At 36.4% G+C, this 123614-nt stretch overlaps 7 protein-coding genes and 1 non-coding gene across 12 annotated transcripts; 3 read left to right on the forward strand and 5 right to left on the reverse strand.

The window, feature by feature from the left end:
• Positions 1–1845: 1845 nt before the first annotated feature.
• On the forward strand, positions 1846–4022 carry aqp8b (aquaporin 8b). The gene is made up of 5 exons (XM_039687657.2): positions 1846–2087; positions 3091–3217; positions 3301–3515; positions 3589–3723; positions 3841–4022. The coding sequence occupies exons 1-5, from the start codon at positions 1846–1848 to the stop codon at positions 3881–3883; spliced, it is 762 nt and encodes a 253-aa protein (XP_039543591.2). The 3' UTR covers positions 3884–4022.
• Positions 4023–7784: 3762 nt separating this feature from the next.
• Positions 7785–9857, reverse strand: cbx8a (chromobox 8a). Its single transcript, XM_039686821.2, has 5 exons — positions 9697–9857; positions 9497–9540; positions 9019–9084; positions 8857–8923; positions 7785–8706 (listed from the first exon to the last, which is right to left on the reverse strand). Exons 1-5 carry the CDS (start codon positions 9763–9765, stop codon positions 7924–7926), a joined length of 1029 nt encoding a protein of 342 aa, XP_039542755.2. The 5' UTR covers positions 9766–9857; the 3' UTR covers positions 7785–7923.
• A 4338-nt stretch (positions 9858–14195) lies between these two features.
• Positions 14196–18673, reverse strand: cbx4 (chromobox 4). Its single transcript, XM_039686820.2, has 5 exons — positions 18460–18673; positions 18322–18365; positions 17884–17949; positions 16167–16233; positions 14196–15600 (listed from the first exon to the last, which is right to left on the reverse strand). The coding sequence occupies exons 1-5, from the start codon at positions 18526–18528 to the stop codon at positions 14341–14343; spliced, it is 1506 nt and encodes a 501-aa protein (XP_039542754.2). The 5' UTR covers positions 18529–18673; the 3' UTR covers positions 14196–14340.
• Positions 18674–47306: 28633 nt separating this feature from the next.
• tbc1d16 (TBC1 domain family, member 16) lies at positions 47307–71077 on the reverse strand. Its single transcript, XM_039687234.2, has 12 exons — positions 70941–71077; positions 65513–65719; positions 63898–64300; positions 58406–58594; positions 57682–57829; positions 55790–55954; positions 55501–55649; positions 52942–53076; positions 51358–51544; positions 50658–50837; positions 49350–49496; positions 47307–48132 (listed from the first exon to the last, which is right to left on the reverse strand). Exons 2-12 carry the CDS (start codon positions 65685–65687, stop codon positions 47866–47868), a joined length of 2145 nt encoding a protein of 714 aa, XP_039543168.1. The 5' UTR covers positions 65688–65719; positions 70941–71077; the 3' UTR covers positions 47307–47865.
• A 453-nt stretch (positions 71078–71530) lies between these two features.
• gaa (alpha glucosidase) lies at positions 71531–83023 on the reverse strand. Of its 2 annotated transcripts, XM_089128313.1 has the most exons (20): positions 82931–83016; positions 82073–82394; positions 81712–81863; positions 81421–81586; positions 81238–81334; positions 81041–81160; positions 80841–80959; positions 79903–80034; positions 79324–79434; positions 79050–79163; positions 77793–77877; positions 77589–77706; positions 77337–77470; positions 76900–77051; positions 75007–75155; positions 74786–74927; positions 74277–74375; positions 74028–74192; positions 73324–73476; positions 71531–71719 (listed from the first exon to the last, which is right to left on the reverse strand). In XM_089128313.1, exons 2-20 carry the CDS (start codon positions 82205–82207, stop codon positions 71657–71659), a joined length of 2406 nt encoding a protein of 801 aa, XP_088984439.1. In that variant the 5' UTR covers positions 82208–82394; positions 82931–83016; the 3' UTR covers positions 71531–71656. The 2 variants fall into 2 exon arrangements, with proteins under 2 accessions (XP_088984439.1, XP_039542760.2); XM_039686826.2 differs by having other exon boundaries at positions 82073–83023.
• Positions 83024–83501: 478 nt separating this feature from the next.
• Positions 83502–103397, forward strand: tnpo2a (transportin 2a). Of its 2 annotated transcripts, XM_039686828.2 has the most exons (25): positions 83502–83630; positions 84780–84879; positions 86288–86363; positions 86510–86659; positions 86966–87072; positions 88178–88311; positions 88420–88501; positions 90007–90129; positions 90213–90331; positions 91203–91263; positions 91459–91630; positions 91850–92002; positions 93054–93279; positions 94439–94610; positions 94687–94773; positions 94858–94965; positions 95059–95217; positions 97498–97585; positions 97715–97813; positions 98178–98273; positions 98474–98549; positions 98657–98756; positions 99468–99542; positions 100633–100775; positions 100858–103397. In XM_039686828.2, exons 2-24 carry the CDS (start codon positions 84781–84783, stop codon positions 100738–100740), a joined length of 2670 nt encoding a protein of 889 aa, XP_039542762.1. In that variant the 5' UTR covers positions 83502–83630; position 84780; the 3' UTR covers positions 100741–100775; positions 100858–103397. The 2 variants fall into 2 exon arrangements, with proteins under 2 accessions (XP_039542762.1, XP_039542763.2); XM_039686829.2 differs by lacking the exons at positions 98178–98273; positions 98474–98549; positions 98657–98756; ... (1 more) ...; positions 100633–100775; positions 100858–103397 and having other exon boundaries at positions 97684–97815.
• LOC148981988 (small nucleolar RNA SNORD41) lies at positions 91312–91380 on the forward strand. Its single transcript, XR_016164056.1, has one exon. It is a non-coding gene; the product is annotated as a small nucleolar RNA SNORD41 (small nucleolar RNA).
• Positions 103398–105091: 1694 nt separating the features above from the next.
• LOC120489754 (zinc-alpha-2-glycoprotein) lies at positions 105092–121618 on the reverse strand. Of its 3 annotated transcripts, XM_039686831.2 has the most exons (11): positions 117396–117501; positions 111959–112059; positions 111695–111873; positions 109540–109815; positions 109108–109395; positions 108740–109024; positions 107936–108067; positions 107502–107579; positions 107189–107233; positions 106874–106935; positions 105092–106239 (listed from the first exon to the last, which is right to left on the reverse strand). In XM_039686831.2, the coding sequence occupies exons 2-11, from the start codon at positions 111967–111969 to the stop codon at positions 106192–106194; spliced, it is 1404 nt and encodes a 467-aa protein (XP_039542765.2). In that variant the 5' UTR covers positions 111970–112059; positions 117396–117501; the 3' UTR covers positions 105092–106191. The 3 variants fall into 3 exon arrangements, with proteins under 3 accessions (XP_039542765.2, XP_039542769.2, XP_039542770.2); XM_039686835.2 differs by lacking the exons at positions 111695–111873; positions 111959–112059; positions 117396–117501 and adding an exon at positions 121456–121618; XM_039686836.2 differs by lacking the exons at positions 111695–111873; positions 111959–112059 and having other exon boundaries at positions 117396–117549.
• Positions 121619–123614: the final 1996 nt, after the last annotated feature.

Below are 123614 nucleotides of genomic sequence, written 5' to 3' on the forward strand. Positions count from 1 at the left end.
CCACCAGCCTCAGTTGCGTTGCTTCACTGCCATTCACAAATCCTCTCCTGTGGCCTCAGGGATAGTAAAGTGTCTATCAGATGCACACTTCAGTATCTCACCGGAAGAAAAAGTTCATCCGGGTACTTTTTTCACTCTTTCAGTGTGAATTCAGGCATATTTCTTTTGTCACATACTGTTTTTAGCCTACTTACAAGGGAAGTATGTGATTTTGGATGCAGCCCGTAATGCCGCTTTGACTGTTGGGTAGAAGTCTTCTCCGGGCTTGGGCTCGGCAAAAGTGTGCATCGAGGGTGTCCGCAAAGCTTATGAGCACCCTTCTGAAACCTTAAAATGACAAATGAGACACGGTAGGGGTGCAAAACTCAGGGTGCGTCTCAATCAGCTGACTACTTCAGTAGGTAATAAGGGAGTCTGACATTTTAAGGGCGGTCAGAAAAAAACAGGGAGCAATGGTTGCATCCAAAATCGCATACTTCCCTACTTATATAGTAGGCAAAAAACAGTATGTGACAAAAGAAGTACGTCTGAAATCACTGTACTCATAAAAGAGTAATGACCTACTACTTCTGGTGAGTTTCTGAAGTGTGCATACGATGGACACTTTACTATCCCATGAGGCCACAGGAGAGAATTTATGAGTGAAGTGACACAACTGACGCTGGTAGATCACATGAAAATGACAACATGGCGAATGTAGTAAATCCAGATTACATTCATACTAGACAGAATAGGCTATAGGACATAATTTTCATACGATTTCGGACGCAGCCGAGAACTTCTTGTTCACGCATATACAATGGCCATTGTAAGTCCACAAGACCGTAAGTGCATGAAGTATGCCATCTGGGCCAGAATCAAACACTACGACTGCGTCTGAAATCGCATACGTATGCCCACTTCAGAATCTCACCAGACATGTGAATTCAGACATACTTATTTTGTCACATAATGACACAAATGTTTCAGTGCACTGGAATTAGTTGATTTATTAAACTTATTAGACTTTTGTGTTGCTGAGTGGCTTTAGCCTTTTCATGGGGTTTTCGTGTTTTATATATATATAATATGATCTATTACTTTATGTTTTTACACTTTGTAACTTTGGATTTATTTACCTAAAATAGTAGCAGTTACAAATGAAGAGTTCAGATGCAAAAGCCTCTAAATGCCATTTGAAATTTTCTTCTTTAATGATGATTTTTATCAAACTTGTATATTTAAGTTCAGTAATTTCACTTAAATAACAATTAATAGGTAATTATCATTGCCATTTAAGTGAAATTACTGAACTTATATATACAAGTTTGATAAAAATCGTCATTAAAGAAGAAAATTTCAAATGGCATTTAGAGGCTTTTGCATCTGAACTCTTCAAATGTAAATGTGATCACATAGTTGAAGTATGACTTTTAGTATCCACTATTTGGTTAACCTTTAACCTTTTCATTTGTATTTTTGGTGGGAAAATAAATGTCCATTATTAAGTCACTGTTTCAGGTAATTTTCTAAACATGAGCTAGTTTCCCTTGTAATCCATGTAACCAGGACATGCTGCAGCACAGGTTAAACTTTCTGGCGTCTAAATAGTTCCAGGCACGTCTAAATTAGCTGAGTACAGATGTTACATTTTAATCTCCTTCACTATTATTTTCTTTACCTCTGGTCAGCATTTTACATTTATTATTAGTCTTTTCAATCATCAATTGCCCTCAAAGGTCATTGAGCAATTGAATGCTAGCTTTCTGACACTCACATTTAAATGATGAGTAGACAGCCTCTAAGATATTAGGACACAACTATCAGAGAGTCATAAGTGCCTCGGAAAGAACGACTGAACACTAAATGGAACTTCACAACTTGGAGAAAGCTCTGATGGATAAGGTGGGACAACACACCGCGAGAGAACAGAACCTGTTTGAGCGGGTCTTTCAGCCGTGTGTAGCTGAGCTGGTGGGGACCACCTTCTTTGTGTTCATCGGATGTGTGTCTGTGATTGAAAACGTGGAGGATGCCGGCAGACTCCAGCCTGCGCTGGCTCATGGTCTCGCAGTGGCTGTACTGATTGCATGTATGGCAGAGATCAGGTGAGAAGAAATGTATTTTTGTACTCATGGGTAGGATTTACATTCAAACAAAGCTAATCATTATGTTATGAACATTTCATCCATTCTCTTCATGTAGAACATTCCAAATATATTTTACTGTTACCAATAAAACACATATAAATTATTAAAAATACGTAATTTACAAATTATATATTTATAATAAATGTATATATAAAATATAAATGTCATATTTGTATATATATGAAGAGATCAGATGCAAAAGCCTCTAAATGCCATTTGAAATTTTCTTCTTTAATGATGATTTTTATCAAACTTGTATATTTAAGTTCAGTAATTTCACTTAAATAACAATTAATAGGTAATTATCATTGCCATTTAAGTGAAATCACTGAACTTAAATATACAAGCTTGATAAAAATGATCATTCTAGAAGAAAATTTCAAATGGCACTTAGAGGCTTTTGCATCTGAACTCTTCATATATATATATATATAAATTATATTTTATATCCAATTGTGTGTGGGTGTGTGTATATATATATATAGGCTATATGCGTGTGTATACATTTGTCTTATATTAAATTGATATTATATATTATATATATATATATATATATATATATATATATATATATATATACATATACGTACGTACACACACACACACACACAATTGCATATATAATTTGTATATGTGTATACTGTATATATATATGTATGTGTGTGTGTGTGTGTGTGTGTGTGTGTGTGTGTGTGTGTGTGTGTGTGTGTGTGTGTGTGTGTGTGTGTGTGTGTGTGTGTGTGTGTGTGTGTGTGTGTTTTCTTATATCCACCGACCCAGTGCAGTACCGCAGGAACCCCCTTTGAAAACCCTGCAGATTTGGGTTGATGTGGCTTGATTGATGTAGTCCGGTCAGTTTGCTTCAGGGGGTTTCTGCCAGTAAAAATTTCCTGGGAGTTGCTTTGGATAAAAAGCATCTGCTTATTGATGAATAATGCAATGATCTTTTCCCTTAACACAGTGGTTCTCATTTCAATCCGTCATTCACCATAGCTGTCTACCTCTGTGGTGGAATGGAGCTGAAAATGGTGGCACCGTACCTGATCTCTCAGCTTAGCGGAGGTTTACTTGGTGCAGTCATGGCCAAGGTGAGATACATGTGTCATTGAGACATTTTTGCATGCAACATTAAATTCATCAGTCACACCTCAATGGATTTGGATTTATTTAGGGAATGACCTCAAATGAGAAATATGCAAAAGCTCAAGGTGCGGCGTTCACGGTTCTCAAGGCTGATGACCATTTTGTGAAGGCTTTGTTTGGAGAGATTGCCATGACGTGTCTAGTGGCCTTGGTGGTCTTACTGGGTGCAGTTAATGCCAAGAGCAGGAGTCTTTTTGTTCCATTTTTGGTGGGCTGCACAGTCATTATTAACGTGCTTGCAGGGTGAGTTCATTGTTTATGTTATACATCATTTCCTGTGTATGCTCTGGAGATTAACATATTATGTGGGCTTCAGGGGTGATGTTTCTGGTGCGTGTCTGAACCCTGCAAGAGTGCTTGGTCCTGCCGTGCTGAACAATTATTGGACTCACCACTGGATCTACTGGGTGGGACCCATTACTGGAGGCCTTATTGCTGCTGCATTAGTCAGGTGAGATTAATAAGCATTTCCTTAGAAAGAGCTAAAAATACTCATTAACACTAGACATTTCATATTCCATTTTGAGTGAATTAAGGGATTTTATTAAGCCACTTTTATTTCTTTCAGGTTGTTGCTTGGAGACAACAATACCCGCCTAATGATGAAGTAACATTCAGTAGCCTACATCTTTCAAACAGACCTTCAATTTTAACTTTGTTAAAGGGATAATCCACCGTTTTTTCATATTAAACTATGTTATTTCCCTTAACTATAAGACGAGTTGATACATACCTCTCTCGTCTGAGTCGCTTTGGTGCGCGAGACACTTTGATCGCACTTAACTAGCCCAGTTCATTAAGATCCAAGCAGAGAAGCGACCAAACACCTCCATGTTTTTCCTATTTAAATACCCTATACACGAGTAGTGTAACTCGACCAAGAACGGTGACACAAAATAAAACGTTGCACTTTTCTAAGCGTGTAAAGTGGATAATGTATGGCGGAATACCACAGCAAGTGCTTGGCAGCACTTCGACTCGGCGCAGTAATATCATCACTCGTGAAAAGTACTCTCCCCCTCTCACTCTCCGGAGTGACGATATTACTGCGCCGAGTCCATAGATATGCGCCGAGTCGAAGTGCTCCCAAGCACTTGTAGTGGTATTCCGCCCCATTCATTATAATTGTCCACTTTACACGCTAGAAAACTGCAACGTTTTATTTTGTGTCACCATTCTCGGTCCAATTACTCTACTCGTGTAACTGTATTTAAATAGGGAAAACGTGGAAGTGTTTGGTCGCTCCTCTGCTTGGCCCATATTGAATGAACTGAGCTAGTTAAGTGCGATAAAAGTGTCGCGCGCCAGAGCGATTGAGACGATAGAGGTATGTACTCGTCTTAGTTAAGGGAATAACATAGTTTAATATGAAAAAAAAAAAACGGTGGAGTGTCCCTATAATTATCCTCTTTTATGTACACAAGAATGTAACTAATTTTTAATTCACATTTATTTACCAGATATAGGCCTAATAGCAATTTATTAAAACCTGCTAGAAAATAGATATGGAAATGATGCTCAGGTAGGCTATTAATATTGTGAATTTTACATTTTAAATTGGGAATATTTTTAATTGAAAATTTATGTGCAGTGTTAATTCTAACATAAATCAATTTTGATTTAGGCCTACACACTTTATGTTCAAACATGCACATTATTTTTATGCTTTTCCATGTGTTGAAAATAATCAGTAGGGCTACTATAGATAATTAAATAAAACTCTTCAACACAAATGTCTCTCACAGATTTCACATATTTGGAGAGCTCAAAGGGTTATCTACTAAATAAAAACAAGTCCAATACATTTATACAACCTAGCCAAAGTGGTGGTACGTGTTTGAGCCTGTTAACGTGGTGGATTTAACAGAGGTTATACATGAACACATTTTGGGAATCTTTCAAAGCACCATGTCAAAGGTGATGACCCCGCAATTTATGTCTGTTAGTTAGTTAGCTTAGTCATCTAAGTAAATGAGTTGGGCATGTGGACTAACATTCCTACAAAATAAGATGCATAAGTCAGTAAATGCAGTAAATGGAGTATATGCATGTCAGGCCTAATGCAAGACCAGTTTCAAAATATTAAAAATTAATTAATTAAATAAATAAATATATTCAAATATAAATAGATATGTATAATCTATAAGGTCAGCTTACATTTATAACATTTTATTAATAATAATACTACATATTGAATTTCATATTAAAAACTTTAATAAGTGTAAGAAAACGAGTAGCCTATCAGGACGAGTGCGCGCACATTATTTGCGCTCTGCGATCGCCTAGGACCAATTGCAATACAACTTGTAAACATGGTCGAAAAAACTAAATACCGACATATATAGCTAATCTTAATATTATTACCCCGAATTTCTGATTTGGCGGAATATAGCTGGGATTTTATAATCCTCGACAATACACTCTAAAAAATGCTGGGTTGTTTTAACCCAATTTTGGGTCAAATATGGACAAACCCGAAATGTTGGGTTAAAAATGTAATGTAAAAATTTAACCCAACGGCTGGGTTAGTCCATATTTGACCCAAAGTTGGGTTAAAACAACCCAGCATTTTTTAGAGTGTAGAGGCGACTTAATTGTCTGATTGTTACTGCAAGATGTAAGAAAAATCAGGGCCGTAAAGTGCAAAGATATTAAGTTATTCATTGCAGTAGAAAAAAAAAACATCACAGCTTTTTTTCTTTATCAAACAAAACAAGATGGCCTAGCCAAATGTTCATTTACAAACTCAAAACATTCGAATTAGGCCTATAGCATACTTTAACATTTATTCCAGTGTTAGGCTATAATGAGTGTTGAATCCTCATGCCCCAGAAGCGTTTATTTTTTACATTTGAACTATAAAACACAAAACACTGACAGTACAAAATTAAACCAATGGAAATACACAGTAGGCCTACAAACACGGCGACATTTGACACATTTATTGAACATCTGACAGTATATATCAGTGTATTCTTAAACATTTAATTCTGACGCAAAAATCACAATGTCGGCGATACACGCGTTATGAGAGGAATATCAACTGTATCAAGTTCATTCATGGCGACATCTTGTGGCTTTTGGTGGACTGAATTTTCTGCGCTGATCGATTCAATTTAAAATGATCGCGCTTAAATCCGTTTTAGCGTTTGTAATTTTTTTGTGTGACATTATTGAAAATATAGGCCTACTGATAATGTCTGATAATGACGCTGTTGTCTGACATTACCAATCCAGCCTTCTTCAGATCTTTAGGCTACAAATAAATCCAGAAGTTAGTCTACATTGTGGTTATTGCCTTGCAAACGTTTTTTTTTTCCTTTTCTTTCGTTAAAGCGACACTCGTGCGGCAGCGCGGTGACATTTTATTCTTAATAATAAATCCCTCAAATAAAACAGATAGGCTAAACTAGTATTGTTTATGATAACATCAATTAATATAGCCTAATTGAAATAAGGCTGACACGGAGTTTCAGAATAGGTAATGTAAGCTTACGACGAATGAACAAAAGTGTTGACTAGTCGCCAGTGTTTTTTTTTTTTTTTTCACACCCAACGTTTCATGTTTTTGAAAGTTATTAAAAGCGCACGAGGCTTTCGATAAATATATGATCTAATCATGTCAGGCCGACTGCTGTTTAAGCTATTTATCTGTTCACTATTTAGGTCTTTACAAACACGGATGTAACGAAAACCCCAACGTAAAGAGCTTTCCGTTTTTATAACAATATGTGTTAGTTAATTAAATTACTAAAAGGCAAGATAAAAACGGACTACACGGATAACTGTGCGCGAGAAATGTTAAAAATCAATAATGGAAGAGGCTCTAGACACAGCTAAATTACATTTTTATTTTCGAGTTTGAGCTCCGATACACATTGTCCTCTCTGCAAAAAGGCTGAACTAAACCGTTAAACAAGTTTACACCATATAATTGTAATACATATTTATTTTTAATTTCACCACTTAAACCAGGCTGTGAGCTTACTAGCAATTTAGAAATGATTTGTACCAATCAAACAATCTTTCGTTTCTGAGGGGCCTAAAAACAGCATTATAATGAAATATAAAGACACAGAACAGCCACGTCAATTATATTCAACAGAAAAACAACGAAATACGATTCTAAAGTCTGAATTATTGTGTCTTAAATATTTAGGCCTAAATTTGCTTAATTTCTAGCTTATTTCCCTTCTCTCTTTTTTAAATGGTGTGCTTTACTTTTTGGACCTTAAAATATATACAAAACCTAACCAGAAAATAATACCAAGTTCATAAAAGAGGGACTAAACCACGCGTCCCTTAAAAAGGTGCATTAAGTTGAAACGTTAATATGTTAAAAGCATCTATGCCTAAATTCATAATAAAGCTGAAGAAGGCAACCAAAAATGAAATTAACTGGTGTACCTTACATCAAATTTAGGAAATAGAAAAATAAGCTTAAGCATTTTCATAGAAAATGTCAATGGAAATGTAGGCTAAAGATAGACTCTCTCTATATATATTGTTTTTTTGTTTGTTTGTTTGTTTTTTTGCATTATGTACATGATTTCAAGACTTTACATTTATAGACTACAAATGATATAGAAATGTGGGTCGTTTCTAGGTTGATTACAATATTTCATACATACACACATACACTAAAATCACATCATCTGTTTTCTTTGAAGAAACCTTTGTCCGTTGAACTCTCTTTTATGGTTACAGTCAAGGAGTTACTTGTTACGTCAGTAACAACAATTTTCTCCATATTCTTCAGACAAGGCAACCAGGACTGGTCTGTTTCATCTACAAAACTCAGAGACAGTTGCTCTCTGGTTTGATCGGTGGATTCAAATACATTGTTTTTGGGAGGATGCTTCATCTTGGGTTGTTGGTTTATGGCACCACTTGAGCTTTCCTTCTGTCGATGTCCCAAAACACCAAGCCCAGCTTTTAAGATGGTCCCACCATGTGTAAATTTTACATCACTCGACCTGCTTCCCATCTGCTTCTGAACGAGGCTGGATTCTGCTGGGAACTTCTGGGTTAAACGGATGGCATCACAGTTAGAGGTCGCTCCTGATCTCTCGGTTTTTGAAGGCTGATAAGATAGCGATTCGTCTGCCTTTCTTTTAACGCCCTCATTGGATGAACCTCCAGTTGGACGCAACTTTGGCTTTGGTCCTCGCTTTTTTGGTGAGCTGGCAAAACCCAGCGGGCGGTGAAATGGCGTCCCGTGCGTCAGTGGGTCTCTCTCAGGTTCTGGTGAATGCACACGAACACTTTCGCCTCTGTTGACGGTGCTCGGTGGGAAAATAGTTGGCACAACCGTTCGCAATCCCTCACGGGCTCTGGGAGTCACAACCGGTTCTGCTACCGGGAAAGACACTTGTATTCCTCGAGACATCTCTCGTCTGAACTCATAGTTTTTTCCTTTTTCTTTAGCTTTTGCCTATAAAAAATGTCAAACATAATAATGTATGCACAACATTTCAAAAAATTTCAATAACATTAAAAAGTTATAGACTTCATTCAACAGAAAGCCAAGAAAAAAGAAAAAGATATTCAAAGAAAATTTAGGGTGAAACCTTCAAACCTTCACCTTCATTAAAAATGTTTCTGGTTTGGGTCCCCTCTTTTTTGGCCCAAACATCTCCCTTTCACGCTCTCTGAAATAAGAAATCAGAGAAATGCTATTTTAAAACATCCAAATTATTTGATTTGTCTTGTCTACATGAATTGCAGAATTAACGGGGTGAATTACCTTTCTTCAAAAGCAGCGAAAAGACGCTCATCCAAAATATTCTCCTCTGGTTCCCAGGTGCTGTATCTGCACCAATAATTTAATGTTTAATTATTCGCAAATCATAACGTCCAAAACACAATTCAAAGTGCATTTTTAAACACATTTATTACTAATCAGTGCATTTTTTATCACTTCAGTTGATTTTTTTTTTACGGTGCATGCATAATATTTCTTGGTTCATATATAAACGTATATAATATATAAACCCACAAACATATACATATGTTATGCGTGATTTCCCCAATATGAACCATTTTAACCAGCCAATAAAGCTTGAATCTTGACTGTCTCCCATCACTGGCCTTGTCAGCTAACGTTCTCATGAGCCCCGTTACGCAGTCTGTGCTGCAGCCGTGCTAACACTCAGCGAGCTCGGGGAGCCTGAAACCGCTCCCCCCGTTACAACAACCACCGTTAACGTGTCATTACCACTCACTTTTGAGACCAGCCTTTCCATTTGACCAGATACTCCATCCGGCCCTGCGGGTAAAAGCACAGGGAGATTCAAATTAGCAAGCTAACGCTGCTAAGCTAACCCATCGCGTATAAAATGTCACTTCGGCGGGCAGAAGCAAATAACCAGGCGCCTCTATAACAGAGCCGAACCCCCGACGAGCAGGCTGGTATGACACTTACCCTCCTTATGCGCCGTTTAATGATGGATTCGGCGGCGAAGACCCGCTCACCGACGGCTGAGAGCTCCATGTTTACTTCAACCTCGCAGCTATTTTTCTCGCCTCAGCCTGAATAATCCTCGATAGCCCATAATACTCAAACGAAGAGACGTCATCACGTTCTAAACTGTTACCATGGCACTGCAGGACGGCTCTGCTGTGTGAGTGGAGCTGCCGCTCGGGGAGGAGGAGTCTTGTGATCGTGGAGCTCACAAGAATAAAGGACGAGGCGAGCACGGGTAAAATGCCATTTTATGAGTGTTGTTTTGAACGCAAATACGTCGTGTTTATTTCGTATACTAGTCTAGACTAGTCTAGACGAAGCCGCAGTCAGGGCTTTTTGATAAGTCCCACATTTGTCGCATATTTACCCATAATTATTTACCCGAAAGGACGTTTTTAGATAACGTTACCCGGCAGGTTTCTTGTTTGCGATGTCAAAACAAATTGAGTTTTATTTAGGCTATTTTTTATTTATTTAATAGGACCGAAATCTGCACATGCGCAGGCTCATTCTTCATTGCTCATTCTTCATTTTCAACACACACGGATGAAACTCAAAAAGGTTCACCGAATCTGTGCTCCATATTCCCCGCCATGTCATGCCACACCCTGTCAAATAACAGTTTAAAAAACGTTTAAAAACAATTCAAATAACGAAATAAAAAATAGAACAAAAGTAAATGCATAACATCATATGCAGCGTGCTGCGGCGTATCGATATTTTACCCGCGCGCTCCGAAAATATAGCATTTTGTCCATATATTCGGGTTGCTGGCAGCCTGCAGTAGGTAGCCTAATTTTGCTAATATTAGTTGTTAATATTAGTTTGCTAATTTAATATTAAAAACAAACAAAAAACAAACAAACAAACAAAAAAAACTAAGCAATAAACCACAGGGCTCTCACCCTTATTAAACGATTTTAAGATTGTAAAGCTGCTTTTAAAACCAGGCTATAAAGCTTGGTTTCAGTCGAATTTGAAATTTCTTTCTTTCTTTCTTTCTTTCTTTCTTTCTTTCTTTCTTTCTTTCTTTCTTTCTTTCTTTCTTTCTTTCTTTCTTTCTTTCTTTCTTTCTAATAAAATAATTGTAAATAATTATAATTATTTTAAAACAATAAATTTGACTGTTTCGGACAAACAATAGGCCTAGTGGTTTTATTTTAATCCATTCGTTTGACTATCAAGCCATTAAAAAACTTTCAATAGCCTATGTTTTTCTTTATAAAAATGTGAAATTATATTTTACACACGTGACATTTTTTCGTCTAATTATTCACTGTTACAGTAGAAATGATATGCGATATATCTGATAACTCCAACTAGCTAATCTTTTATTGATTTTAAAGATTCATTCGATTTTTTCCGATTCTTTCGATGCAACGGATAATAAACTTATAGAAAAGTATGTTGTTTTCCGTTTTCTCCATGTTTTTCTTTTATTTGTTTCGATTCGACGAATTCAAGTGAATTGGAAAAAAACATCCTCTCATATTATTATTATTTAGCTATTAGGATACGCATTAAAATAGCCCTAATAAATCACACCATCAATTCGATTTTTTAAAACGACTTTTTAAAAGGTTTTTTATCGAAAAAACAAAAATATTCTGCTATTCGTTGTAATGACAACAACGACAAAAATGTTCTAAATTCAGGTTAAAAGAGACAATCAGATGAAATTGAATGGTAAAATAGCTTTAGCTTTTTTTTGTTTTTTTTACCGTGATACAAACATTCAGATTTATAGGCTAAATAAAACGGCAAATAACTGGATTTCATCAATAGGCCTATACACGAAAAATAAACAGCGAAACTGGAATAGCTAAATTAAAGCGTTATTGCTTGCGTTGTGGTTATTTCCAGATCTTAAACAGTTCAGCCCTGAATTATTTTTTTTTTTAAATATAAGTAGGCTATCTGTGATATATTTTAATACATAGGCTATTTGTATTTTATAGCCTAATAAATTAAATCTCATCAAAGAGCGAGGTTCGGAGGAAAATTATTTTAATTCGCCATTTAATTAGTACGCTAGCCTATATTTTGTTGCTTTTTGCATAGATTTTACTTTGCCACACATTTGATGTTTGTCGAAAAACATTTGACAAGGCCTAGAATAGAATAGAATAGAATAGAATAGAATAGAATAGAATAGAATAGAATAGAATATGTCATGTCAAGTAAAGCAGAATAGACTAGCCTACACCCCTTTCTCTCAATGCATTATCTATTGGAACAGAATTTTGGGGCAGAATTACCAACATCTATAACTCACAAGAGGACAATACCGTAGCCTATAACAATGGGCCCCATGGTTCCACTTTTCCTGTTAATATCACATTTAAAGATGATCTATTCTTTTTTTTTTTATGCAGTAGGCTAGGCTATGATTTATTTGTCATCCATGTATTTGACATTTGTCAAAGATGGCATATATATTTTAGATCGCTCAATTTCTAGTAATCAATTAACTTTCTATTAATTATTTAGGCCTAAACGAACCTATCAGGCTGCAGAAAGAAACTGGTTCGGTGGTTTTCTGGTTTTGTAGACCTTATTCCCTGCAGCGCCATGGAAGGTATGAAAGCGAGGCTGTGAGAGTGTTTTTAATGGTGCGCTACCCACTTAGCATATTAGCTAATTTTCCACACCTTGTGTTGGCTGGAGTTTTTTGTCAACTAAATTTTATTGAAGCCCATTTTTGCAGTGGTTCGTTAGCAGAACAATCCAAAAACACATTAAATATCGGTACAACCCACTGAAGAGATGCCTATGCATTTCACCAAAATAGTCTCTGATATCACTCACGACCTCGCTTGATTCATTCTCGTTAAAAATCAAAGATGGCGCTGCTGGGAAATACTTTATGAGCATGGCACTGCACCTAGGAGGCAGCATTGCAAAATTTCATTAATTTTTCCACAGCTCTGGAAATCTTATTAGACCCTGTAATATTCAACCAAAAAAAAAAAAACAAAAAAAAAACAGTGTCAACATAAAAGCATGTGGTATAATGCAAGGTTGGGGCAAAGGAAGACAAATTCTAATTTATTAGAGCCTCTTGCTGCGCCTGAAATCGCACACTGAGGAAGCCATACATTTAAATTTGAGTTTATTTCACGAGCACTAAAACGGTATGTTACAACATCCATTTTGGTACATTCTATATAGCATGAATATGGGTGGCAGTATGCATGTAATCTGGACGTACTACATCCACCATGTTGTTACTATCACGTGACTTACCTTCGTCAGTTGCATCACTTCACTGTCATTCATAAATCTTCACCCGTGGCCTCATGAGATAAAAAAAAGTGTCCATCCTAACTCTCTTTTGCCTACTGGTTTCCTATGTTTTTGGACAATGGACATACTCTGGTGTAGTTTTGCGCATGCTATTGTAGGGATACTGGGATAGGGAAGGATTCGGTTTCGGACGTAGCGCATAACATATTAACAAAAATGAAAATTATTTTTCTTGAAGTCTATGTATGCAGTCAATATGACCTAATAAAAATCATTATTAAAAAAATGAACACAGAATGACACAGCATAAAACAAATAATTCGTTTTTTATTATTTAACAGAGTTAATGTTGATTTGGGAAGCATTTTCAAACTGACTCTTCAATGTGTGCATAAAACATGCCGTTATGCATATAAATGGCCTGAACCTTGATGGCATTATTGTGTAATTTGTACATTATGGACTGTGTTGCGTACATTGCATTGACTGTAAATTGATTCCAGTACATACAAAATCTACAGCGCTACACTGTCCAACGTAAGCATCAATCTTACATTTACTTTCTGGTCATATGTAACAGTTTGCATGTTCTGATGATCTCTGGCCATAGTTATACTGCTGTTACAGAATTGATCTGCATTAAGGATTTATTATTATTATTGAATTAATTACCAAAAGAGATCCAGGAGATGATAAAGTGCAGCTTAAACGTCTTACGGATAGGGAACAACAAACAATCCAGTTGTTTTTTCTAGCATTGCACGGTTAGACCTCACAGGCCAACAGCATCTGGAAATCCAGTCAAGTAAAATGTTTCAGCGAAACAAAATCAGTAACGCTAATATCCAAAAATACTTTTTTAAGGTACATTCGTGTACATTATGATGACACCTTTCCAAGCAACTCAAAATGTATAGATCTCAATTATCTGAAAACATTTTCAAATCCTCAACATTGGAAGGAAGAAAAAAAAAATGGTCCACAATGGACATGAACATAGAAAGGTGTAAGTAAGTGCATTTAACATCAATCTTCAATGAATTCTTCCAAATCCACCAGTGTGCTTGCTTACTCCAATCGGCAGATATTTTCTCAGGTAGCAAAATCCATTATCCAAAGTTTTATAAACAATTTTACACACTATACAGGTATGGGATTTTAAATTCTATTTCAACAGCTGCGAAAATGTCACAATTTAATGTGTTAAAAAACATACAACCTGTATCTAAACAAACAAACCCTACATATATATGGTGTTTCTATACATGGATTATGTGTTTAAATAAATGTGTAAATATATCTTCAGGAATGGCTATGATCAGTGCATTTGAGCTGGTTCAGTCCAACGTACTGTTGTCATTCTCCTTGTACGTACTCCTTAAACGTCACAGTTAAGCAATTCGTAGTGATGTCTGTGATAATAACGTTACCCACAAACGGTTTCAAATTTGTTTTCTCCACTTGCACTGAGCTTTCTGAAATCTTCCCCCCGGTAGGAAACTGTTTTAGCATTTTGGTTGGACCACAGCTTAAATCAATAGGCTCTTCAGGAACGGTGTCACTGAAGTCATAACTATACGTTCTGGCGACGTGACTGCCTCTGTAATGCAGGTTTATGGGTTCTCTCTGAGGGGAAGAAAGCACGGTGTTTGGTGCACTGATGCTCCTGTAGCAGAAGAACTGCTTACAGTTTCTCACGTCCTCACTGGGTTCTGACAGGTTCCTCTTAAGGGGATTGGTTCTGGTGTCAGTGTTCGACGGGGCAGCTGCCATGGGTGAGGAGTTTGGCTGGTCGCATATATCCATCCCTTTTGGTTCAGCCTCTGTAGGCGTGTCTTTTGGAAGTTCACTGCGGGACTTTTCGGGAATACATTCACTAGCTGAAGAAAGATTCCTATTTTTCTCTATAGAACCATTCTCACTGCCTTCTACTTGATCCGCCGTTTCCCCATCAGACCGATTGTCCGTATCAATCAGCGTCGATTTCTCTTTATGTCGCGCTTCCGCGTCAGAAACATCCCTGTTTTTTACTTTGGAGGAATGCACACCTTTGTCCATGTATTTGCTCATTACAATGACAATTCGGCCGTTTTTGTTTTTGTTCTTGATTATTTTCATCTTGCTGCTGATGCCATTAGGAAGTGCAAACTCTTTGGAACTGGTTTTGAGTGTCCGCTCCGCTCCGCTAGCATCATCTGGCCGACCCTTGAGCTCGATAGACAGATCTTTCACTTTACTCAGGCCGCCGGTGTCTTTGTTCCGAATCCACTTCTGTTGCAAGGCTGGAGGGAGGTTCCAGCCTTTGTTGGAAGGGTCTTGACCCGTGACCTCTTTGGGTCCCGTGAGTGGCGTGTCATACATCTTGGGGTCCGGCTGGTAGTGATGATGTTTCTTGCTGTTTAGCTGGTAGAAGTGTTTCTTTTTCCCGCTCAAATGCTGTTCTGAGGATATCTCCTTGCAGCTGGGCTGGTACTGATGGTGCTTTTTACTGTTCAGCTGGTAGTGCTGCGGCCGTGAGCGGATCTGGAGGGAATCCACTTTGGGCTGGTTCTCCTCATCCAGTGATGTGTCCTGAAGACCACCCAGGATGCTTGATCTACGAGCAAACGCAGGAAGCTGGGGACAAAGAGAGAATATTTATTGACATCTCAAATTAACTGGAAGTTCATCGTTTGTTATTTACATTACAACACATTTAGCTTTACTCTAGGGGTTTTCATGATTGGCATTGATGGTTCCATGAACCACTTTTGGAACCGTATAATCTTTCCATTCCACAAAAGGTTCTTTATAGTGGAACAAAGTTCTATAAAAGCTGAGAAAATAAGGATATTTTAAGAACAGTTCACTGAAAGGTTCCTCTATGGCATTGCATTGCAATTTTATTTTAATAGTGTAGGCAGTCTTATAATGTGAATTTATGTTTTGAGCTTACAAACGCCATTCTCATGAATATTTTATAGGTAAAATCTACTACTGAAGCTAATTGAAGTCATTTAGGACCCCTCAGTACATTAAGATGCATGCAGACAGAAAGGAGCCTTTTATTGATTCATAATGAAAAGGATTTTTTATTCCTGGACTGTGCGCAGGAATAGCCTTTTGCAAAAATATTGCTGGAAGATAGAAACTGCATTTGGAATAACACAAGCAGTCCAGTGACCATGTAAAAGCTGATGTACCTGGACCAGGGAGTGTTTGGGTTTAGGCCCTCTTTTTCGATATCCCACCATTTGCTCCTGCCTTTCTCTGAAAACAGCACATAAAATATAAATTATTCATAAAAAAACTGCTACAATGTTGAAATGCTTAAAGGAACATTCATTAATCAGAACAATTATTTTTGTTCACTCTTAAAAATAAATGTTCTTTATTGGCATTGGTGTTCCTACGAAGAACCTTTAAAATCAATTGAAGCTTCCCATTGCACAAAAGGTTCTTCATAGTGATAAAGGTTCTTGAGATTAATAATATGTTGTTCATCACACTAAGAAAAAATGGGTGCTTTTAAGAACTGTTCAATGAAAGGTTCTTTGGGGAAGCAAAAATGATTCTTCTGTTGTTAAAACCCACTTTTGGAACCTTTATTTTTAAGAGTGTTCTTCTCAACAGTAGCGCAAGATTCAGACCACCAAGTTACAACAGCAACGGTAACACGACACTCTCACTTCTAGCGCAGCTCAACCAGAATGAAATTTATCAAATATCTTGCGAAAGCTGCTATCTAAACCTAACAATTCGTTTCCTTTAGTGTCTGGAATGCTTTGATACCCATTTAACTTTTATCTTAAGAACAGAAGAGAGGGTTCAGAAGGGTGTGTGAACATCACAAGACCTTTGAAACAGCAGATTAGATCATAGACACGAGTGTCCACTTGTGAGAACACAGCTACTGATGTATTTTTCATATATGCATGCATGTATGAAATAATTTGATTTAAGCTTTTCCAAAACAAAAGTTGCTGCGCTGTTCCAAAGAAGTGTTTCTCAAACTTGTTCCAAAGAACAGTGCTTTTCAAACTTGTTTCAAAGAACAGTGCTTCTCAAACTTGTTCCAAAGAACAGTGCTTCTCAAACTTGTTCCAAAGAACAGTGCTTCTCAAACTTGTTCCAAAGAACAGTGCTTCTCAAACTTTTAGATGCAAGACAATTTTGAAAATCCTCTGTTCTCATAAATTAGGTATTAAATCTAGATATTAAAATTAATATTTGAAGAGTTCAGATGCAAAAGCCTCTAAATGCCATTTGAAATTTTCTTCTTTAATGATGATTTTTTATCAAACTTGTATATTTAAGTTCAGTAATTTCACTTAAATAACAATTAATAGGTAATTATCATTGCCATTTAAGTGAAATTACTGAACTTAAATATACAAGTTTGATAAAAATCATCATTAAAGAAGAAAATTTCAAATGGCATTTAGAGGCTTTTGCATCTGAACTCTTCATTTGCAGTTAATTTAGTGATCACAAAATTACAATCACTGTATGTTTTTGAATAAAAAACAACAAGAATTTGCATTCATATTTATACAGTTATTTAAATTATGAATACAAAATAAATATAAGCCATCGTGCAGTGATAAGTTTAATAAGGCTCCCACAGGGTTCTGGCCCCCTGCTTGAGAACCACTGCCCTGGAACTGACAGGAAGAAAATTAAATCTTGACTGGTCAATATACAATGGCACGCTCATTTTGTACGACTTGCACTGGAAATAACAATGGAGCGTTTCCAAAACTGGATAAAAGGCAAGCATCAAGAGAGCCTTTGTAGCAGGCAGACCTGACCCATGGGGCTACCATTAATCTTCAGCTACACAGTGCAGGGATTTGGCCCCGCCTCCCGTGACCATATATGGGCATCACCACAAGTTCAGTTATTCGTCCTCCATCTCACCTGTTTTGGAAAGCGACAAGAAGGCGCGGATCCAGAATGTTTTCTTCGGGTTCCCATGTGTTGTATCTGCAATATTGACGGGAAATTATGATATTGTAATAAATCACATGTTAAATTCAACGCATGTTGCAATGAAATGTAGCTATCGTAAACATGTTAAGCAGATCACTGCGCGAAAAAAATACACGTGTGCAACGTTACCCTACTGAAAATGTAAACACGCGAGCAATACATTTACGATTATATGACATAAACAAAGTAAAATGTCGGTACGATAGCAGAACGATATTCGCTCGTGTAAATTTTGTGATGGAATCCATAGTAAAAAGCCCAGCTTGCGACCAATGTGGGGTAACCGGACCATCAAGACCAATATCGCGCGGCATTTACTGTTAATGTGTCTAAAAAATAACGCATATAAACCAATTCAACACTTACTTGGCTGACCATCCTCGCCACTTCACCAGATACTCGATTCTGCCCTAAAAAACGATAAAAATGTGTTGGGTACTATACAGGAACAACAAATATATCCTCTGCACCATTTACGGTAGTTCCAGTTCGCGGCAGTTTTACCTTCCGTAGGCGCTTCTTTTCGATGCCCTCCACCGCGAAGACGTGTTCCCCGACAGCAGGTAGATCCATTCCGTCTCTCTGCCGCCCGTTTGAGGCGAACGAGCAAAATAAAATCTTCACTGCAACGCTTTACTGCTGTCTCGCGTTCTGCCACCGCTGTGGCCCAAGATTAATTTGTCTCTCACCCCTCCTCTTTCCCTCTCTCTCCCCTCGTATTTGTCTCCACGTTAAGCGGCGGGTACTGGAAAAGCTCAGTACTGCTGCTACTACAGAAAATAGTTCATGCAATAATAAGCCAAGGCAGGCACGTGACGTCACGCGAGGAGGGGGTTGACAAGAACTGTGCCGAATATAAAGCTATAGTGTTTAAACGTTGTATGCTTGCTGTAATTAAGACCTTCGAAATATGCATGAATACAGACAAGCTTGCTTTGGTTTAAACATCTCACTAGCAAAATTTCAATCTAACAATCTATCAATCTATCAATCTATCTATCTATCTATCTATCTATCTATCTATCTATCTATCTATCTATCTATCTATCTATCTATCCATGCTAAAGTCCCACAATCACATTTAGTTGTCATGCATTTCATAACCAAAAAGTTGTGTAGGCTATTTTAGATTTTTAAAAACATCATCTGCAATGCACTTGAAGCAAGGGTTTTACATTCATTTTTAGACGGGGTGGATCCCACTCAAGCGATATGCCACGCCAAAATACACTTTACTTTTGCTACTTTATCATGCAAAACGCACACAAGAGCCAAATATAGGCGACGAAACACAAATATACACCACTAAATCTGTCATGTAAACGAGCTATATTCTATTAAAGGCAACTCAGTTTAACGCCAGTAAATTAACCACCCGTTCACGACCAGCACTAGCTGAAAGCATTAACACCATATTAGACGTTCTTGTTAACACCTAATCTATGCAGTTTTATATCCTAAAACTGTATAAAGCGGAAATATGAGGCAACAGATAGCCGCTGTGGATTTTAAATTACATTCAATGAAACGTAATATGTAAAGTACATTAATTAACACATCTTTATCTGTATTCTTCTTCTTTTTTTCACCAGCGAATAAAATTCAGCAACTAAAGGGTTAAAATGAGGTTGAAGCGTCAACAGCCAATCTAAGCTCCATATATGGGCATGAAAAAGAAAGGGCAAATATATCGTGTTCTTGCGGGTTTATTACATATTTTACACACAAATTGAAATACTAACACAAAAACACACCATGTTGCACAACATTTAAGCAAAAAAAACTGTGTTTTGACGAAGAGAAATTGATCGTCGCGCTGCATTTCTCATCAGAGAAACACACCCTGCTGCCTAGAAACAGAGAGTGGAAAATTATTGAAGATTTTAATGACAGAGACTGGTTGCTCTACACCTGCTGTAATGTGAATATCGATGACAGGTAAATTAGGTATAATTTCTAATAACATGAAGTAATAATTGAATAATATTCAGCCAGCAAGCCTGTAATCTCAGCAGCACAGCATTAAAAAATAAATCAGTAGCCTATAGCCACGACAACTTCCTGTTGTCACTTTCAATATTCGACTCATGTTGTTAACAGCATGCCATAGGATAGCCTACATTCGTAGCTGCACACTTTTATCCAACAAATTTGTTAAACACTGTTAAATTTGTTTTGGTCAGACTCAATTCTCATTCTCTCAGCTACTGTTCAAGTTCATGTAAATTGGACCAGAATTCTTTGTGTTATCAATTGAAGTTATAATGAGTCCCAATCTGAATATAGTAATCAAGAGCAGTAAAGTAGTTCCTTATTCAAAAAGCAGTATGTCGAATTAGTATAGCCTATCTGGATTTGTATGAAACATAGCAATATCGAGACGACGAACTGAGATTATATTAATTAATATTTTCAACTCAAATGGACACTTTTGTTCTCTTGTTTAACAAAGCCTGAGTACATTATTTTAATTCGTCACATGTCAAAGCACCATAAGGCTTTAGAACAAAATAACATGGCCGATGCAGTATTTCCAGGGATATATTTACACACCTGCATATACATTAGTTGAGAAGTCAGTTTATCAAATTCAGTAGCCTACATGCAAAGGAATTCATACACAGCTCATGATAATGACAATGACCTTAACCATTTCAAGAGCTCTTTGGTTGGCAGCAAAAGACAGTTGACTGGATGGAAACCCCTCAAAGAGATCTTAAACTGTGATTGTTGCAGAGCTTTTCCATGTATGGAAACTCATTCACAGAACACCCAAATAGGGGTTCCACTTATCGAGTGCCAGGCACCAAAGCACTAAAGAAAGAAAGGGATTGAAAGAGAGAGAGAGAGAGAGAGAGAGAGAGAGAGAGGGAGAGCGCAGTGTGTGCCAGACTATAAGTGTAGTCTCTATTGCCCAACCAAGCGTTGCATTTATCCCGCTATAAAGGGTCATGGACGAGGATTGGTCGAGGGCTGGAAGGGTATTAGAAAATGTTAAGAGGGGCCTACAGGCATTCTATCTCAGCTCAGTGGGAGCTCATTAAGTTCTGGTATCCTAATGAGCTGATATCAAAAACTGCACGTAATTTGACAGAAAATAGATTTTCGAAGAAGTTAAATATGCTTTCTTTACAAGAGCAATGTTGCTTTACTTAATGATAATCAAGATTTTCCACATAACAAGCCTTAAGAAAGAAATGCGATAGCGTCAGAAATTAATTTCCAATTTGCACTTGCAGTCAGAATGCATCCATGTAATTTTCTCCCAGTGCTGCGAGCTTCAACTTCCATTATTTTCCAATTATTACATGATTGGTCAGATAAAATATAGTCTCAGTTAATTTTCTGGTGGCACTTTAATCTAGCCTTCTATCAATTATCAAGATGTCTATGAGTACGTCATTGTAATGCACATCGCTGGTAGGAGTGCGGGCTCATCAGAAAGTACCATGGCGCACTGCTCTTCTACCCCCAGAGCACACGAAGGGGGTTGGGATTGTCGGCAGAGGGGGAGGGGGGCCCAAAACAGACAGCGGAGTTCCCCAGGGTGCAGAGGGATCTGGCAGGACTGCGGTGGCTGACCTGTCAATACTGTATCACGCACTGAAGCATGCTCTCTTCACCATCCATCTACGCTGACTGACTTTGGTCTAAAATACTGACTGTCTGTCAGTGAAGAAATATAAAGAGAGGTGGGACAGCTGAATATGTGCTGGCCTGATCGGCATCAAAGCCGTTGTGCAGCATTTTGATTCTGCATGGAAAATAACGCTGTTGATTTCAAACATAAGAAAAATCACATACAAGGTATCCCATGTTTCTTCATACCCTCCTAAAAATAAAGATTCCAAAAAAAGTGGGGCCACCGTTTTACAGCGATGCAATTGAAGAACCATTTTTGGTTCCCTGTAAAACCTTCAGTTCTTAAAATAACCATTTTTTTTAGAATCTAAAGAACCTTTATCCACTTCAGAGAACCATTGGTGCTGTGGAAAGGTTCCAAAAATGTTAAATGTTAATTATGAAACCATAGGTGTCAATAAAGAAGCTTTTTTTAAGATGCAGCAATGAGATTAAATGGAGATCAATTGGAGACTTTTGCTTAAGGGATCGTTTAAATAGAAATTCTGTCATCGTTTACTCACCCTCATGTCGTTCTAAACCAAAAGAAGGTATGTGACATGTCACAGTGTTTTTGTCCATACAATGAAAGTCAAAGGAACACACACACAAAACAATTATTTTTGGGTGTTTTTTTTTTTTTTGGTTCTCTTTCACTGAAAGTTCTTTAAAGAACCATTTTAATAACCTAAAGAACCTTTTTTTCTACTACAAAGAACCTTTGGTGTGATGGGAAGGTTCCATTGATGTTAAAGGTTCTTTATGGAACCATAGCTGTCGGTAAAGAACCTTAATTTTAAGAGTCTTTAAGTTACAGCCAACATCTGAATACTGGGTTACAGTCAATTTTGAAATATAGCGGTGCAAATACGATGTGTTTATAGGCCAACCCTGAAGTTAGCATCACCCTGGTTCCCTCGCCAAAAACCCAATTGAACTTTTGGATTATTGCAGAAACAAAAGAGTATGATTTGTACATGTTTTGTTCATCATGATAATCTACATGATATGTTAATCACTAATGAACACAAAATGTATGAATTTTGAAGCGCAAATACAATTGGCAGAAGTCAAAAGCTAAATGTAGGCTATGAACGAACTTCAAGGTCACTCACCACTAAGCCTCCTATGTCTTTGTTTAGAAACAGTCTCTGTGAATGTCCCAATTAGCAGCCACCTTTTTCAAGACAAGTACAGCAGGCACAGTAAAATAACAAGAGGTTAATACTGAGGTATTTTATATCGTAGAATAAAACATGAAAATATCTTTAGATTGTATTCACCCCAGACCGTATTTCAAACATTTAACCAAAAACCCATTCAAAAAAAAACTAATTGACTTCAGTGCTAAAATGCTAACTCGTTTCCTGGTTTTGGCCTGCAAAAATTTAGGTTGCGACTATTCACAGTAACCTGTATCAATCTGAAGAGCAAAAACATCTCAAACTGTGTTTAGGTTTGCCAATATCTCGAAGTCTGCAATTAAAAATTCTCACACATGTCTCATCAAATTCTCACTAGACCAATCCAGCTCAATACACTTACAGCATGTCAATGATTGTCTCAACAGCACTGATTTCCCCAAAGGAATTTCTGGAGAAATCTCACAGCAGGCGAAGTTGACACATAAATAAAACATAACCGAGATCTCTGTTAAGTATCCTGCGACCTCTAAGCAATAAAATGTTCCCCTGGGCAGTGCCATGCAAATCGAGACCGGCATATGTGTAGCCTACAATACAAGTGTGGAGTTGGCTTTGCCCTTCTCTTCCGTGACTCTCGGGAAAGACTATCTGACTGTTTCCCTTGCATTTTAATTCTCATTTCCCTGGCAGCTGAGCTTAAGGGATTCTCTGTCCACCTCAGCCTTGACAGCGGACTATCCGGTCTCAGGGTCAATGCAGCTATTCCACACTGCAACCTTGAGTTCTCGTGCCCGATAACCATTTAGCCGAGGTTACAGCACAGCGCATTCACTTGGGCAGATGAAACCAATCACACACATAATAAAAAGACGATCATGGATGTGCCAGGGAAGGGTGGGGAAGATGAAGAATATTAAAAAAGAATAACTGGAACAAACGGTGATAGGATAAATGGACAATACAATGCAGTTTAATGTGGCGCTCCATCTATATGGAAATGCAGGCGTGTGGGATTCTGCCAGGGAATGTCGAGTAGCCCGTGCTGGTGATTGGATGGGGGTGTTTTGTTTCAAACTGTGATTGAAAAGATACAGTCACATGGAATTACAAAGAAGACAGTGGAATTTGGAATTGTCAAGCAGGAATAGATTGTCTTCCTTTTTTTTTTAACAAATCACAAATGGTTTACTTTAAAGATCCCTAGACAAGCCCTTAGCGTCAGCGAAGACCACAAGAAACAGACAAGTCCTCTGCACAGACCCTATGGCCAGATTCTACTCCCTCCCGCCACATGCTGGCAAATAATGTGCTATATCCCGATCTTCAAGTAGAAGGAGCTGGATGACATATTCTGAATGGTATCTGACTTGTTTTCCCTCCATTTTTGTCAACTAATTGAGTTTAGGCTCCTTGCCACTGTCGCCTTTTGGCTTCCTTATGGGGGGCACTTAATATTCTGCAGTATTGGATGAGAGCTGGATGATGACATCATCTCCAGAGCTGCTTGAACTCAATTCATTATTGAACTTTACTCAGCTATTGAACTGAAATGATTCAACACTGTACTGATTTCAACTGAATAGTCACTTACTATTGTCTTTTTAGAGCTGCTTTACAGCAGAATTGAACTCTGTTTGCAGCAATGAATCATTATTTTCCTATGTTTATCCATGCTGTGAAACAATCTGTATTGAATATAGCGCTATATACAGTAAATAAAGGTGACAAGTCTGTTTTTCTTCATAGGACTAAATATGTATTACAATTGCACACAAATACAAAGAATAGCTTTTTCCAGCTTGCTTGATTTAGCTGGAAGCTTCCAGAACCATCTATGCATAAACTCACACACTCAATATAAATTTTTTTAATTTAGGAGTTTGAATTGCATTTAAAATTACACAGTTTTAATATAAACTAATAAACGTGATGTGATGCCTATTTGCCACTCACACATAAACAAACTGAATGTGAAATGTTAAATGCGCAAAAGTTTTAAATATTTATCATCAATAAATCCAATTTCTTTTAATCTCATACATTTTAACTAATTGAAAATTGCTTGTTCCACAGCTAGCCATATTTAAACTGCGTTCATATTATAATAAATGTAATTGTTTTCACAATCAACAGATTTTTGTGTGCATTTTGAGTGATATATGAATAATAAATAGATGCAAAGAGTTAATAATAAACTATGACAAGATTTCTTTTTAGTGCACAAATCTTATGTTTCATTTCTGACCGACAAATATGCATCACACGCTAAAATTAGTGTGTTTACTAATAAACCGAAGATAAGCATATAGTCACAGAGGTTAAATCTTGTTTTTGTTTCAAACAAACCACATTTGATAAGAGTATCACATGTTATATTGACTGCAATTCCCACTGCACATCTTCCACATTTGCTTGAGCACGTCTGATGGTTATTTAAAGAGAAAGCCATGGATTTCTCATTCCCATTGAAGATAATGGTAAATCAATAAGCTTATTCAAATCATCCTGAGAATGTCTGAGGAGTGAAAAAGCAAAACAGGATAGATATAAAGTCTAAAATAGATGTTTTGTGATGTTTCAGTTATTATTTTCCAGCACACATTTCTGTATGCAAGTCTCTTGCTGTTGCTAAATTGCAGTGGGGGTTACAGTAGCCGTCAGCAATAAATCAATACGAGACTGAAGAAGTTTTAACAGCAAGCACAGCTCAATTACGGTTTACATGCCTTCAGTACATCTGGAAAACATGGATGGAGGTGTTTTGGTTTGGTTTATTCGTTCTCAATATGAATTCCTTCAGCTGTCATGCCTTTGACATCAGATTCCTCAGGCGAGACTTCTGTTTCTTCGGCTCTCTTTGATTCTCTGTGCATCAAACAAAACATTTGGATTCCGGGCGATCTGCTTTTTTCAAGATGGAGTGTTTGTTGAGGGTGTTTTTTTTATATACAATGGTGGCTATTGGTTGAAGCCGACAGCCTCATGGGCTTCAGTTTTAGTTTATGCAACCATATTTATGATTTTAGGGAAAAAATCCCTTGATGGAAATCAAATATTGATGCAAATATTCTAAAATCAATAGGCTATTAATGTACTTGAGAAACAAAATGACATTAGATAGAAAGCCTAAAGTTTCTTTTTTTATATTAGTAGTACAAACTCACTTAATTGATAAATATTTCAGAAAATGTCTTTAGAAAATATCATTTTGCTTTTACAGTAAATATGTGTAATGGAAAACCAGACAAAACAACTGAGTAAGAAAATCAGTTTTTTTTTTCCTCCAGTCTATAAATAAATTTTGGAGATGGACTGTTTTGGTTTGAACCACTAAGCAACCACCTAGCAACCATGTGGAGACCTTGGCAACCACCCAAATCATCTAGCAACTGCATAGCAATTCCCTGGCAACGCATCTTGATGGTATGTTTTGCATATGGGCCTACATTAAAGGCATAATATGTACGATTTTTGGATGAAATATCCAAAAACCACTAGAACAGTGTTATTTACTTTTTGATACTAGCTTGGTACTTACAGTTTTCTTGTGTTTTTAACCATGCCTCAAAGAAAAACATTATTTTGTCAAGTGTCTAACATAACATAATCAAATGCAGCTTTATTTTTGTAACAGTAATGCATAATTTTCTCCATCATACAATATGTTTGAAGCGGGGTCTGCAGCATAATAAAAGCTCCGCTGCTCTCGAGCCGTGTGTCGCGCTTGTCTCTCATTAGCAATCGCTCGCCCTGCTCTGCTTCATACGACAGTAACGTTAATAATCTCACCCATGAGTATTGTTTCTGCTCGAGTCCGGTCGTATTCTCCACTGGGTGTAAAGTTAAAGACAACAACTCCCATGATTCCGCACTCAAACTCTGCGCCAAGCTACGCCTTTGTTTTGAATATGCGACCTCTAGTGGTGAAAAACTACATATTGTGCCTTTAAAAGTCTAGATTTGCTAAACAGGGAAAATTAGTGTGAGAGTGCAATCCCCAAAAAAGTGCAGATGGGAGTGGAATGTTCTGCACGTGATCTACTGACGACGCTCAAATTAAAGAACAGACATTTTCATAATGATTAACGTTATCTACCAAGAGCTGCGCAAATAAGCGTCCTGGTTTAAGACAGGCTTTTTTTTTGGGGTTAAATAATGGCGCAAATACCAGTAAATGGAAATCTTAGTAAATCACCCTGATTAATTAATTTAAATACTCTCCTTATCAATCCCCATATATGTATTGTCTGAAAGGGAATCTCCTACATGCAATAAGTTCAGCCGCAAAAATAATCTTTTATTGCTTTTCAGCGCTAATTTTTTCACTGTGTGTCTAGTAAGCCCTGACCAGTTTTTTAACACCAAAAGAGGGTTTACGCTGGCGCAAGATGTTAACTAAATCTGGCCCTAAATATAATCATTTTCATCACAATAAGATAGCCAAAGCCCACACACAGCACATTTATTTATATATTTATAGTCATTATCTATTTTCAAGTTCTTTCCCTTTGGCACTGTTTCATCTTCCAGTGACACATCTTTCAATGTCAACAAACTGAAATGCTGCCTCCGAGCCACGTGAATTCCCTGCTATTGTATAAGATGCACATAGAGACGCACAATGAGCCAATGTTTACAAAACCCTGACTCGTGAGCTTTTTCTCCTCTTCCTGGAGCCGGGAGGAGGGCACATGCTCACAAACAGCACTGACGCAGGTACGACGTAGAGCGCTGGAACAAAGGCTTTGTTCTGACCTCTATCCCCTATAGCCTCACATCACAGCATCCAGCCACACGAGTCCTTCAGAACGCTCTTCTGTTCCTCCGTACGCTCCTGGGGTTTCAGAAATATCTGCCACAACACAAAAACAATCCTGTTTGCTACCCTGAGATCATGGAAATCTATGCTGTAAAAAACATTGAGAAATAATGACATTGTTGAGTTGTCAAATGAGTTGAAGTAGGCTACTATTACATTTGCTTCTGTCTATCTATCTATCTATCTATTGGTCTATCAGTCTATCTATTTATCTGTCTGTCTATCTATCTATATGTATTTCTATCTATCCATCCATCCATCTATTTATCTATCTGTCTACTCATCTATCTGTCTGTACTACACACTTGCATACTAGGCTATTTTGAAAGCATACGTACTAGTACACAGAGTATTTATTGTTATACTGTAAAATCCATTAAACTGTCAATGCATGCAGAATTTTGTACATGCTGTCATTTGTACTGTATACCTGCGTTTATAGAAAGAAACTAAAAAGTCATGAAGCATGCAGTAGCTATTCTGAAGAAGCAAACTGATAAAAGTGTGTCTTCTATATTAGACAGATAAATGTTTGACACAGCAACTATGTAGTCAATATGAAATCATTCTGTAATTTGAAAGTGAATATATTTTTTTGGTTACAGTTTTAAAATATGCTTTTATTTTAAATTATTATAATTGTTAGTTTAAGCCTTATTTATATCGTCATAAGTAACCGGAAAGAAACGCCCTGACACTTCTGTGAATTTAAAAGTCACCGAGGTGCCGCTGATGACTAGCTTAGTCTGAAAACAAACAAACACACACACACACACACACACACACACACACAAACACACACACACACACACACACACACACACACTGGTATTCGCAGTTTCTTTTTGCAGCTACATGCTCCGTTCTTATTAAAATGCATAAGAGCAAATGAGATTTGGGAAGCTGCTGAAAGATGCTGCGTATAATCCACTTCTCTCCAGTTCCTACCGGAAAGGGGTTTGACGTAGCATTGATGTGCTCAGCCGCCACATCGGAGTCATTAATATTCATTGACGATGTTTCTCCCGCAGCGAGTGGCGGATATTATGATTATGAAGATCTGGATCTCTGAGGTGAAGGCCCACACAGAGAGCACCAGTAAGACGTGTTGAGGGTGGGCTGTGGAGTTTGAGGAGTGGGGGAGTTGTTGTGGTTAAAGGCGTGGAGAGGTGCTCATTATCCTTTGGGAAATGACTCACAATCACTCCTGTACGTCATGACTCACTGAAGAACTGCTCTAATCCTACTTATAGCTACCTATTAGCAGCGCAATTCTCATGAACTACAAACAAAAGGACTAAGTTAGGCTACAACAGGTTTTGGAAAGAGATACTTGAGGCGTTCCTGCAGAATTGTGTAGTTCTTCTGCATGTTGATGATGAAAGCTCATTTACATAGGCCTAATTATTTTGTCGCTGCTTTTATCTCAAGCAACTTACAAATTAGGAAAAACAACCCCAATATCACGGCTATTCGTACGAATTTTACGAGGTGGCAAGTAGGAGTTCCCGATTCGAATTCTGACGAAATATGAATTACCGCTGACCCCGCCCCTAAACCTAATCGTCACTGGGGTTTCGACTAATCGTAAGAACGAATCAGTCGCATTTTACTCACTCTTTATAGGAATTGGTGAGATAGCGTTGGAAAAGCGCATGCATCTTATCGCAAAGGAAACAACAATGATAATTCAGTGTCACCAAATGTAATCATTGGATTTTATTCTTGTAGGCCTATCAAATGTTTATATATATATATATATATATATATATATATATATATATATATATATATATATATATATATATATATATATATTTTTTTTTTTTTTTTTACTTATTGTTAATAAACAAACAAATAGCCTATTTATTTAAAATGAGCATTTCTTTTAATCATAAATTATAAAGAAGTTTATTTATTACAGTAATTTATATAGGCCTATAAAAATATATACAAATTATAGTTATATGAAAATAAAATAAATATATGTATTTCTTTAAGGGGTGTCAAAATTAACACATTAATTTTGTGGTATGTTTTTCTCAGTTAAAAATATTTAATGCAATTAACTATAAACAATTAAAGTTCGGTAAGGTCTTAAAGGTGACATATTATGCCCCTTCTCACAAGATGAAATATAAATCTATGGTGTACGGTGGCCAAGAGAGCTCAACGCACTGCAACTGGAGAAAAGACACAAATTACAGTAAGAAAACATCTTTATCAGTTTCACAACACGTGTGCTCCAAATACTCAAAACACAACCAAATACAGAAATGTGCTGCAAAATTATTCCAAGCAGTGTTATTTTAGTGTCGATGAGATTTTTAAAATTATTTTGAATTATTTCATTTTTATTTGATGTTCTCATTTTGATTAAGTAATTAGTTTAGTTTCATTCATTTTGTTTTGTATAGTTTTTTTCTTCAGTTTTATTTCAGTTTCAATTTAGTTATTTTAATACATCAAGCTCAATTAAATAACAATTAAAAATGTTGCCTTGGCAAGATTAAACAAAATAAGTTTAAGTTTTGGTATATTTAACATTTATAATGTTTAAAGACAGATTCAGTCTCACACCTGTTATTAAATACAAAAGTTGTCAGTCCCAAACGCTGGACTGTGTGAATGTAGTCTGTATAGGCCACAACTCTGACTTTGTTGAGTCTTTTTAGCTAAAGAAATTACTGTTTGTGGTATTATTCCCAGTATATATTATTACGTACAACACGCTCACATACTCACTTACACAAACATATATTAACAAATGCGAGAGGGAAGCAGATGGCAAACAGCTGCATGTAGGGGTCCAGCTGTCCACCGCAGAACTGGGATTCTCAATCCGCACACAGGCCGCCAAACCACAGGTGCAATACTTTCTAACAGACACAACTGGAAGTAAAAAACATGTTCAATATGTACAGAGACCACCAAAAGTGGTTTCAAACCTGTATGAGTTTCTATTTTCGGCTGAACACAGAAGAAGATATTTTGAAGAATGTCAGTAACCAAACAGTTGTCTTCCATAGTTTTAATTTTTCAATACATGGAAGTTAGTGGGGCCCATCAACTGTTTAGTTACCAACATTCTTCAGTTTAAATAATGTAATTTAAAGGAGTAGTTCACCTTTAAAAAAAAACTTTTGCTGATAATTTACTCACCCCCAAGTCATCCAAGATGTCCATGTCTTTCTTTCTTCAGTCGAAAAGAAATTAAGGTTTTTGATAAAATAATTCCAGGATTTTCTCCATATAATGTACTTCAATGGGAACCAAACGGTTCAAGGTCCAAATGAGTTTCATTGTCATTGCAATATCATTGAATTAGAAATGTAAGGATCTTATCTAGCGAAACGATCAGTCATTTCAAAGATAAATAAAAAAGTTTAAGTTTTATAAGCACAAATGCTCGCCTTGCTCTGTTCTGATGAGCATTCGTGACTCTCCTGTTCAAACTCATTCATTAAAATGAACAAATCTTTTTTCGAGTCATGACTCGAAGGGTCCTAGATAAGACCCTTATTCATCGTCTGTTGTCGTTTAAAGCTGCACTGAAACTCTCATTTGGACCTTGAACCGTTTGGTTCCCAATGAAGTCCATGTTTTTCCACTAAGAAACGAACATTGTTATTATGTTTTGATTGATACAAGCTGCTTTGATGCTATCTATATTGTGAAAAGCACTATAAATATAATTGACTTGACTTTAATTAAAAGACACTGAGCAATAAGAAACCTCACATTCTGAGGAAAGATGCAGCACGCCACCTGTTTTGTAATTTCTAATCATTGAATGACATTTCTAATGCAATGACATTCAGACATTTTTAAGTGTCCAAATAATCTTTAGAGGAGCTGTACTTTCATCCTAATTATATAGGGTGTGTGTACTTTCAAATTTTGGCGTTGACGTGATTTGTTTTCCGCTAACACAGCATCGAGACATAAGCTACTCGTGCCCCAGTTCTGCCCTTAAAAAATATCCACCCCCCTAAACACACACACACAGTCACATTCACATGCAAATGATGCTTTAATCTGAGCTCTCTAATAGACCACCATGGCAACAGAGATACAGGACTAATGAGGAAGAGGTACAGGTTAATGGCAGTGTGGCGCATCAGCGACTTTCTCTCTCCCTCACACACACTTTGCAGCAAAATCTTTGCAAATATCAAACCTCCTCAAACACACACACACACACATTATGCATTAAAAGCAAATGCTGTTTAGCGGCACGTGAAGTGTTATGTCTGTCAGTGTCAGTGTCACCACGTGTTTGACACTTACAGGCCTGACACTCATTGAAAAAAGCGAATTAAAACCATTAGGCTAATACGTGATTTAGCAAGACTGTCACTGAATAAATGCTCATCTGCAGGGTCACACACTCACACACATGTGAAAACATTGCTGTGGGCCATTATCAGCATGTCCTTGAGTGGAGAATGTGAAGTGAGGTGTGTTTTCTCGCATTCTGTCCTGTAAAGCACCTGCTCTTCACAAACAACATATAGACACACACCTCATGAGAACAGTTTAACTTTGGAATAATTACACATGAGTCACATGAGGTGGACTGCCAAATAAAAAAGTATGTGTCAGCTGTAAAAGTGTTGCCCAAAGAACACACTAATACACAAATTAGAGACAGTGAATGCATTGTATTTATTGGGACAACCCATATTCGGCTATGTTTACATGGTGTAAATTAGTATATCAATTCATTACAGATATTAATATGTACAAATCTTTGTCCATAGTTTGGTTGAGGTGGAAGTTTCCTGGAGTTGTCGAAAACCCTGATTTACTCTAAACGCAATCTTCCAATTTTATTCTCATAACTGTTTAACTGAGGACAAGTTATAGAAAAAAAATAGCCTGGAACCTAAAACTGACTGGCATACTGAGTATAAAAATATAATATAAAAAACGTTGTTTAGGTTATAGAGTCTTGTTTTCATTTTCCTGGTGTCCTCATAGGACAAATCATAAAATATTAATAACAACTTTTTGTCTCTTCCCGCCATTTGTTTCGTAACTCCAAACAATGTGATGATACAAACAAAAAGATGGGTCAAAGAACAAATTCCTATGGGTCTCAGTCAGGATGATATAACAAATTACTGTTTTCTAATTTATTATATAGTATTTTAAAATGTAATGTATTCTTGAGATGGTAAAGCTATATTAGACTGACTTCAGCTTCGACATCACAAGAATAAATGACATTTTAAAACAGAAAACCGTTTTTGAAATTTATGAGCATAAGAGAGTCTGATTTTGTTAATATTTGGAGAAAGCCAAAAGATTCCTTCATGTAATGATGTGAACAGCGTCCTCATGGGAATTATTACTCCTGGAAATTGCTTTTCGAGGTTGTAAAATGGCCAAAGAAACATTTCACGAGACCAGGTGCACCCGATGTTGCTCAAACAGTTCCTGTAAAATATCCTAAACACTCCAGACAGCATTCCTAAAGTTTGAAAACAGAGCTATTCACCTTATTTTGCACTACGGAAGTAAGCTGTTTTCTGTGAATGTGTGAGACTTGCGTTAAAAATCACGTGGATGTGAGAACTATACATTTTGGTCGGTCCTGATAGTGTTGGGCTCACCATGCTGGGACACTAGCGTCTCTTTCCATCCTCCTTTAATGAGTTCCAGGTGTTGTGTTCCCACTTGCCGCATCTGTTTAGTTTTGGTTGCCGACGGCAACGCTGGCATGTGCACAGAAGGCCATAGGGATGAAAGAGGAAGGAGAATGAGGGAAACCATGAATGAATGGATGAACAGAAGACCCTTGCATGACAATTGTCTGAAATATTAGGAAATTATTGGCGATGAGACATAAACTTCATAATGAAATGAAAGCTAAATGATGAAAAAACAACAGGGTTTTTGCAAGTCTAAAAAAGGTCTTAATTTGCACTTACACAAATGAAGGCCTTAAACCAAAGCAGATTAAATTCAGAAAGTCATGCATTGCAAAAAAACAAAAAAATATAATATTTTCTTAGTATTTTTGTACTGTTTTCCAGTACAAATATCTAAACAAGTTTAAATTAAGATAAATTTACTTGAGACGCAAATGTAAAATTAAGTCTTGTAAAATGTAGTAAAATTAAGTGAGTTTATAGGCCTACTTAAAATAAGAACTTAATCTGTCAAATCTTCCAAATAAAGCTGATTTCTCTGAGCCCATTGGCAGATACTTGTTCTTGTTTTAGTCATACATTTTATTGTGATCAATTTCACAGAAAACAAGACTTCACATTTCATGTCATTTTACGTCTGATGTACATGTATCTTGATTTAGGAATCTTTAGAATCTTTTTTTTGCGGTTTGATCAGTAAATTATATTTCCATATATTTCATTAAATGAATCAAAAAGTAAAGTAACAAACTTGAACTTCAAACTCTGTTTTTACATTTAGATAATATATTGATGTATTGATTTCCCATTGAGTTCAATTAATTTCGTACATTTCTGTCACAAATTTTACCTTCATAAACTCTTCGAATTTTGAAAATTACACCAGAACCTGAAAGATGTTTTACTGTATGAGAGGTTCTTTCATAAAGCAAAATTATTTCAGCAAATTAATATATTCTTTGAGTCATATGTATTTTATAACAAAAAGAGATTCTTAAAATAATAAAATTCTCTAAATACTTCAAGTAAAATACCTGCATAACATCTAAAATCTATTTGTTAAAATTTTGAAAAATGAACCAGACGAATCAGGGTCTCTGGAGACGGCAGGACTGAAAAACAAGGGATCACACGCTGGGGAGGATGGCCATGTGTGCTCAGCTGTGTGTTGTGTGCCAACAATTGCTTTTCCCAACTTCATTTCAGAAACCACATTCTTTGGACAATCTGTTCTTCCAAGTCCACATTCACAACATGAAGTGAGTGTCATTCCTCACACAATAACATTTTATCCAAAGCATCACTGTAAAAAATATTTTCAAGATTTGTTATCACAACATATTTTCTTTTGTCAAATCAACTTTGTAATAATTTATTTAGTTGAGATAACTTATTATTTGGAGTTTCTGATGGTTAAATTAATCTACTTCATTGTATTAACTCACTTTTTCCAAATCAATCAACTTAAAATTTTAAGGCAACCAGGTTACTTACTTTTTTAAGTTAAACCACCAATATTTTTTTACAGTGTAGTAATCACAACATTTTTTCTTTTGTCAAATCAACTTAAATAATTTATTTAGTTCAGATAGCATATAATTTTGAGTTTCTGATGGTTAAATTAATCTCCTTCATTGTATTAACTCACTTTTTCCAGTTCAATCAACTTAAAATTTTAAGGCAACCAGGTTACTTACTTTTTTAAGTTAAACCATCAATATTTTTTTACAGTGATGGGGCTTATTGAGTCTAAGAAAAAATAATTATTTCTGAACATAACACATTTTGGACCAACAATATCCCACCTATAATGCCGTCATAAGTTAGCCAAACAGAGATGCAATGGAAAATGTTTTTTTTTTTTTTTTTAAATGGGTTTTCCAAACTCCATTGTATTGGAAAATGTAATATATCCAATATTGAAATGACAACTTCCAATTTCTTGCTACATTTTGATAATTTGCCAAATGAGACATTTTGCACTTGGAAAAGATAATTTCAAATATGCTAAACTAAGTATAAAAACACAAAACAACACATCCTGTTTACAGAACAATATCTAACCCGCATTGTTGAAAAAACGCCAAACTCAATTATGGCATGATTAGTTTCACATGCACCTAAAAGTGAGTAAAACACACTAATCCTATGAATCCTGCATTGCTGGAAGTGGATGACAAGAAAAGGCATGGTCGGCAGTAGACTCATTCTTTTGCATGTATTATTCACTTTGCTGCGTCATGGAAAGGACAGCAGGTTTTTGTTGGGTCTCATTGCAGACTTTGGCTCCCTGGTGAGACCATGTCACGTGTGAACAATGATTTTCAATGGAAGAACAGTAATCAGTGGTGGAAGGCTCAGGGACAAATCTGTGGTGTTTGGAGAGATTTTACAGTGTTTTGAGTAAGCGATCAGAAAGTGGAACAATCAAAACATTTATGGTCTGCCAAGATCCTCGCATTCTCCTTCAAGAGCTCATCCGAGAACTGGGACTGAACGCCGCCTTAAATAAGTTAGTCAACACATTTATTTGTCTGATTAGAGGCAGTTTTCCTGCATCCTCTATCCTAAAGACATCTTAGATGTTTTCATGTCCATTAAAGAAAAGTGTACAGTATCAGAAACAATGTATGACATTGAATGACATACAATGCTCCCTGAATTAGGCTAGGCTTAATGCATTAGTGGCCTGAAAACATACTTGGACCATGTCTTTAAGTCAGTGCATTAGGTTATAACAGATCAAACCAAATATGTATGCAAGACACACACACACATTCCAGCACTAAAGAGAACCTTTTAGGACAAACCTAGCAGCGCTACATGAGAGACAGAGAAAACTGGAAGAACCGATTTACTCAAGTGACTCAGACATTCCAACAAGGAACAAAATACATTTATGATGTACTTTAATTAATCATCATGCATTTATTACGTCTATGCACAGGTCCGCCAGTTTGTCTAAGATGGCAACTAAGGAGGGCAGGGCTTACCAATAGGTCAATTAAATAAATTTCATATCTGAAATAATGAGTCATTGTTATCACACACAACCAAAGACATCAGTACAGAACACAACAATGTGTTTATTTTCTGTGCTATATACAGTGCTGCAGGCAGGGGCAAAATTTAGGGGATTTTTTTTTATTTTTCAGACCTACATGTGCATATTAAGGCGTTTGAAGGCCAACAAATTGGATTACAGATTTAAAAGCATGTTAGAGGGCAACAGCATAAATGGTTTGTCAAGCAGATAACAGATTCTTAAACATGAGAATAAGGTTAAATGTTGCAATGAATGATCCATACTACAAAATGTTAATGTGTATTGTCAACATTCAAAACTATTTTAACTCATCCAAAAATTGTTAGTAACTCAACACACAAACAAATGAGCAATATAGGCAATATATAGGCAATATATATATATATATATATATATATATATATATATATATATATATATATATATATATATATATATATGCACTATAAACAGAAATTCAAGGGGGTAAAATTAATTTCTTTCTTTCTCGAAACTGAGTTGATTTCTATGTGAAGTGATCAATGTAGGCTATGTATAAGTGTTTTCTCATATGATCACTGGTGTCGTCAGTAAATGAGTGTGGCATGTAGAGAAGTCCATCTACAGAAGCCAATAACGACTAAAATTAAGATTATTTCTATTATTTACAAACTTTTGTTTCGTCATGTTTTCATAGCCAACATCAATACGCATGCAAACAGCACCGGTGAGCTCAGATGTGTGCGCGCGCTGCAGTTGCTAGGAAACGCGCAGGTCAGCTTGTGTTTTACTCGTTGAAAATAGTTTTTGATGGAAAGACTAAATCTCTTCTAGGTGATATCGATAAGCCTTTTTTCCAGCATTTGATTATACAATACTGTCCAAATGTAGATAAAAATAGGACTATTTCAATTTTCACAAATTAAATGAGTGAGTGAGTAACCCTCAGGTGCCAGTCATGACTCACATACGGTTCCCCACTGTAGTCTATCAACCTCCACAAACACCCTCTGTCACGATTCTGTGCCTCACAAGAAGTTTTCACGATCTTCTTCTGTCATAGTCTTTCCCGACCAGAAAGGATTCCCGGTGAGAACCCCCGTCATGAGATGATCGTGACTCGCAGAATAACGTCAATGTTGTGTATGAATCAAACAAAACTCAGAGAATCAGAGAAAACATTCCTCAAACACAATTCCTTACATTCCTCAAACACCTGATAACATCTGTGCTTATGATTCATAATGATACAGAGAGAAAACCTTCTCTCCAAAACACATTGGTGATCACCTGTAGGTTCAATACAGCACTGGAACTGTATCGCACAACCAAGACAACAAGACCTAAAAGATAAAGAAAGATATGATCTAAAAATAATCTAAAAGACCATAACCTGAGGAAACAAAATGAATAAACAAGACAAACACACTTGTGCAAAGCAGATGGACGCCTTAAAAAGTCCTGAGATGACCTTGTAATTATTAAACTGTGTGAACGTGAATGCTATCAGCTGATCAAGATCTGATCAATCAGTATTGATTAACAGATTCAGATAGAGCAGGGAGGGCGAAGATAAAAGGACAGATATACATATAATGACATTCAGCAAAAACATTGAGATTACACTCTAAAAAATCCTGGGTTGTTTCAACCCAAATGTTAGGTTAATGTAATTTGAAAAAAAAAATGATAGTGGAAAATTTGAAATTACATTTTTAACCCAATATTTGGGTTTGTCCATATTTTACCCAAATTTGGGTTAAAACAACCCAGCATTGTTTAGAGTGTATTTAGTCAAAACAACAGTTTTTAACCAATTTTTCCATTATTCTAAATCATCATGCATGCTGCATGCATAAGAACTTTAAAACAGGAGGATGTACAGTATGGGTGGATCTGGGTATTTACAGGGCACTTTAACCGCTCAAGTGCTCTTGTTTATCTGACCTGATATAAGAGTTGATCTGGGAGTTAAAAGCAGCTCCCTGGAAACCGTCGCCAAGGAAATAACCAGCTGGAAACACACCAGGACCACTGGGAACATTCTTCAGCTTAATTCTCCTAAAGATTTGATACATCTCTCTGCTGTTGAGCTTAATTTTTCGTTATTGAAATTCATGAATGCTCAGGATTTAGTTTAAAGCCTGTATGGTTGAATAATTAAATGTATTCTTTACTAATCCTCTTATGTGAACAACAGCAGAGCCCACCTCATCATATCAATGCTTTTTATAATAAAAATTCAACTTTGACCTGTCTATGTTTTGTTTCTGCTCTTGATGTGAACAAGTTCTTCACATACTGTTATTATAATGATTATATTATGCAATTGTATCAATACAATCCACGATAATCTTGTTTCATAAAACCAGTTCAGAATGAGAAACAAACGTATTCAAATAAATCACTAACCATTTATTTTTCTAAATATGATTTCAATTAATTCAACATAATTGTGACTTTAGTCTAAATGGTTTGTTTGATGGTGATCAGTTAAAGTTTGGTATTTTGGGGTCTGTGTCAGTTTATCTAAAACTACAACCGTACAAAAAAAATGTAGCTTGAAATGAAATAAAATATTTTAAAAATGATTTTACTTCACAGTTGCCAAGGAAACACTTCTCATGATCATTGATGTACTAATATAACTAATAAAACATGTGAAGAAAAACAATATAGACAGGACATTTTTTTAATAAAAATGACAAAAACACCAAAAAATTACTAAAACTTTAAACATTAAATAAAAGCTATAGACCTTATAGCCTATATATTTCTAGGGCATCAATGTTGAAGAGCAATTTATCTGGTGAAGTAAATTTACTTACTGTAGAGTTAAATAAAGTTAGCATGAGCATTGTGATGTTTGAAGCGGATGTCAACAAATGTCAGACTGGGAAGATTTTAAAACGAGCGGTTCATTCATAAATCAGTAAGATTTTACCTTCATGCCGTGGAAAAACAAACTAGAAGACAGAATAAACGAGCGCAGCGCTGAAAGGGGGCGGGGCTAAATAAGGTATACTAAAATAACACTGTGTTCAAAAGTGCAGATTAATAAGGTGCATTTTAATTTTTGACATTGTATTCACAGAGTAAACAGCTAATTAAACACTTGGGAATTTCTATTTTGCTCTCTCATACACAAAAACACACACCACCACAACGTTTATTGAGTAATAGTGCAGCCTGGGATTACGATGGCGAAAAGCATTATTCTTATTAATCATGGGTGCGTTTTCCGAAAGCATCGTTAGCCAACTATGGTCGCAAGTTCCGTCATTATCAGCATAGTTCAACGAGTCGGTGTTTTCCGAAACCATGGTTCCAACGAACATTCGCAAACAGCATCGCAAAATTGTGTGGTTTGAACGACAGCTCTCGACCTGTGGTTAGGCATCGTTTCATTGCATGACATTTGGAGGTAATAAATCCTTATTTTGAGCAAAATAAATAAGCAAACTGACATTCAGTACAACCGGTGCCTTTTATTTAGAATACATACAAATGGAATTTACGTCTTTTAGTTTGTCAATAGATTTGAAGTAACGTGTTTGAAGAGTGCGCATGTGCGAACGTACTATGTAAGAACAGACTGATCACATGAAGTAGCTTGTATGCCACGCCAATTCGTATTTCCATTTTTGGCGTGCTATCAAGACGCATAATCGCCTTTCAGCGTGTTTATGAACGCCGTTGACTTAACGTTATATAAATGACTTTCCTCAACCCCGTCCCTAAACCTAACCGTCACTGGGGTTAATGGCATTTATGACTGTTCCCTTACCATCCTAGGTAAAAAAAAGATATGACTTACCTCAACCCCATCCCTAAACTTAAATGTCACTGGGGTTAATAGCATTTATGACTGGAGATTTAACTGCGTGTAAAGACACGCGGAATGACGCGGACATTAATGGCGTAGTAGACATAGGCTACACGCATACACTCGGATAGCTCAAAATGCATAGAGATAACGCCACCTGACTCGAAAGAGGCGTGTATGTTTACGCAAAAGTCACGCGGATAGCTCAAAATGCTAGAGATAACACGCCACCTGACTCGAAAGTGGCGTGTTTACGCAAAAGTCATGATGTCATGTTGCTAAGAACGTGCCAAATATTGAGTCTGGTAATAAAGCAGAACAACTCAGAACAATTAGAAATAGCCCAATTAGATGACGTCTGTAATTTATATAAAACAAATCTAGGTTAATTGGACGTTTCATTGAAAGTTATTACTCCACTAGTTACACTACATTACTCTAGCTAGTTGATTTTTCCAACGATGCATCGTACTATGGTAGTGAAACAGTGAACTACGTAGTTGTACGGGAAACGTACCCCAGACCGTTTAAACATACAGACCAGGGATCTTTTACAATTGTCTAAAAAAATAAATTTAAAATTGTGAGATCTGAAATAAATGATATACTTCATTAAGAGAGAATATCAAAATGAAAAGCCAGTTTTTGTGCAAAGAAATGGTAATTCTATAATTGCTGCTGACCACACTGCTTTTTCTGACTTTAACATATCCCATCCCTATATATATATATATATATATATATATATATATATATATATACATATACATACATAAATATAAATAAATAGGCGACAAGTCAATCATGCTAATGCTAATGGTCTTGTCCACTTCAAAGATGTATGCTAAGCTATGCTAAAAGTGGTACCCCCAGAACTGGAGATCGGCTGAATGGATTCAAAAACGGTAAAACTCAACAGTTTAAAATTAGCCTATTTCCCAAAAAAGTGGAGTATCCCTTTAACATCAATAAAACAGTGGAGATGACAGGAGACTTCCACAAAAAAGCCTGATTCATCCTCCTTTGGTCATTAACAACTCATCTGTGACTGGTATAGAGCACTTTCAGTTCCTAGGCTTAACCATCACTAATACACTCAAATGGGACAATAACATTTCCCAACTAGTGAAGAAAGATCAGCCTGAAAGGTTTACTGCAGTCCCCCTAGAATGGTACAATTCTACAGAGCGGTCATTCCTCACGGTCTGGTTTGCCTCTGCGTCAGCCCGTGCAAAGGCCAGGCTACAAAGAGTCATCCGGGCAGCAGAGCGAATCATCGGCTGCCCCCTGCCCTCCATCATGGATCTGCACAGTTCCAGGTCCATTACCAAAGCTGCAAAGATTGTGGCTGATCCCTCTCATCCTGTCAATAGTCTGTTTCATCTTCTCCCCTCTGGAAAGCGGTACAGGGCCATTTTGTTCAAAACATCTCACCACCTCTACAGTTTTTTTTCCCTAAGCAATAGCCCTCCTAAATGACTTTCAAACCTGGAATACATTGCACTTATATTAACTTATTGCTCATAATGTCTTAATGTGTGTGTGCGTGCGTGTGTGCGTGTGTGTGTGTGTGTGTGGGGGGGGGGGGGTGTTGGGCCTGAGAAAGGCCCATTAGTCTTGCTGTCAGTCAACTTATGGCTGGTCCAAATGACCTGGGTTTATTAGCACAGCAGCTTGCTGCAGGTGGGCCAGCCTGGCACTGATAATTGATAATTAGGGGTAATAAGTGAGTGCAGTTTCACCATAGGGGGCTCATCTGCAACCTGCCCTGCCATTCAAGACAGCAGAGGAGACACAGCGACAGATCTGAGGGACACCCGTGACGGGGAAACCAAAAAGTAGGTCAGGGTGGAAATGCCACTTTCATAAGGCCTGACATTTTTCGAAAACACTTTTTTTGTGATAATCCATGACAAATGTAATATTAAAACTGTAATGTTGAGCGAGTACACAGGTTTCATTTAATAAAAGCAACATGATCCCTCCAGGAATACAATCAAGGATGGCCGTGAAATGGCTTATGATATCTTCACGTTGTTACCCAGGTCGTGTTTTTATCAGATTTAGCTTTCCTGAAATAGCTCACTCACAGGAAATGGAAAAATTTTTTATTCTTGGAAAGCCATTATGGAAAGCCAAAGAAAATTAAAGCTTATCCTAAACCTTCAACCTGTATATTTGAACAGTACATTGGCTAAATGCTCATATTAGCCGTCGTTATCTGGGTCTTTAGTTGGCTAAATGTTTGCTTTTGTGTGTGTGTGTGTGTGTTCATGTTTGTACCAAAAACAGTTTGTTCATTGTCATCATGTGTTCTGACGTTTTTGCAAGTCAACGGAAACCAAATGACACAAGCTAATTTGCTAGTTTTGCAAATAAACTGCCAGCAACACATAAAAACAGCAAACCAACCTACAAGCTTAAGAGATTGAATTTTATGACCATACAGAGTCAGACTGTTATGATCTTCCTTTGTGCAAAGACAAACATAAACAAATTGCGAGTCAGCATTGAGGTGTATCTGAGTTATCCAAGTAAAATAGCTTCAGGGAAAAAATGTATAGGCTACGGTGGGACTTGATTTTGTTCATCAGGAATTGATTGGATGGTTGTGGTTCGCTATTGGTCGATCTCATGTGAGTGACAGTTTGCCCCGCCCTCACACCCATAAACACGTCATCAGAGAAGAGATGACAAGATGGAGCTAGGGGAAGTTATTATTGATTCATTAAAGACTACACGGACACATGAGTTAAAAAAATATGAAATCCAAGGATAAATAATTTAAAATAATATATAGCTTAATAAATACTGTTTAAAATTCAATCAAAACAAACAAGAATTGTCCATTTTTATTTCATACTGACATTAAACGAAACGTTTTCTGTGTGTCACGGTAATACGACTGATTTATGGCCAGAAATAGGCTAAATCTCTTTCAGGAGCATCACCTGTAGTAGGCTGTAGATGTTGTTACAAATAAGCAGTAATTTCCTTTATATGCGTCATTTGATGTTGCTAAAACAGGAGATCAGTAAGCAGACATGATATTCAACCCGATCAACATAAATGAAACAGTAGCAATCCGCAACAGCTTCGAGGCATTAAAACAAAACTGTAGGCTAAAGCAGAAGGCATATGATATGACATAAATGGAAAGTGGCTCAGCACACTCTTGCACATCCTCTAATTATTTCATTAGTACCCTTTTTAGATCTCTCGGCACGGCAGTGCCTAAATGCTCGCTGGGACTCGAGAGAGCAGCAGCCCGGTCGCCTAATGGCTAAACGAAAGCCCATAATGTCCGTCATTTACGGAGACTGCATGTTGAGAGGCAGAGCTGGTCTTAAAGAGACGAATGTTACCTTTTGACAGCAATTTGCCGATATATCTGCCTTTAAAAGAGGCTCTGGGGACCAGCAAAGACGCCAGGCACCTTCACGTTCATGCACTCGCACTCAACCGCGCTGTGTCTAATCTCTGAGTGCGCGCGCCACGCTCTCTTTCAACCGCCATAACTAGATAAACTAATTAAAGTCAAACTCCCTCTTGGGTTTTTGGATTTAAGCTCGTTCTGTTGTGGAGAGGAAGATTAAGACCTTCTGCAACATTTCACAACAAAACACACACACATACACATCAATGCAAATCGCATTTTTTAGGATTTATATATTAGGCTATGATTAGGCCTACATAATATGTATATTGATGTAGGCTATGCTCAGTTGGTAATTCATTAATTTTTAATTCTAATATTGTATAGCTACAACATCATAAAAGTATAGCTAGCTAGGCTAACTTTCCAGGCTACTGTAAAAAAAGTTGCTCTCTTTTAAAGTCCTCCTCTGGTGAAAATCAAGCGTTTAAGGTTTTTTATATCTCTATCTGGTGTTTTTAATATGTTTTATGACAAACCATGTGCAAATTGTAAATTTGACTGTTTTCTCTCTTCAAAACTGCAAGAACCCCGACAGCAAACTGACATTGAACATTGAATCAGCGTGGAAACGATGTCTCTCATGACATCGAAAACAACATTGATTTTGCTCATCGAATTAACGTTGAACCAACGTCAGACGCGGCATTCTTCAAAGCTAAATGAAAATCGAAAATTGGTTTGCTTTCATAGCGTTGAAACAACGTTGATTTCAAGTTGATTTTCCATTAGTTTTGAAAGAATGACGCGTCTGACGTTGGTTCAACGTTAATTCGATGAGCGAAACAATGTCAGATCAACGGAAAACAATGTCAGATCAATGTCAGATCAGTTTGCTATTTGGGAACTGACAGTCTCAAAAACAGGCATGAAATTGCTGGCGTTTCTGACATCACAAACTACATCATAACCAATCACGTCACGTCTCTGAGCTGGTCTGCATTCCAGTCCAAAATTAAGGCAAAATTGAGGTTCCACTAGTGGTGGTACTTTTCCAATGGACTGAATTGTAAAGTGCTAAGCCTTTGATCACATAATCCACTATGGGGTTGATTTATCATCATTTTTTTCCCCTTACACAATTATGCAGCATTCTTGATGTGTACAGGTGTGTTTGAGTTGTTTAAATATTTGTAAAATAATTAATATATCAGAGTCATTTGTAGTGGGAAAATAAAACACAATATGCGTTGACGTCACAAACGTGTTGCATTGGGGTATATGGAGCTGCCTGATCATATGAAGTAGACTCACTCCCTCTGTCAAAATCGAGGGAGCGAGGGTATGTCCATATCAACTTTCCTGTCCACTTAAGTGGAATGCACTTCAAGATAGCGGCAGGGATTTTAAAGGAACACTCCGACTTTTTGGGACTTTAGCCTATTCACCTTATTCCCCAGAGTTAGATAAGTCCATGCATACCTTTTTCATCTCCGTGCATGCTATAAGTCTGTTTGACACACCCACCGCTAGCCTAGCTTAGCACAAAGACTGGATGTGAATGGTTGCAGCCAGTGTTGTAGTCGAGACCACCTCACTCGAGTCCGAGTCGACACCGAGACAAGAGAGAGTCGAGTCCGAGTCAAGACCGAGTCCATAGAGAGTCGAGTCCGAGTCGAGTCCGAGACCAGAGACGGTCGAGTCCGAGCCGAGACCTATACCAGTGAGGGTTGATTACCTAATTTACTTTTATTTACTTAGAGAAATCCTTTTTTTTTTTTTACTGAATTTACTTAGAGTATAAAAAATATGATCAGTTTAGGGTAAAAAGGCCACATAGTAGGTGGTGTTAAAAGTAATTTTATTACAATTTGTCATGCGCAGTTGCGCACTAGAAAATTACCCATCACTGGGCGTGCCAATCAATTTAAAGAAATATTTTATTAACATACATTAATAATCATGAAAAATATTTTTAATTGAACTCGAGTGGACTCGGGAAAAATTCCGAGTCCTAAAAAAAAAAAATGTTCGAGTAGGCTACGAGTCAATTCCGAGTCCAAATGGAAACGAGTCCATGACAAGACCAAGACCATTAAAATATGGTCTCGAGACCGAGTCCGAGACGAGTCCGAGTCTCGAGTACTACAACACTGGTTGCAGCTTTCATACTAATCCAAATAAGTGACAAAATAACGCAAACGTTTTCCTATTTACATGTTGTGGTTTGTATAGTCACAGAGTGTGCAAATATCAAGGCCATGTGAGACACAGACATCTTTTAACCGTATAAATACTATATTTTCTGAAGGCGAAGCACTGCTACTTGGGCAGAGTGATAACCATCACCTGAGACGCACCGTGACGAGGAGCAGAGAGAGTTAGATAGAAAAGCATAGTTTATCATGGGTGTTTGCTTTATGAGCTGTGACAATAAACAGGGGAGACCAGCTAATACAGTACCACGTTTCATTGATTTCCAACCAAAAACGCACCCAGATTTATAAATATCACAGAACATGAATAAATAATTATTATTACAGGAATCAATATATTTTAAATGCAATTTATTAGCTGAACCAAATGTATTCAACAGTATATAATATACAGTATAATTGCATTACTATAGGATAGAATAAGGGGAAAGTAATAGCACAAATTGTTTTTGCACAATGAACTCGCAGCCTACCGTACCCTTTTGTACGCTCAAGTTCGTTATTTCTTATTTCAAATTGCTAGGCGCGCCGCGCGCAGGGTGCAAGTTCAACGCGGTGAACGTGCTCGTTTTTTTCCAAGCGCGTCCGAACCGCATCAAGATAAAAACATATTCATACCCTAATCATATAATAGTGTCACTAACGTTACATTAGATCTGACTAATGGCACTGTTACAGTAGGTCATCTAAAAAAACTTACCTCAGCGGCAGCCGCAGGTGATCCACTTGTGGATGGTGGTCCTGTCTGTGCTATAGGCTAGATGGGATGGCCGTATCCTTCAGCACATGGTCCGTGTGGCAAATTCCATTTTTTCAAAATAGTCGTCCTCATTGAAATGTACCGAGCAAACATAATGTCCCTTGATAATCTATTTAGTTGTGTTTGGATCAATATATCCAGAGTAAGTAAGTTAGCCATTTCTTCATCCAGTCAGCGTTTTTAGTTGGAATTCTGTGAAACATGGTATTACCTCCCCTGTTTACTGTCGCAGCTATTTACAATAGAGCGAAAACCCATGACTGTAAAGTAAACTACGCTTTTACTATTTATAAATTGCTGACTCTGTTGCCCAAACACTGAGCGAACTCTCCGCTCCTCACCACAGCGTGTCTCAGGTGATGCGGTTATTACTCCGCCAAAGTAGCAGTGCTTCGCCTTCAGAGAATAGTTCCCAGGTTTTATACGGTTAAAAGATGTCTGTGTCTCATTTGACTTTGTTATTTGTACATTCTGTGACTATACAAATCACAACATGTAAATAGGAAAACGTTTGCGTTATTTTGCCACTCATTTGGATTAGTATGAAAGCTGCAACCATTCACATCCAGTCTTTGTGCTAAGCTAGTGGTGGGTACGTCAAACAGACTTATAGCACGCACGGAGATGAAAAAGGTATGTATGGACTTATCTAACTCTGGGGGGTAAGGTGAATAGGCTAAAGTCCCAAAAAGTCGGAGTGTTCCCTTAAGTTTTAAGGGATTAAATAATTGACAGGGGGACTTTAATGGTAAGTACAATCAACTTTTAAGTCAACTTAAATTAAATTAAACAGACTTATATAAAAGTTGAAAATTGCTTAACTTATTTTGATGAGTTAAAGCAATGTAACTTTAACATAACACCCCCCCCCCCCAAAAAAAAAATAAAAATAAGAAGAGAAATATATTTTCTCATCTATACATCATCATATTTAATGTGAGGATATGAAAGGCATAGATGATCGTAAATATCAGAGAGCCATTGATAACAGCATCCCACTTCATTTTGGATGATGGTTTGTTTCATAGGCATGGAGTGCACACAATAGAAATAAAAAAAAGTGATCAAACCCAAACTAAACTGAAAACACAAACTTCCTTCGACATACCACACACAAACATTAACACATGCATACATAGTAGATATAAAAAAACAAAACAAAGGCAAAAACATTCTGAGATGTCAGTTTGCAGGATGTGACATCATGAAAGATGGATGAAGACTAACACTTGATTGATTGTGATAATTGTACTTTTGAATTATTGATGTGACACAAGTTAATGATGTTCCTCAACCTCCAAAAGAGGCCGTCAACATATAGGAACCCCAGAACGCATCGATGCACGAGGCAGTGTTTCACGGCAGACGTCGAGTACAGCTGTGACGAACCTGAAATTCCAGCTCTCTGAATGGCGGCTCAGAGGCTAAGCCTTATGGGTAACAGCGTTCCTGAGGCGTGCTGGAGTCAAGAGTGCTTGCGGAAAGTGAAAATGTCTCGTGTCTTGGAGCCCCTCTTGCCCTGGTTGGGCTGGTTGGGACTGGGTAAGGGTGGGCTCTCGGGGGTGGCGGTGCCTCCATAGGGGCAGCTCTGAGAGTCGGGATGCTCTCCGGAACATTCTATGGCCGGGATGTAACGGCTATCCCACATTCCGGGCCCGCACAGTTTACACAGGTCGTGCAAGCTGCAGGGAATTCTGGGAAGAAGGCGGAACTGGTAGAGCAGACTACGTGCCTAAGATTAGAGACAATGAGAAAGAGATTGACTGCAGGGAATTGCAAAAATACCAGACAAAAACATACATCTTTTTTTATTATATTATTATGACAAATGCATAACTGTAAATAAATAGATAAATGTGCAAAAAAAATTTAATTAATTAATGTTCAATCTACATATCAAGAGATAACTTGTCAAGGTAACTCATTCAGTAATCGTTTCAATGCTTCATTAAAATAAATAATTCACCTAAACATGTAACTTTATCATAATTTACTAACTCTTAAGTCGTTCCAAACTTACTTTCTTTCTTGCGTGGAACACAAAAGGATATTTTTAAGTTGCTTTCTGAATTTCTTTTCTTTTTCATTTCTGTAGTTTTTCTATTTTATTATTAGACTATATTATTTATATTATTATTCGACTTCCTTTGATTGAGGAAAGAAATCTGAGATTAATTATTGATAAAAGTTTAATATTGTTTTTAAACTGTAACACACACAACATATAAAATAAAAAATATTGAAGATCAATCAATCAGTCAATGAATAATTAAATAAATAAATACTAATATTGAAGATCAATCAATCAATGAATAAATAATTTCTAATATTGAAAAACTCAATCAATAAATAAAATACTAATATTGAAGATCAATCAATCAATCAATCAATAAATAAAATACTAATATAGAAGATCAATTAATTAATATTGAAGAACAAATAATCAATCAATTAATCAATAAAATACTAATATTTAAGGTCAATCAATCAATAAATAAATAAAATATGAACATTGAAAAATCAATCAATTAATAAATAAATACTAAAAAACGCTGAAATATTGAAAACAGTAGCCAGGAATTTTTTTTTTTTATTAACTTTTTATACGTGTTCCACTGAATACAGAAAATATTACAGGATTTATTTTTGGGCGAACGATTTCTTGAATGTATTTTCAGTTGTTCAACCTAGTCTGCTTGTTGGTAAAATGAGGTGCAACTGCTTCTATCATAATCCCTATGAGGCAATTTTGATTTTGAGAAATATTTCTTCAGAGATGACACCATGTTGGTTTGGACACCAAAACTGATTTGGCATGCTAACATTTGTTGCAGTGTGAAAAATATGTTTTGTATGCAGTAGAAAGATGCATCACCTCAGCATGACAAAAAGACACAGCATACATAACCATAAGGAGCTCTATCAGTGTGTGTGCGTGTGTGTTCATACCTTCCTCAGCACCAGTTCTCCATTCATGTGCATGGAGAGGTTACTAAAGTGCAGCAGCATTTGATCTGTAGCAAGCTGCTGCTCTGTGACATCATCACCGTACAGCACAATGATGGCTACACACAGGAACAGGTGGAAGTAGTCCGTCTGTCAGGGAACACAGAAAACATACAATTGCAAACCCTGAGCGAAAACAACCACTTAAAAGACAGATTGCATAAGCTAGACCAATCACGAAGGCCAAATGAGCCAATTAAAAAGCAGTAAATGCTGACATGCAAATGAGGGGCCAACACGGAGACTAACCACTTTGCTCCCCAAAATCACCTCGTTATTACCATGCCAATGTATGCAAATTGATTCTGTGGAAGCATGCTAATTAGCATCTCATCTTCATTAGACACTCTGCAGATCCTTAAAATGATACAGACACCCATTCGTTTATCTGAAGGGGAAGAATTAGCATGTTCCCCTATTTTATCCAACGGAAGTGCGTTTAAGGAACAACTTAGTCTTGCTTTCCGTGGCGCCATCTCCACATCATGCACTGGTTTAAACTTTCCCCCAAAATCTCCCAGAATTTTTACAGTAAGCATCATAAAAGAGAAATAAGTTCAGTTCCCATTTCTTTTGAAAGAGAAAAACTAGCATTACCGCATAATATGTAACATTTAACCTCGGAAAACTTTGCAACGCCATCTTTACTTTTTTATGCATGTTCTGAACAATGAATTGTTATTAAGATAATATTATGAAGAATGGGTTGCACCAGAAATGCATTTTATTACAGAAATACACTACATAAAGCAATGTAATTAAGGTTTTTGAATAAAAATGGGACATGTACTGTTATAATATACAACTACACTGTAAAAAATATTGTTGGTTTAACTTAAAAAATTAAGTAACCTGGTTGCCTTAAAATTTTAAGTTGATAGAACTGGGAAAAGTGAGTTAATGCAATGAAGGAGATTGACTTAGTCATCAAAAACTCAAAATAATAAGTTATCTGAACTAAATAAATTATTTAAGTTGATTTGACAAAAGAAAAAAATGTTGTGATGACAAATCTTGAAAATATTTTTTACAGTGTATTGTGTGAAATCTGTTATGCCCCATCATGGGCTAAATCTGCAACAGGAGCTGCTCCAGAGCAGGTTTTGTTCAGAGAGTTGTTATGGCTACTTTACCGTGAAAGATACCTTCGTTTTTGGAATGAAAGTTGAGGTTATCGTTTACTCTGAGTAAATTTACCCGGGTATGGTGCATAATCACCTGCTTTCTGGAATACCCCCCAGTGTGCTGTACCTGATAGTGTGCCCAGCAGGCCTCCCACATGCGCAGGGCTTCGGCATCAGGGAACTCGCGTTTGAAACACAAGAGAACCCAACGGTGGCAAAACAGCAACTGAAGCCCATCCTCACCCAACCGGGTCAGATGCTGGTGGAAGCGAGGCAGCATCAACCTCAAGAGCTCCCTTAGGTACATCTGGACACACATTTTCAGATTGTCATGCAAAAAAAACAAAACAAAAAGAGCTTGATTTGGGTAAATGTGTCATTCTGGCTCTTTCGGACCTTAGTGCAGCCTACGACACAATTGATCATTAAATAAAAAACGTTTTTTTGAGAAGTACATTGGCATTAGGGGATCAGCTTTAAATGGGTTTCCATCCTATCTTAAGTGGAGAACTTTTTCAGAAGCTATTGAAAACCTTTCCACCTTTTCCGTCCTTGTACATGTGGTGTGGTGTGCTGCAGGGTTCTATTCTAGGCCCCGTTTTGTTCTCCCTGTATTTGCTCCCATTAGCCAATATTTTGAATATATTAGCCAATATATCTGATAAGCATCAGATGTAACTTAACAATAGAAAATAACATGGAATATTGATTAAAGAAATATTTACATTACCATTTTAACAATAACAATATTTACTCTTAAATCACTTGAGAGAACATGCGAATTATCCATTGACCACTAGGCAGTTGTACGTGTGAGAGATCCTCACCAGTTGCCTCTCCATATCCTCATCTCTAGGGGAACTGATGAAGATGGTGTTCTCCATGAGACCCACGAAGCACCAGAACGTGTCGCTCTCATCCTGGATTTCCGTCAGAAGAGGAGCCACCAGATCTGACATTCCCTGACAGTAGCCCATGTCTGGGTTAAACACAGCATAGTTCAACAGGATACGTCTGGGGGATGGAAAAGAGATGGAAAAATACAACTTCAGTGAACCTTATTTAAATAAATAATCATGTAAAACAAGCAGATGCTTTTTGTTGAGTCAAATATTATATATCATTAATGGAATGCCACAGATTTATAACCAAACAGGAAAATATAGATGTAATTTATAGCCACAGTGGCCTCAAATTGTTTTTGGAAACTAAGATAATTAGATAACATAATATGATTATTATTACCAAGTCATATTTACAATATTTAATCCTTATTAAGTCTATCTATAATCTAAAATGCCATTATTATATATTAGATTAGATTAAAATATGACTAAACAGCTTCAATTCTAGAAGATTCTGTCAACATGATGTTTTCAAATATAAACAGTAACACTTTACAATAAGGTACCATTAGTTACTGTTAGTTAATGCACTAACATTAAGTAACATTGAGAAATACATATTAATCTTTGTTAACTTTAGTTAATAATTATGTAACTATTCATTGTTAGTTCATGTTAACTCCGGTCTATTAAATAATATTAACAGGTGCAACTTTTGATTTTAAGATCATTTATAGTAAATGTCGAAATTAACTAACTGCTGCAGTCCGCAGTTTTTCCTCTCAGTCGCCATCTCTGTTCGAAATCTGCAATTGCAGTCATTCGCGGAATTATTAACTTTACGTGAGTTGTGCTTCGGCACGGCACAGCATGGATGAATCCCATGTTTGAGGAGACTGTGCGACTGTCAGCCACCACGCCGGTGTGGATACTGGCATTCAGAATCACAGATTATACTTTTTGGAAGTATGACCAACATAATAATTTTCACCCTAAAATGTCATCTGAACAAGTAACATCCACGTTTGTTCTGACCAACTAAGAGAAAAAAAAAGCATTGCAGTAAATTGCTCTGATTAAATCTACCGATCGATTATCGTTATCGTATTATCGATTATCGATCGTTTGGTGTGACTACATTTAATGCTCTTCCGATATTTATTTATTAACATCCTCACTCGTAATATAGCCTTCTAGTCGAGACTCCTTTTTTTGTGTACAGATGTAACGTAATGGCGCAAATACATGCTCGAATCTCCCACGGAAACCCACCAGTACCACTGGAATTAAAAACATTATTACAAGTTTACCGTTTTGAATCGAGCTACGGCAAGCAGAGAGTTTTGAACACTGGCTGGTTATGTACTTGCTCAAAAAATTATTTTGGATAATTTTTAACCCCAAAAGTTACGAACCGGAGCTTTAATAAATGCTTTACTAGCATTTTTCATGGTTAGTACATGTTGGCTTAATGCAGTTCACATACAGAACCTTACAGTAAAATGTTAACCATGAACATAAATATTTCTTTGGGAAGATGGATTAATGGATTAGTGGTTCTCTAACCTCATGATTTCTACATTGGGGTTGTTCTCTCCCCTGAAGAACATGTTGCTCCGGTCAGTTCTGACAACATCTTTATCAACAGTGAACTGGACCTTCCTCCAGAACTCACTGTGCTCTTCTGGACTCATGGACAGCCTGTACAGGGAATGGAGAAAAGGAAAAGTTCAACCACTACAAAAAAAAAAAAAAAAAAAAAAAGGAATAAATAGGGCAGTTCTGAAGAGTCGATGCAAGACTAGAGAAGTGACTCACAACAGAAAAAAAACTAAATGAAAAAAAATAAAAAAAGTGAAGGAAAAAAAGAACAGGGAAAAGGGGGACAGAACAGAACATCAAGCACCATGTCTGACGTGAAAACATTCCCGTCCTGAAACACAGCGGTCCCTCTGGCTATAGACATTCTCATAACAAGCAGGTGGGATTTCATTAACACTGTTTGTTTTGCTGGAATTGATGCCAGACCTGATGCAACTTCATGTAAGTGTTTCGAGACCTGTGTTTGTATGAACAATTCCCACATCGCTCTCTGACTCCCCCTCTGGCCTCTTGAGGCTTAGCGCTCACTGCACAACCACACATACACACCCATGATTAATTATTAAAATATCTACAAAAATAATCACTACAAGAGAATAAGAGTGTTGACATTATTACATTCATTCCTACAATTCAACAATAAGAACATTCAAAATCCTGTTTTACAAGTTGTACAAATTTTTACTTTTTACAAATCTTTTGTTATATAAATATATTATATTTTTATGTTTTACAATATTTCAAATAATATTGTAAAACACACACACACACACACACACATATATCTCATATTTAATTTGCTTTAGCGAACAGTCAATAACAAAGAATGTTACATATCTATTATAGACACACGTACACAATCATCTTTGTGACTGAATGACAGCTAAAAAGTGTATTTTATTTAGTGATTTATTTTTAAATTTTTAATAATGAAATAATGTTTTAAAGTGCTGTAGTATTTATATACGTCAGCTGTGCTAGAAATAAAGAATGAAAATGTGCTTTAATCTGAAACACAAGTATAAACGGTCTATCAATGGCATGACAATGATTTAATTGATCGAGTTAATTATTTCCTCTGAAGCACATTAAGCCACAGACTGCATACATCAGCACACAATTATTGACTGGTTATGGCTCGGTTGACACCACAGCTGCCAGAAAATCCTCCAGAGACACACAGTGGACGTAAAAACTTGCTGTATATTAAAAAAGACAAAATATAAAGTAATAATCACTGTCAAATGACCATGTACTGTAATAAATGTAGTTGTTCAGCGATTCCTATATTTAAGTGGGAAAACATGACATTTGTTGCCAGGACATATGTTAACAATTTGAGCAATTCTGGTTATTGCAATACCAAAAGTGACTATATGCAGCCAAATAATGCTTAATAGCTAAACGTTTTCATCTGATTAGAGCAGAGATACGACTGAGAACAATAGCAAGTGGTTTAAAGGTGTACTAAAGCCACGGCTACACTGATTTCATGCCGAGGAGGCTATGAATGATTCACCAACCACAAACCCAAACACAATCTAGCTAACTAGAAAAGCTTCAGGATTAGCTGGCCTGATGGGTCACAGCAGCTCAGTTTACATAGAAAGTCTCCAGTTTCAGACTCCAGAAATATCACATTTTGTAAACAACAGGTTATGTCAGCCAGCCAATTTAAACAAAAGTGAGCAATCTAACAACTGGGTGTATCGCATACTGTAGGTCATCAAAAGTCAGACGGGAGATAGCAACTAGAAGTCCCCATTCTCCTTGATGAACAGTTAATACGCTGAAGAGTACAAGAAAGAGGTTTTACATTAAAGGAGTAGTTCACTTTAAAAAAAAAACTTTGACATGACCCCATGTCATCCAAGATGTCCATCTCTTTCTTTCTTCAGTCGAAAAGAAATTAAGGTTTTTGATGAAAACATTCCAGGATTTTCTCCATATAATGGACTTCATTGGGAACCAAACGGTTCAAGGTCCAAATTAGAGTTTCAGTGCAGCTTCAAAGGGCTTTAAATGACACCAGACGATGAACAGCTGGTTTGGTTCCAATATAATGATACACATGTTATCTTTCTCAAATGTTTACCAGAGATGGGCATTTTTTTGACATACTTTTGTACGGAAATGTCTGTTCCAATGTTAAATGGAGCTTTTCTGGGCGCGCGCTTTGGATGTTTGCACACAGCTTCCGAACTTCCGAAAACTAAACGCCCTCAAATATTTAAATCAGCAAGGCTTAAACCTTTGAAATGATGCGGCACTGGCACGTTAACAATCCCAATAAAAATGTTACAGGCCGATGTTACTCGCATTTGGTGCTTGGCGAGCCTTAATTTTAGGCACAGATTTATTCATTCAAATATAAAGAGCAATGAAGTATTTAGGGCCGGAGGTGAACCGATATTTCCTGTCCGTAAACAAAAAAGCGGTTCGAGGAGGGACACAAGACAGTGTTGAGGGAAGACTGAACTCTTTAATGTTCTATATATAGAGTGTAGTCTAAGCAGCACTAACCTCCTCTGCTGGATCTCCTGGTACTCCACACGCTTCTGCAGTCTCCAGGCTTCCCGCTCCTCAGAGGACGAGTCGTAGCTGTAGTAGTGCAGCAGGAAGGGCCACACCTCGCCACGGATGGACGGATCGATGCCCCCGAAGAAGATCGCCTGATAGAAATGCCCACCAGAATTAAACAGAACCTCTAAACGTGATCCACACACGAGCCATAATGCCATTCCAATTGAACATAGCTGAAAAGAGCAACTTAGACAAGTAATGTTGACTGACAGCTGTCAGTCAGTCTGACCTTCCTGAGCTTGTAGTCCTCCACCACCTGGCCACTGTTGTTCAGATGCCGGAGCCAAGAGCTGACGTCCAGCCGCCGATACAGGCGCTCCTCTGGGTGCATCTCGGCAGACGGTAACGTGGGTCTACGGATAGAAAACTGCATGCACGACTTCTCATCCGACACCTGGAGCGGGAAGAGGAAGATCAGGAGAGAAAATGTGTAGAATTAATACACTTATGTTCATATTTCAAACTAAATGTGTAACTTTTAACCCTAAAACCATATTCTGGACAAATGTGGGCAAAATAGTTTTGATTTATTTTTTTAAAAAATACTTCCCTTGATCTGAGCGGTACAAGACTTGGCTACTTTTCCTACGTTTGCCTCCTGAACACACACAATTTTTTCAGACTCAATTCTACAATGTTAAGAGGGTGAAAAGAAACTCCTTAATCTTGTATTTGGGTCAAAAATGGGCATAGAAATGAATGGGAAAAACTGTAACTTAGAGTATTCTAAAATAAGACACCAGGTGACAGCATCTTTATGTTTTAGCTCTAAGAACTTATTGGAATTATATTTTAATGTAGTTAAAAAAATTTAAAAAATAAAACTACATAGTAATTCATTTACATAGAAATAATTTGCATAGAAAATATGGTACTTTTTTTTAAAAATAAATTCAAAAATACCCCCAAAATATAAAAAAAACACCAAAAATGGATAGACAAAACTTTATCGAAGACAGTGATATAACATTTATAATAAATAAAAAAAATTAGGATCACACCCGAGTCCTCTGTGCCCACATTTGTCCACAATTACAGGATTAAGGGCTATAAAGTGAATACGGTTTGAGGGCTACGACAAAATGAATTCAAAATGAAGCCAATTAACCTTCTGAATAAATGTCCCTATAGTCTTATTCACATTATTGAAAACAATTGTTTCTCCAGCAGCGAGAAGGCATAACTAGGCTTAATAATACCCAAATTATGTAATATGCAAATATTGCTATTAATAATTAATTGTGAATATATTATTAATGAATAGTATAGTCGTGGTTTTTATGATAAAATCGAACACTGACCTTTAAAACCAATAACAAATTGATTAAAAAATAAATAATTTCCCACCATATTATAGAAATTAAATGTGATTGGCCATATTCATTCTTAATTGATTAATTACTTTTTAAATAATCACAACAATTTTAATTTTATTTAATGATTAATTTAACAATAACTTACTTAACTATTTTAATTTAAACCAACAACTGCCGAGAAACATTACAGATTTTTTTCAGAAAGGTTGCATTAAATTTAGCAAAAGATTTATCAAATGAATCCTGAAAAATGTATCACTGTTCCCACAAAAATATGAAGTAGCACCACTGTTTTTAACATTGATAATAATAATAAATGTTTCTTGAGCATCAAATCATCATATCAGAATGATTACTGAAAGATCATGTGACATTGTAGACTGGAGTAATGATACTGAAAATTCAGCTTTGTCATCAGAAGTAAATTCCATTTGAAAATATATTCATATATAAAACACTTCACAATATTATTTATTTTACTGTATTTTGCTTTTATTTGATTTTACTGCATTGGTGAGGATAGAGACTTCTTTCAAAAACCTGTTGAATGTTAGTTTACTGTAAATGAGAATGTGTTAGAGTTTAAGAGCCAATGAAAGCAAACACTGATCACCATAATGGTGTCTTAAAAACTAGATTTTCTTCATCAGTGATTCTGCTTGTTAACATCAGGTGTCTTCAATAATGGTCAATCATCACTCAATGAATCACTTAATTAGCTCATTAACTTTAACACACTTGAACACAGGAGAATTCATTTAACAGCAGAGTTTTTGCTGTTCAAATGATGCGTGTTTGTTCAAACCTGGTCTTTGAGCTGTGTCTCCCTGCAGCATTTCCACTGCTGAAACACCTCGGCCAGTTTATCCAGCCCCGCATGGTGGAAGTGAAGGATCTTATACTGGCTCTCTCTGCTGGCGATGACCAGCTGCCCACAGGTACAGGCCTCATCGCTGAAACACACACACACGAAAAACAAGCACTCTCATAAGGCTCGTCTGGACACAAGACTCCAGGAGATCAAGAGAAAAATAAACAGATACCAGTTCACTAAAGGACCAGGATGTGCTGTTTCTGTGAGTGCCTTTATGGTGATTTCTCTTTTTCTTTTTTACTGATTTTTATTTGGTAACCATATTTGTTATATTGAATTTCCTCTTCATAAAAGGACTATAAAAGCATATTTTCCATAAACCACAGAAAAATTTGATTTTTATTCACACCTCAGAAATACTTTAATATCTAGAACAAAATCAGCCTGAGGTTAAGGAATAATGATGTATAACTTGCAGTAATATCTAACTAAATTCCCTAAAATGAGAAGTTATAATACAAGGAGGTGAATTAAATATATGAGGCTTTTCATTACACAGACAGAGCTTTATGAAAAAGATTTAACACAACAGTCGAAAATACAACAATAAAAAAGCTAGAGACTATTATATTTAGTGATATACATTTCAGAAAGTACAAATAAATAGGAAACATTTAAAATATATATATATATTTTTAAATCAAAATCGTCTGACCTGAAGAACAGACGCAGTGACCTCATGTGACCCAGGTCAACTCTGAACACCCCACACAGGTGCTCTAACGCCATGACTTTCTGCTGCTCCTCCCACCGAACTCCCTGTGATTGGCTGATGTCGGAGGGGGCGTGGCTGTCCAGGCTGGAGGCGGAGCTTGCCGAGTGAGCCATGGGTTCATCGCACTCCCTGGAAATGATGGTGTTATAATCTCTGTTTATATTAACAATTATCTATTATTACTTTTAAAAATTACATTAGGTGTCCATTGCACCGCAGAAAAAAAATAAAATAAAAAAACAAATGCCACAAGCAGCCATTTAACTCTTGAAATGCATTCCTGAATAAAACAGAGACAGAAAAAAGATCCATTGGGAATTGAACTTTGAAAATGCATTACAGTATATGCAAGAATCGAGTTCGAATTGACTGACAATTTATTAACACAGAACCTAAATGGCTATTTGGCTATAACTATGACCCAAAGATGTGCAGATGGCACCAAGCAAAGTCATTTCAGATGTGAAATATGTACATTTTGATGAAAAACAAAAGCTTTTTCCTTTAAAATAACACTGAATAATGCACATATAATGTAATTTGATTAATTATAATTTCATGTTGCCTTTAAAAGACTAAAAAAATAGTGTATATATATATGCACTAACATGCTCTTTATATTCTATTAATAAAATACATGTAAAATACAGCTATTTTCGTTTGATTAACGTTTTCTATCAAGTTAATTAAGTGTAAACTATCTAAAACCTTTTTCGATGAGCTCCACGTGACAGCTTAATTCAGCTGCTCTCTCTATTGTAAATCTGCGAACGAATTCATCCGTTCTGCCGTTGAGTTTTCAGTGTGAAATTCAACGACAGCTGTAGGTATATGGAATCGCGTGTATGTGTGTGTAAGGACACTGGAAGTGAAGAGGAATGAGAGGAATGCTGGGAGGTTATTGTGCTGGCAGGAGCCAAGCAGAGACACAAATCAAGCAGCCTGGCAGCCAATTTCCCCAAACAGCACTCTTCTCTCTCTCTCTCTTGCTGTGTGAATCTCTCTGTAACTGTCTCTCGACCTCTTGCTGTAGCCAGCGCTGTAACCCGAACCGTGGGACCTCTGCATCTCTCTCACGCTCGTCTTTTTCTCTAACAGAGCACGTCTAACAGTCCAAACGCACCTCCAGACACGTCCCCTGTCATTGATCCACTCTGGGAGTCGAAGGTTTATGGGTCATGTGGTATTTGAGAGGTCTTTCAGAGTCCACAGTACAGCAGGATCACACACACGAGGCCATATGGCGAGCTGAGGCCGTGACAGAGAGCACACGGTGCAAAGTTACATCTCATGTTCTTTACAGACTTGTGTTTTCTACTCTGTGAGCCTCAGTGGCTTTACAAACAGGAGAAAATAAGGTGGATAAACTGAACTAACCAACTACATGGACAGGTAGGAATTTGTTGGTTGGTTGAATAGTTAGGAAAGATGGATGTATACCTATATGGATGTTACTAAGGAACAAGAGAAACGGTAAAAAAAAGGTAACTGAACCAAGTAGATGATAGAAGTGAGTTGGTTAATTGGTTAGTTGGATAGATAGATGGATGGATGGATAGCCTCATAGATATATGTTAGTAAGGAACAGGAGAAAGAGGACAAAATAAGGTGAATTAACTAAACCAACCAACTAGATGGACAGATAGAAGCTACAGTAGTTGGTTGAATGTTTAGATAGTTGGATAGATAGATAACCACATCAATAGTAATTAAGAAACATAAGAAATTAAGGTAACTAAACTAAGCTTACCAACTATGGAAAGATAGAAGTGAGTTCACTAGTCAGTTAGTTGAATAGATTGATGATATGCCCATAAACATTGGTTTGGGAGAGAGAAAAACATAGCAACCCAAACTCTATCTATCTATCCATCCATCCATCCATCCATCCATCCATCCATCCATCTATACATCCATCTATACGTAGTTCTGTAGGTATAGCATCTATCTATCTATCTATCTATCTATCTATCTATCTATCTATCTATCTATCTATCTATCTATCTATCTATCTATCTATCTATCTATCTATCTATCCATCCATCCATCCATCCATCCATCCATCCATATGTAGTTCTGTAGGTATAGCATCTATCTATCTATCTATCTATCTATCTATCTATCTATCTATCTATCTATCTATCTATCTATCTATCTATCTATCTATCTATCTATCTATCTATCTATCTATCTATCCATCCATCCATCCATCCATCCATCCATCCATCCATCCATCCATCTATACATCCATCTATACGTAGTTCTGTAGGTATAGCATCTATCTATCTATCTATCTATCTATCTATCCATCCATCCATCCATCCATCCATCCATCCATCCATCCATATGTAGTTCTGTAGGTATAGCATCTATCTATCTACCTATCTATCTATCTATCTACCTATCTATCTACCTATCTATCTATCTATCTATCTATCTACCTATCTATCTATCTATCTATCTATCTATCTATCTATCTATCTATCTATCTATCTATCTATCTATCTATCTATCTATCTATCTATCTATCACTATATGGAAGTTTATTGGTTGATTGATTTGGATGAATTGCCACATAAATGCTTGTAAGTAAAGGGATAAACAAGAGAAAATAAGGTAACTAAACCATACAAACTACATTTGTAGATATAAATTAGCTTATTGATTGGTTAGTTAGATTGATATCCATATAGCTGTTAGTTATAGGAACAGGAGAGACATGAGAAAACTAAACAAACCGAACTTGATTGATAGAAGTTAGTTGATTATTTAGATAGTTTGATAGATGAATGGATTGTTATAGGAATAGGAGGGAAATGATACATTTATGTTAGATAGAGATCCAACTAACCATCAATCCATCTTTGTAATAACCGCTAACGGTGAATCAGTACCAGTGCGACTTCAGGGAAGTTTTTCCAGAGACTGAACTCCCACTGGGACAGGCACTACCCCTCAGGGACTATTTATTACATCATTCTCAAACAAATTCCCCCAGAGCCAGAGCGGTCCAACACAGTTAACACATTACTATTACATCATCCTCAGCAAAACATCACCTCTCAGGATCTAGAGCGTTTATACCTCTGCCATCCGCACAGACTGATTTCACTTCCAGCTTTTCTGTCTCTCAAACCAGGGGGTTTCTTTCTCTAATGAAACGAAAGAGTTTGATGTACTAAGTAGACACTGAAATACTGTAAACAAATATATAAATAAATCAGGTAATTTAGAAATGACCATAGCATTGACAGACCCGTGACATTTGATCATGTTTACAATGTTTACAATGAAAATCAGCATTCAGCAACTTAGTGCGGATTCTGTCCTCACATAATAAGAGGCTAGCCAATCATAACAGAGGTCATTTACATATTGAAAAACAGCCAGTGTTAGATAAAAATCAGAGACAGGGTGGAAAATGGCCAGAACACTACAAATGTGGAACAGATCTCAAAGATTCATTCATGATTTCTTTATTCCTAAATCCTATACTGAGCGAGCCAAACCATGACAAGGGAGAAAAAACAACAAAGAAGAAGGGAAACAAAACATCTAGTATGAAACTCGCAAGTTAGAGTGAGAAAGAGGAGGAAGAACCCTACAGGCAGAATAAAAGAGATGCCAGAGACAGGCAAATATAAACATAAAGGATCCAAAGAGGAAGTGGAAGCCAGAAAATGAATGGCAAAAAAACGGCCAAAGAGAACGTTCTCCTCCCAAAGGAACGCAGAGGAATAAAGCAGTCCATCACAGTCTCAAGTCAAACACAAACTGATATTTATGATCCGATGGGCAGCTCATGTCCCGGCCTCACCCCCGCAGCTGAGGCCAAATAACAAAGGGAGGAAATCATGGTGAAAGAGGGAACGCTAGATGAAGCAGCAGGGGGAGGGAATCTGTCGACCATCGCAGACTGAGATATCTCTCCCTGCCAACCTGCACTTCTGAAACGCTCTCTCTCTCTCATGCATATCACCCAGTAATGTCTCCTCCATGTGGTCACAGTGGAGCATTACAAGTATATAGTATTCAGTGTATTACATTCATAGCATAACATTTAAATATAAAAGTTTTAAAAAGTGCACAGAAAGAATTATATTATTATTTACAGTGAAAAAGCAGGATTTCCCTGCAAATTATGTTATAATTTATTGAAATAGCTATGTTTATTTTATTTTATTTATTTATTCATTATGTTATAAACATATAATACAGTAAAATAAACATAGCTATTTAAATAAAATGTTATCAAATTTATATTATATAATAAAAAATAAAATTATATATATATATATATATATAGTATTATATAATATAAAATAAAATGTAATCAAATTTTTTTATTTTTTATTATATAATATAAATTTGATTACATTTTATTTAAATAGCAATGTTTAAATAGCTATATATATACTGTGTATATATACATAAAATATGGTAAAATAAACATAGCTATTTAAATATAAAATATTTCATTTTAAATATATAAATAATATATATATATATATATATATATATTTATATTATTTTTTATTATATAATATAAATTTGATTACATTTTATTTTGATTTACATTTTATTTTACCGTATTTCATGTATATATATATATATATATAAAACATAATGAATAAATAAATAAAATAAACATAGCTATTTCAATAAAATATAATAAAATTTGCAGGAAAATCCATACTGTTTTTCACTGTAAATAATAATTGAATTATTTCTGTGCACTTTTTAAAAATATATATTTAAAAAATATATTTACTTCTGGTTAGCAAATATAAATATTCTGTCTTAAAACATACTTCTTCCAGCATAATGTGTCATTCCACATACTTTTTTTTTTTTTTAATGTCATGCCGCATACACTAATCAGTAATAATCATGCTGGTTTTCCATTACAAAAACAGTTAAAAACTGTTGACAACAAAAGCGTTATATCATTAAATCTCTGGTAACACTTATGGGAGATGGACTGTGATCACAGGATGCTGAAGAGGTTCAGAGCAGAAACACATAATGCTGTACTGAAAAATGTAATAAGTCATGCTGAGCTGATCTATGAATTATGAATAAGCTCTGAGCAGCTCCTCTTACTACACACAGACCTGCAGCAGCATGACACACGCATGCTAACATCTAACATCCACTGAACACACCTGGTGCAATTCAACACCTCACACGCAACTTCAACTCAAAGTGTTACATGTTCTGGTAAGATAAAAAGATATTATAATTTAAGATCACAAATTAATAATCGTAATAAAAAATAAAGGAGTTACAGGACATTCAATTTGCAGTTTCTGTCAAATTATAATGGTATATGTCAGGGGTCAGTAAGATGTTATGTTTTGTTTTAATTAAAAAAAAAACAATTCTGCGTTGTTGATGCATAAAAGTATTTCTGCATGTGTATGTTTTCTCACCTGCTCTCATTATCCAGGAAAACCGAGCTGCTGCTCTCGCCCAGAGCCTCGCTGACCGGAGACAGGCAGAAGGGCGAGGAGAAGGTGTCCGAGTCCGAGCCGAGGGTGCTGTCGCGACTCACCTCGTCCGCAGAGAGCTCGCAGGAGCCTTCATCGCCCTCTTCCAAAAGCTGCTGGTTCTGTAAAGCCGGCTCTTCGTCCTCCTCCTCCTCAGGGGCGGGCGGCGGGCGAGAGTGGCTCCGGTGGGCTCGGCGTCGGGGGTTGCGATGGACAGGTGAGCTTTCGGGCGTGATGTAACGGAGCGCCTCTTCGTCCTGCCGCTGGATGCGAGAGTTGGGCACCCAGGTGAGGATGAGGGTGGAGCCGAGGGTCTCGTCCTTCTCCAGGTGCACACACAGGTAACCTGAAAGAGGACACGGTCAGAAGAAGAAAAAAACTCTCAATCTGGCAGGCTCTAAGCTGATTGGCTGACTTCACGCAACTTGTTGGGTCACGGTGTGCTGGGATTATTAGATGCATCAGATCTCTGCAAGAGTTTTATTTGAAGCATGTTTAAGAATGGCTACTTTTTAACTAGACATCCACCAGCAGAGCAACACTGCAACACTATTATTTTAAAAATTAACATAAAAAATAAATATTAATACAATTGCAAAAAAGAAAAGAAAAAAGACAGTGAATGTACAGGTCTAGAGCAAAATAACTCTATTTTTTTTAAGAAAAAAAGATATAAAATATTTCACATATATTTATTTTTTTTATTTAAAAGATTAAATTCTATCTAGATTAACACTGTAAACACATTTCTAAATTAGACACAATTAGTGACAAATAACAGTGAAAAGCAAAATTGTTCTGTAATTTTACACCTGTTTATTTACTTCTAAATTAATAGCCCACTTTACTCAACAAGGGCACATTACATTTATCAAAAGTGACAGAAAAATGATTTATGGTGTTAAAAAAAGATTTCTGTTTTAAATCAACACTGTTCTTTTGAACTTTCTATTCAACAAAGAATCCTGAAAAAAAGTATTACGGTTTCCACAATAAATTTTAAGCAGCAAAACTATTTTCAACATTGATAATAATCAGAAATGTTTCTTAAACACCAAATCAGCATATTATTATGATTTCTGAAGGATCATGTGACACTGAAGACTGAGTAATTGTGCTGAAAACTGATCACAAGAATACATTTTTAAAATTTTACTGAAATAAAAAATAAAACATTTTAAAATATACTAGATTAAGTTTTTACAGTAATTCTGATCAAATAAATGCAGCCTTGGTGAGCATGAGACTTCGTTCAAAAACATTTTTAAAAATCATGTCAATCCCAAACTTTTAAACAGTTCTGCATCAAAACATCGCTCAACAATATCAAAAATAATGTAACTTATAATAAATAAATTCATAAAGACACTTTTGATGAAGCTTATGGCATACAATGGCAAAACATTACTGATCATTCTGAAATGCACTTTCTGTAAAGCTGCTTTGAAACAATATGTATTGTGAAAAGCACTATACAAATAAATTTGAATTTAATTGAATATGACCATAATTTATAAACAGGTGTATAGTAGATTATGGGTGTGTGTGTGTGTGGTACCTGGGTGATGTTCAGGCAGTCCAGGCAGGGGCTCGGCCGGGTGCACACACACATTGTTCTTGGAGAAGATGATCTCTCCATCCAGCACGGTCCGTGATCCCCCCGTGCCCACGTTAAACGTCAAAAAGTCCGAGGCTTTGGATGATGCACGTCGCAGGAGTCGACCGAATGACATCTCCTCCAGTGAGCGCTCACTGCTCCCATCCTCTGACAGAGCAACACAAAGAAAACAGAGACATTTTCACTCGCTGAACAATAAAAACAATAAAACGAGAGTGATTTAGAAACCAGAATATCATAGAGACTTGGGGGTGGTAACTTTTGCACACCATAGAAGAGTTTATTTATTAAATATTTACAGTATGTGCGTCCAAAATCACATACTATACGAGTATGTACTACATTTGATTTTGAATTGGAATTTACTGCAAGGTCTTTAAAAAAAAGTATGTTTTATATAGTAGTAATATAATGAAATTCATATATAGTCACGTGATCTACCAGCATCAATTACGTCACTGCCATTTAGGTAGGTATTGAATTATTTGAGACCATAAGATACTGATGATTAAACAGATGCATGAAGTGAAATGATGATCTTATCATAACAATATATGAATAATGTCACCTTATTGAAACTGCATGGTTAGTTGTGACAAAGTCACACATAGACACACCTTAAAACAAACACACAAATGTGCCAACTCACCGGAGGAACCCAAAGCTACAGCCTGTTATCCGTTCAACAGACGGAAGCGAAAGTTACCAAATGTTATAAGAAATAACAAACTTTATAAAACCAGACACTTCCACAGTCTTATGTTCAAAATCCAACAAGCTATTTAAGAAAATGGCAACTTCACTATGGCAAAATGCTATACCACACCTAAACTTTAGACACTACAGCCAATTCGTGCATAACTATACACTTTTATGACCATGTTAACTGAGACTGAGAGACTATATTGAATAATTTGAGCTACTAGTAAAAGATCCTGCATCTTTTTGTGCTTCAGAGATGCACGGTTCTTCAAATACTTTTCAAAGCGATCAGCTCCACAACCTGGAACAATCTAGTATGGCGATGCATTAAAAACTAGAACATCTTAGCACCCACTATTCACGAATGTAAAAATACAATAAAAATGTTATTTGTCATGCTGCAGGACTGTTTAATTGCATCGCAAAAGATGATTAAAAAGTGATTCAAACTTTCAAAGCTAAAACAAAACAAAAAATAGAGATGTCAACTACTCAAAAACAAATTATGCAACATTCAGAGTAATCCATCACTCATGACTTTCTTGATCTTCCTCTTCTGTCTTGTGATCTCCTTTTTTCCGTCTTTATTTACCCAGCTCTTCCTCTACCGGAAAGGCAGTGCTTATTTGTGCTGATTAGAGTTCAACATCCTGCCACAAAACCAAAGTATATGAGAAGCTAAAATAAAATCTCATCTAGCTAGTTTCGAATGGTGAGAAACTTATGAAGCATAAAATAGGCAGAAGAGACAAATTAAGCAACCAGTGAAAACTGCAGAGAAGAAAAACTCAAACCTTGATAAAGCAAATGAACAAATTTGCCTACACACACTTGGCAGGTTTGGTTAGAGTAAAACAAACTCTGGTGCGATTGCTTTGTGCGGTTCATTGGTGCGCACCAAACAAGTGTGGCTTTGGTTCATGTAGTTGCGTTCATATTTTAGTCAAATCGCACCAAAGTTCGTTTGGAAGCGGGCTTAGACACAAATTTTCACATTTCCACTGAACATTGGTGCGGGTCAACTGAAATATGAATGTGACCAAAGGGCCTGTCCAAATACACACAATTGAGAATGCATAGACCCAACAGGAAGTAAGTGTGCAAGACTGTCCCAGGTCTTAAAATCGCCAAAGCTCAGTGCACGATATATCGGACACACTACATCAGTATCGGCCTTTACATGTTCACTTTTAATGTTATCGTTATAGTCCCAATAAGAAAATTTGATATATTAAAGCAGTTGAATGATGCATTATTTCCTTCAGCTGAGACTCTTCAGATGTGCGCTGTTCTTCACCATGATGGTGAAGATTGTTTGAAATATGACTGAAATCACTTGAAAAATAAAAATAAAGGCTACATTAGATTATAATGAGAACATTATAGTTGTGTGCTTGGGACATGGGCTTTTAATGGTGAGAATTTTGTTTTCAGGCTCTCAATAATTAGATAAAAATTTGGATTTAGATTTATTGACCAATATATCGATTATCGGCTTTCAAGTATAAAGAATTATCGGTTATCGGTCAAAATGTTTTTAGTCCCTTCGGATAATCAAAAGTTCTACACACACTTACGGTCTTCATGCCTGCTTGAACACAGGCCAAATATGTCATGGAATATGGAAATTTCCAAGTAGACAAATGGTCAAGTGCAAAGATGGCAAGTGTGGGTATTTGGACAGGCCCATAGACATCTAAACGAACCAAAAACTGGATGTGATGTCACAAGATGCGACCGGACGGACTGCTCAAGCACACTTGGTTCTTCTCGTCATAGTAGCTGCCCATTACATCTTAGTACAGGCGTCAGAACCGCCATTTCCTTGCACCAGATCTTCGTTTGTGGGCAACTGAGAAATTCCTGGTACGGTTTTGACTCGTTTACACAATTCATAAGTGTTTCTCAGAGTTCTCAGCTGGTAAAAATACCACCATGCGTTCAACAAGCACATTTAGCCTAGCATTATTTTCGATGTTTAGTAAGTTCCATCTTAAACATAAGTCATTAAATCGGTCCAATCAGGTTGTGACCTTATTCTTATTTTGTTTTATATTATAGGCTCGGTGTCAAAAATGACAGTGTGCGTGCTAAGCGAACCAGGACTAAATGCATCATTTTATACATGAGCGCACCAAGAGAACCAAACTAGTGATAAGGCAATTTCTGGGAAATTAAGGAAAAAACAAGTTTGTCCAGAAAGCTTAAGACTTGAGTTCAATTATACTGTATTTTTACAGGGACTATTCAGGTGGATTCATGGCTGCATATCATATGGCTTTAATTACAGTGCAAACACGACTCTAGTGAATAAATATGGCACATTATGGCACTGGACTACTAGACATGCAGGCCAAATCAGGAGAAATGGATTGTGTACTAGTATCATGAGTGTACAAAGAAGAGTGTCACTAGTAGAAGCATGTGTTGTTTCTCCTCGGAGCTGTCAGCACTGCTGCAATCTCAAGCTCAATACAACAGAGTCACCAGGAATCCACTTCAAAATCTACACAGAATTTCATTTGGTGTCTTGCTTTCAAATCGGCCCAAATGAAATGCACAATAATACTCCTAAATCATAACTCACCCAAAAAGAGAAATTCCCTCCCGCACTAGGCAAGATATGACATAACACTTATTGAGCACAAGCTATTTTTCAATAAATCAGCCGATGCATATCAGAAATTATAGAAACTTTTTCTGCTTACAATTTTTTTTTTCCTCACAATTCTGACTTTTTTTTCTCGGAAGTTAACATTTCGCAATTCTGATTTTTTTATTTCCGCCACAGAAGAAAAATAATAATGATAAGGTAATTGCGACTTATATCAGCATTTTGACTTGTTTTCTCACAATTTGGACTTTTGGTCTCAGTTAACATCTCGCTATGTTGCGAGTTAACACCTTGCAATTATATATTCAGTTTATATATTAGTTTATATCTCACAACTGCTAGTTCTAAACTCGTAATTGCCAGTTTACATCCTGCAATTCTGACTTTTTGCTCAGAATTGTGAGTTTACATTTTGTAATTCAGATTTTTTTTAATTCAGTAAAAAAATTTAAAAAAAGGTCATTAAGACTTTTTATCTCACAATTCTGACTTTTTTCTCACAATTGTAAAAATGTGCACCTTGCACCTTCAGATTCTTTTGTTTTCGCCACAGAATAAAAAACTAAAATCAATTGAAACTATTTCACAATACTGGCTTGTTTTTTTCCGCAATCGTGAGCTTATATCACAATTTGGACTTTTTGTCTCAGAAAAAGTCATCGCAATTTACCTCCTAGCTATTTTGAGTTTATATTTCACAATTCTGAGAAAAAAAAACTTGTGAGAAAAAAAGTCCAAAAATTCTGAATTGTAAGATGAAAAGTCACAACAACTTTTGTTGTTGTTAGTACGTGGTGGAAACAAGCTTCCATGAAAATGGCAGCAGATTTGGTTGCTTTTTATTTCATAATTTCGCAAAATGATGATATCAGATTGACGTTACCTTTATCGGTTCCATCACTGACTAAGCAGCATATAATAACATTAACTAAATGGAGATAATAGGACAAAACCTTAAAGCCAAACACATTTTCAAACAATATTTTTCTTTCTTGAACTGAAGGTGCCAAAAAGCTGTCAAATTAACTTGCAATTTGACTGTCATGCAATGAGGTGTATTAGTTTTTTAGAGAAAAACAGGAAGAATTTGTCTGTTCCTGTTCACAAGGCTATTTTCTATTTTTCATTTTAGTCCTTTTTTTAGAATTTGACAGCCCCTGATCCTATATGCTTTTGCTAAATGAAGTATAACAGAACATTTTTGAATACATCTCCTTTTTGCTAGTTTCTTTGACAACTATGCAACATTTAATAATTTGATACATGCACTTACTGTGCAGATTCATGTACATTTACATTATACCTACATGTTATTACAGCTGTAATTATTTTGTTTAAATACATCTGTAATCCCAATGTTGACCCTTCCCTTAAACCTAACCTAACCTTACCACTAAACTTGTCCCTAGCCTTACCTGTATCCCAACTCAATAGCAAAAGTGTTCTGCAATACAAACACATTGTATTGAACAACTTATTTTTTTTTATGTAAATAAATAATCGTTAAATGCAACTAATATAAAGTTGGACCTCTTTTTATGCTCTGCAGAAAAAAAATCAGCAACATGGGTTTGGAATAACATGCAGGTGAGTGAATGGCAGAATTTGATTTCCTTAATAAGTGCCTTTAAACGTCATAATATAATTTATTGGGGCAAAGGCATAATTCTAATATCAAAGTACAAAGTTAAGTCTTCAGAAAAAAATAAAATGAGCAGTACAGTAGATAAATAATACATCAAGAGATATCAAACAAAACTACACCAGACACATAATAAGAACAGACATGTGTTCCCAGGCCTGTATCAGCAGGTTGATTGACCAATATCAATATTGTATTTTAATGGACAAGCCCTTTCGTCCCACTAAGGATGACAAATCGCATATGAGGGCTCATTTCAGATGGAAGTCGCGATGGGGTCCCGTTATATCTGCTATAATAGACACATATGCACTGCTGTACCCCATATGGGACGCTAACTAAACTACTTCCAATAATGACAGCCGTAAGGATGAATTTGTAATCGAAAATCATACACGCTGCAGTCTTACCTTCAGTACCAGAAACGATAACAACCGTCGCTACACGTCCATATCAGAAGTGGCGCGTCCGGCTCCTGCATTAAAGATCCAGGCTACACTGAATGACGCGTATGTTTGTCGGTGACACTCTTCACTCTGCACGCCTTCGTTGACGACAGACTGAAGCCCCGCCCACTGGAATTCCGTTGCTTCCGGAACAACACTGCGCTTCCTCTGAACGCAACGCGCGCGGCACGGGCAGGACACTGTTCATGCAGTCATAATGAGCACAGAAAACACAACTAAACACGTTTCTTTGGTTAAAGTCCTATGATTAGCATTTAAAAAGTGTAAAAAAATTAACCACATATGGATAATACAAAAAAAGGAACTTAAATACTGACAAATGGTAAGAATAGAAAACATTTAATTGCAGTGTCAAATCCCATAGCCTAATTCTATTTGTATAATATCATATATTATTTTATAATTACATTTAACCTAGGCTTCATTTAAAAATATACCATAAGCATTAGCTATTTCTATACTCTTAACAACTTTTACAATAATACTAAACACCACCACCAACAACAATAACAATAATAATTGTATTATTTCTCTGACATTTAAAATAAACCTTTATTTAAAAAATGACATACTGAGCATTGTTACATTTATGCATTTGGAAGACCAAAGCAATTCACATTACACGAAGCACAGAACATTTACACAGCAGAGATTTCTCATCAGCTCCACTGTACGGTGAACTTGGCTGCCATGGGTAAGTCCAGTCCAGGCACTGTAAGAACCTGCCACACACACACACACACTTTATGAAACATTTTAATGACTCATATGGACCTTTTTCACATTTCAGAGGATCTCACAAGCAGAAGTGGTTAAAGTTGGGTAAACTTGTGGTAATTAAATGGGAGACAACAGCACTGTTTGTATTTCCATTTGTTCCAAAAAAAACAAACAAACAACAACAACAAAAAAACATGATAGTGTTTCCACAACATTCCAAATATTCCAGCCATCAGAAGAGAGAATGATGGGAAATTTGGCACCCCTCTCTCAGTTGTTGTATGCACGCATAAGTTCCGCATTTGACGCAAGGATGCTCGTCTATTTCCAGTTGTGGAGATTTAAGCGGAGGAGAACCGAGGAAACAGGATTATGGCAGAGTCTTCAAAATGTACTGTCCTCCAGTCTTTGAAACGAAACGTACATACGTTTAGATGTAATTTAAATTAGAGTATAAAATTCAATATAAATTTGGTATTTGCATTGGATTCTACGATCGGCGGAAGTTATCAAGCATCCTTACACCTTCACCGGAAATACCGCCGTGCATAGAGCCCATTAGAAACTCTTTAGAATTCAGAGACCTAAATCATTAGCAACACCGGTGGCCGTTACGTGAACTGCACTGTATTGCTCGTGCTCACTCACACGTAACGTACAAGAGGCTGAAACGCGATAAAATACCACGATATACTTTCGTTCTTTGTTTAGAAGTAAAAAGAAGTTTTATGAAATACCTTTGCAGCAGTAAACTGGTAACGAACATCCAGACCTAGTCCACGCTGCTGAGAGCGATGTTTAGATGAATATGTAATATATATACATGTTGCAAGTATGTATGTAATGTGTGTTGAATATGCAAATGTATGTTGTCTCTCAATAACAAAATAAACACACAACAAGACAGCGGCGTGGAGGCAGAGGTTTGAAAGCATCTTATCATAGCGAAGTGGATATGTTTGCACAAGCTCTGCGATTCAACAGCATCATTTCGACCGATGAGGTAATTAAAATTACACCGTTGTGATAGTTATGATTATAAAGTATAGCCTATTCTATCTGAGACTATGGTTTGAAATAATTCATTTTCTTTGCCTGACACATTGACATTTTTTTTAATGGAAGAAATGCTCTCGGGTGTGCGCGTAAACTTCCTATCCTTTTGATTTTCCCGCCAAAAACATCCTTTACATAAAAATCAGTCGACGAGCTTTCATTAACAACCTAGAAAGCCGGGGAAAGGTCTAGTTTTTTTTATGTTTCGTTAACAAGCTGGTCACACATTGGCAATACATAAGTGATTAATACATACACGTATATCCCTTTAATTACAGTAGTTTTTTGCTATTTACCATGGTAATATAACACTAGTAAAGCATTATATTACAGTTTTAAAAAATGGTAATATGAACAACTTTTCATATTAGATTTGCAATGTTGATAACTGCGGAATCACATCATCAAAGTCTTTGGAAAAAGGTCCATTAAAATTAAATATGAAATGCACATTAATCACCATGATTAAATTTTGTACTTACTACTGGAGTAGAAGTAAACCAAACTAGGTAGACAAACAGAAATCTACACCTCAGAACTTGATGCATACCTTGGTGTCTGCGCTGTACGAGAAGTCATGAACCTTTCGCCCATTGGCCCACACTGCTGTAGGTCGAGTCTGAACTCCGAAAACACTTACTTCTCCGAGGACCAAATAATCGAGAGATCTGTTTAATTTGACTGGCTTACTGACCACATAAGACTACGGGGGAATAAAATATCAAATGAATAATAGATTACATTTCAAATTAATGCACATTTCGACAATATTTTTGAGTATTCTACTATTGTATGTTGAAATCCATGAGGTTCTAGTTTTCTTAATTTTTATAAATTGTACATACAATCTGTTCATAGCAATAACAGCACTTTATGTTTTTCATTTTATTTTACTGCCTGCTGAAGCAATTCGTTTTGGACTGTTCCAACACAGAATAGCAATGGGAAACAGATGTCCAATAGACCATTTTGCAAAATGTAAACAACACTGGTCCAGAAACACTTCCTGTTTCAGTTTGTAACTGTTTTCTTTATTTCACATGTAAAGAAAAAATCTTAAAAGATGTTTGTTTAACTTTTTGATTCAGTTTTAAATGTTCTGTTGGATGTATTTTATCCCAGCTTTTATGTAGTGTTAAAAAAATTGAAACAGATTGAAAAAACAAAATTTACATCTTGCAAAATGGTCTATAGAAAAAACCTCATCCAAACCAATCAATTCAACATGCAAGCAAAATTCACGCTATTTCGTACCTCTTCAGCAAAAAAGAGAACATATGAGTAATCTCCCCTCTCATAAGTGTCCAGACTTTCCCCATCATCCCAGAAAAGATCTCCTTTGGCCAAATTTTTTGCAGATAATGCCACGATCAGAGTGAAAGGGTTTCTGCGAGATGCTGTAGTCGTCAATGCAGGAACCTGGGAAACGAAGAAGAAATGGCAAAAGTTCACTTGCTACACAGCATAAAGGAGATATTATGTTTGTTGCTAGATTTACACCACCTGCTGTGGGATGATGCTCCCCTCTCTCACATGAACGTTAATGGTGTCCAAAGCAGCAGGAAACAAAATGTATTCCCCTTTACTGTAATATGCTTGCCCCTATAAGAAAGCACAGAGGATTCAGTCTCATTTAACTTAAAGACGACATAGCATATGTCTCTGAATTACATTTTACCATAATAACTTTGTAAACATATCACAAAGTGAAGCAGGTTATGCAAAAAAGGGTTATACTTAGAAGGTAAAAAAAAGCCCATTTAATTCTATGAAATCATTCTAATATGATGGTTTGATGATCAAGAAACATTTCTTATATCACAGGAATAATTAAAATGTAAAAATGTTCTTTTAAATTGTAATAATATTTCACAATATTAGTATTTTTTGTTGGTCAAATAAATGCAGCCTTGGTGAGCATTAAAGACTTCTTTCAAAAACATTTAAAAAAAAAAGATTTTTTCAAACTTTTGACTGGTGGTTAATGTATATAGTATAAGACGAAGGCTTACATTAAGCAGACTGTACCAAGTCCCCGGCGGGAGATAAGCCGTCACCTCCACTGCTCCCTGTTCCAGGACCGGACTGATAAGCAGTGAACTCCCCCACAGGAACTGCCTGTCAATGGTCTGGCAATTTGGATCAGTGGGGAACCTAAAAGAAATGAGTAATCTCAGAGATGAGGTCATCGCTGAGATATTTAGCAAGCCTAGAATGAGCGTGTGTACTGTACTCAAGGAAGAGGGAGCGTGCCACGGTGCTGGCGGAGATGTGCGCATGATGGAACAGTGTGTAGAGGAAGGGCAGGAGAGAGTATCGCAGTGTAGTCACAGTCCTCATGGCATCTTGGGCTTGCTGGCTAAATACATATGGCTCTTGGGGCTGAGAGTATGAAATTGAGAAGAAATATTAATTAGGGCTGTGCAAAAATTAATTGCGATTAATTGCATCCAAAATAAAAGTCTGTGTTTACATAATATATTTGTGTTGTGTGTGCTGTATATAATTATTTTGTATATATAAATACACACACATGCATGTATATATTTAAGAAAATGTGTTATTCATACATAAAATATTTATATTTATATAATATAGATTATGTATTTAAATATATATACAGAATTTAAGCGCAAATAATTCTTAAATATATACATGCATGCATAGGTATTTATATATACAAAATATTTATATACAGCACACACAAATATATGATGTAAACACAGACTTTTATTTTGGATGCGATTAATCACAATTAATTTTTGCACAGCCTTAATATTAATATATTACTAATAATGTAAAATGATCGAAATGTTTACATTTATATATATATATATATATATATATATATATATATATTAAGTACTGGTCAAAAGTTTGTAAACATTAAAGGGGTCCTATTATGCCCATTTTTACAAGATGTAAAACAAGTCCCAGTTGTACCCAGAGAGTGTATGTGAAGTTTTAGCTCAAAATCCTCTACAAATAATTTTTTATAATGTTAAAATCGCCACTTTTGGGGGGTAAGCAAAAATCTGCCGTTTTTGTATGTATCCCTTTAAATGCAAATGAGCTGCTTTAAGTACTCATGCTAAAACAAAGAAGGACAATCTCACACACTGAAAATGTCAGAATTGTCAGTGGCGTGTTTAGTCTTATTATGTTCGAACCGGATTCGGACAATGATGCCTAAAGAGCCAGAGAATATATGCTGCATGGAGAACAGGTATAGTTTAGAGTTAAATATTATTAAAATTTAAAATAACTTGTTTCTGTTGTAATCTATTTTAGAATGTAAAATTATTCCTGTGATGGAAAAGCTGAATTTTCAGCAGCCATTACTCCAGTCTTCTGTATCACATGATCTAAATTCCAGTTAATTGTTTCCAAACTTTTGATCATTAGTATATAGTATATATATATATATATATATATGAAGTACTGGTCAAAAGTTTGTAAACATTAAAGGGGTCCTATTATGCCCATTTTTACAAGATGTAAAACAAGTCTCTGTTGTACCCAGAGAGTGTATGTGAAGTTTTAGCTTAAAATCCTCTACAAATAATTTTTTATAATGTTAAAATCGCCACTTTTGGGGGGTAAGCAAAAATCTACCGTTTTTGTATATATCCCTTTAAATGCAAATGAGCTGCTTTAAGTACTCATGCTAAAACAAAAAAGGACAATCTCACACACTGAAAATGTCAGAATTGTCAGTGGCGTGTTTAGTCTTATATGTTCGAACCAGATTCGGACAATGATGCCTACAGAGCCAGAGAATATATGCTGCATGGAGAACAGGTATAGTTTAGAGTTAAATATTATTACAATTTAAAATAACTTGTTTCTGTTGTAATCTATTTTAGAATGTAAAATTATTCCTGTGATGGAAAAGCTGAATTTTCAGCAGCCATTACTCCAGTCTTCTGTATCACAGGATCTAAATTCCAGTTAATTGTTTCCAAACTTTTGATCATTAGTATATATATATATATATATATATATATATATATATATATATATATATATATATATATATATATATATATATATATATATATATATATATATATATATATGATTTTTTTTCTTCTAGATAACTGTAAATTGTTGACTGATATCTCACAGCATTGGGTTTGTCGTTATGGTTTCTCATGAAAGGGTAAAAGGCTCCGAGTTGTGTCCAGCGCACACACAGTTCTTCAGTAGTGTCTCCACCAAATCCACATACATCAGCCCCCACAAAGGGAATGCCATAGAGTCCAAACAGGAGCACAGCTGGTACACACACACACACACACACACACACACACACACACAACAATAAACCAAAGTGGGGACAACTCATGCTTTTCAACTATTAGGAACAAAAAATTAAGGCAAGACATGTACATGTCACATCTCATCTTATGTTCTAAAACATTTCCATATGTAGGTGAGGGAGCCTGCATTATGAATGTTAGAACATCTCAAGACATGGATGTGTGGCACTTCCAGGGCCAGGACTAAGCAAAACTTCTTTTATCCTCTTTGTAACTATAGTTTATGATCTTTCTCTCTCACCAGGTATTGAAAAACGCATTTGCTCCCAGTCACTCTGCACATCTCCTGTCCAGTGCGCAGAGAAACGGCCCAGTCCTGGAAAAGACGACCGGGATAGGACAAATGGACGAGTGCCCTTTACTTTCAACAATGCCCTGAAATACAAATGAGTGGAAAGTTGGTAATAATGTCAAACCATATCAAAATGGATCTGTTTACCAATTAACTTTTTTTTTTTACTGTTTGTAAGAATGGAAGAGGCATTTCTCTGACCTGTGGGTGGCGATGGCCTCGGTCAGGCCGTAGAGATTGTGCAGATTGTAATGATTGGACAGATACTGCTGAGCGGACATACACACAGTTCCTGAGCTTAACTGACATCCTATTACATCTGTAAACCCAGACAGATCTCCTCATTCAGGTCACATTAAAACAGTGATAGTCATTTTACAAGAGAGAATATTAAGACGATCTTACCTGGAGTATAAGGAGGTTTCTCCAAGTCAGAGTCAGGACATCCATCCACAGATCCCTGGACAAAATTTGATGGCTCATTCATGTCCTGTGAGTAGAATTTCAAAAGAGATTTAGAAGTTATCAATAAAGGCCGGATCGATACCTATAAAGATATGTAAAAATCGTTCTGAATATTTAATTATAATATTATAGTAGAATAGTAGAGAGAATAGTAAAGAGAATGGTAGAGTTCACATCACCACTTAAACGATAACGGCACAGAGAAACAATATTGTTGGAATCACTTTTAGAGCGATATCAAACGATAAAAACTTTGACAAACATTAACAGCCAATTCAAATCCTTTCTGCTTTAAAGAGCTCGAGCATTAAAGTGGCAGACGACAATGCCGGAGCAGTGCACGCTTAGAATAATCAAAACGATATTGTCCGTTCATGTGGACGCTAATGTAGTTGTATTTATCTTTATAGTTAGCATTGTTGGTGTGAACCGGTCTGAAGTTATATGTGTGTGCATTTAATTCAGGTAAATTTTTTCACTTTTTTTTTTTAAATGAAATCAAGAGGTCAAATTACTAAAGCTACAAAAAATAACTTTTATATTATAATTATAATATTCTATTATAATATAATAGAAAAAAATATTTCTCCTACCCTTTTAATTTATTTTGATTAATTATGTCATTCATATCGTTTTTACCTCTTGTAACCACAGCCACAAAGCGCCCGCGCCCTCAGATCACTTGGATGTGGTTGTGATTACAAGAGGTAAAAACGATATAAATACTGTTAGTTTTCTCACACAAACCGCTCGTTTCGTGTCGTAGGCCATCAATGTGTACTTACATTTACGAGCCATTAAATCATGTTTAATTTGGACTTCTCTGTGCATGCTCTTTGAGGTGGTGACCATAGACCTACATTAAATGACTGACAGACATGAATGGTTTGACCTAAAAATATCAAAATTGAAAATACTGTGCAAACAAAGACACCTACATCTTGGATGCCCTTGAAGTAAGCTAAAACAGATAAAAGAAAATATTTTAAAGTGAACTATCCCTTTAAGTCCAGATGATGAAAAATACATTAAATTATTTTTTGCTTAGCATTTTCATAACATAATTCAGGATTTAAAGGGGAAAAAATACAATGTAGGTAAAGAGTGTGGCCCCTTTAAATTCATACATTCATGTTTTGTCACCTTTTTAAAATACCCTGTGTATGTTTATTTACAGTTTACTCTGTAAGTACTTACTATCCAGAGTCCATCCACAGGTACTTTATTGTGAAAGGCTCTGATACAGTCCATCCACCAGTCCAGTGTTTTAGGATTGGTGAAATCTGGGAATGCAGTTAGACCTGGCCATACCTGGTTATAAATGCATGCAAAATCTTTATACCCCCCACCATATTCAATCATGACTACAATACAACTAATAATACAGTGGTGCAGAAAGAAAATACATCTTGTACATGACATTATCACAACTAAGTTTTAGTGAGGGTAATATTCCATGTGTGGCGCTAACCTTCCCAATTAGGATCTGTCCAGTGGAGTTGGTGATGAACACTCCCCTCTTCAGCCCATCATCAAAGGGTTTGTATGAACCAGGATGACTCGTACTGCTGATGCCTGGATCCTAACACAAGAAAGACCACATACTATTCAACACTGATGTGCTTATTTGTGTACTGTGACTAATATGCTTTTTGGGTGTATGTATGATCTAATACAATAGAGCAGCTTTGGGATGTGCTAGAATGGGAGATCCGCATCATGGATGAGCAGACGACACATCTGCAGCAACTGTGTGATGCTATCATGTCAATATGGACCAAAATCTCAGAGGAATGTTTCCAGCACAATGTTAAAGCAACCCTAGAAAGCATTAAGGGAGTTCTGGAGACAAAAGGGGGTCCAAACCGGTACTAGCAACTTAGGTGTACCAAATAAAGTGGCCAGTGAATGTGTATGTGTGTATATATATATATATATATATACATAGTACAGAAAATATTGTGATATCACACATTTAACTCACAAGCCTCATTCAATGAATTTCAAATAAGGATGAAATATTCTCCATCACAGAATATTATCCACTTACCAGAATGAGCACATACTTCATATCCATCTGATGGAACTCTTCAACCATCTGGGGCAGATCTCCAAACCGTTGTGGATCAAAAGTAAACACTCTTCTTTGGTCCGCATAATCGAGGTCATTCCACTGTACATCCTACAGAAGTCAACTGAAGGTTATTTAAATGATCATGTAAACTTGCTTGGTTACTTGGTTCTCTCTCTATGCAGTATATATATATATATATATATATATATATATATTCTTCTTCCTCTCCAAAATGGCATACTACCATACTACTTTACATTTTTACAGTATGTATGCTGCATAATCTGCAATATCTGGATGACCAACAGCACTACATCTACAATGTGCAGTATACTATGCTATGTTATAATTTATACACTGTGTGTGAATAATTAATTGGTCAATATTCTGATTATATATTTTTCCCATGCACATTTTATCAATTTCAAACCACATATGTTAACTTTAAGAGAGCATATCAAACTGGGTACTGTATCCCACAATGCAATGTATTCAACTTAACCTTCCATTGCTAGTATGACAAACAAACCAGAAGCAATAACAACAATTTTACGCAAAAATTGGATAAAAAATGTTTAGAGATGATAACTGGGTGATATTGTCATGTGACAACAACATAGCATACACCAGATTTTATTAGCTTAAAGTACTTCTTAAAATATAGCAGCGAGCACACATATACTTTTTTGACTCCAAGGACCCCCGTCGTCATAATATTTATTATAAATATAGTTTTAAGATTGTATTAATTTGCATGACTTTTCCAAGTCTAGAAATCACACTTATAAAATTATTTTAACGAGTAATCTTGAGGTTTACTTAGAAGTGTGCTGTGGCCCCACCCAGTTGAGAACCACTGGTATATACTGTTCAGTATCTTCCAAACACAGCCATTATTTATTTTATTGACATACTAGAGGGATCTTGGCCTGGCGCATTAGCTGTACCACCGTTCTTGTGACGTTGGTGGACGTATAACCCCAGCGACAGAGGTGGAAGCCCAGCGACCAGTAGGGTGGCATCATAGGATAACCTCAAAGATACAACACAATAAGTTACACTGTGGGTAAATGACATTTCTAATACAGCATGTGAACTGTCTGTTGTTTAATACCTATAACCTCATGGTACTGCTGTATCACACTCTGAGGACTGGGGCCTAAGAAGATGTAGAAGTCCAGTATTCCTCCGACGGTCACCCATGTCAATGCTGGAGAAGGCTGCATAAACACTTCTACAATTGGCAAATTTGAAAACTTTTAGTGAAAGCCAAAATTGGAAGAAGCCAATTCAGACAACAAAACTCTGTACCCATTGTGTTGCTGTTGAGAAGAAAGACTCCATGTGCCTGTCCATCACCTTCTTGGACTAGGAAGAAAGGGTGGGAGCCATACAGGTTGGCACTTCTCTACAAAGGGCCATATAAAACATTAAGAACAGCTGTGAATAAAAGGGGAAGTTAAAGGAGAATGTGAAATGGTGTGAATGTCTTACATGTGGTGCCATGTCTCTGTTCCATAATGAAACAGAGCTCCAGTTGAGGTCCAGCGTGATGGGGGTGTAATGTTCACCCAGTCCAGAAATCACAGAGGAAGCCATGCTGGTGGAGAGCTGTAGATACTGATCCGCAAACAGGAGGGGGCCTATTGTAGTATTCAAACTAGGGGGCAATACATTTTTACCATATAGAGCTGTGGACTGTCATTGACACCCAGAAACAGAAACAGAAGAAGCACAATAAGCAAAACATACAATACAGGAAAAGAAAAACGGAAGTACACTTACAGAACCCGCTCATTGGATTTACGCCGTACAATAAACCCAAACGGATCTGGTTGGAAAACAACATCATAGAGGGCGTTTTGTGTGTTTTTGTGGCCCCTGGATTTGGACGTCACAAAGGGGACCTCGTATCGTTCAGATGCTGGATCTTTCAGCTGTGGCAAAGTGAAGTCAGCAAGATAAAGCAAGAATAGATCATCTAAAGGCTGGAATACACTTCATGACTTGCTCATTTCAGACCTGACTGATTCAAGAGTTAATGTTTTTTAAGAATCATGTGACTGTATTAAATTCCTCCAAAACGTACAATATCTGATTTGTAATTGTACTTTTTTTAATTGAAAAGGCTGAAAGAAGTGCTCACAGTGAGGTGAAGGCGACCCAAAGACTCGGCCATCACATCTAGCTGCAATGTGGGGATGTCCCGGGGCAGGTATGAGGGTACAGAACGGGTCAGCGTGGCCCTTTGGCCCCTTTCTGTGGTCAACAAGGGCCCCATTTTGTAGCCTGGGTAACGGAGTGGGTAGAAACACCATGGTGGTCCTCTTAATCCAGACTGAGGTAGAGGCACATAACAACATCCTCTCCCCTCACAATTGGCTCGACTCAAAGATCTGTCACGGCCACAGTCGATGCGGCTCTCCACAGCTATGCTGCACTGATCTCTAAGAGAACTAGTGTGAGTCCTGGGATCAGCAGATAAGTGAAGATTATGATGACTGAAGTTCTTCTGGGATTGAACACTTCTGTGTGAGATATTTGAACTATGACGCCATACTTTTGATGGTGAAAAGGCTAATGAAACACTCTTGTCCTTGTGCACCAGGATATAAAGAACAGAATTCAGAAATATTAAGGTCAATAGTGCAAATGTGTGCAGGAGCCAACCAATTCTGGCCATTTAAAGGGGTTGGGTTTGGCTCTTACTGGATTAAACACGAGTTTACACGAGTATGAAACGGTAAAATATGAGTAAAATAATACAATAAGAAAGCGTAAGATCATTAGTGTCAAAACATAACAAATCGCACAGCTCTTCTTCAGACCAGACGAGAAAATGACGCATGCGCAGATTGTTTTAAGTTTTGTTCCCCCACCAACAAAACTTAAAACTTCTTCATGATGATTCAGACGATCTTTTAAAAACGTAAATGAGAATCTTAATTATATATTCCTGTACATGTAACTGCAAACGCTTAGTAAATTATTTTTGGAACCTTACCTTACTCATGCATTTTATTACATTTTAATAGAACGTTTATCTGTCCTAAGTTATCTGTGTACTTCTCTCTGGGCGCCGACATGTTCCCATGACGTCACGAGCCTGGATCTCGGCAAAATGTATTTTATTCTTTTCTTTTTGGATGTCTTGTTATTTTTCCTTAATGTTTAATCATAAAATAAATTAAATCTGTTTTTTTTTTTGTATTGCCTTTGTGAGTTTGTGAATTATGGTTCAATTATATGAGCTCACTTGTTGCATGTGTATTTTGCACTGCTTAAAGTTGCTGCTTAAACTAAAATGTTTATTTATTTTTTTAAGTGCGTAGACATACAAATTAAACACAACACAAAATAATAATAATACAATACGAAATTACTGAGGGAGGGGTTGTATAAAACCATTAGTCTGCTGCAGATAATACAAATTAACTTAGTTGCAAGAAAAAAAAAATCACGTTTCCAAACTAAATCAAACCGGATAAATGCAACCATTTCAAATATTTTTGTTTACTACCGAATCCCTGGCAGATTCCGTTTATTTGAAACTGGCCACAGTTGCGTTGACTTGACCAAGATCATCTCGTCATTTCCTCGTTGTAGCGCTCGTCCTGCGGAAGTGTTTGAAAGTGCCATTGCGCGAGACGAGCGCGAGCTCCACGCTGCACGAGCTGATCAATAGGCCTCCGCACGCGGCATGTGTAAGTGAACACGCTCGTGTCTGATGTTTATAGTGTCTATGTACTGTAACGTGTATGGAATTTAACACAATAATAGTTGGTAACGTGGATTAGGTCGAGTATGCTCGCTAGATCGTGTACTAAAGATATTCACATATCATGTGTATAATACTAAATAACTGGGCTTAGATAGCCTTTACCTGTTGCTTTATTGTTTGAGGTTTCGCGTGATGTTTTGTTTTTGTATTGGTAGTCTTATAAGGGGTTTTCTATCGCGTATTAATGTGGGTCGTGCCTGGGGTTTTTGAGCTACTCTTGCATAGGGTGAAAGAAAGACAAGGCCTCGGTATGCAGGGACGACCATGTGCATTTCCTGATTCTTCACGCTCTTTTCTTCAAAATGTCTTAAGTCAGATGTTTGTTAACAATTTTAGCCAGATATTTTTTGCAGTTTGAGGATTATTTTATATACTACATGCATTTAAATTTTAGTTTTCTATTATAAACTACACGCATAGATGGTTCTGAGATCATAAAAAAGAGAAAATATTCGTCCTAAAAATGTTTATTATACAGATTATACATGTCGAATATATTTCAACCCTTATTTTGGGCTATTCATAAAGTAGGCTAACTTGCGTTCATTTTGAAAATGTATTTCAAAATAAAAGCCAGGGTTGTGTTTAATGGCATATATACCTATATATTAAACACAAAGAAGTGAATGTGGACTGAAAAACAAAAATACTTTTCATTGAGATGTAATCAAATCACACCTGTTTGTTGTATTACATTGGAAACTATTGTTTTGTACAGTATTTGTTTAATATAGTTGTGTATGTGATTTGTGAGCTTTCATCGCTTATTAACTTGCAACATTTTAATTTCTTGCCGTTTAATTTTTTGGTTTGAAACACTTGGAGGATGTGTAAAAGCCCTTTAGCTTTAATCATGCATATAATATCATATATACCATTGTATTTTTACCTATGTCTTCCCCTGTCCTCAACAACATTATACTTAATGCGCTGGTAGTAGTTGTGGATAAATTGCTCTACAGAAGTTTGCTAACCACAAAAAAGTTGTTTTGGTGTTGCAATCGTTTCACAGGAGGAAGTTTTTTGTGAAGACATGAAGGATATATAATTGTCTTTGGTGGTTTGTGTGCAGGATGGAGTGGCAGCCGGATGAACAAGGCCTCCAGCAGGTCCTGCAGCTCCTGAGAGACTCTCAATCCCCAAACACAGCCACACAGAGAGCTGTGCAGCAGGTATCCTCAACACAACTCTCTGTTTGCTGCCATTCACAGAACTCAAGGAATCCTTGATATATTGGTGGTGGTGGTGACCATACTGATACTAAGAATTTGTAGTATTTATTAAAGTGCCTCTATTATGCTGTTTGGAAGGTCTCCTACAATGCGTTCAAGTTACTTGCAGCATCACCTCTTTTTTTTTTTTTCACAATATCTGAAATAGTTCAACAAAGGATTCAGTCTCTCTATACTTGATTATAACAAACTTGAAACCATTTGTATGTTTTGTTCCTTCAAATTTCAATAATTATAAACTTGTCTAATCTATTAAATGTAGTAATTGATTTTGGATTAGATAAACAACTTATTTGTGTCATTGATAATTTTTTAAAAAATAATTTACAATAATACAGTCCTATAAAATGTATTTTGTATATAAATACAATAATAATGTATTATGCATATGTTTTTATAATGTTTTTATTCCAAGTGCTGCACAACAGAGATTTACTAAATTAAAACATGGACAAAAAATTAAACTCCTTTAGTAATATTGAAATGTTATTTTGGGAAGTACATTCTATTAAACAATAGTAATATAGTTCTGTCAATATTTCTTCAAGTTAAACCAAACTTTTATATTGATGGCTTGTAGTGAAGACCTTTGAGTTTTTCTCAAATAAAATGCTTTTTCTGTATTCCTGAATTTGAAACTTTGCAGACCTTGCACATTCACAAAACGCTATATTATACACTACATGACAGGTGATATCCGAAAAAGCATATTAGGGGCATTTTAAATACATAAATGACAGAAATATTAGTATGAACATATTGATATCATTATGTAACGTTGCACCCTTATTTATTCATTTGTGAACTTGGTTTACCCGATTTCAAAAGCACTAAACCGTTAATCCTTTTTTAAATGTGCAATAATGTTTGGATACCTGATTTAAAATTGGCCAAAAATAATGTCAACTATCGGCTGTGGGTCTTTTATTTCAGTACAGGGAAGTTAAATAGAAAAATGTTGTTACAATAAGGTTCCATTTGTTATCATTAGTTAGTTAACATGTTAAATTACAATGAAACTACTTCTAAAATCATGTTTTAATGTAATGGTATTATTAAAATCATAAGTTATATCTGTTAATTTTTAGGGGACCTGAACTGACAATGAACAGTTGTATTTTATTACCTTATGTTAGCAAAGATTAATAAATACTCTAACAAATGTATTGCTCATTGTTAATCCATGTTAGTCGATGCGTTAACTAATGGGACCTTACTACTAAGTGTTAAATATATTGTCCTAATATAGATTAAATATATTTCATCTGTTTTTCTAAAATAGTGTCAATGTGCTTGTTGAACTGCAGCTATTATTACAGCAACTCTAATATTCTTAAACATTTCTCAGAAACTAGAGCAGCTGAATCAGTTTCCTGATTTCAACAACTATCTGATCTTCGTCCTGACGAGGCTGAAAACTGAAGGTTGGTGTCTGAGTTCATTTTTGTGTAAAGCTCACCTTATTGCATGTTCTCATATTACTTTTGTGTGTTGTACCATAGGGTTTCAGACAGTCTTTATATTGCAACTATTACTATAAATGTCTGTTTCCTTCCTTCACACTCCACAGATGAGCCCACTCGATCCCTCAGTGGTCTGATACTGAAGAACAACGTGAAGGTTCACTATCAGAACTTCCCTCCTGGAGTCGCACACTTCATCAAGCAGGAATGTTTAAACAACATCGGGGACCCTTCCCCTCTCATCCGCGCCACTATCGGTGAGTCTCTCCTCGCGCTCTAGAGTAAGTCAAGCATCTACATGAACTCAAATGTTATTGACTGGAAATTGCACTTTATTTAAAAAAAACATCAAATAATGTTATAAAACATTAGAAATTGAAGATTTCACTAATTAGTACTTTTTTTTTTTGTACATTTATCGGTTAACAACATGAAAATAATTACTGGTATCAGACAGAATTGAATTATTTGCGCACCCCTACAGATAGCAGTTATCATGTTCTGTTGTTAGTATGCTCTTAGTATCAAGAAAATGTGACGATTCTTGTTCTTCCTGTCTTCAGGTATACTAATTACAACGATTGCCACCAAAGGGGAGTTGCAGACATGGCCGGAGTTGCTGCCCCAGCTGTGCAACATGCTGAACTCGGAGGACTACAACATCTGTGAGGTATGTGCCTTGCCTCTGCGCTCTTCATGGCCGCCTTAAAGGGATAGTTCACCCAAAAATAACAATTCTGTCATTTACACACCCTTATGTCGTTCCAAACCTGTACGGTTCCTCTTCGGCACTCAAAAGAAGATATTTTAATGATATCTTAGAGGTTTCTGTTCGTCCGTTGAAAGAATATTCACCCCCAACTCTGAAGCTTCATAAAGAGATTGTAAAAGATATCTGTTGAGACATGATCACTTTATATACTGAACAGATTTTCTGTAGGCTTTTATTCACATATAATTATTGATTCGCGAATGTACATGGTGTGTTCAGATTTGGTAAATGGAAGCTCAGGCATGTTAGCTGGAGAACCAGTTAGGTTTATTCTCGCGTCACGCCATTACGTTTTGTTTACGCCTCTAGCAAGTACGGTTGAGCTTCCGCTTGCCATATTTGAGTGCTCTGTGTATGTTTACTGATCATTGTTTAAATGACTTTACTGAAGACAAAGTTCTCCACACTTCCATGGGCTGTAGAAAATGAGTATGAGCATCCCGCCTCAAACTAACTCATGCAGAAACGCTAATACTATCTGGCCTGGTTGCACAGACAGGGCTTAGATTAAGCCAGGATTAGGCCTTCGTTCAATTAGGGCATTTAATTCGCTTTTAGAAAAAAAAACATTACTGGTGTGCATCAGTTGCTTTCAGTCAAACAATATGCATTTGAACTGGATTAGCTTAAGCCTTGTCTGTGAAACCAATGGATAATCAGTTGATGTCATTTCTACAGGTTCTGAAAAGTTCTCTTAAATTTCATTAAATAACATTCTCATTTGTGTTTAAAACATGAACGAACACATCTTATGTTTTTTGGAACGATATGAGAGTGAGTAACTGATGACATAATTTTCATTTTTGGGTCAACTATCCCTTTAACCTAAACCTGTCTTTGCCATCTCGCTCGCTTTTCCTCTTCTATTTTGTCTTACACATTTTATTTAAATGTGTTTGGAAATGATGCATGTAAAGTGGTTGTGATGCTTCCTGTATCACATCCATAAATGTTCCCCACAGGTGTGAGTTGTATCTGAGTTTGTTCTCATTCACACACACAGGGCTCGTTTGGAGCTCTACAGAAGATCTGCGAGGACTCGTCTGAGCTCCTGGACAGTGACGCTCTGAACCGACCCCTCAACATCATGATTCCCAAGTTCTTGCAGTTCTTCAAACACTGCAGCCCCAAGATCAGGTCAGTCAAGGGAAGGATGGGGTCACTTTTCATGTCCCATATTCTGTTCTTGAATAAAACTTTGGCGTATTTCTGGGAAATCTAATGGTCATTCATGTGGTTTTGCAGATCTCATGCTATTGCATGTGTGAATCAGTTTATCATCGGAAGAGCGCAAGCCCTGATGGACAACATTGACACCTTTATTGAGGTGAGCATGCTGGATTTAATAATCATTTGATTAACATTACACCCTATTTGGACAGTAATTATTTCTGATAGTTATATACTAGAGCCCGAAAGATTTATCGGTCTGCCGATATTATCAGCTGATATGGGCCGGTCGCAGATATAATCTGTGATGTGGTCTACACTGAATGCGCGAGCAACAAATCTCCGAAAGTAAACTGATGCCTCGTTCGTAACGTCCAGGGTAAGCGTCTGTTGTGATGTGAGCAACAACGGTCTGGTGTAGACAGTGTTATAAGTTTATATAGTATTATTAAGACTTATTCTGCCTATAACGCTACTTTACCACATCAAGCAATATTCCGATAATTTATATAATTATGACACTTTATATAGGGCCATTTTGCATAAAGAGTAGTTTCATGTTTATTATATTTTGCTGACTACTTATTTAAAATAGAATAAAAGTACTGTGGCCTACATATGTTATTAAACTTGTTTTCATTATGGTAATATTACTTAGTAAAAAAGATTTGAGTTCCTCCTCCACTGGTAGTGACTAGAGGAATTAACAACAACAACAACAACAAGTTTATTTATATAGCACAATTCACTCCATCAAAGTACTTCAATGTGCTTTACAGAAAGTAAAAACATCATGAAAAAATACCAGATACAAAACATGCACAAAAAAGATAATAAAAATGTAATAAAAAATAAATAGACAAATTTAAAACTACACAGTATAGCTAATTTTAAGATCTCAGTCATAAGCTTGTGAGAACAGAAAAGTTTTCAACTTAGATTTAAAAATCAAATTTAGACTTAAAAATTAAGACTAACAATAGAAGAAAACAAGGTTTTGCCAGTGACACTTTATGTTTATTGTTATTTATATAATGTGACTTACTAAAAAGACAGTCATTAGTGAAGATTATGCAACAGTTTGGGTTGGATGATCGGAGCCTATAACCGACGTCGTTTTACCATGTCGGTTATTTCGGGTTTTTTTTTTTTTTTAGGCAAGGCAAGTTTATTTATATAGCACATTTCATACACAATGGAAATTCAAAGTGCTTTACATAAAAGAAAATTGAAACAATATAAATAAGAACAGTTAAGAGTAAAAATAAAATAAACCTATTCATATTTTTTAAACCTAATAATATTTCCGCCCACTGTGCGTTAATGTACTTTCCCCTTTTATATTAACACATTTTCAACACAAATTAACACAAATGTATCGTTTGGACACATTTTGGCTTCAGTAAAGACGACACCAAACAAACTCAAGTCAAATGGAAACACTGCAGAAGCACACTGTGATGATGAAGGCCAGTGTGCCACGTTTAATTCACATGTATACCTTTAAAAGGCTTTTTGAAGTTGGGAAGTAAAGTTCTGCCCACAACTAGGACCTGTAAATGTCAAAATGACCCTCTTCTCCCCATGTGAAACAATTAACGCCTGAATACGGTCTACTGTAATCGCTGTTTTAATCTGTTTCCTCCTCGGCTGTTACTCCAGAGTCTGTTTGCGCTGGCCGCAGACGAGGACTCGGAGGTGCGGAAGAACGTGTGCAGGGCTCTGGTCATGCTGCTGGAGGTGCGAGTTGACCGACTCATCCCTCACATGCGCAGCATCGTTGAGGTAAGAAGAACGAGAGGACCCTGAAGTGGTGTACATGTTGACATGGTGTACTGAGATGCTGATGATGTTGACTGTTCCTGCAGTACATGCTGCAGCGCACACAGGACCCGGATGAGAACGTGTCTCTGGAGGCCTGTGAGTTCTGGCTTACGCTGGCTGAGCAGCCCATCTGTAAGGATGCCCTCTCTGGACACCTTGCACAGTAAGTGAAGAGAGTCATTCAGTAAGTGCATTTGCTTCAGATGTCAACCGCAAAACGTGACGAGGAAACAATCAGTTTTATGCTTTTTGTGAGCCCCCGTTTGAACGTGTGTCCATCAAGAAAGGTGCTTATTGCAACCAGTTGGTATGGTTAGCACATCTACCAGCAGGGCCGAACTGGATCATAACCTTGACCATTTGATTCCAAGTCCAAATGATGCTTGGTCAACATAAAACTTAGCCAGGCGTTAGCAGCCAGTTTAACTTGTGTAGTGCGACTTATTTCCAGGTGTCACAGGGGGGAAAAAAAAATTTATTTAAAAATAAAATGCAGTGATAACTCTTATTTAAAAAAAAACAAAATGGCTTGCAATTATATATATATATATATATATATATATATATATTATTTTATTGGACTTTATTATATGGTATTTCTTAACATTAATAATATTTTAAAAACGTTTAGACATTTAAAATAACTGCATCATACAGTATAACAGAATCTGAACAAGTTGGAACTGTATATATTTTGTTCTATTGTTTGTTTTTAATAATTTATTATTATTTGAGGTATTTAAAATAGCTTTGATCAACTGGTATTTTTTAAATGTATTATAGAAAAATAATTTAATGAGAAAAATCCTTCTAAAAAAATTCTATTTTATGCATTTAATATAGAACAGTAGAAATGTGCTAACGGGTTTATGCGGTAGCCATTTCAATACAGGATGTAGCATTTGAACTTCCGGTCTAATACATTAGAGATTATCTCACGTTTCCTTTTGTCAGAGATGCTCTTGACCTTTTCACATCCCTCTATACCTCAAATATAATACTAATTTTGACTTCCTGTCTTTAATCTCCCCTAGACTAGTTCCTGTTCTGGTGAATGGGATGAAGTACTCTGAGATTGACATCATTTTGTTAAAGGTTAGTTACTTTGCTTCATAATCATAAGAAGTTCTCATAAGTCTGGCCTTGGGTATGATTACATCATTATTCCTGATTTTCTCCATGATTTTCAAGTATTCATACTGTCTGACCCAAGGCTTTTGACTCTGTCATTGCGGTCCAGAATTGACCGGCTGTGTTTCATCACATGGTGACTTTCTACTTCCTGTTTAGGGTGATGTGGAGGAAGACGAGGCCGTGCCGGACAACGAGCAGGACATAAAGCCTCGCTTTCACAAGTCTCGTACTGTCACCCTTCGCCATGAAGGGGATGAAGCGGAGGAAGGAGAGGACAGTGATGACGATGATGATGATGACGACGACAGTCTCTCCGACTGGAATCTACGTGAGTGTTTTAAATAAGAAACCAACCTGATGCTGGGGAAATATTGCTAATTTGAGCAAATATTATATGCTTGGTGTGTTCTGTGGAGATGATTATACTCATAAATGTCATGAATGTCTGTGATGTTTCATTACTCATACTGTCTGATCCACAAAGCTTGCAGTTAGATTGGTGATTGGAGAAATCCAAGAGGTCTAACCCTGTTGGTTTGCTCTGTAGGTAAGTGTTCGGCAGCCGCCCTTGATGTCCTGGCAAATGTGTTTCGGGATGAGTTGCTGCCCCACCTGCTCCCTGTGCTGAAGGAACTGCTGTTCCACCCGGACTGGGTCAGTAAAGAGTCTGGCATCCTGGTTCTTGGAGCCATTGCTGAAGGTAAAGTCCACCGGATGAGGACGTGTAAAATGTAACCCTCTTTCTACTAAACCTTGACTTTGTTCTGACTTGAATGATATAATACAGCTTACGAAATGCTATTTATACTGTGTACTGCACGCTATTTTTAAAAAGACTATGGAAAAAATTTTGAACAGTAATGCGAAATATAGTGAAGTCATGTGATTAGTGTAGCATATTTAATTCAAGTTGCAATTTGGTCATTTTTTTTCTATTTGTTTTGTGGCGATTTAATCTAGTCACTTTGGCAAATGTAAAAGGTAATTTGGGTTTTCATTAGGGGTGAAGTATTGTAATATTTTTTTGTACAATTTTCTCTTTTTTGAGGGGGTCTTTCATTCATATCAAATCTGTAAAAGGCTAAATGTAAAATGAACATGCACACCACTTCTGGTTAATATCCAAATTGACAATTCCACCCCTATATAAAATGCATACTAAATCTGCACTACAATATGCACTATATATATATATTTGTACAATTTTCTATATATATATATATAGACATCTGTTCAAAAGCTTGTGGTCACTGGTCATAAGAGTTTTTAAAAATGAATATTTTATTATTAATGTTTTTTAAATGTCTCTTGCTCACCAGTGTTGTTTATTTTAGCAAAATTACAGTAGAGTAAATTTTATTATATATATTTTTTTATAATTTAAAATGTAATTTATTCCAGAATTTCCTGAAAATGAATTTTCAGCATCATTACTCCAGTGTTTAGTCACATAATCCTTCAGAAATAACTCTAATATAATGATTTAAAAATATAGATTTTTTTGAGAATAGATTGTTGAAAAGAACAGCATTTTCTTTTAAATAGAAATGTTTTAATCTCTTTTTTTACATTAGAAATGTCTATTTTATTTGTCATTTTAATGTCACTTTTTATCAATTAAATGCAACCTTGCTAAAGTATTAATTTCTTTCAAAAGATATATTTCTGACCTCAAACTTTTGAACTGTAGTGTATGCTCTGCAAAAGTGGAATGACTTCTCTTCTGACCCTGTTCTCTCTCTCGTCCCCAGGCTGTATGCAGGATATGGTGCTGTACCTTCCGGAGTTAATTCCTCACCTGATCCAGTGTCTCTGTGATAAGAAAGCTCTGGTCCGCTCCATCGCCTGCTGGACTCTGAGTCGCTATGCACACTGGGTGGTCAGCCAGCCACCAGACTCCTACCTCAAACCCCTGATGACCGAGCTGCTCAAACGCATCCTTGACAGCAACAAGAGGGTTCAAGAGGCCGCCTGCAGGTGTGTTTAACACGCTCTTGAAGAACATCATTACAACACCATCCAGACCAACTCCTAAATGACTATCCAGCCATGTCTGTTAAGGGTGTAACGATACACTTGTCACAATTCGCTTGACACAACTCAGTTCCTGGAAGGCCACAGCCGTAGAGAGTTTAGTTCCAACCCTGTTTCAACACACACACTTGCAGTTTTCAAATGAGCCTGAAGGACTTGATTAGCTGATCAGGTGTGTTTAATTAGGGTTGAAGCTAAACTCTGCAGTGTTGTGGCCCTCCAGGAACTGAGTTTGAAAGCCTTAAAATATCAAGATATTGTGAGATGTATAATTATTTTTATATTATTATTCCCCCATTGCATTATACATTATATTCAACATGTGTAGTAATGTCACTGAAACGCATGGTTTTATCAATGCAGGCATTAGTTGGATCTCACAGACTCGCTATTAATGCACTATTTAAAAATAAACCATATGAAACGCTTTGAATAATCATACTAAGTAAATATCTGAGTTCCACTGAGTTTTCACTGAGTTCCAGCACACACGAATCCTCTTCAGATGATCAATGCAATCAGTCGCAGTACTAATCGCAAGAAAGTGCGTCAAAATGACTCTTGCCAAACTGTAAATGGTTTGTTCATCAAAAAATGCTAATTTTGCATTTACTCATATTTTCACCTGTCACACAAGCATTTGAACATAAGTTTTGTGCTTCAATGGTTTAAAAGCACTTTTTTTTTTTTTGTGAGAGCGCTTTGGATGTGTGTGCGCAGCACAAAAAAAACAATGCACAAGAAGAATTGAAATTGTTTCATAAGTATCCTGATCCTGACCTTAAGTATTTGATTCCAGAATTGGAATCGATTTTCGATTCCTAGCCCTAGACCTGTCATTTAATGTTTTTAACTGCAAAAACTCACTCTGTTTGAATGGCCCCTAAGGTGAGTCTCTGCTTTACAATGGTATAGCTGGCTTTATCTGGTTGGCCAGTCAGCCTCCCAGCCTCAAGAGCTAGAAAGTGCCTAAAATCCTCTTAAACGAATCAAACCGCACATTTCCCCCCTGAAATATCTCTCCCAGTCACCTTTCAGTTAGGAAATGTTTGTGAAGATGTCGGCACATTGAGCTAATGCAGATCTTTTTTCTTTCCATCAGTGCATTTGCGACCCTGGAAGAGGAGGCCTGTACAGAGCTGGTTCCCTACTTGAGCTTCATTCTGGACACACTGGTGTTTGCTTTCGGCAAGTACCAGCATAAGAACTTGTTGATCCTATATGACGCCATCGGAACCCTTGCTGACTCTGTCGGACACCATCTTAACCAGCCGGTGAGATCATGTTCATTTTGAGCGTGAACGTGAACGTTTTCCCCTTTAATTAAATGTCGTTTTTGTTGTTGAGCAGGAATACATCCAAAAGCTCATGCCCCCTCTGATTCAGAAATGGAATGAGTTAAAAGATGAAGACAAAGATCTGTTCCCCTTGTTGGAGGTAAAGTTCTTCTGCCCTTTTGGATTGTGTGATATTCATTCTTCAAAGACAGAAATGTCTTAATGTGTCCCTTTTTCCTTGTAGTGTCTGTCTTCAGTGGCCACAGCACTGCAGAGTGGTTTCCTGCCTTACTGTGAACCAGTTTACCAGCGCTGTGTCACCCTGGTCCAGAAGAACCTCGCTCAAGCCATGGTCAGTCGACATGCACGCTTGTTTGAGAATGAACACCATAGCATGTTGTCTTTAGTTTATTACCTACATCTGTTTGTCCTGTTCTTGTTGTAGATGTATAACCAGCAACCTGACCAGTACGAGTCACCTGATAAAGACTTCATGATCGTGGCTCTCGATCTGCTCAGCGGTCTGGCCGAGGGACTCGGGGCTCATGTGGAACAGCTGGTCACCCGCAGCAACATCATGACCCTGCTCTTCCAGTGCATGCAGGTACGGTTAAATCAGTTGGGATGAGCCAACTCAAATCGGTTTAGTAGTCTGGTTTAGTTTATACTATTGTATTGGAACCTAAATTATAGGGGTGCACGATTCAGAAAATGTCACGATTCGATACCGATTTTATTTATTTATTTATTTTTGTCTCGAGATTCGATTCAAATCAATTTTCGATTCAAAAACGATTCTCGATTCAAAAAACGATTCGCAGGTCTATATAAATGTAGTTTACTTTTTCCTATGTGATTGATTGCAGTAGACATAATTTAAAAGAAAAGTTTGATATTACTTTATATGTCTTCATACAAAAATAAAAACTTTTGCAACTAAAAAGTGCGAAGCGTTGGCCAGCTTTTAAATACATTTAATTCAAGTTTAAAATAAAACTTAAATAAAAAGCTTTTACATTTAGCTTTAAAGTGCTGTAGTCAGATCAAACAAACAATTATGCTAAATGTGGTTTAAGGAGTAGGCCTACTTCAGCTACCAGGTTGACTGTTGAAATGTGAACTCGACTGGGCACATTGCACTTCTTAAAAATATATACTAATTTCATAGAACCCTTGCGAAAATATTTAAATAGATTTAAAAAAAGCCACCGCTACTGGTAACATCTATGGTTAGATTGATTTGTTTAGATCCAGTGAAGTCGTTCATAGGCGCGTAATTTGCGGGTATCTCCAGTTAACTAGCAGAGCATTCATTTAGGTCGCTATTAAATAAGAGACCTGTTGTTTTTGAAATCAAGCTGAGTGCTCGTGTCCGCTGCGATCAGTGTCATGGATACAGTGTTCTCTGTGGCTCGCGCAGTCTTCTCTCGGACGCGCGCTTCAATCTATCGCCGTTGTGGAGACACGGTGAAATCACAAAATAAAATGCACACAAACGTGATGAACATATTCGGTTTTGATGAGAGAGAGAAAAAACTATACGAGTGCGGTTTAGAACCAGTAACCTCTGACACGCTTGACAAAAGATCTATAGAACTCAAACATAAGATCTGCGGATCGATGCATTTATTTACGGGTTGAGCAGAGTGGCTGCACAGTTTGACCAGCGGGCGGCAAGAACTTGCAATAACTATTTATCAGACCGGCCCTCGCAGCCTCGAAACCATAGAATCACTACCAGACCACCGGTAAAAGTCCCAACTCACCCAATTGCCACTCCGCCCCTGCACGCCATTAACAAATATAGCCTGAATCGATTTTTGGAATTCTATGAATCGATTCTGAATCGGTAAAGATTGAATCACGATTCAAATGTGAATCGATTTTTTTTTTTTTTTTTTTTTTTTTTTTTTTGCACACCTCTACTAAATTATACATTTAATAAATTTGTATTCCTTCAGTACAAAGGCAGCGCTCTAGTAAAATGATATATGTATCTGTGTGTATGTATGTATCTTAATACTATTAATATTAAAGGGTTAGTTCACCCAAAAATGAAAATTCTGTCAGTATTTACTCACCCTCATGTTGTTCCAACCCCGTAAGACCTTCTTTCATCTTCGGAAAACGAATTAAGATATTTAAGATATTAAAATCGCTCCTGCATACAGTCCATAGGCTTCTTGAGGGACTGGCTCTTGCCGTCCCCGAAAAGTCATAAAAGACATCGTTAAAATAGTCCAAGTGACTACAGGGGCTCAATCTTAAGTTTATCAAACGACGAGAACACTTTTGTGCGCAAAAAAACAACAAAAATAACGACTTTATTTCAACTATTCGTTTATTTCTCCCTCTGCGCGAGTCAGCTAACTAGTTTAATAGCGTAAGCTTCTGTTATTGTACGTCACACGCATCACACACACATGACCAGCGTCGACCAATAGTGAGCCTACGTGTGACGTAGCTCTACGCAATCACACTACGTTAACGGACTATAGGCTTATGGAGAAGGAAGTGAATAGTTGAAATAAAGTCGTTATTTTTGTTGTTTTTTTGCGCACAAAAGTGTTCTCGTCGTTTGATAAACTTAAGATTGAGCCCCTGTAGTCACTTGGACTATTTTAACGATGTCTTCAATTACTTTTCGAGGACAGCAAGAGCCAGTCCCTCAAGAAGCCTATGGACTGTATGCAGGAGCGATTTTAATATCCTAAATATCTTAATTTGTGTTCCGAAGATGAACGAAGGTCTTACGGGGTTGGAACAACATGAGGGTGAGTAAATACTGACAGAATTTTCATTTTTGGGTGAACTAACCCTTTAATAAAAGAAATGCTAACTGTGTTCTGATTGCTTAAATGGTTTATTTGTCATATAAATAAAGGACACCATGCCCGAAGTGCGACAGAGTTCGTTCGCTCTCCTAGGAGACTTGACGAAGGCGTGTTTCCTTCACGTGAAGCCGTGCGTCGGTGAGTTGTGTTCTTTGACATACTGAGTTAAGCCTGACAATTGGAGAGCCGGTTTCTCATGCTAGCTGTTGCTTGTGTGTGTGTGTTGTGCTGGTCAGTTTGTCATTGTTGTCCGTTTACCCTCTCCAGCTGAGTTCATGCCTGTCCTGGGTGTCAATCTCAACCCTGAGTTCATATCTGTGTGCAACAATGCCACGTGGGCCATCGGAGAGATTGCTATTCAGATGGGTGAGTGTTTAGGCGCACACAACTCCCACCCATATACAAAATATATATAATATGTAATGCATTGTGATTCTGCAAATCAGATGTCTGTCCTGTGTTTTGGGCAGTCATACAAAGTTGTGTTTTTTTAGATAGTATTGCTCACTCACTGTCGGTACTGTGCGGATTTGTTTGCTTATTTATTTATTTGCTTTAGGGGGAAATGCTTTTGAAATGGGTCTGTTACTCTCCAGATTGTGACTCTCCATCTAGCAGTTAATTAAGCAATGAATACATCTGTCAGATTTTTTTTTTTTTAAGCAATGGGCCACATTTATGGAGTCCGCTTTTATCAATCTTGCATTTCATTTGTCTGTTGTTTTTCCAGGTACGGAGATGCAGCCTTTTGTGGCCTTGGTTCTCAATAACCTTGTGGAGATCATCAACCGACCTAATACACCCAAAACTCTACTGGAGAACACAGGTGATTAGATCCAGCATGAACATATCATACAATCACTGCAATAAAATCAGCACTGAATATGATGAACTCCAAAACAGACATTCGAATCCTGAATCAGCTGTAGACACTGTTATTCTGATTTGTGTGGCTTTGACTGGTGCTAATTTTTAGCTTGAAACTTTGAGACGCGCTCACGTCCCTTTTTTGTGCCTTTGAAACAGCCATTACGATTGGTCGACTGGGATACGTGTGTCCACAGGAAGTTGCCCCCATGTTGGCACAGTTCATTCGGCCCTGGTAAGATGTTGAGTGCATCTTATGTGTGAAGTAGTTCTGTTTTCATGCGTCTTAAACCATTGAGTCTAACGAACCTCTCCATTAACATCCTTTTTTTTATTACATAGGTGCACGTCACTTAGAAACATTCGGGACAATGAAGAGAAAGACTCGGCCTTCAGAGGCATTTGCGTAATGATTGGGGTAAATCCGGGAGGGGCCGTACAGGTGAGATGGAAACCAAATCCATTGTCCAAATGGAGATGATTGAATTTATAATTTAATAAAACGTACTTGCTGTGTGGCAATATCTGAAATAAATGAATTACTTCAATAGATCATAAATAACCCCAAAACCTTGATTATTTCTGAAGCAATATTACATAACCCATTAAATATTGCTGTAGTAATATATGTAACCCCGGATCACAAAACCAGTCACAAGCAGCATGAGTATATTTATGGGTCAAAATTATTGATTTTTCTTTTATCTCAAAAATTATCAGGATGTTTAGTAAAGATTTTGTACTTTTCCTACCGTAAATATAGAAAACATTTGTTTTTGTGAGTGAATGCAGCACAATCGTGAACGTAAGTGGACAACTTTAATGGCGATTTTTCTCAATATTTTATTTATTTTTTGCACCCTCAGATTTCATACTTTTAAACAGTTGTATCTTGACCAAATATTGCCTTATTCTAACAAACCATACATCAATGGAAAGCTTATTCACCATTCAGATGTATAAATCTCAATTTCAAAAAAATTGACCCATGTGCTTGGTGTTGTGGTCCAGGGTCACATATGTTAATCAATGTAACATGTTTTAATCAAAAATGTTTTTTCGACAGAACATTGAGTAATCATATTTTAGAGTGAAACAAAATTTGATATGTACAAGTTTAGCTTTCATAAAGTTTTTTGTTGCTCTGACACAGGACTTCATCTTTTTCTGTGATGCTGTGGCCTCCTGGGTAACTCCAAAAGACGATTTGAGGGACATGTTCTACAAGGTACGAATGGGCTTCTTCAGAAACTATAAACTTTGATTTGAGGGGTTTACAGTCGGCCAAGACCGAAGCACTATGTTTCAACTAGGGCTGGGTATTGAGACAAATTTCACAATTCGATTCGATTTCAATTCACAAGCTTGCAGTTCGATTCGATTACGATTCGATTCAATATGGCATGGCATTTTTTCTCAAGGGAATCAAATCTCTTAACTAATGCTGTAAACTATGGGAGTCTAGTTGTAGCCTATTAGGCTTCATTAGCCTAATATGAAGGTAATAATGAATGAATCACTTAAATTACACTTTTATTTATTTTTATAATAAGAAGATTATATGAAATATAAACATTTAAATGGTGGCTGTCATAAAAAACTTGCCAGATTTATTCAAATATGAAGGTAATAATGAATGAATCACTTAATACACTTTTATTCATTTTTATAATAAGAAGATTATATGAAATATAAACATTTAAATGGTGGCTATATATTTAGCAAAATGCTCCTCTCTGTAGTTATTTTTTCCTAGCTGACTAACGAGTTGATGTGGGTTTTCTGAGGTAAATATGACGATACATTGATTACAAGCTGTTTAACTGACGTCTTTCCACGGTTGAAACGCTGATTGAGCGAATCAATGTGACATGATACGAATTTCGATAAGTTGTACTCTATCTTTAACACACTTTCAGATGCTCATTCATGTTTATTTCGCGCTGTAACTGGTATTATTAACACGGAAGAGAGATCAGCGCTGCTGCTTCTCATCAGCTGCGCCAGAGCGATCTCACGCCACAGCGCCAAAACTCTATTTATGTTTTTGAATTTCTAAAGAAAATGGACGTAATTTGAAAATTGTGACTTTGCTTCATATCAATAGTAACAAAGGACAAAGATTATTGCGATATTTTTTTTTTGATGCGCGCAGCCGCGATACAATATCCCATTCATTCAAATGAAACAGGATGAATAATCGATTCTTGAGACTTAAGAATCGATATCGGTTCGTAAAAATGAGACTCGATTAATATCGAGAAATCGATATTTATTACCCAGCCCTAGTTTCAACAGCATTTGTCCATATCCTCTAGATTTTGCACGGCTTCAAGGATCAGGTTGGCGAGGATAACTGGCAGCAGTTCTCAGAACAGTTTCCACCACAGCTGAAGGAGAGACTTTCAGCCTGTTATGGTGTGTAGATGCCGCCCCTGCTGACACGAGATTCTACTATTAGGTGAGAATAACCTCAGTGATGAAGTAAAAGCGCATCGAATCGAGCTGGAGAAACATCGAGCCGCCTTTTTCTTTACTTGCAGGTCAAATCTGCGGGAGGGTTACTGTCTGTTTGTGGGAACTACCTGCTGTTGGAGCCAAAGACGTGTGACGGTTTGCGATCTGTTGCGATCCTACTTCCTGTAGTGAAAGAAGATTTGAGAGTTAATGTGAAATCAACCATTTTATTGTCACACTTTGGCTTCTTACTCGCTCATAACGGGAATGAAACCTGAAGCTCAGGGATCTTGATCGGGAGGGAGGGATCGTTCAGGCAAGATTCACCAGCTGCTTATTGGACAAAACGACGCCATTCAGTAGTCCAGCCTTAGCAAAGCATGGCTTCTCAGCTAGATGCCAAAAGCACACACACACACACGGGAAATGCAACGAGCGGCATACATGCTTAAGGCAAGCTGCCTGATCAAAATGAGTTTTTCTTAGAGATAGATCACCCAAAAATGAAAAGTTTTCATCCTTTTGTCACTCAAAATTACGTTTAACTCATCTGCGAGATGTTCGTTAGCACAATCTTGCATAAAACAAAAAAAGTGGATTATATCTCCAAATGTTAGCATTTAAGAGTAGTTACGCAATGTTTGAGAAACAGGCTGAAATTAAGTAGTTATTCACTGAAAATGTTGCTCAATTTAACACAAGTTGTAATTAAGCCTTACTAACTTTTACTGTATATTCTTATACCTTTTGTAATGCTGTAGTCATTATCCACTTTTTTGTTTTATGCAAATTTTCATTTTTGGGTGCACTTTCACTTAAAAAGTTATTAGTTTTGCTGGTAGTCGTTGGCTAATGAAAAAAGCATGCAATCATTATGACACAAGTACATATTTCTGTATTTCCTGCCTGCTTCTTTTCTTTCCGCGGCGGCACATTACATTGAGCTAAATTTTCATTCCATGAACAAACTGCTTTTAATGCATTGATATTTCAGCTGTAGCCTGTAAGAACCATAATGGAGTTGCTGACGTTCACGTGATGTTTCATTAAGCGGATACTTGGTTTTGTTTTCCTTTTTTTGGTTCATCTAAAACGCATGGCAAGAAGGGCAATAAGGTTTCTTTACAAAGTAAGTTACGAGTAATCTTTTTCTGGTTTGATCGATGTGATCTTTTTAAGCATTATTCCTTTCGTGTCGCAAACATCACATGCAAAGAAAGCTTGCACCAAGAATTCCCTGTAGAGATTGAGTGTTTGCCTCCGCTGCTTTTAAAATAAATGATAGGGAGTTAAATAACTATAATTCTTAAGGAAGTTTAGTTACTGGCGTTATTGATAAGCACTTTCTCTAATAAGGAGTCGGACTGTCGGGTTCCCCCTCGTAAGATGGGGAACTGTTGAAGTTATGAGTAAGAATGCTTGACTTGTGTAAGGACAATCTAACATGAGTGATAAAGCGGTTTCTTTAATGAGCTTCGATTTAACACTGGGTGTACTTTTAGCAAAGAAAACCTAGCCTGTGTTATAGCATGTAACGTGGTAAGATTCTTCTACACGATATGCAATTGTTCTTTTAGACAGACTGATGAATTGTGTGAAGGTGCAGTAGAGGGTATGAGGAGTAAAAATAAACTAGAAAAATGTTATTTGATTTAAAGTATCATGTAATTGGAAGTACATTGCTCTGTTGATGGGGTTTAGGAAAGGGTTCCCAAATCTTTTTAGTTGTTTTGATCATGCTTAAGCTGTCGTCCTGGTTTTAAATGCCTGTTAAAGCAATATGCATGTTCGTCTCTACGAAAAGACAGTTGCATCTTAAGGTTTCTTCTCGCGTCATTAAACACTAGCTCTGACAATCTCATTTTTAAAATGTATACTTTTTTTTTTTTTTTTTGTAAGCTGCTCCACCCTTTAGGGTTGTTTTCTTTTTGTTTTATTTCTTTTGTAAAAGCCTTTATTCCAACATTTAGACTATTTCAAAGATTTGGTAAAAAGAAAACTATTTGAAATGGGATGTGCCCTACTTTAACATTTAAAGCAAACAGAAGCTTAACCTTAAATAATAAAAAGTGTAAATGCAAAGTGGATATTATTGGAAATGGTGTGGTCCTATTTTACCATCATGCTGTTAAGTATTTAGAATTGGGGAAAAAAAGCCTAAATGATTTTGTAAATGATTAGTGCACAGATGCATTTTGCTCTAGTTACTGTAATAACAATATGCTGCCAAGCAGACTTGTGTTCCTCCAAGACCGTGGTATCTTTTTATTATTATTTTTTTTTTATTATTATTATTTTTTTTTTTACTTTTTCGTTTAACATTGATTTAAGTTTGTGTTAATATAGTTTTGTTTAATATATTTTATTTTGTGCATGTGCACAAAGATTTTTTTAGACTTTAAAAGTTTTTTTTTACTTTTGATTTCTTTTTGTTTAAAGAATTTTTTTTTAGTCAGATTTAAAAGGACAAATGTATTTAGCTTATGATTTTCAGAAAGTCTGCTGAAGCATTGCTTTTTCTCCCACTTTCACACTCTTCTTTTTATGTTGACTTGTTTTTTAGTGATCACCTTTCTTTAAATTCTTTGAATGGGGAAATAAACATTTTATGTCCAATTAAAACAAATTGTGGTCTCTGATTTTTAACTTTAGCAGTCCAGATACTGACAAAATGACTTTTATAGTCACTGGAAGGGGTCTAGAAAAGTAGAAAAGATGGCAAAACTACATGAATATATGCATACATGCATGTAAAGTGTTTTTATTTTCTGGTTCACTTTACTGAATGCCAACACTAAAAATGGCGATCAACTTGACAATTGCTTTTTCTAATTATACATGGTTTATTTACTTCAATTGAGGAAACCAGTTGCTTTAAGTTGTCAACTGATTGTACTTTACTGCATGCCAAATAATTTCTTTTGTGTGGACAACTGAGACCACTGACCCCAACTACTATAAACTGCAAATTACCCAAATATTGGATTGTTACAAATGACTCGAGAACAGATATACATGTTTGTCTAAAACTCATCTCAGTGATCAGCATTATTATCGTGTATTGGTAACACTTTACAATAAGGTTCATTAGTTAACATTAATGTATTAACTAACATGACCTAACAATGAGCAATACATTTGTTACAGCATGTATTAAATTTCCGATGATTGACGATGAGACCTGTAGCAGGCATCAAATTTGAAATGAGCTCATTTAGTGGATAACTGTTAAATTTCTCAATTTAAACATTTATGTTATCTATGTTCTATTGTGAATAAAATATTGGCTTGTGTGATTTGAAAGTCTTGTAGTTTTAATTTCATTCAAATCTTAAAAAAATGTCAAAACTTTTCCAGAATTCAGGTTGTACATGAATTAAGAAACCAGCCATTCATCGGTGCTAAACTACAAGAAATCAGACGAACTTTGGACAAATCCAGCAAGGAGAACGTCTACGACACCTCTGACGAGGAGAGTGACCAAACCCCTACCAGCATGGCTGCTGCCTTTAGCCGAAAGAGTTACATGGTATTCATGTTACAGAAGCCAGCTTATTTCATTAATGGAAACAGTCATAGTATTCAAGTGAATCGGATGATGATATTAATGTTGAAACAAAACGTGTAAGAAATCTCAAGAAACATGACATTGATAAGAGGTACGCCTAATTCTTGGGATGAATTATCAAACATACGTGTCAATGGTATTGAGCCGCCGTATGGACTGGTAAAAGATACTCTGGTTATGATGATTGAAGCGGTGAGTTTGCAACCGAGTTTGTATGTTTAGGCTACATATGTGGCCGATGTACGTAAAAGCTAATGATTCCAAAACTATGGCCGGTCAAAAAGTGTGAACTTGTGGTTTGCCCCGGCAACATTGGTAACACATGATGTAACGCTGTGGATAAAAGGACAATGAGCTCCGGCTAAACCACGTTTCTGTAACGCCAGTGGACATCAGCACAGCACGACATGTCACAATGCGACGACACGTCGAAAAACTTACCAGACATACAGGCACATGTCAGCAACCGCCGTAAATCAGAAACACACTGTTTTCTTGATTTTATTTGTTTATTTGAAAAGGGACAATGTACACTGATCAACATTCAAAACAAATGTAAATGCACACAAGTTAGTTTTCATCAGCAGTCCCCTTGCCAGATGTTTTTGGGCATCCTAAAATAACAAATTGTTACAATCCAATACAATTCTTTATAGTACAATAAACACACACACAAAAAATAGACTGTTAAAATCAAATAATCGAATAAACATGATGAGCAGATAAAATAAAAATACATGATACAGTTATTGTTGGTGAATTGGATCAGCATCAATGCTGACAGTGTATAAGCCATTTCTTAACATAAATCTTAAATGAGTAATAGGATGTGGACTCACTAATTAATGGGGGTATTGAGCTCCATTGATGCGATGCCATGAATGAAAAGACAGCCTGACTGAATTTTTTTTTTTTTTTGATACAAGAATGACCGACAGGCACACAGCCCTGTGCCACATAAATCACATCATAAATCATCATAGCACATTGACAAAACGTTATGATAACACTACTAATGAAAAATGATTGCAATCAACATTGCATAATTATATAAATCAAATCAGTTTATTTTAAGAGTTTAAAAGAATACATCTAATTTCTATTTGTGTTCAGCATAGTTATTGGGATTTATTTATCAGGTATGCTTAGGATTTATTTTCATTGCAATTGAATATTTTTTAAAAATGTTTACCCAGTCCCTTTGGAAGTAGCAATAATAATAATAATAATAATAATAATAAGTCTTTAAAATTAGCTCTTTTCATACACATGTATTTTCCGTACTTGAAAATTTTTTTTTTTTTTTTTTTTTTTTTAAAAGAGAGAAAGCTAGAGAAATTGTCATGAGAGAGAAAATTTAATTCAGCTATTAACCAACAACCTCCCACTAAAAATATAATGCGAGGGCTTGGAGCCAGAGGGGCGTAAGTGGCATTTTGGGCGAATATGAGTTCTTTATATCAAAATAAAGGTCTCGATGAGCTCTATCCAATGGTGCCAAAAATACCTATCTGAGATCAAACTGTATCTGATGTATATCTGATGTATTTGACTTTTTGTTTTTTTGAAAATGTTTTAGAACATGTTCATTGTGTTAATATGCCATACATTTTTTACTTAAATACTCATTTCATGTAAGTTGTGGTTGCAATGTCTGTGGTGTAAGGTTAATAATACAGGTGATTGAAGCGTGGTATAAATTTTGTTTTGTTTCTCCTGTAAAGTTTGTTAAAAGCCACTTACGCCCCTCTGGCTCCAAGCCCTCATGACTCAGTCATGACTGTTTGACAAAAATCACAAATCTGCCACTACAAATTTTCCATGATGCTCTGCCTTCGTATCAAGGGTTGTTCTATGGTAGCAGTACATGATTTTCTGCCGTGTTCTTGCCACTGGAGTCCTAACAGACATAAATATGTGTTATTTAATTTATGAGTTATTCAATATTAGTATTTAACATTAGTTAAATAGTACATCTAAAAATTAATTACCAGATTTGGTACACTTTACTCTGAGATAGCTACACAACTTTACAACATCAGATTTGAAATCAAGGCATTCCCAGTGTTCCCCATCTTAGAGTTCACTTCAGCATGTAGGCCCCCTTAGCAAATTAACAACCCACATCCTGGTACTGGCCCTATAGTCTACTTTTGTCTTACTTCAACTCATCCATCTAGGTATTAATATTCTGCTGGACTTCGGCTGATGTTCTCTAATATTCACATGTAACTCATCTTCTCTGCACCTCCACCTGCTTCCCCATCCCTGCTAGGCCCATAACAGGCATATTGCTCTCCTCAATCTCTATGGTGGATGGTGGAATCAGCTTCACCCAAGCAGACAGCAACAGCATAAAGTGTCGTAATCTTCTATTCTTTTGACCACCACAACAGTCCAACACATGAAATGTAAATCCTCTCTTGTCAGTAAATGTAAATGATATATGTCCTGTGCTACCCTCGCCTTTGGGGGAACAGAAAAATGTCAAAATGTTCCCTCGGACAGCATTAAAATTACAACTAAATAGTTACCATCTTGTCCACGTGCTCCTGAGAGTTAGTAGAACTGTCGATACTTGAAGTACTCCCTTTTCCTGTTAAGGAACAGAGAAATGTTGGTGTTTTTCCTCCACTGCTATGCATGAGATGGCATTAAATAGGATGCACGAAAATTTGGGCCACAAAAATAAATACACAGAAAAAGGAGAAAAATAAACATGTGTGCAGGACAGTGAAAAGTGCATATAGACCTCATGAAGCTTTGCACACACTTCCTATGCGAGGATGAGATTTTTGGATTTCAGGACAAAAAAGCATGAGATATACTTGAATAAGGGGAATATTTACCAGAGTCAGTTGAGCTTCTCTCACTTCCAGCTTTGTCTCCCACAACTATGTAACAAACACAAATGCAAGGTAAGCAGCAATACAAGTCACATCTGAGATTTTAAACTGCATAGTGAAATGTACACTTTGATTCCAATTTTTTTGCAATTGCAGACATTTAATGAACAAGTTGTAAGTACATACAATTAACATCCTGGTAAATGGAATATATAAAACATAATAATTAGCTAAATTATTACCTTCCTCCTGAGTGTGTTTCAACATCCCCTGATACAAAAGACTGATTACATATTAAGAAAGGGACAACTGGTACCTGACAGTAAAACAACAGTCTTTTCATCTCTGGGATGATCGTTCTTGCTTTTAGATTCTTGCCTTGCATTCCTGAAACCTAAAGGACAAGACAGATGAAATCATTTCTGAATATTTTTTGCATTGTATTCCTAAAAAAAAAAAAAAAAAAAAAAAAAGGTACAAAAGCACTAATCCATTGTAGTACTCTGTATCATCTTTATTTGTAATCCAGTTACAATCTACATGCATTGCTGTCAGAGACAAAGAAACAAGTGAAATCTGTTCAGCACAAAAAATAGTTAATAGCAACTTAATAGATTTCAATTGACTATTTCAAGATTTTGGGATAACTTCTGAACCCAAAGTTAAACAATAGATTTTTTATTTAATTTTTTTTTTGGAAAATATTAAAAAGATTGTGCCTAGAATCTGTATTTATGTTGTAATACTCACAAAATCTTTTAGTCTTATGAAGGTAAAAGCAGAGCGCTGAAATCAAAGCTACAACTGCAGCTCCAATCCCAGCTCCAATCCCAATTCCAATACCCAGGAAAGAGCCTTCATTGCAGTTTGGACAGTCTCCATCTGCAATAAAAAATTAATAAATGGACAAAGTTACTGTATGTAAAGTATAAATGTCTACTAAATTTAGAAAATTCAATTCCATTGTTAAGCCTTTAATAAAGAATAATTTTAAGGGGTCATAAAACACTCAACTACATTTTCAGAGATTTTAACAGGTGTTTATGTTGCACATTACAGAAGAAAATGTTAGCATCCGTTCATTTTGACTTTAATAGAAAACTTATCTTGGCACTATTTTCTGACTTTTAGGTTTAGAATTTTCATAGTATTAATGTCATAGCCAGGTTGTGATATTTTTCTCTCATTATGGTGTACTGATAATTATTCATGAAACTGTGTGCACTTATCCAATAAAATACAGTTTAAGTTTATCAATCACAAGTGTTTGTTTTCACTCTGTCAGAGTTTTTACGTGGCATAATTTCTCTTTTATAGACCCTGAGTCTCCGACACAAATGTGCTCCATGCTTTCCGTGAGTGTAACCCTCAGTAAACAATGCAGGTGTCATGATGGTCACAAACATGAAGCTGTAACTCTAATTTCACTAAGCTAATTTGTAACTAAAAACTTACAGATCATGCTTTCAAGTTCACTCAAGTAGGCACTTCCATCATTGTTTCCTCAGAGGAAAGACCCCTGCTTAAATGATTAAATACTTTCACTTTACCTACCCCATCTGACAATGATTGGTTCTTTGAGAGTTCTGTGGGACACATGACACTCATATTCTGCTTGGTCATCCTCCTTGATCTCCATACTCTTCCTCAACTGAAAGGTTCCATCATGGTTTGGTCTGATTCCTGTGGATTCAACCTCATCGTCACGCAGGAGTGTGCGATATCTCCTCATGGTCAATTTCACATCTTTGGGGTAGAAACCAGTGGCCAGACAGGTGAGTTTCAGCTTATGTTTGTCTCTGGTAGACCTTCTCGCAAAGACACGAACATCTGGAGGAGCTGCGGACACAGGTTACGAATCAGTTCTTTCTCTATGACAGCTGAAGATAATCAACAAATACAAATACTTTGCATTTACTAACAGCCTTTTTTAACCGCCTCATCTCCATATTCTCTGAATTTGTTGAGCCAGTCCACACACTCTTTCTCCAGGTAGCCCTTGGTGTACTGGTTTAGGATGGGCACATCATCCCATTTCCTCTTGGTTGGAAGAGCTGCATCAACTGGGGCAACCCACCGAGACTCTTTATCATCAAAAGACAGGAAGTTGTCGCCATCATAACTGTACTCATCAATGCCTTTGGCAAACGTCACATTATTTCCTTCTTGATCAATTTCACACCCATGTCTCCACTGAAGAACATGAACATCTGAAATAGCACAGAAAACAAAATATTTTTCAGATGATAAAAACAATAAAAAAATATCATAATATATAATATTGTACACATATTATATTATAAATACATGCAGGTTAATATTATATTATACATATGTGCATCAATAATCCTCACCTGAATCATTATTGTGTCCCATACGCTCCATCAGAATTTTGACATTCACATTAAACCACTGTTCCTTGCTCCTTCTTGACTGGGTGCCTTTATCCCAGTAATCCGCCTGCATTTTCTCTTCCATCCAGTGTTGTTTGGGAATCTTTTTCTTTACATCGCTATTGTAATAGTCAATCTGTCTGTCATCTAACAGACCCATAGCTGTGAAGTCATAGATGCCTGGCAGTTCGACAGGTTTGGACAAAGCTGTGTAAATGTAGTACAGGGAGTGTGTGTCTGCAATGCAAAGGAATAAAAAAAAAAAAAATAGAAATTATAAATCAAATCAGCCATGGACGTTAGTGATCATACAAATTTTTATAAATATACATCATGAAATCATTATGCCAGCAGGAGGCGACAACTGACAATCGAGAAGGTTCAGCGAAAAATCCAGTAGCACCTCATTGCAGTACACGAGATCCAGGGGGCAGAGTGCGATCCAGATCTGAGGGGTGGAGTTGGGTAGGTTAAGGTCTATGTAAGGTGGAAAGAGTTGGATCTGGATCCGACTCCTCCCCGTGAATTTCATGTTCTGCAGTGAAGACCATCTTGAAAAATTGGCAGCTAGGCAGCAGGGAAGTTGCTGCCATGGACAGCTGACCGTACCAGCCAATAAAACAGGATGTCAGCTGCCCCTAATAACTGTAAATCGGAGGTGTATCCCGCTTTTAGCCAGGCAAGTAAATTATATTTATTTATGTATAATTTTAGTACTTATTTACATGAAATGCTTAAAAGTACTAATTATTTTACATTATTTGATTAAAATCAAGTTACAAAGATCATAGACATAAGAAATAAAAAAGCTACACTTGAAAGTATGCATTTGTACGTGTATAAATATAATTTATGAGTATACATGTTTGTTAAAAAATAAAAAATACATATGCATAAAAAAATTCCTATGTACATAAACATTCATTAAACTCAATGAAAGTCCTGTCTAAACAGAAAAAAAGAACAGTCTCAATGACCTTTATTTAAGATCATATTTTGCCATCATTAATTTCAGTTTTACATTTGCAGTACTTAAATACATTCTTGTATTTGTTTAATAAAGCAGCTGTAGGCAAACTTTTGAAACAGGCCTGATATTTGTTCTAAAATCAGAATGATCAAAAATCATGAACAAGATGGTTAAGTTCGCATAAAACTGGCTTGAACGTGTTTATTATTTTAGGTAGTTATTATCGCGATAATCCATGTCCAAGAGTGCATTTCCCCGGATGAGATGGTTTTTATTTGTTATTTGACACTATAAACACATACTGACCTCCTTGAGCTTTTATTTTGGTTCTTCCGGTTGCCAGCATTTTTAATTTGCATATTTGCTAAATATTTAGTTTCACCCGAAACATTTAGATTTATCATTTATATTTAACCATTTAAAATATCTCTTAAGTTGACAAATACAGATGTAAATGTGCTAAAAAGTGACCATCATAAAGTTTTTTAAACATAGTTTGAAGATAATGTGACAAAATGTTGCTGTTATTTTCAGCGTGAGCTGCTTTACAAACGGCGGCCCATAAATGTTTCCTTAACTTTTTTTTTTTTTTTTTTGAGATAAAAAAAATAAATAAACACCACCGGATGCTTTAAGTATTCAATGAACATTCAGAAATAACATTTTCATAACTTAATGGGGAACAATTCGTCAACACTATATGGTTTGTTTTAATTAGTGAAACGTCATTCTACTAGCCTATAAAATAAATTACGAAATTTATTTTAAAATTTGAAAATACAAGTCGCAGGTAAAAAAAAAAAACATTTCACCCTTATTATAGTAGGGCTAGTTTAGAAGATCAGTCGAGATGATTTAACTCGTAAACTTTTATGAAGTGTACAAAGTACAAACTGATGTCAAAGAAGCTCAACAGGTTCCTGAACCGAAAGTATTTCAATAGACTTGTTTACCTGCACCATTTTAACTGTCACACCTAGACACCTAAACAGACTTAAACATATGGGCATATTAAAGTTTTGCGCATTTTAGTAGTCTGATAATATATATTAAATAATTTGTTGAGAAACCGTAATAAAATTTTAAAAATTTTACTTTCATTTTAAGAACAAAGTATTATCCTAATCGAAATAACAGCAGACTCACCGCCCCAGGCAGGTACAACAACAGCACAGAGGAGAACTGCCGAACACAAAACAGTGAGAAGAGCCATTTTTAAGCCTGTTAAAGCTCCGCTGCCTTTCTGTGTCTTCCTCAGCTGACAGGTGCAGTTTAACTGATACCAGTTGGACTGGTTAATATGTATTTCCACACCCTTTAGAGATCTTAACCAATAGTAAAACAGACAGCGCAGCGTCACTTAAAGGGACAGTTCACTTTGAAATTACTTTTTGATATGTTTTATCTTACCTCAAGGGCATCCAAGATGTAGGTGTCTTTGTTTCCACAGTATTTTCAATTTTGATATTTTTCAGTCAAACCGTTTTTGTCTATCAGTCATACACTGGAGGCTAAGGGGGTCCACCAAAAAGCATGAACAGAGAAGTCAAAATTAAACATGATTTAATAACTCGTAAATGTAAGTACACATTGATGGCCTAAGACACGAAACGAGCGGTTTTTGTGAGAAAACGAACAGTATTTATATAGTTTTTACCTCGTGTAATCCAAGTGATCTGAATCAGTTTTGCAATGTCCAACTGAACCGAACTGAATCAGTTCAATGTTACGCCGGAAGTGATCGCTTGCGTGTGACGTCACTCAATATTTACACTGAGATTTCGGAAGTTTTACCTTTTACTAAACATATTTAGATATACCGAAATCGTCTTCCATTGTGGTTTCCCGTATATCTAAATATGTTTAGTGAAAGGTAAAACTTCCGAAATCTCTGTATAAACAAAGAGTGATGTAGCTTCCAGTGCATGCGCAGACCCGAAGCGCCTGTGCCGTCAGGTCATTTTGTCATGGCTATGATTACAAGAGGTAAAAACGATATAAATACTGTTCGTTTTCTCACAAAAAACGCTCGGTTCGTGTCTTAGGCCATCAATGTGTCCTTACATGTACGAGTCATTAAATCATGTTTAATTTTGACTTCTCTGTTCATGCTTTTTGGTAGACCCCCTTAGCCTCCAGTGTATGATTAATAGACAACAACGGGAAAAAAATTGAAAATACTGTGGAAGCAAAGACACCTACATCTTGGATGCCCTTGAGGTAAGCTAAAACATATCAAAAATTAATTTCAAAGTGAACTGTCCCTTTAAAGGAACATTCCACCGTTTTTAGTTTTTTTTTAATTGGGGTTATCCACTCTCTCCCCTACATTTAGGTAGGTATGTATGCATTGTCTTAAGGGGGTCGCACACCAGAAGCCCGCAAGGGCGCATATTGAGAGGTATTTTTGGGACAGACTCGATCGTCACGCCGGAAACAGAAAAAATGTCTGGTTGTTGTTGTTGGACATGAGCTGCGGGTCGATATGCTGCAGATTGTTGTTGTTGTTTTTACTTTCATTTTAGCAAGATGTCTTTTCATGAGGAAAAATCCTTGTCCTCTCCATACGGAGCTGAATAAACAGGTCATCTCATCAGTCTCTTTATTAGAAAAATTATCACAAATATCATTAATTATAGTTATAGTTATTAAATTATAGTCTTTAGTGTCGAAAACAGGATTTATTTTTATTTTCACAAATCTTATGTCCAGGTCAACTACACAGCCTGCTTTTACAGTTCTATAATTGTATATGCCACCTGGGCATTAGAATAGATGTCATGGTTATGTACAGTAAATGATAATGCAGTTGTACTTAATAATACATTATGTTCAATTTTAACACAAAATAAAAATGAGTTTAAGAAAAATGCATAGGTTTCAATATTCATACTATGTTTATGACTCAGTAAAGCCATGACATTTGGTTCTATTTGCAAATGAATCTAAATACGATCGTATTATTTAACGTGCTATTATTATGTTTGAGATATCAACCACTGGTCGATAATATTTGTATAAACTGCAAGTAACAACTGGTAAAATGTACGCCCATGTCATAAAAACCATAATGATACTTAAATATTCTCTTCTCAGCCTTGTTTACAGTTACAGCCGTGACCGAAATCCCATCCGTTTTCTGATTGGCATTTCACAAGGATTCCTGGGTAGTTAAAGTGCGTGGAGCCAGGAAGACCGCTTTAAGGGTACAAAGGGGGCGCTGCTGAGCACACTTCAGAGCGTTAAAATGCTAAATGGGACGGCCTACACTCGGCGAGCACACGCAATCTAAGTCCACGAGACCGAAATGAAGTTTTGAAATGTTTCTTTCAACCCATAAAGATCCCGGAAAGACACGACGTCCGGATGAGATGTGTAACGTACACGTCGAAAACATGTACATGCGCATACCGTTCCACAAGCTGGTGAACGATCTCAGCATTAGCACGGATAGTGAGGAGCTCCTGGTCTCTGCTTTGTTCCAGTTTGCAGACATTTGTGCGTCCTTGCTTTGTTGATGACGAACACAAACTTTCTTCTAAGAGTAACAGAGTCACGCGATAGCACGAGCGTCATCACTATGACACACCCCTTACGGCATTGGTCCTGGCTTTTGTTCACACAGTGCGTGTTCCAGGACTGATTCCGGCAATGTTACTAGGTCCCCAACCTGGCATCGATGCCGGTATCAATCCTGGGTCGTGTTTGCGTTCACACAGGAGGCGTTCTGGCAATTTCATCAACGCATTGTGTGAAAGGGGCTTAGTTTACACATGCAGTGAATGTAGGCTAAAATAAACCTACTGCATTTGCAAAGCACCGCTACTTGGGTGCAGAGATATCACACAACACCTGAAATAAAGCTTGCCAAAAAGAACCGGTGAAAGTAATGATTATGCATGAAACATTTGAACGTCATTGACGTCAACTTTATCAACAAATGTTTCATGCATAATCATTACTTTGGCCGGTTCTTTGTGGCAAGCTTTATTTCAAGTGTACTATTTCAAGGGTTTTGGAAAAATATTATAAAGGTTGAAAAAGCTGCAAACGTGCTGCTTTAAGTTCAAAGTGAAATTATACTGAAGTTGTTCTACATTTTTACAAAATACCACCTGGTATTGATAGACCACACTTGTGAGTGACTGACCAGCGCAAAAAATATATCCGTCTAAACCATCATCTTTTAAAATTATATTTTTCTGAAATATGGTACTTTCTCCCCTACATATTGATAATACACTGACCTGGAAGGTAGGCTATGTGGAGCCGTTTGTAAAGCGACTCACGCTGAAAATATCAGCAACATTTTGTCACATTAGCTTCAAACTATGTTTAAAAAACTGGTATGAATCTGGCAAGACTTCGGAGCAATGAAAATATCCTGAGACAATGTATGATTTGCCTGTGGCTATATTGGAACTATTTTGTGGAGTAAAAATAGACACAGTAACTGCCAATATTGTGTCTAAAACACCCAGTTGACCAACAAATTCGCATTATGATTCAAACCAGATTATAGGCTATAAAGGAAGTTTTATCTGAAACATTTTAGTTCCACGTTCATCTAATGTTATTAAATGTTAGCCTATAGTTTCAAAATATCCATAGACAATTAAAAAAGTAACGTTCCCATAATGTTTGCAAAATTATAAAATGGAATATTTCCTTAACTTTTTGTTTGTGAGATAAAATGAACACCACCGGTCCGGACGCTTAAAGTATTCAATGAACATTCAGAAATAACAGTTTCATATGGGGAACAATTCGGTAACAGTATGCTGGTTTGTTTTGTTTGTTGAAAAACGTCATTCTTGCCTATACGTTGATTTCACGCACCTGCCATTTTGAAATCGAAAGCGAGGCTCCGGTGGGAAGAACCCCGGAAGTACAGACAGACAACAATGCCTAGGACTACCAACCTGAAGCAACGCGATTTAAACTATTAGATGTTAATATCCAATGTAGGATATGTACAAATAGTTCATTCCTGCTTCCTTTTTATGCTCTTAATTAGGGCTGGGCGATATGGCCAAAAAATCATATCTCGATATTTTTTGGTCAAATGGCGATATACGATATATATCTCGGTACTTTCTAAGTTTTCTATTTAGATAAAGAAAATCTTTATACTTAAAAAAAAAATAAAAAAAATATATATATATATATATGTATATATATATATATATATTCACATTCGGCCCAATGATATCCTACAAACAATGTTGATATTGAAGGATATGGAAACAAATATAATATAGGCTATGCAATATATTATGTGCAAAAAGCTTTTGTTTTTATATTGACTAGAAGCTAAACTAAAAATGAAAATAAAAACAAACAAAAGCACAAACTAATTATATTAGCCTGCATTTGATAACCCCATTATAATCACTTTCACTTTCATTAAAAATATAGGTTTAAAATTCCACATATGGCACATTTATTTTCTCCAACAACAAATATTTTAGCAATATGTTTATTTTAGTCAGAATTATTGCGTACTACGTAGTACTATTCACGCGCATGCGCGCGCCGGCGCTCGTTCAAGGAAGCATGAATTTTAGCGGAGATTCACTTGCAGAAGCTCGTCCTCTTCTGACATGGACATATTTGTTGTGAAATGGACATATTTGCTTTACTTTCTAACATTTACAGATGGAGAATATGTGAAATGTAAGTTGAGCACTGAGGAAAGCACCACTCAAACGAATTAAACAGCGCAAGTATATCTGTCAGTCAGCAACAGTGTCTGTCAGAGCATTTGACAGGGCGGCAAGCTGCCTTAAACTTGTTAACTATATCAAAGTGATTTTGACGCAATTAATATAAGCTTGTGTCATGTTTAGGACAAATTGTACTACGTAGCCTAGCTACTTTCACTGCAGCAGCTCACACTGCAACCTTCGCTATTTTTCAGATGTGCTCATATCAAAATATCGATATAAACGGTATTGCCTCATTCCATATCGTTTCAAAAAATATAACGATACATCGTACATATTCGATATATCGCCCAGCCCTACTCTTAATATATATATAAATTTATAATAAATTCACTGTATATAGTCTAAACTATGAAAGATATGTATGTACATTTTTAGAATAACAAATTTCTACATTAAACACAACAATACGCCATTGGATTCGCGACTCTCCTATGATTAAAGGCACTTCTGGTTTTCTCCCAACCGGTGCCATTTTAAAATGACGACTGCGTGAAATCAGTCGGTAACATATGGCATAAAAACTAACTCAGGGGTTCTTGTTGCTGTTGTTAGAACAGTCGTGTATTACACAACACCATCACGCTGTTTAAAAAAAAAAAAAAAAAAAACAGTGATAATACCATGGATAATACCGACGCAAAGACGCAACAGACCGACAGTTTCCGTGGTTTCTCTTTCAACAATGTGGCCGCCGCAAGCATTCATGACGCAGATCGAATAACTCTTAAATCTATAATAAATTACGAAATTGATTTTAAAATTTGAAAAGACAAGTCGCTGGTAAAAAGAAATTTCACCCTTATTAGGCCTAACACTAGTTCAGAAGATCAGTCTCTGATTTAACTCTTAAACTTTTTCTAAACTGTTTTGTCAAGGAAGTAAGGTTCCTGAACCGAAAGTATAGACTTGTTTACCTGCGCCATTTTACTGACACACGCAGACACCAAACAGACTTAATCATATGGGCATGTTAAAGTTTTGCGCATGTTAGTAACGTTAGTCTGATAATATATTTGAAATAATGTGTTGAGAAACTGCAATCAATTACAACGCTTGTTTTACTTTCGTTTTTAAAGAACGAAACAATCTTATCCTAATCGAAATAACAGCAGACTCACCGCCCCAGGCAGGTACAACAACACAGAGGAGAACTGCTGAACACAAAACAGTGAGAAGAGCCATTTTGCTCTTAACAGCCTGTTAAAGCTCCGCTGCCTTTCTGTGTCTTCCTCAGTTGACGGGTACAGTGTAACTGATAACAGTTGTTGGACTGCTTATGTATTTGCATATCCCCAACCACACCCTTTAGAGATCTTTAACCAATAGTAAAATAGACAGCGCAGCGTCACGTCGTCAGGAACACCGTTTTGTGAAATTGGGGTTATCCACTCTCTCCCCTACATTTATTAGATAGGTGGGCAAATTCATTTTTGTCTCAGTGCATGCATCTTTTTATGCATCTTTTGATTATTATTATTTCACTTTTTTTCTTACATTTAACATTGAACATTTAAGTTTGTGTTAATATAGTTTTGTTTCATATATTTTATTTTGGTGCATATGCACAAAGATTTTTTTTTAGATTTTAGAAGGGTTTTTTTTTTACTTTTGATTTCTTTTTGTTTAAAGATTTTTTTTGTCAGATTTAAAAGGACAAATGTATAGCTTATGATTTTCAGAAAGTCTGCTGAAACATTTCTTTTTATTCCCACTTTCCCACTCTTCTTTTTGTATGTTTACTTGTTTTTCAGTGATCACCTTTCTTTAAATTCAGCAGTCCAGATGCTGACAAAATGACTTTTATACTCAATGGAAGTGGTCTAGAAAAGGTGGCAAAACTACATGATGAACATATGCATTCATTTATTTATTTATTCACTTTATTAAATGCCAACACTATAAAAATGGTGATCAACTTTTGGTGACAATTCCACGTGAGCTGTATCGTTCAGTTTTGTTCCACCAAACGGGGCACTACATTTTCTTTTGCTTAATTATGTTCAACATTAATAAAAGGTATCCAAGCAAAATGTTCTCCACGCATTATCCTGCAGTTAATGAGAAAAGTGTAATTTATTGGCGCACTATATTGACTGCGTATTGAGACATAAAACTGTTGAGCTAGATTTAACCAATCAGCGTCGAAAATGTAAGTAGGTCGCAGCCAAAATCAAGCTAATATCTCTACGCACATGTAAACATGGAGGAGGACGTAAGCTGCGCATCTTCATCTGGGGGATCAAGCTCGATTAACACCCGTAAAGTGTATTTTTCATGTCGGAAAAGATGGTGGGAAAGGTCCGTAGCCCTTTACTGAAGTGCGAGGGAAACAAATCAAGCAATGTGCAAAGGAATGGCTCAAAATGTTGGACACTATGGAGCTAGCTACGTTATTGATCCCATGCTGCAGGTAAGTTACTTTCAAACATCCTGATCAGAATCCCGATAAAAACATCGACACGGTGAGAAACGTTGTCCTCCGTTGCTTGATCTGTTCTCTGGGTGAAAAAGAGGATGACCTCATCCAACAGTACAATGTAAGTGACTAGAATTAATCTATATACAGTATTTATGGTGTTTTGAGAAATATGTACATTGTTTTTATTTATAAAAATAGAAATGCAACTTAAACAATAAGCTTTTTTCTGCCCAAATTAAATTATATAAAGCTAATGTGAATTGTCATTGGTGAAACTGTACTTATGTTATTGTGACAGTCTTTGTGGTCCACTGAAACATAATATTTTTTTATGTTTCAGTGATTACAAAGAAAATAAACTATAATGGTTTACTTGTAGTTGTCTTAGCATTTTAAGCTGTTAGAAATGTTTACAACTGTACACAAATTAAGTTTATAATTATGGACAGACTTATGAGACACGACAAGATAAAAATGTTTGTTTTACAGTGTGACAATGGAGATAACCTGCAGCACATAATGAAAATTGCCATCTGCAAGAGGGATTCTCAGGAGTATTTCAGCATCATCTTGGAGGGGATGCAAGTCATGACTGGCTTGGAAAATCTGACAAGAGCCTGTGCTGTTCTTCTTGAACTCACATATGCACTAAACAACATATTCTCATCCCAAGACGTCATCTAACTGACGCTTTGTCAACATCCAACGTTTTAGGGTACCCTTTAACGACAGTTAGATGACGATCCTAGGAGGTCATCCAACTGACACTTTACCTTTAGTGTCAGTTAGATGACGACGCAGGTAGGTTTAGGTCTGGGGTAGGGTCAGGATTAGATAGCGTCATCTAACCGACGTTAAAGGGTACCCTAAAACGTCGGATGTTGATGTGTGGACAAAAGCGTCAGTTATATGACGTCTTTGGATGAGAGCGGGCTGCACTAAAGCACACCTACCCGAAAGAACTGAGGCACACTTTTGAGGCCTTTCAGAAGCTCTTCTTGGAACTTGATGTTGGCAAGTTTTCCCTGAAATTACTAACACTTAAAAACAAACTCATGACTTGGATTGAGACAATGCATTATGACCAAGTTCTGGTAAAAAAAAAAATGGCATTGATTGATGAACATTTAATATTGTTTTACATACAAGCTTTCACCAAGTACAAATTATTTTACGTTATGTTATTAACATAAACGAGTAAATTCTGCTTGATTTATATGTGAGACAACTTAAATTAAAAAAAAGCACATTCCACTAATAATATTAAATTCATCATGTGCCACAGACTAAATAATTTAGGACATTTTACTTAATTAATTTGGGTTGTTTTCATACACAAAAAAAAAACACCTTAAAATCTACTCAAATATAAGACGTGTTATATTATTACCATGATTTAAGTAGATACCATGTAATATTTTTTTACAGTGTACATGCAGTGCAGTAGTTACTGCTCGTGTATGCTAATTGACAATTCACCATTAAATATGTTGAAAAGTGTTTTTTTATATATTATATTTTGTCTGAATTCTATTTGTTATTAGGATTTTACCTCAAATATTACCCATGAATTGGAACAACATAATGAAAAGTAACTGGGATGTTAATGCTACATTTTCTTGATAATCTTAATGTGCATAGATAGCAACTTCAGGTATCAAACGGGTTTATGTTGTACCTCAAGTGGTAATGTCATTTTTGGGTTTATATGATAAACAGGTTCGAAAGTCCAAAATTCCCTTTTTTCCAAAATGGACACCTTTAGCATCATTTTTCACAAAACTGCAAGGTTTTGTGTGGAAAACTTTTTCCTAAGGAATCTCTATAGACCATTTTACTAGATGTAAACAACACTGGTCCAGAAACACTTCCTGTTTCAGTTTGTAACTGTTTTCTTTATTTCACATGTAAAGAAAACATCTTACCTTTTTGATTCAGTTTTACATGTTCTGTTGGTTGTATTTTATCCCAGCTTTTGTGTAGTGTTAAAAAAACTGAAACAGGAAGTGCTTCTGGACCAGTGTTGTTTACATCTTGCAAAATGGTCTATATATTTCTGATGTTAAATATAAAAAAGTGTGTAGTGTCCCACTTGGTGGAACGAAACTACTTTCTAGGCCTCTTTTAGTCTACCGACAGCGGCCTAATCTGGTCAGTAAACAATGTTACTAAACATCTAAGACCCCAAAACCTGCACATATTTTATTTGTTGGTTTTAGTTCAGCTTTTAACACTATACAGCCTCATATGCTTATTCAGAAACGGAAACACATGAATGTTGTATTCATTTTAAACAAACTCGCTCTTACGGAGCTAGCAGGCCAATCAGCACTGGTGTCCCGCAGGGCTGTCAGTTCACCAGCCCTTTTTACATTAAATAGGCAACTAACGATTGACTCAGACACCATATTGATAAAAATTATATTATTAAATTATCCGACGATACAGCAATCCTTGGTCTCAAAGGTAAAAGTCCAGCCGCGCATTATACAGAAATTGTGGAATTTGTTCGGTGGTGCGATGATGGGTTCCTAAACCGAAAGTATTTCAATAGACTTGTTTACCTGCGCCATTTTACTGTCACACGCTGACACCTAAACAGACTTAAAAATATGGGCATATTAAAGTTTTGCGCATTTTAGTAGTCTGATAATATATATTAAATAATGTGTTGAGAAACTGCAATCAATTACAACCCTTGTTTTACTTTCTTTTTTTTACGAACGAAACCATCTCAATCGAAATAACAGCAGACTCACCGCCCAAGGCAGGTACAACAACAGCCCAGAGGAGAACTGCCGAACACAAAACAGTGAGAAGAGCCATTTTCAAGCCTATTAATGCTCCGCTGCCTTTCTGTCTTCCTCAGCTTAACCGATGCCAGTTGGATTGGTTCATGTATTTCAGATCTCCATCCACACCATTTAGTCAGAGATATTTAACCAATAGTAAAACAGACAGCTCTCAGCGTCACTTAAAGGCAGGCTAGTCGGAAGATCTAGTGTTTGTAGTCCTCTCAGTGCTGCAATAAACACAGCTCATTATTTCCAAACGGGGCGAAAAAGTGATTTGCTTAGCGACTGTCACTCTCCCTCGCTACCATGGCTACAAGCACTGCTGTGTAAGAGCAGCCCACAGACCAGTATAGTACCATGGTGATGTACCACCATGATATATTTATAGTAGCCTACCATGGTACATGTACCATGATATATTTATAGTAGCCTACCATATTAGATGTAATATAGTACCATGGTATTTGTACCATATAACTGTCAAATTTACAATGGTAGGCCTACATGAAATAAAATATTTAGCTCAGGCAAATAAAAACACAGTAACTGTAATTTTCTTTTTTTATATTATTTTTTCCCCCGTAGAGCAGGATTTTCATTTCACTATCTTGGCCACATTTGATAACTTCTGGCGGATGAATCCCTTTATTTCAGCATCATTCTTTTCGGGGAAGACAGATTTAACTTCACCTAAAAAGAGAAAAGAAGTAAAGGAAAGGAGAACAGACAAGTAGATGTGAGCTGTGAGCTGCCATGAATGCGGTGGTGTTCAGACCATGCATCAAATCATTTGTGTATTTAGCTGCTGTAATCTTGTTGCAGCGGTCCCTGAATGCCTGTGGAATATCCCAAGAACATAAATTGGTATCACATTGGGTCATATTACCAAAGCTTGTTAAGAAATAGCAGTATGGGTTCAAAGGGGATGGGCGGGGTACAACTAAAATAAGTTAGTTAATCTTCCTATCTCAGATTTATATTTGCAGAAGTTTCCTGGTCCCACTTTATAATACACTTCGTTTATTAGTGAATTTAAACTTAACAGACAGACAGCCACTGAACAGTCATCCACAGGCAGCTGTGTTCTTGAAGACTGCAGTATTTAAAAAGCACAGAAGTACTGTATGTTATTCACAAGAAACTAACAAGAGGACAGACATAAAAAACAGATTTGGTTTATAACCAAGAAAAACACCAACATATAAAAGCTAATTCAAATGAACCATTAAACAACAACATAATCTGCATATACCTGCAAACTTGCATATACCTGCAAACTGCAAACACCAGTTGAAATCTGACAGCCATCTACTGTTTGTAAAACATGGACAATTGAAGAACACATCCTAACTATCCATTTCAATTGAGTTAGTTTATAAAATAAACAATATTCTTTAAACATTGTAACTATAGCAGACTTAAAGACATACAGTAGTAGCAGATGAAAATAAATAAATTAATATATATATATATATATATATATATATATATATATATATATATATAACTGTATATAGCTCCATGCATAACTGCCAGATTCAAACTGTGCTTTCCACACTATGGCTGGTGCTGACGGACGCGCTCAGCGCTTATCATATATAATAACTACTGATAAAAGATATTCAGACATGCTTACCAATCATTAACTGCACCTTTTCTAGGTCAAGGCTCTTTTTTCACCAACAACCCCTTTTTTCCGTTCATGTTGCCATCTCTTCGAAAGAAAAGATGGAGTCCACAATAGTTCTAGTTCACTTTTTGTAACCCTTACATCTTTAAACATGATCCAAAGCAACTGGGTTCATTAAGTCAGTCACTTCTGCAAAGCAAAAAATAAAATAAAAAAGTCATTTTCGTCAGGAAAGAAAGCGTGATCTTTTCAAAGTAATTGCGTATTAGGTGAGGTTTGAGGACTTGTTTTTCAGTGATCACCTTTCTTTAAATTCTTTGAATGGGGAAATAAACATTTTATGTCCAATTAAAACAAAATTAAATTAAATTAAAACAAATTGTGGTCTCTGATTTTTAACTTTAGCTGTCCAGATGCTGACAAAATGACATTTTTATACTCACTGGAAGAGGACTAGAAAAATGTGGCAAAACTACATGAACATATCCATACA

Source organism: Pimephales promelas, chromosome 3 (genome assembly GCF_988280905.1).
Source record: "Pimephales promelas chromosome 3, fPimPro1.hap1.1, whole genome shotgun sequence".
NCBI lineage: Eukaryota > Metazoa > Chordata > Actinopteri > Cypriniformes > Leuciscidae > Pimephales > Pimephales promelas.

What these genes read in the sequence shown, in the direction of transcription:
- tbc1d16 (XM_039687234.2), bottom strand. Translation starts at nt 65,687, where the DNA reads ATGTCATTCGGTCGACTCCTGCGACGTGCATCATCCAAAGCCTCGGAC. An exon ending in CAGGAGATCCAGCAGAGGAG is followed by an intron (nt 53,077 to 55,500) that starts GTTAGTGCTGCT and finishes TTCCCTGTACAG; the next exon opens with GCTGTCCATGAGTCCAGAAG. An exon ending in CCCAATGTAGAAATCATGAG is followed by an intron (nt 51,545 to 52,941) that starts GTTAGAGAACCA and finishes TCCATCCCCCAG; the next exon opens with ACGTATCCTGTTGAACTATG.
- cbx8a (XM_039686821.2), bottom strand. Translation starts at nt 9,765, where the DNA reads ATGGAGCTCTCAGCCGTCGGTGAGCGGGTCTTCGCCGCCGAATCCATC. An exon ending in TGGAAAGGCTGGTCTCAAAA is followed by an intron (nt 9,085 to 9,496) that starts GTGAGTGGTAAT and finishes TTATTGGTGCAG; the next exon opens with ATACAGCACCTGGGAACCAG. An exon ending in CAGAAACATTTTTAATGAAG is followed by an intron (nt 8,707 to 8,856) that starts GTGAAGGTTTGA and finishes CATTTTTTATAG; the next exon opens with GCAAAAGCTAAAGAAAAAGG.
- gaa (XM_039686826.2), bottom strand. Translation starts at nt 82,609, where the DNA reads ATGGCCAGAATTGGTTGGCTCCTGCACACATTTGCACTATTGACCTTA. An exon ending in TGAAGTATGTGCTCATTCTG is followed by an intron (nt 79,435 to 79,902) that starts GTAAGTGGATAA and finishes TTCTTGTGTTAG; the next exon opens with GATCCAGGCATCAGCAGTAC. An exon ending in AATGCGTTTTTCAATACCTG is followed by an intron (nt 77,052 to 77,336) that starts GTGAGAGAGAAA and finishes TGTGTGTACCAG; the next exon opens with CTGTGCTCCTGTTTGGACTC.
- LOC120489754 (XM_039686831.2), bottom strand. An exon ending in TGTTGTACCTGCCTGGGGCG is followed by an intron (nt 109,816 to 111,694) that starts GTGAGTCTGCTG and finishes TTTGCATTGCAG; the next exon opens with ACACACACTCCCTGTACTAC. An exon ending in TGAGGCGGTTAAAAAAGGCT is followed by an intron (nt 109,025 to 109,107) that starts GTTAGTAAATGC and finishes CTGTGTCCGCAG; the next exon opens with CTCCTCCAGATGTTCGTGTC.
- aqp8b (XM_039687657.2), top strand. Translation starts at nt 1,846, where the DNA reads ATGGAACTTCACAACTTGGAGAAAGCTCTGATGGATAAGGTGGGACAA. An exon ending in GCATGTATGGCAGAGATCAG is followed by an intron (nt 2,088 to 3,090) that starts GTGAGAAGAAAT and finishes CCCTTAACACAG; the next exon opens with TGGTTCTCATTTCAATCCGT. An exon ending in TTGGTGCAGTCATGGCCAAG is followed by an intron (nt 3,218 to 3,300) that starts GTGAGATACATG and finishes GGATTTATTTAG; the next exon opens with GGAATGACCTCAAATGAGAA.
- cbx4 (XM_039686820.2), bottom strand. Translation starts at nt 18,528, where the DNA reads ATGGATCTACCTGCTGTCGGGGAACACGTCTTCGCGGTGGAGGGCATC. An exon ending in AAAAGAAGCGCCTACGGAAG is followed by an intron (nt 18,366 to 18,459) that starts GTAAAACTGCCG and finishes ATCGTTTTTTAG; the next exon opens with GGCAGAATCGAGTATCTGGT. An exon ending in CCAAACACTCCCTGGTCCAG is followed by an intron (nt 15,601 to 16,166) that starts GTACATCAGCTT and finishes CTTTGTCCCCAG; the next exon opens with CTTCCTGCGTTTGCTCGTAG.
- tnpo2a (XM_039686828.2), top strand. Translation starts at nt 84,781, where the DNA reads ATGGAGTGGCAGCCGGATGAACAAGGCCTCCAGCAGGTCCTGCAGCTC. An exon ending in CACTGCAGCCCCAAGATCAG is followed by an intron (nt 88,312 to 88,419) that starts GTCAGTCAAGGG and finishes GTGGTTTTGCAG; the next exon opens with ATCTCATGCTATTGCATGTG. An exon ending in AACTCTACTGGAGAACACAG is followed by an intron (nt 98,274 to 98,473) that starts GTGATTAGATCC and finishes CCTTTGAAACAG; the next exon opens with CCATTACGATTGGTCGACTG.